Below are 144,179 nucleotides of genomic sequence, written 5' to 3'. Positions count from 1 at the left end.
CGTGGCATTAGGGGCAACCTATAATTAGCGACGGACTAATTAGAGGCAACCAAAAAATTGTTTCTAAACACCATTAGAGGCTACAAATATATATTTAGATGCAATTTTGGATTGCCTCTATATGTAGTTTTTTTTGTAGTGATATATGTCCAGGTCAATTCCATCTAGGACGGGTCACATTTGAGTCATCGTACGGTCGGGTTTTGGTTGGGTAAGGGTCGAACCATTTTTAGGTCGTCTATTTCTGATTATGGTGCCCCATGCACGGATTTTAAGCGAGTTTGTACGAGTCAATTTGGTTTCGTCTTTGCTTGGATTGGCCGTGTTGGTTCAGGTTGAGTTTGGTTCGGATATGCGTTCTTGAATTAAAAAAATTAAATTCATTGTCTTTGATCTTGTTATTATTGTGTAACTGATGTTCTCTTGTTTCTTCTCGTGAAAAGGCATAAGAGCAAAGTTGAAATAGAAAATCTTACATTGATGTAAGTTTGCTGAAAAGGTGGAAGTATATATTGCCATGCAATGCCATGAAAAGATGATTTTTGTTGAACCCTAGTTTTGATAATGACAAAGAAACAAAGGAACAAACTAAGTAGTGAACTAATGAATTGTTTAAGTGTATGGTGTTTAAGGTATCAATGCAAGGAACTGGAGAATACGAAGTCAATGAAGAAGTCAAGAGAGGATTTCAAAGGCTAAGTAAAGAAGTTTCTATGTTGATACTGGAGCAAGCATTGGATCAAGAATAATAGAAGCTAGGCGTTTTATTTTCTAGTTCCAATGTAAAGGAACAAAGAAAGAATGGTAAGGAACTGTGGCAGTATTTGAGAATGAGGTTTGTTCCTTTGTAAGGAACAAACTAAGTGGCACTTAGCGAAATATGTTAAAGGAACTGAGTTAATAAAAGGAACTAGACTTAGGCGTGTAATTATTGTAACGGTTAAAAGATAATTGAGTAAGTCATGCCTAATTATAGGAAATTAGTTATTCTAATTTCAAATGATAAAATCAGTTTTAAAAAGAAATCTGTTTTGAAAAGATTTTATTTTTGGAAAATAAGAAAATAAATATCCGGTTGTTAGAAAGATTTTATTTCAAAGATATTATTTTCTTAAAGATTAAAATTCATTTAAAGATAAAAAGAGTTTATAAAAACTGATTTTCGGATAAAGCTCAAGGAACTCCTATTATTAGGAGTAATGGCTGCATTTATCCACGTTTTTTATAGTTCATGGGATCATGGGACATGATGTAAAACGTGTTCCTTAGGGGAAGGAACATCATGGGTTAATGGATTAAACATGTACTCTAACATTAATCCCACGTTCTTCATGATTAACACTATAAATATAGAAGTCTAGATAAGTTCCAAATTGTGTCTGACTAAGTAATTAAGTGAGTTTAACTTATTAAGTGTCAGTGCCTTCATTCTCTCATAATAGCCATTTGTTCTTTGCCTTCTTACTCTAATTCCACTAAGCTTATTTCGATCAATTGTATTTTGGTTTTTGGGGTAAGGGAACTTTGAGTGAAGTTCTGTAAGAGAAAGGCTTTGAGTGAAGCTTGTATGTGTGAGAAAACTTCGAGTGAAGTTGAGAGGAACTGCTGTTAAGGGAACAGTGGCTCAGGAACTTGAGTTTAGGAACTCAAGGTGTGGCTCGAGTTAGAATTAGGTTGTAACAGAGTTGTTTGGCCTAATTAGTGAAAGTGTTGAGTTTAAAATCCCTAGTGGTCGAGGTTGTTTCTTCTTGTTGGGCCCAAGAAGTTTTTCCTCGTAAAAATCCCTTGTGTTCCTTTAGCTTGTTTATTCGTTTAAGTTTTAATTTCCGCAAAAAGTTACGTTTATTTCTACACCTACAACTCACCCCCTCTTGTAGTGTTCCTAGGGAAATAACAATTGGTATCAGAGCTAGAACTCACGTAAGATAGGAAACCCTATTGAGAAAAAGATCCAAGGAACAATGAATACCACCGAGAAACTTGAAGAAGGTTATTCCACTCAAAGGCCTCCTATGTTCAATGGGAAGTACTACAACTATTGGAAGAACCGCATGGAGATATTCATCAAGGCTGAAAACTATCAGGTATGGAGAGTCATTGAAGTTGGTGATTTCGAAGTCACAACTACAAATGACAAAAATGAGGTAACTCTTAAACCCCTCTCTGATTATGACAAATCTGATTTTGAAAAAATGGAAGTAAATGCCATGGCTATTAAATATTGCATTGTGGACTTGGACCCCATGAACATAATAGGATCATGGGATGCAAATCCGCAAAGCAAATATGGGATTTACTAGAAGTAACCCACGAAGGAACTAATGAAGTTAAAAGATCGAAAATTGATTTACTTATGAATCAATATGAACTGTTCTGCATGAAATCCAAAGAAAGCATCCGAGACATGTTTACTCGTTTTACTAACATTATAAATGAGTTGGCTTCTCTTGGAAAGTTTATTTCATCTGAGGAACAGGTTCGAAAGGTTCTTAGGAGTCTTCCTAAGGACAGATGGATGGCTAAAGTCATGCTCTTCAAGAAACAAAAGACTTCACTAAGTTCAACTTAGAACAGCTGGCAGGGTCACTTATGACTCATGAGCTTCACCTTGATACTGAATATGGTGAAAGCTCCAAATCAAAATCAATTGCTCTCAAAGCAGATGATGAAGATGATTCGGACTCTGAAGAAGAAGAAGCAGCCCTCATGGTTCGAAAATTTCGAAAGATGTACAGGAACATGAAGAATGGAAACTTCAAAGGTAAAACTAAGAAATTTTCTAACAAAGCTCTTGTCATAAATGTGGAAGTACAGATCACTTCATCAAGGAATGTCCTCTTTGGGAAAATGACAAAACCAAAGAAAGGAACAAGGAACGCTTTGCTGAAAGGAACAAAGAATCAAAAGCACCTTTCTCTAAGGCAAATGTGCGCAAAGCTATGATAGCTGCTTGGGGAGATTCAGAGACGGAAGAAGAAGAGGAACAACCAACTGAAGAAACAGCAAACCTTTGCCTCATGGCAAACACTGACGAAAAAGAAGATGAAGAAAAAATTGAGGTAAGTCAACATGGACTTGAGTCAGAACTAGATGGTAAAACTAGGACTGAAATATATGATCTTCTTTATGATGCAATTCTTGAATGTAGAGATGAACGTGAAAAACGTGAACAAACGGAACAAGCCTTAAAGTTTGCAAGGAACACATAGAATGGCTTAAGAAAATGAGAACAGATGTTGAAACAAGATTTTTGATTTATTTGATAAAAACTTAAAAATCAAAGAATTTATGAAAGTTTGAAAAATGAAAATTATCTAATTAATTTAGAGATTTCACACTTGAAGGTTTGTCCCTGTTCTGAGTTCCTTTGATATAAGATCAACCCTTTGAAAGGATACAGATCTGAGATTAAAAAATGAATAAAGAGAAAATATTTTAAAGGAACAGATCTGTAATCTTAAAAAGGAACTGGTTGTCGCAAGGAACAGAGGCAAAATCATGAAAGTTCCTAAGTGGATTGAGAAACCACAGACCAAAAGGAAGGAAGGTCTTGGTTTTGAAAACTACAAGAAAAGGAACAAGACAAAGAAATATGTTGATCTACCTAGTGATAAGTTTGTATGTATTGTGGCAAGGTAGGTCATTACATAAATCAATGTCAATTAAAATCTGAATGATTGGGAAAAATGTGACAATAAGTAAGAAAAAATGGGTTGTCAAAACAAATCCTAGTCAAGAACAGGAACCCACGAAAGATGGGGTTCCTACAACTAACAACTAGTTGATTTTTGCAGGTTGGAGTGAGGGGGAACAACACTGGTATCTCGATAGTGGTTGTTCCAAGCACATGACAGGAGACAAAACGAAGTTTCTCTCACTCACAACCTATGAAGGTGGCAGTGTAACATTTGGTGATAATAAGAAAGGTAACATAGTTGCTATGGGTAAGGTCGGTAAGTCACCATTACACTCCATTGAAAATGTATTTTTAGTTGAAGGTCTAAAACATAATCATTAAGCATTTCTCAATTCTGTGACAAAGGAAATACTGTAAAATTTGATAAGAAAAATGCTTAATCATCAACATTAAAACTAAGAAGGTTATCTTGGAAGGAACAAGGAAAGGGAACACATACATTGTGGATCTAGACCTTGTTCCTCAAATCAATTTAACTTGTCTTAGTGTTATTGAAGATGATTCACTTCTATGGCACAAGCGTCTAGGACATGCTAGCTTTTCATTACTTGAGAAACTTAGATCAAAAGACCTTGTTTTAGGATTACCATCCATAAAATTTCATATTGATCAAGTTTGTGATGCATGTGCACGAGGTAAACAAGTAAGATCCTCTTTCAAATCTAAAACGATTGTAAGTACCACTAAACCATTAGAGTTAATTCATATGGACTTATGTGGACCCATGAGAATTCAAAGCAGAAGTGGAAAGAGGTATGTACTTGTGATTGTAGATGACTACTCTAGGTACACTTGGGTTATTTTTCTCTCTAGTAAAGATGAAACTTATGATGAGTTCCTTGTCTTTGCTAAAAGAGTTCAAAACCTAAGTGGACATAAAATAATGCACATTAGATCAGATCATGGCAAGGAATTCGAAAATTATAAATTTGATGACCTAAGCAGAGATAATGGCCTAGATCATAATTTTTCTGCCCCTAGAACACCACAACAAAATGGTGTTGTAGAAAGGAAAAATAGAACTTTGGAGGAAATGTCTAGAACCATGTTAATTGCTAGTGAACTTCCAAGGAACTTTTGGGCTGAAGCTGTTAATACTGCTTGTCATAATTAATCGTGCCATGATGAGACATATCATTAATAAAACTCCTTATGAACTTTACTTTGGAAAGAAACCAAACATCACCTATTTTAGAACATTTGGTGCAAATGTTATGTGCATAATAATGGAAAAGATAATCTTGGAAAATTTGATGCAAGGAGTGATGAAGCAACATTTTTAGGATACTCCTCACATAGTAAAGCTTATAGAGTATATAACAAGAGAACTATGTGTGTTGAAGAAAGCATTCATGTAATCTTTGATGAATCTGACAAACATAATCCAAGCATACAGGTTGATGACTATGAGATAGGGTTAGCACAACCTAGTCCAAGGAACACAGATTCACAAGAAGAAGAAGAAGTGAAAGAGGAAAGGAACGAGGAATTCAAAATAATGAATCAATGATGTTCCTGTTCCTCAAGGAAAAGATGCTCCTGTTCCTCTAAATGAAGGAACTGAGTCCACCGAGGCTAACAGAGGAACAACTGAGCAGAGTTCCTCATCTACTCAAGGAACTCATGAGGAACAACATGTTCCTATAAGAGAGTTTCAACCAAAACCTTGGAGATTACAAAAAGTCACATCCTGTGGAACTCATAATCAGCGACATATCCAAAGGTACGCAAACTAGATCTCAGTTAAGGAACTTTTGTGCATTTCATGCGTTCCTATCAATGATGGAACCAAGAAATCATGAAGAAGCCTTAACTGACTCTGATTGGATTACTGCAATGCAAGCTGAATTAAATGAGTTTGAAAGAAACAAGGTATGGCATCTAGTTCCTTCATCTAAACAACAAAAAGTAATTGGCTTAAAATGGGTGTTTAGAAACAAACTAGATGAATATGGAACCATTGTAAGAAACAAAGCTAGACTTGTAGTAAAAGGTTATAACAACAAGAAGGAATTGATTATGAAGAAACCTTTGCTCCTGTAGCTAGATTAGAAGCCATTAGAATCTTAATTGCATTTGCTGCTTACATGGGATTCAAATTATATCAAATGGATGTTAAGTGTGCATTTTTAAATGGCTATCTAAACGAAGATGTATATGTTGAACAACCCCCTGGTTTGAAAATAATAATCTCCCAAATCATGTCTACAAGCTTGATAAAGCTCTTTATGGGTTAAAACAAGCACCTAGATCATGGTATGAGAGATTATCAAAGTTCCTTTTAGAAAACAACTTTAAAAGAGGAAAGGTTGATAAAACCTTGTTCCTAAAATCTAAAGGAACTGATATTTTGCTTGTTCAAATATATGTTGATGACATCATATCTAAAGGAATTTGAAATGAGTATGATGGGTGAGTTAAATTTCTTTCTTGGACTGCAAATCAAACAAACTGAAAAAGGTATAATTGTTCACCAACAAAAATACATAAAGGAACTATTAAAGAAATATGGCCTCGAAAATTCAAAGATAAATCACACTCCTATGGGAACTTCAACTAGATTAGATGAAGACTCCATAGGAACAAGTGTTGATCAAACAAAATATAGAGGAATGATTGGTTCACTTTTGTATCTAACTGCTAGTCGTCCAGACATATATAGCTTTCAGTGTTGGTTTGTGTGCTAGATTTCAAGCAAATCCAAAGGAGTCTCACCTCACTGCTGTGAAGAGAATTCTTAGATATCTTAAAGGAACAGATGATCTTGGACTCTACTATCCAAGAAGTGATACATTCGAACTAAAAGGATATGCAGATGCAGATTATGCTGGAGATCTTGTAAATAGAAAAGCACCTCAGGTATGGCACAATTCCTTGGTCATAGTTTAGTTTCTTGGAGTACCAAGAAACAAAACACAGTTGCTTTATCCACTGCTGAAGCAGAATATGTAGCTGCTGCTGCATGTTGCTCCCAAATGCTTTGGATAAAACAACAACTTAGTGACTATGGAATAAACTTTGAATGTGTTCCTATTTATTGTGACAATACAAGTGCTATTAGTATATCTAAAGATCTAGTGCATCACTCTAGAGTAAAGCATATACATATTAGACATCACTTTTTAAGAGAAAATGTTGAAAAAGGTTTGATTAAACTTGAGTTTTGTCAAACTGATTATCAGATTGCTGATATTCTAACTAAGCCTTTGCAAAGAGAAAGATATGAAAAATTAAGGCTTGAGTTAGGCTTAGTAAAAATTATGTGATTGTTCCTATGTCATTCCCCCCCATGTTTAATCAATTTGAGTGACTTTGCGTGCTAAAAATAATTGTGTTTAATTGCCTAAGACCATTGCAAATTGGAATGTTGCAAAACATAAACATGAATTCAAAGAAATTAAACAACTCACAAATGTCACATAATACTCCCCTTACTGTTCCTAAGGTCAAGAAACATGCATAATGTGAAGGACATTGATATATAGCATTAGTTGTTCCTATAGCACAAGGTCCTCAGCATTTATTTTCTTTCAAAAAATTAAAATTCATAAAAATCCGAAAAATCCGAAAAAAAAAATCGAAAAAATAAGGTGAACCAGTTTTAATTAAATCTTGGTTCTTATTATCTTTTCGTTTTCTTCCTTTTTATTTTTATTTTTATTTTTTTTGCTTTATTCCTTTCCCGCGTGTCATAATTACTATTACATGCAAAACTTCCCTCTTTAATTCATCCTAAGAAACCGTGTTCCTCTAAATCTCTTCATCTTCACCATAACCGAAAACTTCATCACACCCTTTGATACTCCATAAAAACATCTAAACCTTCACAAATCATGGCAAAACATCAAAAACAACCGACACTTCAAAAATGGAAATTTCTTCATCTCCAACTAAAACCCTTGAAACCAACAGCAATTAGAATCTCCTAGAAGGAGCATGCGTAGAAGAAAATTGATTGGGGAAGACGATGAAGAAGAAACCCCGGAACAATCTCAGGGGAAGAAGAAGAAACTGCACCCGTTCCTTCCAAAGGAACTGTTTCTTCGTCTTCCAAGAAAAGGATCGAACAAAGTGAATCTAGGTATGTTTTGGGTTTTTGCGTCGATTTAGAATGGGCTAATAAAATAGAATTTCTAGAATTAACCTCCATCCTAAAGGAACAAGGCATGGAATTCTTGTTTGAATTCGCCTTTAATAATGCTCTTGTTCCTCTAGCTATGGATGAGTTCTGTGCAAACTTTGTTAATACTAATGGAACTTGCACAACTGAGGTTAGAGGAAAGAAAATAAGGTTTAATCAAGCCACTTTAAGTAAAGTATGGGAAGTTCCTTGCAAAGGAACTGATTTGTATTTTAAACGGAAAGGAACTGTCTCCTTTTCGAATTATCCTCAAGACAAAATCTTAGAATATTTTGGAGGAACAGCTGGCCAAAACAAACTTAACCATAACCTACTCTCTCCCCTTCACAAAGTGCTGTTTAACTTAGTTTGGAGAGCACTCATTCCTCGAACTGAAAAAAGGAATGAAGTGGGTCTCTTGGATATGTGTTACATGTTTTGCTTGGACCACCACATACAAATCAATTTCCCTTCCCTCTTCATTCAACACTTAACCCACTGTATTGAGAATAATTGTGTTATTGGCTACGGTGCCTTGATAACTTCCTTACTTCATCATTTTGAAGTAAGACTGTTAGAACCCAAGGTGACACTCAAGAAGGGGGGGTTGAATTGAGTGACGAAATTTGATCGATTTTCGCAAAACTTTTGTTATCGCACAGTGCCAGACACTGTGTGAAACACTCGAAAATTTATGTTTTTGAGTTTTTGCGAGAAAATTAAAACTAAAACTATATTAATCAATACTCAAACTCAAGATATAACGTGGTTCAATCTCACCTCTGAGATCTACGTCCACAAGAAACAAAAATCTTTTATTTCTTTAAATCCTAAAATATCAACCTCTTGATACAATAAGATTTCCCTCACTACTAACTCTAGTAGCGACCCCCAACACTTAACTCTAAGTGTTGACACTCTCTATAATGGTGAAATTACAGAAAGAAAACGACCCTCAATTGTGTGCTTCTTAGTCAAGCAATTTAGAGGACAATTACACTCGTATATTCGTTACTTGAATCTGACTCAAACAGTGCTATACTCTGTGCGAAGGAAATAGTTTTCAGCTCTTAATATCTCCGATTTTTCTCTCTGAAAACGTGAGATCTAAAAGTGAATTATAAATCCCTTTTATAAGACTTGGTTTGGACCAAAATCCTTCAAAAATATCTTTATCTTTTAATCCTTATTTTAAGGGATAAAACTATCTTTTTAGAAAAACAAACTTTATCTTTTTCTATCTTTATCTTTAATCTCAAAAAGATAAGTTTTTTTCTTATTAGATTTTCTTTCCAACTAAAATTTTGTTTTTATCAAAAAATATTTTCCAAATCCTTTTTGAAAACCAAATTACATTGTTTACTAAAATTCTTTTCTAAAACTTGTTTTCATAAAATTATTTTCATAAAACACGTTTGTAAAAATATTTTTCTAAAACCACGTTTTTATAAAATTCTTTTTCTAAAACATTTTTTATGAAAATCTTTTATCTTATTTTATAAACTAATTTCCTTTTTATATAGACATATAATATTAACACAATTATTTATTTTCTTAACTCTAAGAAAATAATAATTATACTAATTTTATATTTTATATTTAGCACATAGTATATCACCTAATTCAAGCCTATTACATTTTTACACAAAGTAATATTCTAAGGAACATATAATTGACTTCAATCTTGATTCTTCTTTTTCAAAGTCTTCATTTATTAATTCCTTTCTTCATGCATCTGTTTCAACTGTTACATACTTTCATACTATAACATATTATATTAATTTTCATCATCAAAACATAACATATTACATGCACAACAAATTCCCCTTTTTGATGATGACAAACCATAAATATAATATTGTTAGATAATCACTTGTTCCCCCCAAAGTATGCATCATTAATCACAACATAATATCATTCACATACGTTTTCACAAGTAATTGGTAACCAATAATTTCATTCAATAGTCTAAGTATTTACCCATCTTCCCCCTTTTGACATTATCAAAAAGGAGACATCAACATGTTTAGCAAGTCAAAGTGAGATATAGTCTGTAAAATAATTCAAGTAGCTCAAGCAATAAATACTAAGGATGCTGGTGCTATGTCATAATCCAACTCACAATCCGAAGTCATTAAGCAAAAATATAATCCAACTCACAATCCGAATTTATGAAGCAAGAAATAATCATGAAGGATCATGGTTAGTAGCTAAGAATGTAAGATGGAGATAGGTAATGCAAGCTTAAAGATTTGAAATGGCAATTGGATCAACAAGTGCTTAAACCCTTTTTCATATTTTCAACTTTCCAAATAAACATCCTAAGACTTTTTCACTGTGGCACTGTGTGTGCCACTGTGCCACTGTGTGAACCACTGAACAATCTATTTCCTTTCAAATATAACTAATCTTCGGATATACGGGAATCCAAAATAATGATTTTCAAACCTTTGATAATATTTTTTCCATCTAGAAATTGAACTCTAAGATTTATCTAACACAAGTGTCTTACTCTTCTTTTCTTTTCTCTCTCTCTCTTTTTTTTTTTTTTTTTTTTAAAGAGAGTCAGACCATACAATATTACTAGAGTCAATCAATAAGATATCAAAGGTGAAATAAGTTAATTCGAACCTCATTTTCTTCTAGATACATCTCATGGCACTGTGCCCGCACAGTATGAAACAGTACTTTCATTCTTTCAAGCATTAGTGTTTCTTCCAACCTTTTCATGTTCCCCCTTAACTAATGCGTCTTCTTCTTTCACCATCTTATCAATATGTCTATGCTCCATATACCATGAATCAAGATTAAAAGCACTTGTTGAACTTTGGATAATGTGTAAGAAAAGAAGGATAATAATAGGGAAATGAAGATAAGGTGAATATGAAAGAAAAAATGATGAGGCACAAATGTCAAATTCATGAATAGAAAATCAGAATATTGGGCTAAAAATCAAGCTCGCTATAGGAGAAAGAATTTGCATTTCATAGCTCAAAAATTCGGCAACTTAGGATCATATAGCTTATTAGTTCGGCAACTTAGGATCATGACATTAGGACAGCATCATTAGACCATTACGAGTCCTTTTATATCAAGTGGACCTTTACTCACAAAGCTTCACCAAGACATGCATCAATAACACTCTAATTAACATATTTAAAGGAGGACAATAGGCATAATACTCAACTAATTTCCAGAAATTAATCCCAAAGCCACGAGTTATCTTGTAAAAGGTTCATGCATGACATTCAAATAATTACCTTGATCACATAATTACTTTTCAAACCACTTACCACCATCACATTCTCTATGGAGTGTGTTAAAGATTTGCCGACATTTCAAATACCAATTTATCCCTTTTTATTAGTGCCAAATATAACACACCCTCCATGGTAGGCTACTAGTGAGAGGAATTGAGATTTATCACTAGTCATATGTCTTGACAGCCTTTGTCAAGATACTATAGGCTGCTTCCTCTCACATTTGCCTGCAAAAGAATCACTTGTTAGTTTTAGGAACCCAGATTTGTTTGGGTCCCTTTTTCTTACGCTGAGCATCAAGTATGTCTTTCCTAACCCAGATTTGAGTAACACGTTTGATATTCTTTGCAATTTGATTTTTCTTTTTGTTGCAGTCGTCAATTAGATGACCATTATTTCCACAAAAATTGCAAATTAGATATTCAGGAAGGCCCACGTATTTTCTCTTTCGGAAGTCTCTCTCGTAGGTCCTAGCACTGTGCGGCTGATTAGTGTATCCTAATCCAGTTTTGTTCATGTTGTTTGTGGTGCTAGTTAAGTAGTTTAGAGCATTCATTCCGTTTGTCCATTTGTCATGCATCTTACGAGCAATGGAAAGTTGTGATTCTAAGAATTCGACTGAGGTATTTAGATCACTATTCTTTTTCTGGAAATCTCTAAGTCTTTTTAACTTTTCAAGATCTTCTTTTAACTTAGCATCACTAGGCAGCATTGAAGGAACAATACTAGATTCCTGTCTTGAATTTTTAAGTTCAGTCAATTCGTTATTTAGTGTTTCAATCTGTTTTTCAAGACACGTTTTTTCAGTTTCACAAACAGTGGATGGCACTGTTCGATTTTTTATGTCATCAGCCAGGATTGTTTTTTCGTGTTTTAGTGTTTGTATCTCAATGTCTTGCTCATCAATCCTTTTCAACAATGTTTTATTTTCTTTCAATAAATCCTTATACTCTAACTCTAATCCAATCTTTAGCTTGGTCAAATTTTTATTTCCTTTTTCATGATATCAAAATTATCATTCATGTTTTGACAATCATCAATTACGTTCCAAGTAAGTGACAAGTTGACTTTTTGAAAGAAGATGAATTGAAGGTTTTAAGGAAATTAGGCTTACCTCACTATCTTCTACCTCTTCGAGGGTTCGAACTTTTAGCCATAAGCATAGATGTGCGTCGTCCTTGCACAGTGCCGTCTTCAGTGTTGTCTGTACAGCATTCAGACCAGTTTGGCCTCGTGGCACTGTGCCACGCTCTGATCTTCCTCAGAATCCGAATCTCCCCAAACGGCAGCTATCATAGCTTTTTAAATTCTTTCTTGGATTGCTCCCTTCTTTCTTTAGGTTTTCATCATGCCATAAGGGACACTCTTTTATCCTGTGATCGTACTCACCACACTTGAAACAACCAGAATTAGTAGCACTTTTCTTAAAGTTAGAGGTAGTGCTCTTACCTTTGAAATTTTCATCTTTTCTAGGATTGTTGTTTTTGTTCTTTTTGAGAAATTTTTGAATCTCCTTGTAAGAAAATCAATATCATCATCACTATCACTATTTTCAATTTCCAATTCAGTTCTCAAGGCTATACCTTTACTTTTTGGTTCATTAGTTTTAGAATCTAAGACAAGTTCATGAGTCATTAATGATCCAATAAGTTGTTCTAGTGAAAGTTTAGTCAAATCTTTAGCTTCTTGAATAGCGGTTATTTTTGGGAGCCATCGATTTGTTAAACTTCTTAACACCTTTCTCACTAAATCTTCAGAAGTATATGTTTTGCCTAGAGAACGTAATTCATTAGTGATTAGTGTAAATCTAGTGAACATCTTTAATAGATTCGTCCTTATTCATAGCAAACAATTCATATTGTTGGACAAGCAAATCTATTCTAGATTGTTTTACCTCATTCGTACCTTCGTGGGCCAATTCCAGCGTGTCCCATATTTCTTTTGCTGTAGTACAAGCCGAGATCCTTGAGTATTCATTAGGTCCAATTCCATATTGGAGAATACTCATAGCTTTGAAGTTTTTTTCGGCTTTTGCATAGTCAACTGAGTTGTAATCATTCGTCCTTGTCAATCAAGTTTCCTTCAGCATTCTTGACTTGGATTAGTATAGGTCCTGTTCTTATGATTCTCCAACACTCATAGTCTGAGCCTTGAATGTAGATCCTCATTCTTGCTTTCCACCATCCGTAATCTTCTCCATTGAAAATTGGACACTTGGAGTGTCTATCTCGAGAGTCATCTTGCATATTCATGATTTCTATTCTCTAGATGTTAGTCTTACGAGAATAGCCTGCTCTGATACCACTTGTTAGAACCCAAGGTGACACTCAAGAAGGGGGGGTTGAATTGAGTGACGAAATTTGATCGATTTTCGCAAAACTTTTGTTATCGCACAGTGCCAGACACTGTGTGAAACACTCGAAAATTTAGTTTGAGTTTTTGCGAAAATTAAAACTAAAACTATATTAATCAATACTCAAACTCAAGATATAACGTGGTTCAATCTCACCTCTGAGATCTACGTCCACAAGAAACAAAAACTCTTTTATTTCTTTAAATCCTAAAATATCAACCTCTTGATACAATAAGATTTCCCTCACTACTAACTCTAGTACGACCCCAACACTTAACTCTAAGTGTTGACACTCTCTATAATGGTGAAATTACAGAAAGAAAACGACCCTCAATTGTGTGCTTCTTAGTCAAGCAATTTAGAGGACAATTACACTCGTATATTCGTTACTTGAATCTGACTCAAACAGTGCTATACTCTGTGCGAAGGAAATAGTTTTCAGCTCTTAATATCTCCGATTTTTCTCTCTGAAAACGTGAGATCTAAAAGTGAATTATAAATCCCTTTTATAAGACTTGGTTTGGACGAAAATCCTTCAAAAATATCTTTATCTTTTAATCCTTAATTTAAGGGATAAAACTCTCTTTTTAGAAAAACAAACTTTATCTTTTTCTATCTTTATCTTTAATCTAAAAAGATAAGTTTTTTCTTATTAGATTTTCTTTTCAACTAAAATTTGTTTTTATCAAAAAATATTTTCCAAATCCTTTTTGAAAACCAAATTACGTTGTTTACTAAAATTCTTTTCTAAAACTGTTTTCATAAAATTATTTTCATAAAACACGTTTGTAAAAATATTTTTCTAAAACCACGTTTTTTATAAAATTCTTTTTCTAAAACATTTTTTATGAAAATCTTTTATCTTATTTTATAAACTAATTTCCTTTTTATATAGACATATAATATTAATACAATTATTTATTTTCTTAACTCTAAGAAAATAATAATTATACTAATTTTATATTTCTATATTTAGCACATAGTATATCACCTAATTCAAGCCTATTACATTTTTACACAAAGTAACTATTCTAAGGAACATATAAACTTGACTTCAATCTTGATTCTTCTTTTCTTCAAAGTCTTCATTTATTAATTCCTTTCTTCATGCATCTGTTTCAACTGTTACATACTTTCATACTATAACATATTATATTAATTTTCATCATCAAAACATAACATATTACATGCACAACAAAGACTTACGGGTTGGACCACAATAGGAGTCAAACAAGGGAACATCTTGAATGAGAAGACCCTAAATGGACTTGGCTTGTCTGTCCAAGAAGGTGTTCTCATTCAAGGAAGAATGGCTTCAAGTTCCTCAGGAAAAAGAAAACTGCCCAAACTGGACTTAGAAGAAGATAATGATGTAATCTTGGATAACCCTGTTCCTAAGCCGGAGGAACCGAAACCTAAGAGGCGCAAACACATTGCCACTAAGCCTAAAACCTCTGTTCCTCTGAGAGTGAGAAAGAGCACTCGTAGAAAAATTGCTCCAGTTCCTGTTCCTTCCAACGAGGACTCTCCATTAGTCCTTTCGGATAATGAGGAACAGGTACCCTCCACACTCAAGGAACCTACTCCACCACCATCTCCCAAACTCTCTGTTCCTTTCACAAAATTACCCTCCATTTCACCCTCATCCTTCGCTGTTCCTTCCAGTTTTGAGCTGTTGAAGGATGAAATAAAAGGCCCAAATCCTTTTGCTTCCACCTCCACAACTCTTCCACCCACACCACCATTTCTTCCTCCCATTTATCACCCTTCACCTTCTGTTTCCATTCCTGGAACAGATGAGCTTTACACTCAAACCCCTCCAGTTCCTTCACAAAATCCCCCATCTGCCTCAAGTTCTAAGGGTAAGGAACAGGAGACTCCGGATGATACTAACTGGGTTAATGAAGTCTGCCTTCCTGCACAACATATGATAAAATTTTACAATCATCTTCATTGGACTTTGGATGCCAAAACTGATACTATGATCAGTCTTATGAAGAGCTTGAGTGATACCGTGGTTGCGCAGCAAAAGAAGATGGACTCTATGGCTCGTGCCTTGGATGAGCTGAAGGAACAGGTTGGACTCAATCATGGGGTGGTGATGAAAAAATTGGAGGATGTGGTTGAAGAAGAAGTTGTAGAGGAACACCATTCACCTTCCCTTTCTTAGTTTTTTTTTTGTTGTTTTGTTGTTCCTGTTTCTTTCATCAAGGAACACAACTTTTGTTTAATCCTTTTTCTTTTCTTTCTTTGTTTTGTTATGGAACAAGTGCTATATCATCAATGACTTTTGCTATATTGTCTATGTTTCTAAATAATTTGCATACTTTCTTCCTTGGAATGCCTAGTATTATGTGATTGATGTTTGAGCAAGTTTACTCTTTGATTTTCTAACTTAACCACCAATGGTGCTTGTCTATTGGTCTTACGGTGTTAAATCAATTCATCAATACATGCAGAGTTTATTCTTTTTGAGGATGACAAAGGGGCCGGGGAAAATGATTTAAAGAACAAACTGTACATAAACTTGAAAAAAAAAATGAAAGTTGAAAAAAATTAAAAAATGGATAAGGTAAATGAAAAATCAAAAATAGGTTAAGGTAAATGAAAAATCAAAATTCAGTTACTTACATAATTGTGTTTTATTTTTCATTTTCTTCTTTATGTTTTTATTTTCATTCACTTATATTATTTGTTATTCTCCTTAGTTTGTACCTTTGTTGTCATCATCAAAAAGGGGGAAATTGTTGAACCCTAGTTTTGATAATGACAAAGAAACAAAGGAACAAACTAAGTAGTGAACTAATGAATTATTTAAGTGTATGGTGTTTAAGGTATCAATGCAAGGAACTGGGAGAATACGAAGTCAATGAAGAAGTCAAGAGAGGATTTCAAAGGCTAAGTAAAGAAGTTTCTATGTTGATACTAGAGCAAGCATTGGATCAAGAATAATAGAAGCTAGGCGTTTTATTTTCTAGTTCCAATGTAAAAGAACAAAGAAAGAATGGTAAGGAACTGTGGCAGTCTATCTGAGAATGAGTGTTTGTTCATTTGTAAGGAACAAACTAAGTGGCACTTAGCGAATATGTTAAAGGAACTGAGTTAATAAAAGGAACTAGACTTAGGCGTGTAATTATTGTAACGGTTAAAAAGATAATTGAGTAAGTCATGCCTAAAATATAGGAAATTAGTTATATCTAATTTCAAATGATAAAATCAGTTTTAAAAAGAAAATCTGTTTTAGAAAAAGATTTTATTTTTCGGCAAATAAGAAAATAAATATCCGGTTGTTAGAAAGATTTTATTTCAAAGATATTATTTTCTTAAAGATTAAAAATTTAGTTTTAAAGATAAAAAGAGTTTATAAAAACTGATTTTCGGATAAAGCTCAAGGAACTCCTATTACTTAGGAGTAATGGCTACAATTTATCCACGTTTGTTTATAGTTCATGGGATCATGGGACATAATGTAAAACGTGTTCCTTAGGGGAAGGAACATCATGAGTTAATGGATTAAACATGTACTCTAACATTAATCCCACGTTCTTCATGATTAACACTATAAATATAGAAGTCTAGATAAGTTCCAAATTGTGTCTGACTAAGTAATTAAGTGAGTTTAACTTATTAAGTGTCAGTGCCTTCATTCTCTCATAATAGCCATTTGTTCTTTGCCTTCTTACTCTAATTCCACTAAGCTTATTTCGATCAATTGTATTTTGGTTTTTGGGGTAAGGGAACTTTGAGTGAAGTTCTGTAAGAGAAAGGCTTTGAGTGAAGCTTGTATGTGTGAGAAAACTTCGAGTGAAGTTGAGAGGAACTGCTGTTAAGGGAACAGTGGCTCAGGAACTTGAGTTTAGGAACTCAAGGTGTGGCTCGAGTTAGAATTAGGTTGTAACAGAGTTGTTTGGCCTAATTAGTGAAAGTGTTGAGTTTAAAATCCCTAGTGGTCGAGGTTGTTTCTTCTTTTGGGCCCAAGAAGTTTTTCCTCGTAAAAATCCCTTGTGTTCCTTTAGCTTGTTTATTCGTTTAAGTTTTAATTTCCGCAAAAAGTTACGTTTATTTCTACACCTACAATTCACCCCCCCTCTTGTAGTGTTCCTAGGGAAATAACAATTTTTTTTGAATCTTCCCTTTTTCTATATGAAGTCCTCTTACTTTTAATCTTACACAACTCTCATCAGAAGAAGATAAAAGTTAGGATTGTTTCTTCCCATTAAGTGAAATATGGGCTAGCCTTCATATGTTCAGCTAAGTGATTTGAATATAATATCTTTGATAGGAATATATCTTTAGAGACAACTTTCCTTGTAGATATTATTTACTTGTATAGAGGTTTCCTATTGTGTACACAAATATATATTGTAATATGATCAATGAGAAGGCAAGCTTTTTACCATAATATTATTCTTAACATGGTATTGGAGCCCTAAATATTTTTTTTTCTCTCTCTTTAGCCGTCTCCTCTAGCGCCGCCTCTCTAGTGCCGCCCTATCATGGCCAGTGATAAAGAATCCGGCGAGTCTTCTTCTCCCAAATTGGATATTACTAGCCCGTTTTTTCTCAGCCATGGTGATCGTCCAGGCGACTATATTACGCCCACCCGACTTCGGCACGACAACTACGAAGATTGGGCTGGGGACCTTCAACTCGCGCTTCAAGCCAGGCGCAAGATGGCGTTTCTTGACGGCACTGTAACCGGTCCCGTCGCCCCCTATACCGAGTCAGGTTGGCTCACGGTCAACGCAATGTTAGTCTCTTGGATGATGAACACCATTGATCCAGATGTAAAAGGTACGCTTACTAAGTTTCGTGAGGCTCGAAAATTATGGCTTCATCTTAAAACTCGATTTGCCACTGTTAATGGACCCCGAATTCATCAAATAAAATCTAGTATTGAAAAGTGTGAACAAACAAAATCTATGAGTGTTTCTACGTATTATGGCAAATTGAATGTGTTGTGGGAAGAATTGTCGAAACATGAAACTTTAATCACGTGTAATTGTTGTGCGGTTTGTCATGTGGGGCCCGATCATGAGGCTCGTCGGGAAACACAGAAATTACATGACTTTCTTACGGGCTTTACTACTTCAATGGAGGTGACAGTGTGCATTCAGAGGCTGTGAACGGTGCTTCTGCGGAGTTTGATTTGTGGCATCGTCGTATGGGTCATCCTTCGGAGAAAGTGGTGAAGTTACTTCCTCCCCTTTGTGGTCATGTGGGTAGTTTGTCAAATAAAGCATATGAAGTTGGTTTCCGTGCTAAGCACACTAGAGACAAGTTTCCTTTGAGTGATAATAAAGCTAGTCGAATATTTGAAAAGATTCATTGTGATTTGTGGGGCCCTTACAGGCATGTGTCATCTTGTGGTGCTCGTTATTTTTTGACTCTTGTTGATGACTTTTCTAGAGCTGTTTGGGTTTATTAAATGGAGGATAAAACTGAGGTGTTTGGTATATTTATGAGTTCTGTAGCTATGGTTGAACGCCAATTTTCTCAATCTATCAAAGTTGTTCAAAGTGATAATGGAACCGAATTCAATTGTTTACTTGGCTATTTTTCTGCTTCTGGCATTATTTTTCAAACATCCTGTGTTGCTACTCCTCAACAAAATGGGAGAGTAGAACGCAAACATCAACATATATTAAATGTCGGACGTGCCTTACCACTAGGGGGAAAAAACAGAAGGGCTGCGCAAGAAGGGCTGCGCTTTTGATAAAAGCGCAGCCCTATGGTTGAAGGGCTGCGCCTTTTTGGAAAAGCGTAGCCCTACAAATAAGAAGGGCTGCGCCTTTTACAAAAGTGCAGCCCTTCTAGCTTAAGGGCTGCGCTTTTCTAGCGCAGCCCTACTTAAAAAGTGAAGGGCTGCTACTGAAATGACTGCTGTCAAAAAGCGCAGCCCTACAGGCCTTTATTAGCGCAGCCCTTCTTCATTTTTCCACTAGTGTTCGTTTTCAAGCTAATCTTCCTATTTATTTTTGGGGAGAAAGTGTTCTTGCTGCAGCTCATTTAATTAATCGTACTCCTTCTCCTCTCTTACAAAACAAATCCCCATTTGATATTCTTTTCGGTTTTCCACCTGCCTATGCTGCTATCCGTACTTTTGGGTGTCTCTGTTTCGCTCACAATCACAAAACTCAAGGTGATAAGTTTGCTAGTCGTAGTCGAAAATGTGTATTTGTTTTTTTTTTTTTTGCTAATTAAGGTAATATTATTGATTTTCAAACCATAACAACCAATTTCCCCAAGGGCAAACAAACCAACTAGGTTGGACCCTTTACCCAAGGGGAAAGCCAGATTACAACACCAAATACAAACTAATTCAGATTCCTAAACCAAATCTGATCTGCTCTAGACACTTTACTAGGTATAACACTAGTAATACGCATTTTCATTTCAGCTCTTACAAGTTTCATGGTGCTATTAATTGTAGGGATACAATGATTCCAGTAGATGGAGTTTCTACTCTTCCACATCTGATATAATATAGCTGCAATTCCAATCATTAAAAACTTGTTTCTTAAACATAGACAACCTGCTTCTTCTGGTCCATCTGCATAATTGCATTAGATCCTGTGTAGCACATTTAATCCTCATCCATTGCTTGAGCTGAATCAAACATGATTTACTATATACACAATGAAAGAAGAGATGATGATGAGTTTCATCCTGAGTACCACATAATAGGCATAATGCTGATCCACTGATGCCTATTTGAGCCAGTTTTGTTGTAGTATTTAACTTCTGTTGAATTGCCAACCAGTATATGAATCTATGCTTAGGAATGCTAAGTCTATTCCAGACACACTTAGCCCAAACTTGCTTTTGTTGTTCACCTTTCATTTTACCATACACTTCTTTTACTGAGTATTGAGTCATAGCTTGTAATTTAGCATGAGAGTAGAAACTTTTCAATTTTTCCTTGATTCCACAAATAGTTCTCCAATACCAGCTAGCTTCAGTTCAGCATGAGAGTAGAAATGTGTATTTGTTGGTTATCCTTTTGGGAAGAAGGGATGGAGGTTGTTTGATCTTGACACCAAAGAATTTTTTGTTTCTCGGGATGTTAAATTTTTTGAAGATGTATATCCTTTTGTATCTCCTGATGATGTTAATATTGATGTTCAAACTTTGGTGCCTTATAATGATGACTTCGTTCATCTTGACTTTGCTGAGTTTGATCCACCACATGAGCTCACAAACACTCCCACAAATGCGTCTCTCCCTGAGCCCACAAATGAAACCCCATTTGAGCCCACAAATGACCCTCCCTCTCCCGTGTCACTCTCGCCCAGCACTGAACCCACAAATGACTCTCTCTAGCCCAACCTCTCCCGTACCTGCCCAGCCAACTATTTCTGCGCCCATCCCACCCGCATCTCCTCTCTCTTCGTTGGGCTCGTCTGGGCCGCCCGCTACTGTTTCGCCTAGTTCTACCGAACCAACTGGGCCGCTCGCATCTCCTCAATACCAAGATAATACTTGAGCGGACCCAAGTCCTTCATTTTAAAGCAAGCAGACAAATAGGCTTTGAAGGACGAAAGAGCAGTGAAATCGTTACCAGAAATAATGATGTCATCGACATAAACAAGCACATCGAGCTGAACAGACTGGCGAGTGTAAATGAAGAGAGAATAATCAGAGTAAGACTGTAGAAAGCCATAATCCCTCAAAGCAGTAACCAGTTTAGCGAACCAACAACGAGGGGCTTGTTTCAAGCCATAGAGAGACTTGCGGAGTCTGCAGACCAGATTGGGATTGGAACAAGCAAAGCCAGGAGGAAGTTTCATATAAACCTCTTCCTCCAAGTCACCATGAAGAAATGCATTGTGAACGTCCATTTGGTGAAGTTCCCAATTCTTAGAGGCTGCAATAGTTAAGAAAGCCCGAACAGTAGTCATTTTAGCAACAGGAGCAAAGGTCTCTATGTAATCAATACCAGCCTCCTGATGATTGCCCAATACAACCAAGCGAGATTTGAGACGCTCAACCTCATCTGTAGAAAGAAACTTGGAGTGGTACACCCACTGGCTACCCAAAGCACGTTTGCCAGGAGGAAGTTCCTCCAATGTCCAAGTACCATTAGCTTCTAAAGCCTGTATTTCATCCTGCATGGATGCTTTCCAACCATCACTGCGCATAGCCTCCTTGAAAGACCTTGGTTCAGAAGTAGAAACAACAGCTGCAACAAACTTCAAATAATTTGCAGAATAATTTGTACAATTTATATAGTGAGCTATAGGATAAGGAGTACCTGAAGGAGAAGACGGAGAGGAAGCAGAGACAGACGGGCCATCGGAGATGACAGTGTGCGTAACATAATCTTTGAGCAAAACCGAAGGGACCTTAGTCCGTAACCCGCGGCCCAGATCAGTAGAGGGAGCAGTAGTTGCTGCCGGCCCAGTTGGTTCGGTAGAACCGGGCGAAACAGTAGCGGGCGGCCCAGACGAGCCCAGCGAAGAGAGAGGAGATGCGGGTGGGCTAGGCGCAGAAATAGTGGGCTGGGCAGGTACGGGAGAGGTTGGGCTAGAGAGAGTCATTTGTGGGTTTAGTGCTGGGCGAGAGTGACACGGGAGAGGGAGGGTCATTTGTGGGCTCAGATAGGGTTTCATTTGTGGGCTCAGGGAGAGGCGCATTTGTGGGAGTGTTTGTGAGCTCATGTGGTGGATCAAACTCAGCAAAGTCAAGATGAATGAAGTCATCATTATAAGGCACCAAAGTTTTGAACATCAATATTAACATCATCAGGAGATACAAAAGGATATACATCTTCAAAAAATTTAACGTCCCGAGAAACAAAAAATTCTTTGGTGTCAAGATCAAACAACCTCCATCCCTTCTTCCCAAAAGGATAACCAACAAATACACATTTTCGACTACGACTAGCAAACTTATCACCTTGAGTTTTGTGATTGTGAGCGAAACAGAGACACCCAAAAGTATGGATAGCAGCATAGGCAGGTGGAAAACCGAAAAGAATATCAAATGGGGATTTGTTTTGTAAGAGAGAAGAAGGAGTACGATTAATTAAATGAGCTGCAACAAGAACACTTTCTCCCCAAAAATAAATAGGAAGATTAGCTTGAAAACGTAAGGCACGTCCGACATTCAATATATGTTGATGTTTGTGTTCTACTCTCCCATTTTGTTGAGGAGTAGCAACACAGGATGTTTGAAAAATAATGCCAGAAGCAGAAAAATAGTCAAGTAAACAATTGAATTCGGTTCCATTATCACTTTGAACAACTTTGATAGATTGAGAAAATTGGCGTTCAAATGCTACAAACTCAAATCATAACATACCAAACACCTCAGTTTTATCCTCCATTAAATAAACCCAAACAGCTCTAGAAAAGTCCTCAACAAGAGTCAAAAAATAACGAGCACCACAAGATGACACATGTCTGTAAGGGCCCCATAAATCACAATGAATCTTTTCAAATATTCGACTAGCTTTATTATCACTCAAAGGAAACTTGTCTCTAGTGTGCTTAGCACGAAAACAAACTTCACATGCTTTATTTGACAAACTACCCACATGACCACAAAGGGGAGGAAGTAACTTCACCACTTTCTCCGAAGGATAACCCATACGACGATGCCACAAATCAAACTCTGCAGAAGCACCGTTCACAGCCACTGAATGCACACTGTCACCTCCATTGAAGTAGTAAAGCCCGTCCACCCTGTTCCAATCAGCTCCTTCATACGGTCCTGTATAGCACACATGGAAGAGTGAAAGTGAACAAAACACTGCAAATCATTAGTCAGCTGTGCAACCGAAAGTAAACTACAGCTAAACTGAGGAACAGGAAGGACATTAAGAAGAGTAATAGAATCGGACAAGCGCACCGACCCCTTTTTAGTAGCCACAACAGTGATACCATTGGGGAGACAAACAGGACAAGGAGAAATAGAAAACAAATCAAACATGCCAGAGATATCACCAGTAACATGATGAGTAGCACCACTATCAATAATCCAAGAAGTGGAAAGAAACGTACCGCTAAGACGATCATCAGAAACCTTAGCAGAACCAAATATACCAGCTAAAGCTTTCCACTGCTCGGGAGTGAAAAGAGAAGAAGAAGCATCCGCTGAAGAGTTCGACGAGATAGGTGTAGACACGGCATTGGCCGTGGCCTTCACAACCCCACGCCCACGACCGAGAGAAGGCTTAGAACGAGCCTTAGGATCTGTGCCTTCAGGATAATCCACCAATTCATAACAAGTACTAACATCATACCCATGCTTCTTACAGTGAGAGCATGCCAACAAAGTCCAACAACGAGATACATCATGACCCATTTTGTGACAGTGAGAACACAGAGCTCGGTCTGTGGATCCCCTGTCATGGCCAGCAGCGGCTCAGACAGAAAAACTGAGAGCAGGGGGAGCCTCGTCCACCGGTGCCTTGGCCGCACGTACGCGCTCCTCTTGCACCACTAAATGGTACGCACGGTCAAGGGAAGGCAGGGGTTTAGTGGATAAAATTTGAGTACGCAACCGGGCATAAAAATCAGAATATAATAAACCCATAAGAAAGTCATGTAATTTATGTGTTTCCCGACGAGCCTCATGATCGGCCCCGCATGACAAACCGCATAACAATTACACGTGATTAAAGGTTCATGTTTCGACAATTCTTCCCACAACACATTCAATTTGCCATAATACGTAGAAACACTCATAGATTTTATTTGTTCACACTTTGCAATACTAGATTTTATTTGATGAATTTGAGGTCCATTAATAGTGGCAAATCGAGTTTTAAGATGAAGCCATAATTTTCGAGCCTCACGAAACTTAGTAAGCGTACCTTTAACATCTGGATCAATGGTGTTCATCATCCAAGAGACTAACATTGCGTTGACCGTGAGCCAATCTGACTCGGTATAGGGGGCGACGGGACCGGTTATAGTGTCGTCAAGAAACGCCACCTTGCGCCTGGCTTGAAGAGCGAGTTGAAGGTCCCCAGCCCAATCTTCGTAGTTGTCGTGCCGAAGTCGGGTGGGCGTAATATAGTTGCCTGGACGATCACCATGGCTGAGAAAAAACAGGCTAGTAATATCCAATTTGTGAGAAGAAGACTCGCCGGATTCTTTATCACCGGCCATGATAGGGCGGCGCTAGAGAGGCGGCGCTAGAGGAGACGGCTAAAGAGAGAGAAAAAAAAATATTTAGGGCTCCAATACCATGTTAAGAATAATATTATGGTAAAAAGCTTGCCTTCTCATTGATCATATTACAATATATATGTGTACACAATAGGAAACCTCTATACAAGTAAATAATATCTACAAGGAAAGTTGTCTCTAAAGATATATTCCTATCAAAGATATTATATTCAAATCACTTAGCTGACCATATGAAGGCTAGCCCATATTTCACTTAATGGGAAGAAACAATCCTAACTTTTATCTTCTTCTGATGAGAGCTGTGTAAGATTAAAAGTAAGAGGACTTCATATAGAAAAAAGGGAAGATTAAAAAAAAATCATCTTTTCATGGCATTGCATGGCAATATATACTTCCACCTTTTCAGCAAACTTACATCAATGTAAGATTTTGATTTCAACTTTGCTCTTATGCCTTTTCACGAGAAGAAACAAGAGAACATCAGCTACACAATAATAACAAGATCAAAGACAATGAATTTAATTTTTTTTAATTCAAGAACGCATATCCGAACCAAACTCAACCTGAACCAACACGGCCAATCCAAGCAAAGACGAAACCAAATTGACTCGTACAAACTCGCTTAAAACCCGTGCATGGGGCACCATAATCAGAAATAGACGACCTAAAAATGGTTCGACCCTTACCCAACCAAAACCCGACCGTACGATGACTCAAATGTGACCCGTCCTAGATGGAATCGACCTGGACATATATCCAACTTGTGGCAATGTTTGTTTAGAAAATGACCCACCCGAACACACCCGACTGGACCTGACGTGGGCTAATAAAAAACCACACAGATAACCCGTATTGATACCTACTGTCCACTTATCGTTGACGTTGTGAGATCGCACATTATTCTCATTAAGTAGCTGGATCATGCGTTTATATAATAAGATAGGAGGATCCGCACATCGATCCGCGGATCCCGTTAGAAAGATAAAATAAGATAGAGATAGGCAAACAAGAAATCATTCAGCGAAGAACGTAATATAGAGTCTTGATATTACCCATAACAATTAACAGGTATGGATCATATACTTCCTCATTCAATATATTATATATCCATGTGGCCGGCAACATGTGCTTATGCCATAATTGATAAGATAGCCAGATAAGCAGAGATTATTAAACACAACTAAACAAGAAATAAGCAATCAAACAACGAGCTTCCCTCTGCTATAAAAACCATCTTTGTAGAAGTGTAGTGGAACACTCAGAAATCAATACTGAGAAACAATAAAACTATTTAAGTATCATTAGTAATAACAGTCGTGAGATGGAGATGAAGAAAAACATGAATGTGAAGGGAATTGTTAGTTTGATGTTGATCCTAGCCTTTGTGATGCTAGCAACCACACCCCAATTTACCATTGCTGTTCGTCCCCTCTCAAACATTCCCCTCTCAAACATTATGTTTGAAGGAATAGGTGTCGAAACCCGACCTCTTGCTTGCGTTTGGTATAATGAGCCATGCGGTCCTGCTTACTGGTGTTGTGGAAAATGTTATTGTGACTATGTTTATGCTGCTGGAGGATTTAGGTGCACAAATACCGCTTTTGATTATTCTGGTACATGCTAAGTATAACCAATGTTGAAAAACTATAAGAATGATGAAGTTCTTATTGTGGTTTGAATTATTAAATAATTGAATGCAAGTGCTATTTCATTTCCTAGTTGTACCTATTAAATAAAGTTGTCATCCCTTGTTGTTATGATCATTATGTGGTTTGATTTAATAAAGTGATGTGCGTGTTTTATTTGAGAGAAACCAAGGGAAGTTGTCATAATTGTTACTAATTTAGTTTATTATGTATTCAATACTCGATTCTAAGTATCTTACTCTTCTTTTCATTTTCCTTTTAAATTCCCCAATTCTCTTTTCAAAAGTCAAACTTCATATATTTGTATCATAAATTCTCACTAATGTGTATAAGAAGAATTATTCTGATCATGTGATATTTCAATGTCTACAATCTACATCCAAAGATATCAACCCTTTAAATTTTACATTTTTTTTATGGGAATAATTTTACTTTTGAGCTATCTATTCAAAACAGTCCAACCTTTCATACATATGAAAATAATCCCAACTTTAGAGTGTGTGTAATAAAAAAATTGGATAAATAATTACTTGTTAGTAACCTGCAGATGTAGCTTTTCTCTTTTCTCTCTTTTCTACTTCTTTTCTTCCATAACCATCACCACCTAACCACCACTACCACCAACCCCTGCCAGCCCCACCACCCCACCCTTGCAGCCCTACCCCTACCCTACCCCCACGCCTACCCCACCTGGTCCCACCCCCACAGCAAATCGCGGTCCCCCTGTTAGGGATGGCAATCTAGTTCGAATCTGACCCTAATCCGCTCCGATCTGAAGGAAAAAAAATCTGAGCCAACTCCGGCAAAAAAACATTCCAAATCCGGCTCCATCTAAAATGTCCGACTCCGAGACGGAGGAGGGTTAGAGTCGGATCTCATAAAATAATCCGACATCTGAATCCAACTCCAACTTTAAGTCAATTAGTCTTTTTTATCTTATTTATGATTATATATTATTTATGTATAACCCGACTTCGACTTTCAACGAATTGTATTACTTCCTCCGTTTCATATTACTCGCTACACTTTTCAATTCATAGACTCCTAGGCAATTTTTGGACAAGAAAGAGGAAGAGAGTAAAAAGAAAAGGGACCCATGTGAGAGGAGAGAGATAGAGAGAGTTTATTTCCCAAAAAGGAAGTGTAGCAAGTAATGTGAAACTTCTTACAATGAAAAGTGTAGCGAGTATTATGAAACGGAGGAAGTATATAAGATTTTCTCATTGAAGAAATGATTGTTAATAATAATAGTAACATTTAGATTATTTGTACTATATAAGATTTTCATATATGTGATAATAAGAAAATAAATTATAATGATTAGATTATTGTATTATAGAAGACTTTTCTATGATAGAAAATGAGCGGAAAAATAAATCGGATCGGGTTCACAGTCGGATGTTCGGATTTTAAGTCTTATCAAAGTCGGATGTTCGGATTTTAAGTTGAAACGGAGTCGGATTTTCGGAGTCGGATTTCAAATCCGACTTCTTGTTGGCTCGAAGTTGGATTATGCATAATCCGGCCTAAGTCCGACCCGTTGCCATCCCTACCCCCTGTAGTACTCCGTATTTTTGGAAGTTAGTTTTATAAATAAGAAAATATAAAGAATAAAGTCAAAAGTATTTTTAATATTATTTACCCCCTGTAGTACTCCGTATGTGGTTTGATTTAATAAAATGATGTGTTTTATTTGAGAGTAACCAAAGTAAAATTGTCATCGTTGTTACTAATTTAGTTTATTATGTATTGAATATTTGATAGTCAAGAATGTCTTGGCCTAGTGGTTAAGATTGAGATGTTGTGCAATTTCGAATCCTCCATCCCCTTTTTTGTACTTTGTACTGCCGTCAATTCATGACGCATATGGATTTAAAAATGTATTGAGTATTCGATTCTAAGTATGTTACCCTCCCTCTCTTCCCCTCTTTTAAAATCTCTGATTCTCTTTTCAAAAGTCAAATTTCATATATTTGCATCATAAATTCTCACCAATGTGCATAAGATGAATTTTTCTAATGTGATATTTCAATGTCTAGAGTCTACTTCCAAAGATATCAACCCTTCTTAATTTCTTCTCATTATATAATTATAAATATTGATCGTCAAGATGTATATTGAAAACTCTCGAAAAGAAATGAGAAAACTCAAATTGAGAAGTAAGATTCTATAAATGATATATAGAATTAAGATGCTATAGGATATGTTCATGCAACAACAATAATAGCAATATCTAATAACTTTAAGAATCTTTGAAACAAAGATTTTAAGTTAATAGATCATTAAACATACCGTATAATAAAACTCAAAGTTTATTTAGAAATAATATATCGACTTAGATTACATTATTTTTGGTGTTTTATAATTTTCTAAAATAAAATCATATTACTACCTAATTATTTGGCATCATCAAAACATGGAATACAACAATGTGCAAGTTGGTTTTACACTTATACCAATTCGTGTAAAGTGTCAAACAATCGTTTTAGGTTTAATTTATTTGTCTACCTTTTCTTTCCTTTTCGCAAGATATATATTACATCAAACCTTGACATAAAAGGACTCTCTTAAATAAGGAAATAGATCAATGCATATTATCTTGTTGCCTAATATATCTCAATACCCCCTCCCTCCTCAAGTTGGAGCATGAGGATCATAAATGCCCAACTTGGAAAGAAAAGTGTCGAACTGTAATTTCTCGAGAGCCTGAGTGAAGATGTCAGCTAGCTGAGCCGTGGTATGGACATAGGACGGAGCAATGAGATCGTCTGTGATAGCATCACGCACGAAATGATAATCAACATCGATATGTTTCGTATGTTCGTGGAATACAGGATTCTTGGCAATATGTAGTGCAAATTGACTATCACAAAACAAGCGAATAGCAGTTGGACGATTGACACCCAAAATCAATAATAAACCTTTAAACCATTTTAATTCACAGGCGATGGCCGCCATAAAGCGGTATTCGTCTTCAGCCGATGAACGAGACACGGTTGCTTGCTTTTTGGTCTTCCAGGAAATAGGACAAGCACCAAGAAAGACAAGCCAACCAGTACGAAAGCGACAAGTAAGAGGACATGCCGCCCATTCAGAATCACACCATCCCGATGGTTACATAAGGCCCATAGAAGATCCGAGAAATTGCACAAGTGATTCGGGCAAGATTGCAAGGAAAAGAACGAGAAATCACTCTCGCCCACTCGACCGAACGAGCCACGAAAGTCAACAGGCACCAAGTCTTATTCGCCTGACCAACCGGACGAGAAAAGAGCCAAAACTGCTTACGCGCCCGACCGGGCGGCGTTGCCGAGTTGATCGGGCGGAATTTCTCTTTTGTCGTAGTTTGAGAACACCGTCGCTCGACCGGGCGATTTTTGGGAAAGTTAATTTTCGCCTTTTGTAGCCGGTTTTGTAAAAACTATAAATAGATTTTTAGTATTTTCGATAAGACCATAAATTATTCTGCGTTTTTAGTTTTAAACACTTAGTTTTCTCTCTCTACTTTGGTATTAATTAACTCTTTGCTTTGAAGATTATCAAGATCGTTGATTTCATTTTCATTGTTCTTTAATCATTCGGTATTCCTCTTTACTTTGTTTAATTTTATGAATTCTTCTACTTGCATTATGTTTATTGATTTTATTATTATCATGAGTGAGTTGTCTTTTTCTAGGGCTTAGAGAGGGAAGCCATGTTTATACCTTTTAGATTGTGGTTTAAAGTTTTTCGATATTTGGATTGTATTAGAGTAATTCCTATTAATTTGATGCTTGTTTAATTCATGTAATTGCGCAATATCATGAGTTACGTTTAGCTAATAGAGGCATTTTATGTAATAGCTTAATGACTTAGTAATTTCTGGCTTGGAGTATAAGTTAGCTCGGATAGAAAACTTAAGGAGGAAATAAGAAAATGGAAGGCATCGAAAATATTGTAAAGAGTTTTTTTTGCGATTTTTTCACCAAATACCCCCGATAAATCACCAAAAATTCACCATATACACTCAATGTTTCAGATATTCATCATCATATATCGCCGAGTTTTCGAAAACGTTCACCAAATAACCTTTTTTTTCTAACGGACATTAAATTGTTCTTTGCGTTATTTACAATTTTGCCATTATTAACCCCTAACCATAACCCCAAAACCCTAAAACCCTAACTTTAATACTAACCCCTAACCCTAACTCACCACCCTCCCCCTTCCCTCAATCCTCACAAACCCCCCACCACCTCCACACAGCCCCCACCCCTCCTTGCAACCCTTCTCTCCTTCTCCCCCACAGCCCCCCTCTCCACTCCCCCGAAGCCCCCTTCCTCTACCGTTGTTCTCAATTATACCCACAATTTTCCTCTATTTTCGTGATTTTAAAATTTTTGGGGTTTGTGGGGAAGGGAGGGCTATGGGGAGGGGTAGTGAGGGGTACATACTAGGGGTGCAGGGGTTGAGGGAAAGGGCAGGAGGAGGGGTGGTGATTTTCGAATTTTGGGGGGTTGTGGGGCTGCAAGAGGGAGGGGGAAGGGCGGGGGGCTAGGCTAAGGGGAGGAGTGGGGGCTGAATTGGGGGCTAGTAAGGGGAGAAGTAGTGGGTTAGGGTTAGTGTAAGGGTTAGGGGTTAGAATTAGGATTAGGGTTTTAAGGTTTAGGGGTTAATAATGACAAAATTGTAAATAGCGCTAACGACAAGTTAACGTACGTTTGAAAAAGGGCATCTGATGAACGTTTTAAAAAACTCAGGGGTATATGATAAATATCTAAAACATTGAGGGTATATGGTGAATTTCATGATTTGTCGGGGGGTATTTGGTGAAAAAATCGTTTTTGTGACATCGAAAAAATTTGCATTAATTAAAACATGAATTACAACTTAAGGACAAAATACCTAAACAATAAAGTAAAAACAAAGAAACACTAAACAAAGCTATCCTAGCTCTTATAAACCAGATAAAGCATAACCAACAAGTAAAACTTGAAAGGATATTTTGGTAGTGTTGAATTTTATGTCTGACGAAGAAAGTACTACTGAAGTGTAATGGAGGTTGTCGAAATTCTAAACAAACACGATCTACAAGGACGGATTGCCACACCCAGCCTCTTGAAAGCTTTATAGTGAAACTTCAAAGTAAATAATTGATTACAATAATTGTGTTTTTTAAGGTAAGATGAAATCCCTTGCACAAAGTGGGGGGAAATTTGGTGATCTACTTTGTAAAGGGTAATCCCTTGAAAAATGAAACAAAAGCCCTTTGCAAACGTAGCTTTTCTCGTTACTCCCTTTTCTATTTCTTTTCTTCCATAACCATCACCACCTAGCCACCACTACCACCAATCTTGCCAGCCCACACCCCCACCCTTCCAGCCCTACCCCTAGACTGCCCCCACCCCTACCCCACCCGGTCCCACCCCCACAGCAAACCTCAATCCCCATGTTAGGGATGACAATCCAGAACGAATCCGACCCCAGTCCGCTCCGATTCGAAGGAAAAAATCTGAGCCGACTCCGGCGAAAAAATATTCCAAATCCGACTCCGTTTAAAAAGTCCGACTTCGAGTTAGAGGAGGGATGGAGTCGGATCTCATAAAATAATCTGTCTCTGAATTTAAGTCAATTAATCTTTTTTTCTTAAATATTTATGATAATGTATTATATATGTATAACCTGACTTCGACTTTCAGCCAATTGTATTATAAAAGATTTTGCCATTGAAGAAATGATTGTTAAAAATAATAGTAATATTTAGATAATTTGTACTACATAAGATTTCCATATGATAATAAGAAAAAAAAATGGTAATAATTAGATTATTGTATTATAGAAGACTTTGCTATTATAGAAGATGGACGGAAAAATAAGTCGAATCAAGTTAGCCAGATGTTCATATTTTAAGACGGGTCGGAGCCGGATGTTCGGATTTCAAGTCGAATCGGAGTCGGATTTCAAACCCAACTTCTTGCAGGCTCGAAGTCGGATTATGAATAATCCCGTCTAAGTTCGGCCCGTTGCCATCCCTACCCCCTATAATACTCTGTATTTTTGGGAGTTAGTTTTATAAATATTAAATAATAAAGTATTTTTAATATTATTTACATAAACGTATAGGAATTTTTTCAACCTACTTTTTGTACCTAAATATATTATAATTTGATTTTGTTTTATTTTTCAAATAAATAAAATAAGAAATAGGAATTTGATTTGGAAACAAATCCTAGTAAACATAGGTTTCTCATGCTATAAATAAGAGAAGATAAAAAAAGGAAAAACGTACGTGACGAGTCGCGTGTCCTAGCACCTGAAACCGTCGAGTTAAACGAAACCTTGTCCAATATATGAAGAGAAACTCATCAAGATCCTAGACCACAAGGTGTGTAGTACGAATAGTGATGGGCACTGGTGCGGGTTGGACGGGCCGGACCGTAGGCCGTAGCGGGCTGGGCTGAGATTTCAGGGCCCAAGACCGGACCGTGAAATTCATGGGTTGGGCGGGCTGGTTCGCGGGCTGAAAAATCTTGGCCCACACCGATCTATTACTGGTTATCACGGTTCGGGAAGCAGTTCGTGGGTCTAGTGGGCTGGACCGGGCTGGCGGGCCGACATGAGAATTTTTTTTCAAAATTATTTAATTATTGAAATTATCCATTATTGTTACATAAAATCTTTAAAATGAATTAAAATATAAAAAATTATTAATATTAATGAATAATTTTATTATTTTAAAATTTGATTGAATTATCATATATGCAATTTGATTAAAATATATGCAATTTGATTAAAATATACACAATTTGGTTCAATATTTACTTGGACTGGGCTGGTCCGGTTCATGGACCGGGCTGGATCGGTTTCGTGATCCGGGCGGGGCAGTTTTGGTAGCGGGCTTTAGTGGGCTGGGCTCAAGAAATCTGGCCCACGATCCACCCACTAATTTCACGGTTCGAGCTGGGCTGGACCGGACTTTTTGCGGGCCCGTCCCACACGACCCACGAGGTGGGCTGGGCTGGGCTGGATTGGCCCGCACTGTTGGCCATATCTAAGTACAACAAATAAGGACTTCAAAATTGTAAAGGTATTGTGGAGAAATAAGAAAACTAAAGAAGCCACATGGGAAGCAGGAGATGCGATGCATCTGAAGTACCCTGAGCTCTTTCAAGAGGTGGGTTGAGTTACGGGGACGTAAATTTTCTTTTAAGGGGGGAGAATTTTGCGCTTACACCCTAAAGTTTACTAAAGTATGTTAACTTTGTTATTTATGTGTATTTATCGCTTATGTGACTTGCGAAAATTAGAAAGCACTTGTGAAATATTGGGACTTTAAAGTGCAAAAGATCATCGTTAAGACTGGCTACCTCAAAGTTTCGGGACGAAACTTCCTTTAAGGGAAGAAGTCTGTAATACTCCGTATTTTCGGGAGTTTGTTTTATAAATAAGAAAATATAAATGAGAAAGCTGAAAGTATTTTTAAATATTATTTACACAAACCTATAGTTTGATTAAACCTATAGTTATAACTTAACTATACAAACTACTTTTTGTACCTAATTATAATTCGGTTTTATTTTATTTTCCAAATAAATAAAATAAGAAACATGAATTTGATTTGGAAACAAATCCTAGTAAAAATAGGTTTCTCGATCATGCTATAAAAAAGAGAAGAAAAAAAAGGAAAAAAAAAACCCTAACTTCCTCATAATCAGCCGTTTTCTTTTACCCCAAAAACTTTTCCCTCCTCTCTTCTTCACCCTCGTCATTCCTCTTTCCCCTCTTCCGCACTACTTTTCCTCCCTTCCCCTAAGTCTTATTCGTCGGACTTAGGGTGTGTCGAGTCGAGTGTGGTGCGAGGCTTCTTGTTGTGTGTGTGGTGTGTGGTCACTACTGTCGAGGGGAGTCGAGAGTGCGACGCGAGGCTTCGAGGGTGGTCGCTAGTATTGAGGGTGTGTGGTGTGTGGTGTGTGCGAGTCGAGGTTGCGACACGAGTGTGCATGCAAGTCGTTGCTGATGTTGTCGAGTCGAGTGTTTTGCAAGCGACGAGTCGAGGGCTTGCGTGTTGTGCGTCTAGCGTCGAGCGACGAGTTGAGTGGTGCGGGTCGTGCGAGCGTTTGTGGCTCGAGTGTTGTGTTGCGACGAGTCAAGAGTGTGGTGATGTGTATGTTGTGTGTTACAACGAGTTAAGGCACGTGTGGGCTGGTAGTGCTGCCGGAATCCTTCGTCGCAACCACCAGCGAGTTGGTTTGGTATAAATAAAATAAAATTCTTCTTTTCTACTTTAAATTACATTGTAAAATATGATTTTTGTAATTCTTATGTATCTTGGGTTAAGTTATATTATAAAGTATATAAATCTGGTACATCAGGTTTGCCCTCACCTGCGTGCATCAACACATCTATTGATCTAGTGAGGAGATAAAATATTTACCTTCCAACTTCCAAGTAATTAGGTGTATAAAGTATCCCCAAAAATGGAGGGCAAGCATGTGCAGATCAATATAGTAACTGTAGAAATTTACTGATTCATTCAGAAAGAATTGGAGAAATGTAGAGAGAGACAGAGATTGTATTTCTCTGATTGAATGAAATGAGCTGCTAGAACGTACTCTATTACACCTTATATAGTGTCATCTTATTACAAGAGGGTTTTCTAACTAAATTGTAACTAACTTTGTAACTAACATATGCTTAATTGAATTCTGTTACAAAGAAGTTTAAGCTAGAAACCTTGAGCTGAGCTGGACTTGTTTAAGCAGAAGCATCTGTAGTAGATGTAATAAGGTGATCATGACCATCATGCATGATCACCAACACCCCCCCCCCCAAGCTATGAAGGGAATCAACAGAAGACATTCCTAGCTTGGACAACAACTTGGAATGTTGAGCAAATGGGAAGGCTTTAGTCATGATGTCTGCAATCTTCTCAGAAGTAGGTAGATGATGTAGTTCTATGAGACCATCAAGAATTTTTTCCCTAGTGCTTAGTGCGTTCATGGAAAACGGGATTTTTTCCAATATGAATGGCACTAAGATTGTCACAGTTGAGAATAACAGGTTGAAGCTTGGAAACACCAAGTTCTTGGAGAAGTCTGACCAACCAAGTAGTTTCTGAGGCTGTAGCTTCCATGGCACGATATTCAGCTTCACTTGAACTTCTAGAAATGGTTGATTGTTTCTTGGATTTCCAAGAAATAGGAGAATTGCCAAGAAGTAACACCTATCCAGTGACAGATCTTCTAGTACTAGGACAAGATGCCCAGTCTGAATCTGAGTAAGCTTGGAGAGTTAATTGATCACTAGCTTTGAGTAGGATGTCTAGGCCTTGAGTGAGAGATACATAACTTAACACATGATGGGAGCCTTGACATGTGGTAGCAAGGGATGATGCATAAACTGACTGAGTGCTTGAACTGCATAAGCAAGATCAGGCCTGGTGTTGGATAAAAAATTCAACTTCCCTACAAAACACCAAGATAATTCTGGGTCAGAATAGGCATCACCAACATCAGCATGAAGCTTCAATGTGCTAGGGAGAGGAGTTTTAGCACTAAAAGAGAGAGACAAAGGACAATCTTGGAGTAACTCTCTGGTAAACTTCTTCTGAGTCATCAGAACCCCATGAGGAAGGTGACTGACTTCTATGCCCAAAAAAAAATTCAGTAAGCCAAGATCCTTGATGCTGAAGGTTTGATGTAGATGATGTTTAAAAGAAGCAATAGTTACTTCATCTGAACCTGTGACAATAATGTCATCTACATAAACTGCAACAATGATGATGTGAGTATCAGACCTTTGAATGAAAAGAGAATAATCATTCTTGGACTGTGTGTAACCCAACTTGTGCAATTCTTCATTAAGTCGTGGGAGTAGGTGATTTGATGACTGGAAAAGTCAGGAATCGTATTGATTATGTTGAAGAAATCAAAACCCCCCATGAATCTATGAAGGAATTCATTGTGGATTCTGCGGTTAAAGGAACATTTAGTGATTGGCTCACTGTCATTTCGAAGAAAAGAGATGATCGCACTGAATGGGATGGGAATGCGGCGCAAAGTTCTCGAAGTAACACCCATTCTCCAATCCCTATTTTACAATGGAATGATGAACTAAATGAAAATCTGAATAATGTTGTGAATCCTAGTGTAGAGGAGTTGAATTTGGAAAAAATTGGAAGTGAAGTAGATCAATTGAAAGTAGATAATCCGATTAAAATTGAATTGGAGGATATTCAATCAGAGATTGATTTTTGGAACTCATCTATTGTGGGGTATGTAGCTGGGGCAAATCCACCTATCACTGTTATGGATGGATTTTGCCGACGAATTTGGAGGAATGAAGGCGTAGACAAAGTTGCTATGGTAAAATTTGGAGTATATTTGATAAGGTTCAAATCGATGGAGAAACGTGATTTGATCCTAAACAGAGATATGCCATTCTTTGACAAGAAGCCGATGTTTCTTAAGCCATGGTCACCGGATATGGAGATGCATAAGGATGACTTCAAGGTTGTCCCTACGTGGGTGAGGGTGAATTTGGAGTTTAAATATTGGGGTGAAAGAAGTCTATTCAAGATTGTGGGTGGTTTAGGTAAGCCTGTTAAAGTGGATATGGCTACCAAGAATAGAGATAGATTGAATTTTGCTAGAATTCTGATTGAGATGAGTATAGATCATGAATCCCTTGACCAATTAGCTTTCATAAATGAGAATGGCATTGAGGTGTGTGTGGAGATTGAATATGAATGGAAGCCAATTAAATGTGCTAGCTGTCAACTAATGGGACATCATGAGAAGGAATGTAGGAAGAAAGTGGAGAAAGATAGGGTCCAGAAAAAGTATGGATACCTAAGGAAACTAATAGAGAACCTGCAGAAGGAAGAGAGGAGGTGAAAAGAGATGAATATAAGAGCCCTAGTAAGGCTGTGAAAACTATTACACCAAATGTTGCTGAAGTGGAAGTGCAGAATGCTTTCTCTATCTTAGATGTTGATGAGCTTTCAGATAAAGTGGAGGTAACACACAAGGAGGATGTAAAAGAAGATATAGGAGCTGGTATTCAGGGGGAAATAGAAAGGAATGAGGGTGGTGGAAACCTCGCTATCCCAAATGGATAGTGTAGTGATGTGGAATGTGAGAGGTGTCAACAACCTTCAGAAGCAACAAAGTGTTAGGAAATTTCTTAACACTCAAGCTGTGGGTGTTGTATGCCTCTTGGAGACAAAGGTGAAACCTATCAACATGGGTTCACTTTACAAAAATGTTTTTCAGGGTTGGTGCTTCACCTCCAACTCAAGTTGTCATAGTGGAGGGAGAATAGTAGTTGCTTGGAACCCTATGTTTGTTTCAGTTGATTTTGGTAATATGACAAGCCAACTAGTTCAATGTGTGATAACCTCTATTCAGCATAAAGACATTAGTTTCATATGTAGCTTTGTGTATGGACATAATAAGGCAGTCAAGAGGGAGAAACTTTGGATGGACTTGAGAGAGATAGCAAGTATGAACAATAATCCCTGGATGGTAGTGGGGGATTTTAATTATGTCTTAAATACAGATGAAAGGGTAGACTCATTGGTGACAAGTAGAGAAACTGCTGATTTTAGGAGATGTGTTTTTTACTGTGGTCTTAGTGATCTCAAAGGAGTGGGCCAGTTCTACACTTGGAGTAATAAACAGCAAGGTGTTGATAGGGTCTTTTGCAAGCTGGACAGAGCCCTTATTGGTGGTACCTAGTCTGAGAAATTCCTTGATTCTGAAGTGAGATTTGTCCCTGAAGGAAGTTTTGATCATACTCCATTGGTTATCAGGTTGATACAGGATACACAAAAACTGAGAAGGCCTTTTAGGTATTTCGGAATCTGGAGAGAATTAGAAGGCTATGATCAGGTTATCAATGAAATCTGGAGTGATAAGGTGAATGGTTCAAAAATGTATGTTGTTGTCACCAAGTTGAAAGCTACAAAGAAAGCAATTAAAGCACTCAATAGAGAGTCTATGAACATCCAAGTTCAAGACACCGAAGCTTTGAAGGGTTTAATGGAATGTCAGCAATAGTTGCAAACTAATATCCATAATACTGAATTGAGATTGCAAGAACAGAGAGCTTCTGATAAGTACAAGAGAATTCACAAGCAGTATGTAGACTACTTGGGTCAGAAAGCCAGGGCAGCTTGGATTAAGGATGGTGATGACAACACCAGGTTATTTCATCAAGCCATCAAGCAAAGGAGGATTCAGAACAATGTTTATAGCATTTGTGACAAGGAGGGTAATTGGGTTGATAAGCCTGATATGATTCACAAAGCCTTCTTGGAGTACTACTTGCAATTATTGGGTACAACAATGGAGAATAGAAAGTCAGTAGTTCAGGAGATAATGGATCTTGGGCCCTGTGTTGAAAATGAAGAGCATGAAGGCCTTATTGCTCTTGTCATACCAGAAGAAGTCAAGCAAGCTATGTTTTCTATTCCAGGTGACAAATCTCCTGGGAGTGATGGATTTGGGTCATACTTCTTCAGAGATAACTGGGATCAGATTGGAGATCAGGTAACTCAAGCTGTTATTTCTTTCTTCCATAGTGGTAAAATTTTGAAAGAAATAAATGCTACAGTCTTAGCCCTTATCCCTAAATGTAAGGTGCCAAATTCTGTAGTTGATTTTCGTCCCATTGCTTGCTGCAATGTGATATACAAGGTTATTTCAAAAATACTTTGTATGAGGTAGAATTCTGTCCTTCCAAAGATTGTGGCTGACAACCAAGGAGCCTTTATTCAAGGAAGGAACATAGTGAATAACATAATGATTTGTCAGGATCTCTTGAAAGACTATGGTAGGAAAGGGTGTAGACCTAGCTGTATGATAAAAATGGACATGAGGAAGGCCTATGATACCATTGAATGGAATTTTGTGAGAGAAATGATGGTTAGTCTTAATTTTCCCTAGAAGTTCATTGATTTGGTGATGGCTTGTATCACTAGTACTAGCTGTTCTTTGATGATAAATGGAAATCTGTTTGGTTTTTTCAACCTAAGAGAGGACTCAGACAGGGTGACCCCATATCACCTATGTTATTTGTCATTTGTATGGAGTATATGAGTAGGATAATGAAGTTTATAGGGATGAAAAATGGGTTCAGCTTTCATCACAGGTGTAAGTCTCTCAAACTTAACCATCTGGTATTTTCTGATGATGTGTTATTGTTCTGTAAAGGAGAGTTTATTTCTACTTATATGCTTCTGCAAGGGTTCAAACTATTCTCAGACACCTCTGGTCTTTGTGTAAATAAGACTAAAACAGCAGTGTATACAGCAGGCATGGAAGATGAGGAGGTAAAAAGAATTCTTGATGTATCTGGTTTTGTATTGGATCAGCTCCCCTTTACCTATTTAGGAATGCATATTTATGATAAAATGATAAGCATAATTAAAATTTGGAGCTCCAGGCATCTCTCTTATGTAGCTAGAGTCCAATTAGTTAATTCTGTATTGATGAGTCTACATACCTATTGGGGGCAGATCATTGTTATTCCTAAGGGTGTGATTAAAAAGATAATGGAGGTTTGTAGGGCCTTTTTATGGAGCGGAGAGTATTATAGTACAAAGCCAGGAAATGTGGATTGGAACACTACTTGTTTACCTAAAAGAGCTGGAGGTCTTGGATTTCGAAGAATAGATACTTGGAACCAAGCTGCTCTTGGAAAGTTGGTTTGGGCTATTGCAAAAAACGAAGACACTCTTTGGATCAGGTGGGTTAATGCTGTGTATGTGAAGAATGCTGATTGGTGGGACTACAAAGCCCCAAGTAATGCTAGCTGGTACTGGAAAAGCATTTGTGATGTCAAAGAGAAAATCAAGGCCAAAATAGCTATTCCAGTTATTATGCAAACACAAAAATATCAGATCAGCAAGATATACAAGCTCCTGGTGGGTGATCATCCAAGATGCTGTTGGGATAAGCTAGTGTGGTGTAGATTTGCAATCCCTAAGCATAATTTCATATTTTCATCTGTTTGCTTGCTGTTAGGAATCGAATCTACACAAAAGATAGATTGAAACAGTGGGGGATTCTTGCTGATGATGAGTGTTCTATCTGTCAGAGACAGGAAGAAACTCATAACCATTTACTCTTTCAATGTGAGTTCAGCACAAGACTGATGCAGTTAGTTCTGGGTTGGATTCAAATCAGATGGATGGATAGATCCTTGATTATGTGGTACAAGTTGATAGGAAGGAGTAAATGCTCTGGGTTCCAGAAGAAAGTCTATACTGCATCACTAAATGATACTGTGTATGCAATCTGGCATACTCGAAATGATGCTGTTTGGAATGCTAAAGTTAACAATCCAAGAAGTGTTTCTGAAAAAATTAGAAGAGATGTTATTTGTAGAATTAAAACTCATAGTCCTGAGAGGATGAACAGTAGAGATAGTGTTTGGTGGGAAAGCCTATGTAGTAGTGTGTAATTGGTTGTAACTAGCTGTGATTAACCTCCTTGTGATGAAGAGTCCAACCTAGCTGGTTTGTTCTGACCTTGGAGGTTTTAGGGTGTTTTTGCCTTGTTTGAACTTATATATTTCTCTTCTTACTGGTTCAAAAAAAAAAATCTTCATTAAGTCTAGCAAACCATTGTCTTGAAGCTTGTTTCAAGCCATACAATGATTTGACTAACTTATAAACCAAATTATCAGGATTAGGTAATCCCTTTGGAGCTCTCATATAAACCTCTTCATCAAGTTTTCCATGAAGGAAGGCATTGTTGATGTCCAACTGATGAAGGGACCATTTATGATGGGTAGCAATAGAGAGAAGGCATCTAATAGTGGCCATTTTGACAACAGGAGAAAAGTTTCCAAGTAATCCACACCATATTTTTTTGTAAACCCCTTTGCAACAAGCCTTGCCTTGAGTCTTTCTATGGAACCATCTGCCTTCAATTTCACTTTATATACCCATTTGCAACCTATTGCCTTTTCGCCCTTTGGAAGCGAAACCATTTCCCAGGTCTGATTAAGAATCAAAGCATCAAGCTCTTTTTGCATTGCTTCAAACCAACCCTGATGTTGGGAAGCTTCAAAATAGCTCACAGGTTCAGTGATGTGTGAAGTTTGTATAAGAAGAGCTTTTAGGGAAGTAGGCAAGTCAGAAAAACTGACCAAGTTACACCAATGATGAGTAAGAGCATCAGCCATACAAACATAATTATCAAGGTAGGTTGGTTTGGAAGAAGTTCTTGTAGAGTGTATGGTAGGAACAAGAGGTTGTGGTTCTGGGGAAAGAGTAACTGAAAAAGAAGAAGAGGTTGTGGTTTTGTGAGAAGGAGAAAGTAAAGGAGGTGAGGTAAAGTTTGAAGCAGAAGAAGAATCAGTATCAAACATAAGGGGTTCAGGAACATGGAAAATAGTGTCCATGTCAAAAGGAGTGTCAATAGGTAAGAAGATAGGATGATTTGTTTTTGTGGAGGTAGTGTCATAATGAAATGGAAAGTGTCTTTCATAGAACTGGATGTCTCTGGAAATAATAATTTTATTGTTTTCAAGATCAAGAACTTTGTATGCTTTTTTATGAGAAGGATAACCTAGTAAGATACAAGGGGAAGCTCTTGAATCAAACTTAGATCTACGATTTTTAAGAGTAGAGATGTAACAAAGAGAGCCAAAAACTCTCAAGTGATCCAGATTTGGTTTAGTACCATTCAATCTTTCATAAGGTGTGGCATATCCTGCACTCTTCAAAGGCATTTTGTTAATCAAGTGTGTTGCACATAGCAAACATTCACCCCAAAGCCTAGTAGGAACCCTGGAATGAAAAAATAAACCTCTGGCAATCTCCAAAAGGTGTCTATGTTTCCTCTCCACCACACCATTTTGTTGTGGTGTGTCAGGACATGATTTCTGATGTATGACACCTTTGTTATGAAAAAATTTCAGCATATCTCTTTCACAAAGCTCCTTTGCATTATCTGTTCTCACACTTGAAACTGTGCTTTTGTATTGAGTTTCAACCATAATGAAAAAATTAATCAAAATGTCAATAGCATCATGCTTATTTTTCATCATAAAAGTCCATGTATTTCTGGAACAATCATCCACAATTGTGAGAAAATAACTAAACCTATCATGAGTTTTGAGTTTATATGGACCCCATGTATCTACATGTAACAGATCAAAACAATTGAGGGCTCTAGAATGATTGATAGGAAAAAAGAATTTCTACGTTGTTTAGCTTTGTGACAAATTTGACAAATAGTGTCACAGCCTACAAAACTGCTAAAACAGACATGAAGAAGGTGCAATTTTTTGAAAGGTAGATTACCTAATCTCATATGCCACAATTTAGCATCTTCAGGATGAGCTTGAGTAATATTTGCAACCAGTGGTTGTTGATCTGTTACTAAAGCATCACCAACAACATATAAACCAGAACACAAATTACCAAGAACCAGAGAATGAGGAGAGGTTGTTCCCTGAATCAAACACTTGTCATGAGTGAAAATAATCTGACAATTTAAATCCTTGCATAACTTGTGAGTGGATATTAAATTGAATTTGAAACCAGGCACATATAGAACATTTTCTAAGATGATGCCATGATCTAGTTTCATAGTTCCAATATGATGTACTATAACTTGTTTACCATATGCTATTGTTATAGTATTAGGAAGTTGTGTAAACTCTTTTAGAGTATCAAACAAATCAGGATTAGAGCCAATATGGTCTGTTGCTCCACTATCAATTATCCAGCTAAAATTTGAGTAAGATAAGAGACATGTACCTGCTACATTAGCACTGGAAACAGTTGTAGCTGATAAGGAAGGTTCTGCACCACCAGTATCATTGGTTTGAGAATTAAGAACCTTCATAATGTGAGTATATTGTGCTTCAGATATATGTGTGACTTGGTTGTCAGGATCTGAATCTTCTGAATTTTGTGCTACAGCAGCCATCTTCTTGCTTTTACCTTTTATGAACAAAGTTAGCAGGATATCCATGAATCCTGAAGCACTTATCAATAGTATGTCCAGTGTACTTGCAATGCTCACAGAATAAACCACTTGATTTCTTTCCAGTTACCACAAGTCTATGTGCTCCTGAATTTGCCTAAAGAGTCACATTTCTGTTACTTCCACCATATCCCCCAGGTTTCTTGTAATCCACTGCAAATGCGATCAGTTTATTCTTGTTTTCTTCATCTATGAGACTAGATTGTCTTTGCTTTTCTTCCTTCAATAAGAGTTTATAAGCAAGAGACATGGCTGGCAGAGGTTGCATCATCAGGATATTTCTTCTAACATTTGCAAACTGGTTATTCAATTTCATGAGAAGAAAAACAAGTCTCTCTTCTTGTTGTTATTTGTATAAAAGTTTAGAATAAGTACAACTAGTAATCTAATCCCATATGGCTTTTATTTGTGTGAAAAAATCAACAACTGCAGTATTATCATCTTGTTTCAAATCTGCAAGGGATTGTTGTAAGGTGTACAACTGGGGACCAGAAGTTTGAAAGTATCTTTCCTCTAAGTCAAGCCAAATTTCTCTAGATGTAGTCAAGAACAAGACACTTCTGGCTATGGAAGAATCAAGAGACCTTAATATGTAAGAAATGATTATAGCATCACATCTTTTCCAAGCAGCAAAATTAGGATCAGTAGAGGCTGGTTTATTGAGGGTTCCATTGACAAATCCTAACTTGTTCTTATTTTCTAGAGCAATAGTCATGCTACGTTGCCATTCACCAAATGCTTCACCATTGAATTTCTCAGATACAATAGGTAAAGAAGCATTTTCAAAAGAATTTATGAAGTAAGGACTTGAAGGATCTTGAGTAACAGAAATGTTATTTTCTGACATTTTCTTTTCTCAATTGATGAAAGAAGATAAATCAATTGATAAGAATTGCAATTTCAAATCTGATGAATTACAGATTTGTTTCAAGAAATTTTGTGAATAAGATTCACAGATTTTGGTCTAACTCCAAGAATTACAAAGTTATGAATAAGAAAATTTTATGAATCTTGATCAAATTCTTCAGAATTTTTCGATGATTCAAGAGCAAGAAGAGTTTCTTCGGAAAATTATAGAAGAAATCACTTATAATTTTGTACGAAATCAACTTCCAGATGTTGATTTAAGAAATGCGGAAGCATGTTCTGATGATTTTAATCATCAATATCTTCAAATTTCATTGAAGATTTCATATTAACTTGAGAAGGATTGAACCATGCTCTGATACCATGTAGAAATTTACTGATTCATTCAGAGAGAATTGGAAAAATGTAGAGAGAGAGAGAGATATTTTATTTTTGTGATTGAATGAAATGAGCTGCTAGAATCTATTACATCTTATATAGTGTCATCTTATTACAAGAGGGTTTTCTAACTAAATTGTAACTAACTTTGTAACTAACATATGCTAAACTGAATTCTGTTACAAAGAAGTTTAAGCTAGAAACCTTGAGCTGAGCTGAACTTGTTTAAGCAGAAACATCTATAATAGATGTAATAAGGTGATCATGATCATCATGATCACCAACAGTAACATTCCTAGCTTTCCTTGCATTAGGTAATCATATTGATTTTCCTTTCTCAATATATTTCTATAGAACTAATTATATTGATAATAGAGTAAAGATATGTTTAATTAGCTCTTTTTATTATATTTGTTGTTATTATATTTTTCTTTCCCCCGCCATCTAGGTTATATTTAATTAGTCTCTATCGGCCTCTTCTATAGTCTATGTCCCATCAACTGGACTTTCCTAATCGGAGCGTCTTTTTGGTCTTCGTCACATTTGCCCAAACCCCGAATTAAGCCGATTGTCCATTATTTTATTCGGAATTACCACTCTCAACTTTCTTCATGTAATTTCTTTTGTTTTCGAATCTTTTTCCTAAATTAATACTGACATTTATATTCATTTCAACATATGTATCTCGACTACTCTCATTTTCTACTATGATGCTCGATCATAAATATCCACCATTTTGACCCATATAGAAAAGCTGGTTTTGAAGGATTTCTTAAAACGTTGCCTTTAGTTATTGAGGTATCACCTACATAGGCTACATTAATATCATAGACGAACAAGGTGCACCATGCAATATCATAAAATTATACATGCATGCATGATTCATATAAGTTGCTTTTACGCAGCATTAGTATTGGCACAATAAAGGAAAGAAAGAAACTAGGGCGGGTGGAGAAGGCCCTATGTAGACCAGGTTATTGGACGGGTCGGGTCATGGTCAGTGCGGGTCGGAAGCGGGTCGGGTCATAAGAGGGTCGCCTCATAAAGGGTCAGTAGCGGGACGGGCCAAATGGATAGAGGGCTTATAGCGGGCCGATAATGGGCGGGTCGGTAAACGAGCAAGAAAAACAAGGAACGAAAAGAGCCAAAAGTAAGTATAAATGAATGCGAATCCGAATATGTAATTGTTTTTACAAAATTTATTTTATTTTTTAAAATTATTGGGTTTCTTTGTTGACCCTATAATGGCCGTATCGAATAATGACCATGTCCAATAAAACCCTGTCCAATAAAAGCCCTGTAAAATTGACCCTAACCCTTTAACCATTGGGCTACCCTATCCAATAACCACCTCTAGCCCTATGTAGTCTTTTTTCACGGGCGTTGCCACGGTGGTGGGCAGGTTTAAGGGGAATATAGGATTATTGCATCAATGTGCTGTTTTCCAAAATCTTGATGGCTACTTATTAGATAAAGTAGTTTCAAAGTGATCAAAATTGCAGTGCCATTAGTTGATATATAGTTTTATTTAAATTTGAGGATGAACTCATTAATGGGAAACTTATTGATTAGCAAAACCTTGGCAGTGCAATTAAAGCTTACAGGGAAAGCGTTAGGATGTGGAACCACAGGAGAGGGTTGTGGATTTTTTAACACTTGTTGTTCAGGCTATATATGAATGCTCCGATTCACTCAAAGGTGACTCATGTAAAAAAGGTAAATAATGCCATTTTCACTTGCTCTTTTCAAGTTCTCAATGTCACTTCACCCTTCTCAATGATTTAATTTGTTGTGTTTAACTTTTTTGCAGTTCAAGGTCGTAAATCTTGCACCTATGATGGAGACTGTGGGTTCTTCCAAGCTTAGGTGTTGCGGGAAGCTTAAGTGTTCAGAAAAATTGAGTGGTGGAAGATGTGAATAAAATTCTCATCTACTCCCTCTGTCCCAAAATATAGTTCTCATTTCCATTCTAGGTGTCCCAAGATATTAGTTTCCATTTCCATATTTAGTTTCACATTTTTCCGTAATTTGTCTAGAAAAACCGTGTCCCATCATTTATTTGTTTCTTGAATTTTGTTTTTTCCTTTGTTTATTCAACCAAAATATTACATTTAATGCTCTTTCACCGATTATTGTTCATTCGCTCTCATAAAATTATCTTTTCCCATACATACAATATTTATTTAAATAAACAAAAAATCTTTACTTTATATTCTACTTATATAAATTACCGTGAAAAAGGGAAAATGGGAATTTGGGACGGAAGGAGTAGTATTTTTAAGCACTCTCCTATCATGTATTCATGATCATTCCTTTTTGTTTTACTAACTTTTTTTTTTTGGATATGTGTTTGGAATTTTGAGTACTCCCAATTCTCAAGTCCAATGTCCCATGTCCCATGTCCCATGTCCCATGTCCCATGTCCAATATCCCATGGTTGGTCCTAGCTGCTGCTTACTGTAGCTAATTTACTTGCAACATTTGTTTTTCTTTCATAATTCATTACTATGCATTAACGAATTCATTTTCTTTGGCAAACTTTATTTTTTTCACTTTACTAGTTTATTCCCTCCAATCTTTATCAACTATTGCCTTTAATAATCTCATATTATTCCGCAAATAGACCTAGAATCACTCTTTTGTTCTGCTTTCAGCGCATTCTGCCAAAACGAAGCAAATAGCATTTCCTATTGATTTGTCCCCTGTAGTGGCGGATCTTGATCAACAATTTAACAGGGGCCGAGTTGATGAATTAAAAGTTTAGTGTAAAATTATAAATGATGAATAAAGACACTAATACATACCAAAATATAAATATACTATTATTAATGGCTACAAAGAGCTTATAGCTAATGTAATAAATCAAAATCTCAAAGGTGTAATTTTTAAGAAATTGTTTCCATTTATTTATTTGACCATTATGAAATCTTCAAGAAATTGAGTAATTTTGTAAGAAATTGAAGGTATAGTTCATTATTAACTAAATAAACTAAAGACTAAATAAATTACCAAATTGCTTTCTAAAGTAAAAAAAAAAAGAGAGCAATTTATATTTTATGATTGTTAGAAATAAGTTTGAGGAAATAAAATGTACTATTTTTGTTAAATAAAAAAGGAAGTTTTTTAGAGAAGAAGAATAGAAGATAGTATAATCAATCGAAAAGATTTTTCTAAATTAGGCAAATTGATATAAGCCAAAGATAAAGGAGAAGAAGAAAGAAGTAAAAAAGGAAGAAGGAAAAGAAAAAAAGAAAAAAAAATAAAAAAGAAAAGCATTTAAAATAAAGAAAAACAAAAAGTCCAAATGTGTTGATGCAAGGTTCAAACTTGCAACCTTAAGAGTTCAAACTTTCTTTTACACCTTGTTTCAAGGCCACTATGCCACAATTTGTCTTGTGACATGGACTCCAGTTTGCTTTATTTATCTTACTAGTCTTACATGCACGCAATACGTGCGATAGCGTGTGAAATAGAAAATAAAATTAATTGCGTCGAAAAATCGTCTTTACATTTTGTTTTTTCAAAAAACTGATGTTTATTTTGAATGTCTACTTTCCCTCTCTTTTCATTCAAATGAAAAACAGGTAGTTATCTCCCTATTTTTTCTTTTTCTTTTATTCCTTTTTTTATTTTTTGGTGTCCCCCATGTGTTGCCTTATATAATAGAGATACAGTTATGAGGGGCCAAGCACTCACCTGTCCCTATTATAATCCGCCAATGGACTCCCCTGGACTGGACTTATTCTGATTCCGAATTATCCTTCGTTACCGTTACGTTGTTCCCAAGGACTAGCAAAATCGAAATAGCGAAATTCTTGGGTCATCTCAAGACTTTTCAAATTTTAAAAACGTAATGCTAAAAATGTATCCACACTAGCGCAAAGAAATTACAATATAGCCAAAATATATGAATGAAAACAAGCTATTAGGCGTGTTTTTGACAATGCACGGTAGAAGGAAAGAAAGCACATCAACAAATTATGAGAAGCAAACACATGCAAAGTAGAAAGACTAAATATGCAATATTAGATGCTCCTTAGATTACAAACATTAACCGGAAATAACAATCAAATACAAGTACTAAAATTTAGTATATTATATAGCTAAATTAATACCAAAATAACTACGTCCAAATCTTCAACGTCGGAAGAACAAAAAGATTGTCTGAGAATTGAAGTCATACAAAAGGTATCAAGCTCAAGCCAAAGAAGAAGAAAAACACCAAAAAAGCCTAAAATTTAAGCTATAAAAAAGAGATCAAAATTAAGCCAAAGAAGAGGAACTTCTACGTCAAACAACCAAGTTCTTTTTTAGATTTTTCGTTAGATAGTTTAAAAACGTTATATAGATGATATCCATAATAAAGTTCTAGATTATCCGTTGCATATGGGGTGAGCAAAAGCAAATAATTAGAAGTAAATTTAGAAGTAAGTATCCGCAAAATTATAAAATCATAACAAATAAAAAAACTGAAATAAAAAATTGTACCTTATATGGGTGAAATAACTTAAATATATGATTAAATCATAGGCGTAAACCAAACTAGAATAAATTACTCATCCAAAAAAATGATAATCGAAGTTTAGTCGAGTATTATCATCTTCATGTTTAGGTTACTTGAATTTAAACAAGTCCGAACTCGAGCTTTCTCCCGAGCTTAAAAATATGTTTAAGCTATGTTCATTCAAAAAAAAAAAAAAAAACCTGTTCAAGGTCGTTATGCTTATTTATCGACCCGAGCTTATAAGAAAACTTTTGTTCATAAACGAGCTTTTGTAAACGGGCAAATTATTCATAAACATCTAAATAAGCTTGTGCTGATAAATGTTTAAACGAGCTTTTTTTCCTAAACGTCTAAATGGGTTTTTGTTCATAAATGTCTAAACTAAACGTTCACCTACACGGATTTTAAACAAAAGTACACGTGCTTTTTATTGATCATAAAACGAGAATGTTCGTAAACATAAGTATATGAGCTTTTTTAGTGAACGTATACGAGCTTGTTGATGAATATATAGAAAACGAGTTATTGATGAGCATCAAATAACAAACTTATTATGTTCATGTTCAAGATCGTTTATGAACCAATCTCCAAATTTTGTGTGTAAAAATATGCCTTGAATCATTGTGCATCGAAGTTGTTCGACAAAATGCGTCAAAGAACGTCTTCGGGGTTCCGCCCGATCGGGTCGGGCAAGGCCGCCCGATCGGGCCCGCAACGAGAGAAGAAACTGAAGTGAAAGAAGCTTTCGCCCGATGGCATCGGGCCTCTTCGCCCGATCGGGCGAAGTACCGAATTACGACTCGGGAGACTTCGCCCGACCGGGCGCGCAACGAAACTGGGGAGGAAGTAAAATACCGCCCGATCGGGCGGGTTCACCAAATTGGTGAACCACGTAAATCTGTTGTCTGTTTTTATCGCTTTTTGCATTCATAATTTGTTTCTCTCTCACGTCCGTTATAACAAATTGGTATCAAGAGTTTTGGTGATCGATCTGTGTGAGAAAGATGTCTGGGATGAATGTCAAAATTGATAAATTCACTGGGAGGAATAGTTTTAGCCTGTGGCAAATCAAGATGCGGGCTTTACTGAAGCAACAGGGGTTGTGGGCACCGTTGGCCAAGAAGGCAACGGATTCGGTTACCGCTGAGATGGAAATTCTGGAGGAGAAAGCACATTCAACAATTATGTTGTGTCTGTCTGACGACATAATTACTGAAGTTGCGGAGCAGGACACTGCTGCTGGTCTGTGGTTGCAGTTAGAGAGCTTGTACATGACGAAATCTCTAACCAACAAGTTGCTTTTGAAGCAACGTCTGTTCAGCCTGCGTATGCAGGAAGGTACGTCTTTAAGAGATCATTTAGATAAATTAAATACCATCTTACTAGATCTGCGAAATATTGATGTTAAAGTAGATGATGAGGATGCTGCTTTAATTCTGTTGGTATCTTTGCCTATGTCATATGAGAATTTTGTGGATTCATTTATTGTTGGTAAAGATAGTCTGTCGTTAGAAGAAGTAAGATCTGCTCTGCATACTAGAGAAGTCCGTCACCAGGCTTCTGGGTCTAGTACAGAAAATCAGGCATCTGGATTAGTAGTTACTGGAGGGAAGGGACAAAAGAAATCTGGTAAAAAGAAAACGAACTTTAAAAATTCGAATTCTAAGGGTCCTAAAACTACTGATATCTGTAATTACTGTAAGGAGAAGGGGCATTGGAAGAATGAGTGTCCTAAGAAAAAGAAACAGCAGGATAAAAGTGAAGGTTCTGCTGCTTTGCAGAAACTGGAGGTGATTCTGAGGAAGATCTGGCCCTAGTAGTTAATAGCCAGTCACATTGTAGGGATGTGTGGGTTCTTGATTCTGGGGCATCGTATCATATTAGTCCATGCGGGAGTGGTTTTCAACTTACAAGCAGATAGATGGAGGCAATGTTTCTATGGCTAACAGTGCTGCCTGCAAAGTAGTTGGGATAGGCTCTATAAGGGTAGGACTCATGATGGTACACTCTGTACCTTGAACGAAGTTAGGCATGTTCCATTAATGACAAAGAATCTGATATCTCTGAGTCTTCTAGATAGTAAGGGGTTCAGTTTTCAAGGTGAAGGTGGAGCTATGAGTGTCTACAAGGGTTCAAAGGTGGTTCTGAAAGGTATTAAAGTTGGTACCTTATATATTCTTCAGGGGTCTACTATGACAGATTCTGCTGCTGTTGCATCATCTGAGATTCACAAGGAGGAGTTGACCAAGTTGTGGCATATGAGACTTGGGCACATGGGTGAAAGAGGGATGCAAATTCTGTCAAAAAGGGATCTTCTATGTGGGCACAAGGTGCAGAGCCTAGAGTTTTGTGAACACTGTGTGTTTGGGAAGCTTCATCGCAGCAAGTTTCCAAAGGCGGTTCATACAACTAAAGGTACACTTGATTATATTCACTCTGATTGTTGGGGACCTTCCCGAGTTGCATCTATTGGAGGTCACAGGTATTTTGTGTCTATGATTGATGATTATTCAAGAATGACTTGGGTGATTATGATGAAGCAAAAAGTGATGCTTTCAAGAATTTCAAACAGTGGAAGGTTTTAGTGGAAAATCAAGTTGAAAGGAAGATCAAAAGGCTGCGAACTGATAATGGTCTGGAGTTCTGTTGGTCTGAGTTCGATGAGTTCTGCAAAAATGAAGGGATTGCTCGCCATCATACTGTTAGAAACACGCCACAACAGAATGGAGTTGCAGAACGCATGAATCAGACACTTCTGGAGAGGCAAGGTGCATGCTCTCAAATGCTGGGATGGCTAGGAGGTTTTGGGCAGAAGCTGTAAGCACAGCTTGCTATCTGATCAATCGGGGACCCCACACAGGTATTGACTGCAAGACACCTTATGAGGTGTGGTCTGGTAAGCCTGCAGATTACTCTTTGTTGAGAATTTTTGGTTCTACTGTCTATTATCATGTAAATGAGGGAAAATTAGAACCTAGAGCTAAGAAGGGTAGATTTGTGGTTTTGGGATTGGGGTTAAGGGCTATAGAGTATGGTCACCTTCTGAAAATCGTGTCATACTTAGTAGGAATGTAATATTTGATGAAAATTCCATGCTTAACCCTTCTGTAAAGTCTACTGTGGTGTCCGTTAGTGGAGATGTTGATAAACAGGTGGAGCTGCAAGTCACTCAGGCTGAGAGTGAATCACAGCACCAAGGTGGAGAAGATCAACATGAAGAAGAGCCATCTGAAATTCATCAACCAAGCATAGCACTTGATAGAGCTAGAAGAGTTGGTGTGGGGCCTCCAAAGAGGTATGGTTTTGAAGATATGGTGGCCTATGCACTTCAGGTTGCTGAGGAGGTGGAGGTTGAAAATCATGAGCCATCCACCTATAAGGAAGCTGTTTCTGGAAGTGAGTCTACTTTATGGCTTGCTGCAATGGGAGATGAGATGGAGTCTCTCGATAAAAATCAGACTTGGGAGTTAGTTAAACGTCCTAAGGAAGGAAGATTGTGACATGCAAATGGGTCTTCAAGAAGAAAGATGGGTCTTCACCTACTGAGGGGGTTAAATATAAAGCTCGGGTTGTTGCAAGAGGGTTCACACAAAGGGAAGGGGTAGATTATAATGAGATTTTCTCACCAGTAGTCAGACATACTTCCATCAGGGTGCTACTAGCAATGGTTGCACATCAGGATCTTGAACTTGAGCAACTAGATGTGAAAACAGCTTTCCTACATGGGGAGTTGGAAGAAGAGATTTATATGACACAACCAGATGGGTTCCAAGTTCCGGAAAAGAAGACTATGTTTGCAGATTGAAGAAGTCCTTGTATGGGCTAAAGCAGTCTCCTAGGCAGTGGTATAAGCGGTTTGACAGCTACATGATTGAGTTGGGCTACAACAGGAGTGAGTATGATTGCTGTGTGTACCATAACAAGTTGAGTGATGGTTCTTTCATATATCTGGTTCTGTATGTAGATGATATGCTTATAGCTGCTAAGGCTAAGTCTGATATTCAGAGGTTAAGGGTCTTCTCAGTGCTGAGTTTGAGATGAAAGATTTGGGTGCTGCAAAGAAGATTTTGGGGATGGAGATCTATAGGGAAAGAAGTCAGAAGAAACTTTTCTTATCTCAGAAAGGTTATATTCAGAAGATTCTATCAAGGTTTGGCATGACAACTGCAAAGCCTATAGACACTCCAAGTGCTTCAAATAATCATTTGTCTGTGGCTTTTGCACCCAAAACTGCTGAGGAGAAGGAGTACATGAGTCGGGTTCCTTATGCTAGTGCAGTAGGGAGTTTGATGTACGCTATGGTTTGCACTAGGCCGGATCTTGCACATGCAGTCAGTGTAGTTAGTAGGTTCATGGGTGATCCTGGTAAGGAGCATTGGCAGGCAGTCAAGAGGATTTTTAGGTACCTAAGAGGTACTTCTGATGTTGGTCTCATTTATGGGAATGATACCCAGTGTTTAGTCACTGGTTATTCGGTTCTGATTATGCTGGAGATGTTGACAGTAGGAGGTCAATGACTGGTTATGTATTTACTCTTGGTGGTTCTGTCGTTAGTTGGAAGGCAACTTTGCAGGCTACAGTTACTTTGTCTACTACTGAAGCAGAGTACATGGCGTTGACAGCAGCTGCTAAAGAGGGAATATGGCTAAAGGGACTAGTTAGTGATCTTGGGTTGCATCATGATCAGGCTACTGTGTACTGTGACAGTCTGAGTGCAATATGTTTAGCTAAGGATCAAGTCCATCATGAGAGGACTAAACATATTGATGTGAGATACCATTTCCTAAGGAGTGAGACTAGGATTAAGGTAAAAAGGTAGGAACTGCTGATAATCCTGCTGACATGTTCACAAGCCGGTTCCGCAGAGTAAGTTTCAACATTGTTTGGACTTACTCAATGTTCGTGATTGTTAATTGCCCTCCTTGGGCAATTCTGGGGTCCTTAGGGACTAATCTGGTCTGGTTGTCTTTTGGGACAAATCTGGTGTTTGGGAGATTCTGGCGTTGTGATCAATGCATCTGTTTTTGGGTTATTATGAGAGGATTCAAGTCAAGGTGGAGATTTGTAAAATATCCTTGAATCATTGTGCATCGAAGTTGTTCGACAAAATGCGCAAAGAACGTCTTCGGGGTTCCGCCCGATCGGGTCGGGCGAGGCCGCCCGATCGGGCCCGCAACGAGAGAAGAAACTGAAGTGAAAGAAGCTTTCGCCCGATGGCATCGGGCCTCTTCGCCCGATCGGGCGAAGTACCGAATTACGACTCGGGAGACTTCGCCCGATCGGGCGCGCAACGAAACTGGGGAGGAAGTAAAATACCGCCCGATCGGGCGGGTTCACCCGACCCGATCGGGCGGCTGCCCGGTTAACGCGTTTTCGCGTTTTTCTGACGGGATATAAATACTCTGTTTATATTCTAGGGTTTCTTACTACGAAATACATTCTTTTCTCTCTGTAATCTGTTCTTCTCATATAATAAAATATTCTCCCTCTCTCTGTCGTGGATGTAGCCAAATTGGTGAACCACGTAAATCTGTTGTCTGTTTTTATCGCTTTTTGCATTCATAATTTGTTTCTCTCTCACGTCCGTTATAACATTGTGTATGTTTGGTTAATTTATTAAATAAATGAACACAACGAGCCTGATATGAGCTCGAGCCTGAGTTGTTCATTGAGATTTGAGAGTCCCTTATCTTTTACACCTCTAATCACATGTAATCTAGACTTGAGCCTTTCAAATCTTGGTTCAAATTATGATAAGAAAGAGCCGAGGGGCCTTCGTTTCCTGCAGTATATTAATTCGCCTTTTTACACCGAAAGAGAAAAAGTGCGGTTGAACCTTTTCCACCGTGTGTTTCCGGTAAAAAAGTCGGTTTGGCACGCAATGTATGTTCAGCTCTCGGAGAAAGATGTGGACTGATGGATTGACACTCAAGTAGAGATGGCAGTGGGCAATGGACCCTATCCCGGATTCGTGGATCCAGATTCATTTTTTATGAATCCTCAAGTTTTGGACCCTATAGATTCGGGTAGGATCTGGATCCTCCTTGGAAAAAATGGATCTGCCGGGACCTAAATTATTACCCGGATCCAGATTCGTTTACCTGTTTTTATAATAATATTATAATTTAATATTATAATATTAGTTATTACATGTAATAACGGATTTTTGCTTGAATTTCGAATTATTGTTCAAATTAATGTGCAAATTTACTGGATTATTGAGTTTGAAAAATCGGTTGATAATTTTTAATCTTTTAGAAATAGTTGATTAATCTACAGTTTGGTAATTAAATAGTTGTAAATGGTTGCAATGGTTTTAAATGTAATCTTTGGTTGATATTAGATGACTTTATTATTTAAAATTTTTAATCATTGTGAAAATTAGGGTAGTTTGAAGAAAATCGACAATGATCCGTTTAGGACCCCGATCCGTAGAATCCGTACGGATATGGATCTGGATCCTCATTCTTATTATCCAATGAATCCGGGTAGGATCCATTGCCTATAAAAGACGAATCTGGATCCTAGAGGACCCTGTCCAGATCCCATCCATTGTCATCTCTACACTCAAGTGATTTGATGGTCATCCCAAAACCAACAAACAAACTATCAGATTAGTGGAGATCAATAGCAAGCTACAAAATGGTTACTAGAATGCATAAAAGGCTACATTAGAGTAAAAAAAAAAGGTTACTTTTGTCAAATGACCAACTCAACCAAAAGTTTAAGTTGATGGTTGAGGCCCCAGGAATAGATTTATACTCTATCACGCCCTCTCACGCAAAAGCCCTCTGGGCTTAAAGTGTGGATGCAGCACATGTCTCCCTTATATCCGACGCTAAATATTCCACTGAGAAAGCAGGGGTGGATGAGATTCGAACCCGTGACGTTTTTGTCAAGGTGGCTCTTGATACCATGTCAACCTATGTAGGCTTCGAAACTACATCTTTTGTACAATTGCACATTGGTCTACCAATTCAACTAATAGGTTTTGAACAAGAAAGGGGGAGATAAATGAGCAATAGTAAATGGTACATTATAGGAAAATCCCCTACTATTACTCTAAAAGGGATAAATGGAGAACTAATAAGCTGAAAGTCTGAACAAGTATGAAGACTTAACCTACTATTGCTCCAGCTTTCTTAATATATTCATACACAGATTAAAGATTTCCAGGGGGCCAATTCTATGATCCTCCAACTCCGTGTAACATAAATAAAAACCACTTATCAGAACATGACCGATAAAAGTGCCAGAAAACAAAATGCCATGCACATGCGTATAATACGATACAGACCTGAATGGCTTCACACATGAATCCAAATTCCAACAGGCAACAACATGACAAGATGTACCAAAGTGGATGATATCCTAAACATCTTTTGCATACATTACCAACAAAAGGGAAAGGCATAATTTACAGCTACACTATAACTATGCAAAAGATATGATGACAACAACAACAAGAAGAAATTCCAGAATGAGTTTTGAGATACTAATCAGTTAGACACCTTTGAATTACCCCAGGAGAATGACAAGCTTGAACAACCCCAACAACAGTTTTAAGCAACTGAAGACAATAACATAAAACCAAGCAAGAAACAACCCCACCTATAATCACATTACACTTTTCAAAAAATTGAAGAAAATCACAAGACATACCGAAATAAATAAGGTTCAACAAATATCGATTGCAATGCCGTAACTTCGATGTTCGATCTTCGAGGGGGAGGAATAAGATTTCGATTCATAGCTTGGATTTGCAGAATTGCAGCAGAGAAGGAGAAGAGGGAGAAGAAGAAGAGAGGATATGACTTATGAGAGATCGTGTAAGGTTTTTGGGAAAATCGCCCATTCATTATGTAAGCGTAGATCTCGTCCGTCCAATATAATCCTACGGCTCATATTAGCTGTATTCCGTTTTCAGAATAGGAATAGTGGTGAGAACTGAGAAGTGAGAAGAATTTAGAGGTACAGAGCTTCTTACTTAGAGTTATAGCACATCTCACTTGGAGTTATAGTAAAAAAAAAAAAAAAAATTCACAAGAGAGAACTCAACTATTATCTTTTTTTTTAAGATAAATTGTTTTAATTAAGTCAACCTTTGTGTGGTCTTATAATTTCAAGTCTAACTTTTGATTATTCCTAATCAAGTCAACTTTGTAGCACCATTAACTTTAACTAGGATAAATGACCGGTAACCTGATAAATTGGTAAATAAAAAAGTTTACCAATTAACCCACCCATTAACCCACCCAAAAACTGATAACCCACCTATTAACCCACCCAAAACTAAAAATCCACCTATTAACCCACACAAAACTGAAAACCCACCCATTAACCCACCCAAAAACTGAAAACCACCCATTAACCCACAACAACACCATCCCCACCCCACCCACAACAGCAACAGCCCAACCACCCCATCCCCTTCCCCTTTCGAATCCTGCCCCTCCCCCTCCCCCGTCCCCCTTCGAATACCGCGCCTCCCTCTCTCCCTCCCCCGTCGGAAAATCGCTCCCCCTCCCCGTCCCTCTTCGAATCCCGCGCCTCCCTCTCTCCCTCCCCCGCCGAAAAATCGCTTCCCTCGCCGTCCACCTTCGAATCTCGCGCCTCCCCCTCCCCTACCGGAATATCGCTTCCCCTCCTCCACCCCTCCGACCGCGCCTCCCCCTCCTCACCCCTTCGAATCGAATCTAGTGCCTCCACCCTCGTTTCTGCCCAGAAAGAAACGGAGGAGGCAGCTGATTTGAAGGACTACGACTGCGGGATGCCGGCGAGAGTGAGGGAGGGGAGGCGGGGGGGCTGCGTAGGGAGGAGGAAGGGTGCTGGTGGGCGCGGTGGGGGGAGGGGAGGGGAGGAGTGGGGTGGGGGACGCTGCTGGTGGGGGTGTAGGGGCAGAGGAGGGGTGTGGGGTGGTCTAAGGAAGAAGGAAGAGAAAGATGACATGTGGAGGGGATTAGAGAGAAAATAAATAATAAAAAAATAGCAAACCAATCATTTGACGACACGTGGCACATGTAACCTACTAAATAGGTCACAATTGACAAATAGGTTAGAAGGAATTTTTTTTATTTACAATTATCTCATGACTCTTTGTGTTCTCCCCATTTCAACAATTGGGGGTAAACTGTTATGGCTAAAATTGCCAGGTTGACGTTGACACAGTAGTGCAAAGACGTTGACATACTTGGGCCAGACGCTGACATGATGACTGGGTCGATGACTCAACTACTACCCGGAGAATAAGGAGGCAAAGCTGCTATTTTGTTACTATGATACCGTTCAAGGCCGAGGTCAAAACGGCTAGCCCAAGTACAAGGAGTTCATTGAGATTGTGCGGAGATCATGCAGAGCTACCTCCGAGATCTTAGGACACACGTTGTAGCTAGATCCACTAGTGGAAAAAAGCCCATCTGATACGGTCAAAATCGGGCTTACTGATGCGGTTTTGGTCCGCATCAAATGGGCTCGCAGTAGTATTAAGAAATATACGAATCCGGTCCAAAACCGCATCAGATTCCAAGAATATGATGCGGTTTTGAACATGACCGCATTAGAAAAGTGGGGAGGGATCTTAAAAAAAAGCGATGTACATAGTGACAACTCAGCATATTATCAATCTTAACATTTCAGTGTATAGTTTCAGACTTGAAGTCTCGAATACACAACCAAAAATACAATCTAGATAAAATTATACAAAATGAAACATACACAGAATTTTACAAAATTATACAAAAAATACAAAATGGAACTTATATACAGAATTGTAAAACGAAAAATAAAAAGAAAGTTGAAAACTAAAATATGAAATTGAAACCCTAAGATCTAAAAGGTACAAAATTACAATCTAGATAAAAAAACTAAAAATTCAGAAATGATATTATAAACTTAAAACTAACATAATTAGGAACGAAAGTGGGACGAAAATGAAAATTAAAAACAAAAAAAAATGAACTAAACGCTAGATCTAGCGGCGGTGGGTGTTGACAGTGACGTTGCGACGGAGGAGAAGGCCACTGATAGCGACGAGCGACGGAGGAGCGTTGAGATCGAAGACGGTTCGCGGCGGTCGTGGATGATGAAATCGACGGTGAAAACGGCAGCGTAAAAAACGAAGATGGTAAAACTACGAAATTACAGAAATTTGAACCTCCAAAAACAATCAGTGAACAAGCATCCAGACAAAGATCTCTATTATATAAGGCAACACATGGGGGACACCAAAAAATAGAAAAAGGAATAAAAGAAAAAAAATAGGGAGATAACTAACTGCTTCACTTGAATGAAGAAAGGGGGGGCAAGTAGAACATTTAAACTAAACATCAGTTTTTTAAGAAAATAAAATATAAAGACAGTTAATCTACCCAATTAATTTCATTTTCTACTCCATATGCTATCACACGCTATTGCACGCATTGCATGCATGTAAGGCTAGTGTTATTAAATGGAACACAAAGATATCGCGGCGGTCGTGGATGAAGAATTTTTGATGAGAGGGAGTTCATGAGAGGGGAAAAAGGTGAGGGAGGAGGCGAGCAGTTGATGAGAGGGAAGAGGCGAGGGAGGAGGCGAGAAGTTAAGAGAGAGTAGGCAGATTTTAGGGTTTGTGAAAGGAGAGGAGAAGAGAGGAGAGAGGAGAGAGGAGAGAGAATGGGTTATGAGGGGGATGGGTTATGAGGGGGAAGAGGAATATGAAGGTTTGTTAAATGAATATGGGTAATGCATGAACATGGGTCGCGCTAAAAATTACGAAAATCTAATGTGGTCCATCGAACCGCATCAGATTTTAAAAAACCGCATCAATTTTTGTAATCTGATGCGGTTTTTAGTAGACCGCATCAGATTTTTTTTGCCAAATTTTCCTCCCATTTTTTTGTTGATTTTCGACTGCGATTTTACAAAAACCGCATCTGATACTAAGTGACATATAAGGTTTTTTCCACTAGTGATCAAGGCTATTTAAAGGCATCTGAGTTACAAGGCAAAGGGTTACAGGCTACATACGCAAAACTAATCACCCAATCGCTATCACTTTGAAGTTACTTTAATTTCATGCACTTTACACTTCCATTATTGTTTTCCTTAATTATCTTATTTCAATAAGCAACTCTTGTAATTAGTTCAAACATATTAGGATGTATTGATCATCGTTCACTGTGAGCGACGAATGCATATAGTGGATTGGTGGACTCATATCCACCCACGATTTTTTATCCACCTTTATTCGGGTTTTTCCGCATCAACACTCCTTCGTGTCATTCCCCTGAGAATCCCTCTTCATATTTGCATAGCATACATTACATAAATCTGGTTGTCGTTGTCCCCGTATCAGATCTTGTCGTAAAGGCGAAAATCAGCATAAACAGTTATGTTGTTAATGTATACGAATTGTGTTAAGGTCTGCATACTTCCAATTATAGGCAACTTACACTACAAAGAAATTTATCACATACCCATAAAGAATCGGAGTGGTAAAAGCTTGATGTGTATCTGCTAAAAGAAATATATTAGATTCAAATCACTTAGCTGAACATATGAAGGCTAGTCCATGTTTCACAAAATAAGAAAAAAACAATCCTAATTTCTAGCTTCTTATGATAAGACTTAAGAGCTATACTGGAAGATTAAAAGTAAGAGGACTCCATAGAGAACAAAGAAAAGATTCAAAAAATCATCTTTCATGACGTTGTAAGGCAACATATACTTCCACCCTCTCAAACTTACATCAATATTGAGACTTTAATTTCAACTTTGCTATTATGCCTTTTCACAAGGATAAACAAGAGAAAGTCGGCTACGCAATAATAACAAGATCAAAGACAATGAATTTAATTTGGGTATTTTTTTTAATACAAGAACCCATATCCTGAATTAAACTCAACTTAATTCAAACACTACCAATCCAAGCATCCACGAAACCAAATTGACTCGTACAAACCCGCTTCAAACCCGTGCATGGGGCACCCTAATTAAAAATAGACCGACCTGAAAATAGTACAACCCTTACCCAACCGAAACATGACCGTATGATGACTCAGATGTGACATCCCCAATGGACTCGACCGGATCTATATCTGACCCGCGGCAATGTTTGTTCCGAACATGATCCAACCCCAATACACCCAACCCGACCGTGGGCTAATAAGAAGCCACACCGATAACCCGTATTGACACCTACTTTCCACTTATTTGTTGACATATTGTGAGAGCGCACATTATTTTAAGAAATTACCTGGATCATGATTCATGGGTTTATATAGTAAGATATGAGGGCACGCAAATCCAGTGAACATACCATGTCAGAAAGATTAGATAAGATAGGCAGACAAGAAATAATTCAGCGAGTAACTTAATACAGTGTCGTGATATTGCCCATAACAATTCACAGAAATGGATTGACATATATTATATATCCATTTGCGACATGTGTTTATGTCATAATTGACAGTGATTATTAAACACGGCTACACAAGAAATAAGCAATCATACAACGATCATACAACGAGCTTCCCTCTGCTATAAAAACCATCTTTGTAGAAGTGTAGTGGAGCACTCAGAAATCAATAGTGAGAAACAATAAAACTATTTAAGTATCATTAGTAATAACAGTCGTGAGATGGAAATGAAGAAAAACATGAATGTGAATGGAGTTGTTAGTTTGGTGTTGATGCTAGCCTTTGTTATGCTAGCAACCACACCCCAATTCACCATTGCTGTTCGTCCCCTCTCAAACATTATGTTTGAAGGAATAGGTATCGAAACCCGACCTCTTGCTTGCGTTTGGTATAATGAACCATGCGGTCCTGCTTACTGGTGTTGTGGAAATTGTTATTGTGACTATGTTTATGCTGCTGGAGGATTTAGGTGCACAAATACCGCCTTTGATCATTCTGGTACTTGCTAAGTATAACCAATGTTGAGAAACTAAGCATGATGAAGTTCTTATTGTGGTTTTATCAAATATTTGAGTATCCTATTTCATTTCCTGGTTGTAACTATTAAATAAAGTTGTCATCACTTGTTGTTATGGTCATTACGCGGTTTGATTTAATAAAGTGATGTGTTTTATTTGAGAGTAACCAAGTCAAGTTGTCATTGTTGTTACTAGTTTAGTTTATTATGTATTGAATATTCGGTTCTAAGTATCTTACTTTCCCTCTCATTCCCCTTTTAAATTCCCCAATTTTCTTTTCAAAAGTCAAATTTCATATATTTGCATCATAAATTCTCACTAATGTGTCTAGGATGAATTTTTCTGATGTTGTAACACCCCGATAATTCTCTCTTTTACAAAATACATTTTCAATTATAAAACATAGAGAATTGCCATAGCATTATCGCAGGTGTGATAACGTATCGGCTTATTCAGAATTTTGCAGCGGAAAACATATATAACTAAACTTTATACTTTAAATATAATAAATAAACAAAGTACTTAAACCAACACACTATAAATATTAACTTCAAAACCAAACTTAATATAATACTTTCCTACTAAAACAATAATAAAGTCAATCTGATGTTACACAAGCTTTCCATTTCCAGATCCCCATGATGCAATATTTGCAAACCTGTAGATGTTAGTGCTCTAAAGAATCAGCTCACCAAATCAATAAGGCAAAGCCATGATCAACATACACAAATAAAGCACATAATCAGCAAAGCTGAGTACCACATAATAATACATAACAGTCCTAACATGATACTAATAAATAATAATATAACAATCTAACATTCTGCAGATAACTTTTACTGAACTAAACGTTAACCATCTTTTTATTATTTTAATGGAATAATTATTGGACCGAGTTGTACAACTCAAAACATGCCTTCACGTAATAAGACGAAATACGGGCGCGTCTCCGTATTCCAGAATGACATGCGATATCGAGGAACCTTTGAAAAATAGGAATGGTGATCAATCCATTTCCCAGAAAAAGTCATGGCACGCTCACCATGAACCCAACTCCTGATTGTCCAACTTCAGACGTGCACCAGTCTAAAGTTTATTACTATACAAGTTCATTTTACGTCATTTACAAATTATTACTTGTTATGACACACAAGCAATACAGATACATATAATCAAACATTCACAATTGAACTCCTTTTTATCTTAGGATTAAATAAGTGATCACACAACTTACAATCCAAGATTAATTCCTTTTTATTCCAATATTTCTTATTTGTTGAATCAAGCCAACAACCAATACCTTGCAAAGGCATAAATCATCAACTTACCAAATAAGGCCCACAGTATGTAACACCCCGATAATTCTCTCTTTCTAGAAAATACTTTTATACAAATCTAGAGAATTACCCAGGCATTATCGCCCGTGTGAAAACGTTTCGGCTTACTCAGAATTTTGCAGCGGAAAACTTACTAAAACAAAACCAACTTTATTAAACTTATGAAATAAGAGTCAAACAATGTTTGAACTGAAACACACCAACTCAAAGCTAAAGTCTGAAAATATAAACTCCTAGAAACAACTTAAATACTACTTTCACAAAAGCCTCTCCATTCCAGATTCCCCAATGGTATGCATCTTCGAACCTGTAATGTCAATGCTTTCTTGACTCTGCTCCCCCGAAGGATCACCACAGGATCAATAGGCAAAGCCATGATCACAAACACAGACAAGCACGTAATCAGCAAAGCTGAGTACTACATATCAGATAATAATACTCCTAAACATGATACTACGACACAACTTATAGAATAAAATAATAATACATAACAACTACAGAAGACTCTTACTGAACTAGACTCTAACTTTTATTTCTTCTTTAAATGGAATAGTTATTGGGACGAGTTGACTTTTCTGAAATAGGAATACGGTCATGACTCCGCAAACCAGAATGACCTACGATATCGAGGAACCTTTGAACTAAAGAGGAATGGTGATCAATCCAACCTCGAGAATACATATCACGGCGGACTATGTACTCCAACCCTTAGTGTCCAACTCTAGACGTGCACCAGTCTAAAGTCTATAACCTATTCCCGTTTCACTTTACGTTGAATTCATTTTATACTTGTGTTGACACCAACCAAGCACATAATACTCACAACTACTAATCACATAACATCACAAAACTCCTTTTTAATCTTAGAATTAATAAGTGTTCACGACTTAGCATCCAAGACTCTTTTAACTTCTTTTATTCTTTACTAACTTGCCTGTTGAACCTAGCCAACAGTAAACTGTACCTTTATATAGGTATAACTCAAAATTACCAAATAAGATCCTCGGTTCTTATAAGATAAATAGATAAACTCAAAGAATCCATGATTCCAACTTACTCAAATTAATCCACCTACGAATTAATACCAAAACTGAAATTATTGTTTGCATCAAACTTCCATACAAACAAGTCATACTTAAACATATTCTTAGTTTACATGTAGCATACAAGCAATTAACATGTAAAGCCATCTCAGTAAATCATATATATGAACTACAAGGTCCTATACATGATACTACAAATTAAAACATCCCTAGAGCATGTTTCTAACCATTTAGCACGTAGACTATGTACGTACCTTTATATACTAGCCTGTAGGCCACTTTTAAAACGTTAAAAGTCTCCTACGAAAGATTCTCCGCCTAAAAATTAATATAAACTAAAATCAATACTCTTAATTAAAAATACAGCAACTTTAAAATATTTAAAATCCCCTTTAAATATATTCAAAAGCTTATTTTAAAATCAAAACTTCAATAACTTTTAATTCTTAGCATAGTACTACCATACTAGTAATTAAAAATCTTAAAACTCCATTAATAAAACTCTTTCCAAAATTCCAGCAACTTTTAAAATCATAAAACCTTCTTTAAACGTATATAAACATGTTTAAAATCATAATCTAAATCAATCTCATAGTATCTAATATGCTACTAGGGTTTTATAGTAATTAAAACTCTAAAAATTCATGCTTTAATGATTAAAACTTCAATCTAAAAATAATAACAAATCGAAAATATTAATATTCAATATATAATATATATGAAGTCAATATATAAGAATACGAGGAAAAGAATCAAAAAGGAAAAGGGAGAAAAATAGTGAAATACCGAAATCGCGAGTGAAATATGGCAGCAGAATTGCGAAACTTGCAGAGGCCATAACTGATAGAGTAAGAATCGGAATTGAGTGATTCTTGAGCCTAAATTCAATAACTCTTCGAGATCTACAACTTCCAAGAAGGAAGTTTTGGCTAAAAATAAACGGAACTATGAGAAATCTGGCCAATCAGATTCGGGTGAGAGAAAAAACGAGTGAAGGGAAGAAAAGAAAATCATGAGGAGAGAGAGAATAGAGAGTGACGTGTGAATGAGAGAAAATAATGTGTAGGGTGAAATAATTTGGGTTTTTAGGATATTTAATAAAGAGCTTCCTTTTGGGCTTAGGAAAAGAGATTAGGCTAATTAAAATTGATGATGAATAATAAAAAATTAGGACTTTATCATCAATATGACTCCTTTTCCTTATCCATTTAGGATTTGATTCTCAAGTCCATTAGACTTCTTTTCAATATAATTAGTATTTAAAACTTTATAAAGCATGCTTATTAAAATTTTAACTTTCTTAAATCATTAAAATAATTTCATTTGACTTTTAAAATAGCAACCCTTTTTAAAAGTCAAATCATTTTCAAACTATTATGTTATATATAATATAATACTAAAATATATTTATAAAATCCTTTAAAATATGGGGGATTACAGTCTACCCCCTTAAAAGAAGTTTCGTCCCGAAACTTAACACAAAACTCCTACTTTCAAAAGTTTGAACTCATCTTTCAAAATTTTAAAAGAATGTGCACTCTGTGCACACTTTTCTATTAAAACACTTGTGTTACTTATGAACACTTTTCTTATGCGGAGACTCTATTCTTTTGCACTTAACATGTGCAAATTGCCCAACATAGGCATACATATGCATGAAAATCTCATAAAAATACACAAAAGCGCGAAATTTATCGCATTCTACCCCCTTAAAGAAAACGAGTTACGCCCTCGTAACTCACCTCAAGGAATAGGTCTGGATACTTTTTCTTCATATCCTCTTCGGCTTCCCACGTTGCCTCTTCTGACTCGTGGTTAGACCAAAGAACTTTGACAATATAACATCTTTGTTACGCGTACTACGCACTTTCCTGTCGAGAATCTTGACAGGTCTTTCCTCATAAGTGAGGCTACTATCTATCTGTACTCGTTCAGGCTCTAACACATGGCGCTCATCAGGGATATAGCGCTTAAGTTGGGATATATGAAACACATCATGCATCTTTTCAAACTCCATTGGCAATGCCAATCTATAAGCTACTTTCCCAATGCGCTCCAAAATCTCATATGGGCCTACATATTTAGCACTCAGCTTGCCCTTTTTCCCAAATCTCATAACGCCTTTGGTGGGTGATACTTTCAGGAATACTTTATCACCTACAGCGAACTCATCTTCGCGCCGTTTTAAGTCGCATAACTCTTCTGCCTATCTTGCGCAGCTTGAATTCTAGCCTGAATCAATCTAACGTTCTTGACGGTCTCCTCAATGAATTCTGTCCCCAAAACTACATTCTCACTATAGTCATTCCAGCAAATGGGACTTCTACACTTCCGTCCATATAACGCCTCAAAAGGTGCCATCTTAATACTCGCATGGTAACTATTGTTGTAAGAGAACTCAATCAAATCTAATTGGTCCTCCCAACTTCCTTGAAAATCTATAGCACAAGCTCGCAACATATCCTCCATATTTGGTTAGTCCTCTCAGTCTGACCATCGGTCGCAGGGTGAAAGGCGGTACTCATCTTTAATGTTGTCCCAAGGTTTGATTGGACCTTTTCCAAAACTTAGATAGAAATCTAGAGTCACGGTCTGAAATAATGTCCTTTGGACTCCGTGCAATCTCACTACATGCTTGATATAGGTTGTAGCGAGTTGCTTCTTCTTCCATGTCTCCTTAATAGGTATGAAAACAGCGGACTTGGTCAGTCTATCCACTATAACCCAAATGGTATCATTTCCACTCCTCGACTTGGGTAAGGCAGTCACAAAGTCCATAGAAATCGAATCCCACTTCCATCCAGGAACCTCTAGTGGTTGGACTTTCCCCATGGGCCTCTTATGGTCTATCTTCACTTTCTGACAGGTTAGACACTTAGACACATACTCGCTACCTCTCGTTCATGTTCGGCCACCAATATATCACCTTAAGATCCTTATACAACTTGTCACCCCCAGGGTGCACAGAATACGGAGTATTATGCCCCTCATCCATAAGACGTCTCTTAGGTCGTTCACTTCTGTGGTACACACCACCTCCCTTTAAACCTTAGACTCCCATCTCATGAATCTTGAAGTCTACTTCCTTACCTTGCTTCATTTTCTCTTTATCTTATCTAGATGCTCACCCCAACTTGACCCTCAATGATCTCATCGAAAACTGACACTCCCAAAGAAAGATTACTGAGTCTAGCCTCACTTTCCCCAGGATTTAAAATTTCTAGGTTCAACCTTTGCATATCTCTACACAACTCCTCAGGGACTATCAAAGACTCAAGCTATGACTCGATTTCCTACTCAAGGCGTCAGCCACCACATTGGCTTTCCCTCATGATACTGGATGTCTAGATCGTAATCCTTAATCAACTCTAGCCATCTCCTTTGTCTCATATTCAAGTCTTTTTGGGTAAATATGTATTTCAAGCTCTTATGGTCTGTGAATATCTTGCAAGTTGCCCATAAAGATAATGTCTCCAAATCTTCAATGCAAAACTATGGCAGCTAACTCTAGATCATGGGTAGGGTAATTAGCCTCATAAGGTTTCATTGACGCGATGCATAAGCTATTACCTTCCATTCTGTTGCAAACACAAACCCAAACCATTCTTCGAAGCATCACTATAGACCTCAAATCCCTCATTCCATCAGGTAGGGTTAAGACAGGTGCAGTGGTTAAACGATCTTCAAGATCTGAAAGCTTCCTCACACTTCTCATTCCACTCAAACTTGGACTCCTTTTTCATAAATTGTCATAGGTCTGCTATCTTCGAGAAATCCTCACAAATCTCCTATAATAGCCAGCTAAACCCAAGAAACTTCTAATGTCAGTCACACTCTTTGGAGTTGGCCACTCACTCACAGCTTGAATCTTAGCAGGATCTACGAGACTCCTTCCTTAGACACAAAATGACCCAAGAATGCTACTTTCTCCAAACAAACTCACACTTAGAGAACTTGGCATATAATTGGTTCTTCCTCAAGGTTTCTAAGATAATCCTCAAATGTTCATCATGTTCGGTTTCATTCCTCGAATAATCAAAATGTCATCAATGAAAATCACTACGAACTTATCTAAAAACTCATGAAAGATTCTATTCATCAATCCATAAATATAGCAGGAGCATTGGTTAACCCAAATGGCATTACAGTGAACTCGTAGTGACCATAACGCGTTCTAAAGGCAGTCTTAGGTACATCCTTATCAGCTACCCTCAATTGGTGATATCCTGAACGTAAGTCAATCTTCGAGAACACACTAGCTCCTTAGTTGATCGAATAGGTCATCTATTCTAGGCAAAGGGTACTTGTTCTTGATGGTAACATTATTCAACTCCCTATAGTCTATACATAATCTCATACTCCCATCCTTTTTCTTCACGAACAAAACAGGAGCTCCCCAAGGCGATGCACTAGGTCTGATATAACCCTTATCCAAAAGTTCTTGCAATTGCGTCTTTAACTCACTCATCTCAGGAGGTGCCATTCTATAAGGTGCCTTAGATATAGGTGCAGTTCCAGGAACTAAGTCTATGGTAAACTCAACGCTCTTGCAGGCGGCATACCTGAAATTTCACTCGGAAATACGTCCATAAACTCATTCACTATTGGAACATCCTCAAGTTTTAACTCAGCTTCTTACTCACATCTTGCACACTACAGAAAAACAGCTCACACCCCTTTCTCATCAACTTCTGCACTTGTAGCAGAGATCACTCCAAAGTTTTAGGTTTCCCAAATCGTCTATATGAGGTAATTTTCCCGAAGGGTTTCTCAACACTACTTTTGAACTTCACAATCGATCCTGGCCTTGTAATGACTAACCAGTTCATCCCAAGAATCACATCTAGGTCTCCCAAATTGAATTCTATTAAGTCAGATGGAAATACAAAGCCTCCTATCTTCAAAGGCAGATTTCTAAACAACTTGGTATACCTTATGATTTCTCCAATAGGTATGCTAATAGGCAAATCAAACACTTCAAAATCTACTAAACCCAATGGAATTTCCTCAATCAAAGCTTGCTCAAATCATTGAGCCTTTAACTCCTCAGTGGCTATTACCTCAAATATCAGACAATGCTATGAACTTGCTATAATACTTAGAGATAGTCATCTCTCATCCTAAGGTTGTATAAATCTGGGCTTTTAGTTTCCTCATAAAAGAGGGTAAAACTTTTCTCTTAAAGCAGCAATAAAGGATTCCCAAATAAACTCTTTCATAATACTGAGTCTAGTCTCATTCTCTTTCTACTATAAGTCAGTCTCATCTTTCAGATACAGTATAACTTGACCTACTTTCACACTCTCAGGACAGTTCACAGCCCCAAAAATCTTTTCAAACGCCCTAATCCGACTCTCTAAGAGGATAGGGTCAGCTTACCCCTTAAGGTATGGCGGTTTAATCTTAGCTAGTCTCTCAAACATGTCCCGCAAATCGGGACTCTCAGTCTTTTCGAGTCAAATTCTTTGCCAACAGGCGAATAGCAGAAGCTAAGGCATCATTATTGTTTGACGCTCTACGCGACTGAAATCTAACGTAACTCTACTTTGGGTTCCAGCATAACTTACAGTCCATCTAATAAGGCAACTTTGATTTGATCATTAAAGATCGCATCAAAACAATTTCCACTAAGTTCCAACATGAAATGTTCTCTAATAATCACATAATCGTTCATGTAAAATATATTCACATCAACGTGCAAGTAGAAACAAGCAAGCAAGAATATAATCACATGATGAAGAGTAATAAAATAAAAAAAATATTCCCATCACGTGCCCAGAATAAATTCTCACTCACTCAATAAAGAAATAATAACTTCTATTCCTCAATCGATAATAAGAATATTTTCCCAATCCAAAATAACCAACTTATTCCTCAATAATATAAAGAATACTCAATAAGGAAATTTAAACCATTGTAGCTTGACTACTTTCCAACAACTAATCTTAAACATAAATAAATACTCTATGGAGTTACATATCATTCTCATCCTTATTTCCTTTATATGGAGTAAACATTTCATCTCCAAAGTCCCCAAAGTCTTCACTATAATAATAATAATAATAATAATAATAATAATAATAATTCGAATCCTAGATCTAGTATATCTTCAAATCCTTTTGGATTGATGTCCATTTCATCCATCTCTAAAACACTCACATCGCTCAGTAAAGTCTCCAAATAACATTGTAGATGTCCTTTCAAGTTTGCACTCTAGTACAATCAAACTCTTGAATTACTTCATATATCGCTAACAGGGGTACCTACTTTTAACACATAATGCATAATGCTCTCTAAGCTAGTGTAACTATAACTTCCAGGCTCATGACATCGAACATTCTCATCATCACTCAATATAATTGGGTTATGATAGCTTCCTACTCTATTAACTTTGCCTGACAATTCTATTAACTTGTCTGGCAGACATGGTTAGGGATCTACAACAAATAAACCTATAATGGTTTAGCACTCTCTCTAACGTGTTCCCACAAATAACAAGGTAAACAAAAACAAAGGCATGTAAAATATAACACCTTAGCAGGCAAGAAGGATATAACAGTTAGCAGGGAAGAAAACATTCATGCATCATTAGCAGGGAAGAAAAATAATAATGCACTTATTTGCAGGGAAGAAAATAATAATGATGCAGAACTAACCTTTTCAATGCAGGCATATAATATTTCTATCCTATATGCCCTTCTTATACTACCCATTCTCACAATGCATCTATAAACCTTAAAGGCATGAAAATAATGCAGACACTTTTTATAAATAACATTACTTTGTGCCTAAATAATTTTCAAAAAAAATTTGGACTCCAAGTTACTCGAAAAAAAAATTTACTCGAAAATTTTTTTTTTTTTTTTGACTAAGCACGTTTCAATTTTTTTTTTTTTTTTTTCGGACTTCGCACGTTTTTCGAAAAAAATTTCGAACTCGTAAAATTTCCGGAAAGAATTTCGAAGCTCGCATTTCCGAAAATTTCGGTTCCTAAAAAATTTAATCCTCAAAATATTTTGTCTAACTTTTCGAAATGAAACGTAGGAGCACTACTAAGGTTTCCTTCAAATAACCCATAAGCTAGGTAACTTAAAACTAAAGTCAGTTAGTTAGTTAGTTAGGCGCCTATAAGTCTTAAACTAACCTAAAGCTCCCAGATACCACTTTGTAACACCCCGATAATTCTCTCTTTCTAGAAAATACTTTTATACAAATCTAGAGAATTACCCAGGCATTATCGCCCGTGTGAAAACGTTTCGGCTTACTCAGAATTTTGCAGCGGAAAACTTACTAAACAAAACCAACTTTATTAAACTTATGAAATAAGAGTCAAACAATGTTTGAACTGAAACACACCAACTCAAAGCTAAAGTTTGAAAATATAAACTCCTAGAAACAACTTAAATACTACTTTCACAAAAGCCTCTCCATTCCAGATTCCCCAATGGTATGCATCTTCGAACCTGTAATGTCAATGCTTTCTTGACTCTGCTCCCCCGAAGGATCACCACAGGATCAATAGGCAAAGCCATGATCACAAACACAGACAAGCACGTAATCAGCAAAGCTGAGTACTACATATCAGATAATAATACTCCTAAACATGATACTACGACACAACTTATAGAATAAAATAATAATACATAACAACTACAGAAGACTCTTACTGAACTAGACTCTAACTTTTATTTCTTCTTTAAATGGAATAGTTATTGGGACGAGTTGACTTTTCTGAAATAGGAAAGGTCATGACTCCGCAAACCAGAATGACCTACGATATCGAGGAACCTTTGAACTAAAGAGGAATGGTGATCAATCCAACCTCGAGAATACATATCACGGCGGACTATGTACTCCAACCCTTAGTGTCCAACTCTAGACGTGCACCAGTCTAAAGTCTATAACCTATTCCCGTTTCACTTTACGTTGAATTCATTTTATACTTGTGTTGACACAACCAAGCACATAATACTCACAACTACTAATCACATAACATCACAAAACTCCTTTTTAATCTTAGAATTAATAAGTGTTCACGACTTAGCATCCAAGACTCTTTTAACTTCTTTTATTCTTTACTAACTTGCCTGTTGAACCTAGCCAACAGTAAACTGTACCTTTATATAGGTATAACTCAAAATTACCAAATAAGATCCTCGGTTCTTATAAGATAAATAGATAAACTCAAAGAATCCATGATTCCAACTTACTCAAATTAATCCACCTACGAATTAATACCAAAACTGAAATTATTGTTTGCATCAAACTTCCATACAAACAAGTCATACTTAAAATATTCTTAGTTTACATGTAGCATACAAGCAATTAACATGTAAAGCCATCTCAGTAAATCATATATATGAACTACAAGGTCCTATACATGATACTACAAATTAAAAACATCCCTAGAGCATGTTTCTAACCATTTAGCACGTAGACTATGTACGTACCTTTATATACTAGCCTGTAGGCCACTTTTAAAACGTTAAAAGTCTCCTACGAAAGATTCTCCGCCTAAAAATTAATATAAACTAAAATCAATACTCTTAATTAAAAATACAGCAACTTTAAAATATTTAAAATCCCCTTTAAATATATTCAAAAGCTTATTTTAAAATCAAAACTTCAATAACTTTTAATTCTTAGCATAGTACTACCATACTAGTAATTAAAAATCTTAAAATCCATTAATAAAACTCTTTCCAAAATTCCAGCAACTTTTAAAATCATAAAACCTTCTTTAAACGTATATAAACATGTTTAAAATCATAATCTAAATCAATCTCATGTATCTAATATGCTACTAGGGTTTTATAGTAATTAAAACTCTAAAAATTCATGCTTTAATGATTAAAACTTCAATCTAAAAATATAACAAATCGAAAATATTAATATTCAATATATAATATATATGAAGTCAATATATAAGAATACGAGGAAAAGAATCAAAAAGGAAAAGGGAGAAAAATAGTGAAATACCGAAATCGCGAGTGAAATATGGCAGCAGAATTGCGAAACTTGCAGAGGCCATAACTGATAGAGTAAGAATCGGAATTGAGTGATTCTTGAGCCTAAATTCAATAACTCTTCGAGATCTACAACTTCCAAGAAGGAAGTTTTGGCTAAAAATAAACGGAACTATGAGAAACTGGCCAATCAGATTCGGGTGAGAGAAAAAAGAGTGAAGGAAGAAAAGAAAATCATGAGGAGAGAGAGAATAGAGAGTGACGTGTGAATGAGAGAAAATAATGTGTAGGGTGAAATAATTTTGGGTTTTTAGGATATTTATATAAAGAGCTTCCCTTTTGGGCTTAGGAAAAGGAGATTAGGCTCAATTAAAATTGATGATGAATAGAATAAACAAATTAGGACTTTTATCATCAATATGACTCCTTTTCCTTATCCATTTAGGATTTTGAATTCCTCAAGTCCATTAGACTTCTTTTCCAATATAAATTAGTATTTAAAACCTTTATCAAAGCATGCTTTATTAAAATATTTTTAACTTTCTTAAATCATTAAAATAATTTCATTTGACTTTTAAAATAGCCAACCTTTTAAAATAGTCAAATCATTTTAAAGCTAGATTATGTTTATATATAAATATATAAGTACTAAAATATATTTATAAAATCCTTTAAAATTATGGGGGATTACACAGTACTCATAAAGTAGTGAACATAATAATATAAGGGAACACATTATTCAACATGATCCAACTCAATAAATATATTAATTCCCCTATGTGAATTAATAAACAAAGTTCGCAACCAACATGCTTGCATCAATATTCCATACAAACATGATATTCAACTCATAATCAAATCTCATAATCAATATGTTTGTACACAGACATAAAACATGTAAAATTCAATCATAATAGAAATCACATATGAACTTACAAAGTTCCTATACATGATACTACAACTTTTCCTTCATAAATTTATGATACTACATCACATAACACATAGGTGTGTACGTATCGGTAAACAAATTGGTAGGCCACCTTTAATCACCTTAAAAATTACCTACTGAATAATATTCACCTCAACAATTATAATTCAAAATCAATACTCCAAATAAATTCCAGCAACTTTAAAATACTCTAAGTCCCCTTTAAAAATATTTAAAAGTTGCCTTTACCATTAAAATTTTAATTACATATATTACCTAGCATAGTTTACTATACTAGTCATTAAAATCCATAAAACTCCATTAGTAACAATTTTTCTAAAATTCCAGCAACTTATAAATTATTATAACCCTCTTTAAACATACTTAAACATGCTTAAATTCATAGGTTAAATCAAATAACATGCTACTATGATTTCCCAATCTAAAAATTCATGCTTTGATAATTAAAAACTCAATCTAAATATAGTAATCAAATATGAAATTTTATTCTTTTAATACATAATTTATAAAATCATAGCTTCATCATTAAAACAGTAAATTAAAGTCACTAATCATAATTAATACTAAAATAAAACATAAAAACATAATCTTTAATCAAAACTTGAGGAGGAAGAAAAGAATTAAACCAACAAACAAAAGAGAACAAAGGAAGAATACGCGTCGGCCTAGGGAAACACAGCAACGGCAACAACATGCGGCGGTGGTGGTGAATTTGTGGTGTTGTGACGTTTCTTGGTGAAGAAGAAACTATTTCTTGAAGAAGAAGAAAGAAAATTGGTAGAGAACAAAAATCACGTGGAGGAGAGAGAGAAACCGGCGGTGATGAGTGTGAGGAGAGTGAAAATTTGTGTGGGTAAAATAATTGGGTTCAAGGTATTTATATGTATGTTTTTCTTTTGGGCTTAGAAAAAGGCAATTGGGTTTAAATAAATTTTAATGATGAATAAGATTGATGATTTTAAAACTCCTAACATCAATATAGATCCTTTTCCTAATCCACTTAGAATTTGGGTTCCTCAAGCCCATTTAAACTTCTTTTCCAAATCCAATCAGTATTTCAAATATTTTTCAAAGCATGCCTAAATAAAAATATTTTAACTTCCTTAAATTCATAAAATAATTTCTTTGACTCTCAAAATAGTCAACTTTCTTTAAATAAATAAATTATTTCAAACTAAATTATGTTTAAATATAAATATATAAATACTAAAATATATTTATAAAATTCCTAAAATTACGGGGGATTACAAATGTGATATTTCAATGTCTACAATCTCCATCCAAAGATATCAACCCTTTTGAATTTCAAAGATTTTCTTTATGGAAATAATTTCACTTTTGAGCGATCTTTTCAAAACCGTCCCACCTTTCATAAATTTGGAAATAATCCAAAACTTTAGAGTGTGTTTACTAAAAAATTGGATAATTACCTGTTGGTAACCCCCACATGGTCCTACCACCATAGCAAACCCCAGTACCCCCTTTAGGGATGGCAATTCAGTCTGAATCGGATCCTAATCCGCTCCGATCCGAAGGAAAAAAAATCTGGGCCGACTCCAACAAAAAAATATTCCAAATCCGACTCCGTTTAAAAAGTCCGACTCCGAGTCGAATGAGGGTCGGAGTCGGATCTCATAAAATAATCCAATTCCGACTTCAAATTAATCTTTTTTCTCATTTATGATAATGTATTATTTATGTGTAACCTAACTTCGACTTTCAGCCAATTGTATTATATAATATTTTTCCATTGAAGAAATGATTGTTAAAAATAATAGTAATATTTAGATTAGTTGTACAATATAAGATTTCTATATGATAATAAGAAAAAATTTGTAATGATTAGATTATTGTATTATAAAAGACTTTTCTATTATAGAAAATAGGTGGAAAAATAAGTCGGATCGGGTTCGGAGTCAGATGTTCGTATTTTAAGTTGAATCAAAGTCAGATTTTCGGACTCGGATTTAAAATCCAACTTCTTGTAGGGTCGGAGTCGGATTATACATAATCCGGTTCAAGTCCGACTCGTAACCATCCCTACCCCTTGTAAAACTCCATATTTTTGGGAGTTAGTTTTATAAATAAGAATATATAAAGAATAAAGTTGAAATTATTTTAATAATATTTACAGAAACATATAGTTTGAGTAAACCTATAGTTATAACTTAACTATACAACCTACTTTTTGTACCTAATTACATTAGTAAACATAGGTTTCTCATGCTATAAATAAGAGAAGAGAAAAAAAAAGGAAAAACGTACATGACGAGTCGCACTTCCTAGCACCCGAAACCATCAAGTTAAACGAAACCTTGTCCTTTGAAGAGAAACCCATCAAGATCCTAGACCACAAGATGCGTACCACGAGAAATAAGGACGTCAAAATTGTAGAGGTATTGTGGAGAAATAAGAAAACTGAAGAAGCCACATGGGAAACAGAGCATTCGATGCGTCTGAAGTACCCGAGCTCTTTCAAGATGTAGGTGAGTTATGGGGACGTAACTTTTCTTTTAAGGGGGGAATAATGCGATAGAATTTCGCACTTCCACCCTAAAGTTTGCTAAAGTCTGTTAACTCTGTTATTTATGTGTATTTATCGCTTATGTGACTTGCGAAAATTAGAAAACACTTGTGAAATATTAAGACTTTAGAAGTGCAAAAGATCATCGTTAAGACTGGCAACCTCAGAGTTTCGGGACGGAACTTCCTTTAAGGGGGAAAGTCTGTAATACTCCATATTTTCGGGAGTTAGTTTTATAAATAAGAAAGTTGAAAGTATTTTTAATATTATTTACATAAACATATAGTTAGAGTAAACCTATGGTTATAACTTAAATATACAACCTACTTTTTGTACGTAATTATATTATAATTCGGTTTGTTTTATTTTCCAAATAAATAAAATAAGAAATAGGAATTTGATTTGGAAACAAATCCTAGTAAACATAGGTTTCTTGATCATGCTATAAATAAGAGAAGATAAAAAGAAAAAGAAAAAAAACCCTAACTTCCTCATAATCAAGCGTTTTCTTTTACCCCCAAAACTTGTCTCCTCTCTCTTTTTCTCCCTCATCACTCCTCTTTCCCCTCTTCCACACTACTTCTCCTTCCCTCCCCTAAGTCTTCTTCGTCGACCTTAGGGTGCGTCGAGTCGAATGTGGTGCAAGGCTTGCTGATGTGTGTATGGTGTGTGGTTGTTGCTGTCGAGGCGAGTCGATAGTGCGAAACGAGGCATCGAGGGTGGTCGCTGCTATCGAGGGTGTGTAGTGTGTGTTGTACGCGAGTCGAGGATGCGACGCGAGTGTGTGTGCGAGTCGTTGCTGCTATCGTCGAGTGTTGTGCAAGCGACGAGTCGAGGGCTTATGTGTTGTGCGTCTAGCGTCGAGCGACGAGTCGAGTGGTGCGGGTCGTGCGAGCGTTTGTGGCTCGAGTGTTGTGTTGCGATGAGTCGAGAGTGTGGTGTAATGCATGTTGTGTGTTGCAACGAGTTGAGGCATGTGTGGGCTGGTAGTGATACCGGAATCCTTCGTCGCAACCACCAGCGAGTTGGTTTTGTATAAAAAAGATAAAATTCTTCTTTTGTACTTTAAATTACATTGTAAAATCTGATTTTTGTAGTTCTTATATATCTTGGGTTAAATTGTATTATAAAGTATAGAAATCAGTTTTATAATTATATTTGTAGTTCTTATGATAATTTTATTTCTCATATCTGATTTTTATAATACTTGTTTATGTAATTGTTTAAGTTTTGTTGTTGTAAACAAAGCATAAAATAAGTTAAAAGAAATCAGATTTACAAGCATATAAATTAGTTCCCAAATATGTTAGTTTCAATAAAGTTTATGAAAAGAAGGTTTAAACAACAAGATTGGTTATTTTTATATTTCAAAACACCATATTTTTACATAGTTAGATAAGCTGATTTTTTAAAAATAATAGGAAAAATTGTTTTAAATAAGTCAACCTTTGCGTGATCTTCCAATTTTAAGTCTACCTTTTAATTATTTCTGACCAAGTTCACTTTGTAGATTCATTAACTTTAACTAGGTTAGATTAAAATGTTACCTAGAACTCTAGGTAAATGATGGTTTTTTGGGTGACGTGTCAAGTTTCCTTTATTTTTTTTTTTCTCTTTTCCTTATTTCACTTAATTCCCCCCCCCTCTTCTCATTCTTTCTTCTTTATTCCACTGTTCCTCTCCTCTCTCGCTCCTCCCTCTTTAGTCTACACTGCTCTTTTCCTCTCTTCTCTACTCATCATCATCGAACAACCATGGTGGGTTCCTTAGCCTGCACCCCATGAGCTAAAAAGCTTCCTTCCTCCCTCCCTTATAATTAAATCTTCTTCACGCATCAACTCAACTCACCCCATTCTCATTACTCCTCCCCTTTTTTCTCTCTCTATCTCTTTCTCTCTCTAAAACTTTAACGCACAACATTCAAGTGACAGAAACAATACTACTTCTTCTTCAATGGCCGATACTATGGACTTTGATAACGCTGCGTTTTGGCTCCCTGCTCATTTCCTCACCGACGACGACTTCCTCACTGACTGAACTTCCCACAAAAACAACTTGTTCTGGTGGATGACAATGGTTGACTGGTGGGTGGTTGGTATTAGTGCGGCTGCGTGGTGGGTGGCAGAGTCGATGAGGACAGGGGAGGAAAGAGAGGTTGGGGTTGGAGTGGATTGTAGTGAGATTAATGTTGCAATTTGTGGACTCAATTTAGTAGGAATAACGAAGAAGGGAGGGAGAATTATGAGATTATGTTTATTTGGTGTTTTGGGGAAATTTTGTTTTTGATTGGTTTTGCTAGTTCTGAATTTTAATTTAGATTGGTTTTTTTTTAGGGGAAGTAGATGTTGGTGAGTTTGAGTCAGGGTAGGAGAGGGGTGAAGGAGGTGGCAATGGCGGTGGGGTGAGAGAGAATGGAGAAGATGAAGTTATGAAATAAAAGGAGAGAGAGAGAGAACTGTTGTTTGGTGGGGGGTTTTGGGTGGGTTATGTAATGTGGGTGGTTTTTTGGGTGGGTATTTAGTTTTGGGTGTGTATTTAGTTTTGGGTGGATTTTGTAATTTGGGTGGGTTTTTAGGTGGGTATTTAGTTTTAGTTGGGTTTTTGGCTGGTCAATGAGTTTAGTGGAAGTCAAACTTGCAATTATTTTTTTTAATGACCAGCTAAATCGGTAAACAGTCATATAGCTTAATCAAAGTTAATTAAGCTACAAAGTCAACTTGTTCAGGAATAATCAAAAGATAGACTTAAAATGGGAAGACCACGCAAAGGTTGACTTATTTAAAACAATTTTTCCAAAATAATATTAAGGACGTTTTATAGTATTATTTATCGTGTCCCTTCACGGCCTTCCCGTCTTTGCAAATTGGCACCAATTAGTATGGAGGGAAGAGGGGGAGTGTTGCAGCCTGCGAAGGAGGGAAGAGGAGGAGGGGCTGTAGAGGACGGGGTGGGGGACTATGGTGGTTGGGTGGTTAGGGTTAGGGTTCAGGGTGAGGGTAAGCGGTTAGGGGGTTAAGGATTAGGGGTTAAGGTTAGGTTTTTAAAGTTAGGATTAAAGGGCTTAATTAGGATTAGATGGCTTAATTATAGTTGATGACTAACAAAATCATGACGTCATTAGTCATTAAGGCTATTTCATGCATTTTGTTGAAACAATATGGGTACCTGGTACATTTTTTAAAAAAAAAAACAAAGGTACTAATGAATTTTGAAAAAACACAGGTGAAAAAACCGTAAAAATTAAAGTTGGTCTAGTTAGTTGGAGGTTCACTTTCCAGGCTTCCACCCTTGTGACAATAGTTCGATTCTTACTACTTACAAAGTAAGATCCCCAAATTTTCCCCCACTTGTACAAAAAATTTCATCATATCTTAAAAAAAATATTGTAATTAGTTAGTTTGTTTGAAGTTACTTACAGCTGGGACCATAAAGCTTTCAAGAGGCTAGGTATTTCATCAGAGATAAAGTTCAATCCTACCAAAATATCCTTTCAAGTTTTACTTGTTGGTTATGCTTTATTTGGTTTATAAGAGCTAGCATAGCTTTGTTTAGTGTGTGTTTGTTTTCACTTTATTGTTTAGGTGTTTTGTCCTTAAGTTGTAATTTAGGTTTTCATTAATGCAAATTTTTTCGATATAAAAAAATAAACTCTTCACGTTCCTACAAAAAAAAATGACAATATAACTTGATTGACACAATCAGAAGAAAAAAATAGAAACTTGAATAACATGTTTAAAATTAAAATTAATTATAAAAGTATGTTCGAATCAAATATTTTGTAAGGGCCTGTTCTCCCTAGTTTATTTTCAGTTCAGTTCAATTCATTTTAATTGAGCTCCATTCTTTTATAACCATTTCGTTAAATATTATTATTATGTTGGTATAATTTATTTTAATAATTACTCTTATTATTATTATTATTATTATTATTATTATTAGTATTATTATTATATAAATATATATCATTACTATTAAGTATTATTATTATTATTGTTGTTTCTATATATTATTGTTGTTTATTATAGCTTTACTCATTATTATTACTATTATTATTAGGAGGAACATGGTTTAGGTCAAAGCACAAATAAACCCACTTTTTTTAGCCCATAAACCAATCAAATCGCGTCAAGACGGTTTATGAAGTAATTTTCGCGGTCCAACCCAATCATTATCTTTATTACTAAATATTTTTATATTATTAAATCTAATTATTAAAATAGTAATATTAATTTACTTCTTAGATATTATTGTTATTATATATCATCATCAAGTATTAATATATTAATACAAATAATATAAAATAAGTATTATTAATTATCATTATTATCATTAATTATTATTATTAATAATTTATGATGATTAATATTATTTATTTATAACTATCATTTAAAAATATCCAAAATACTATTATTATTATTATTATTATTCATTATTATTACTTATCATTATATTTATTATTTAATTTTCATATTATTATTGTTTAAAATATTATTTATATTTTTATTACATTCAATTACATTCAATTTAATTTAATTTAATTTAATTTAATTCAATTCAATTCAATTCAATTCAATTCAATTCATTTCATTTCAGTTCAGCTCCAATAAGTTCAGTTCAATTCAGCTGTTTTATGCCGAAGAGAACAGGCCCTAACTCTAATGAATAACTAATTGCAAAAAGAAAAAAAGTTACTATAAAAACATGGATAGCGTCCAAAAAATGCTAGTGTTTCCATAAAATAGAATAACGCTACTTCAAAGGTCCAAAATATTACAATAAAATTCAGTACAGTTTTTTACAAATTTGAATCAATTCTTAACTTAATTGGAGTGGAGCTATATCTTCTAATTTTCGAGCTCAAGATGAGTTTTTCAAGCTTGAATTCAACCAGAATTCCTGTTTTTCTAGCTTAAGTCAAGCTCTAGAATTTTGTGTTCAACGAGTTTTAAGTCGAGTTGAGCAGAAGTGACGAATTTCCAAGTCGACCAACTTCTGGGTAGAGGACAATGGCATGGTCTACAGAACAAGCAATACTCCAACTTGGATACTTGATAAAGGAGGGGAACGGTGACGAGAGAAAGAATCGGCAAAGGCCACAACTAAAAGAGTTTTGAGTATGTTGTCTCACCATATGCGTTGAGTCCGAATAAACGTATACTTTTCGTACATATTTGATGAACTTTTAGTATAAAGTATATTCAAATTACTAGTACGTGTAATGTACCTTTATGACCCTTGACGATATTGTAGTTGCATAATGATATCTCCTTAGTCCTTAACTCATGTGTCTCTCAGTTGAAACTTCCAAAAGTAAATGTCATGGAACGGTCAAAGCTCAAAATAATACCAAGTAAGTGTTGACCCAGTGGTGATGGGGACTGGCTTTGGTAGGACGGACTCGTGTTCGAATCCCCGCAACACCCTTGGGAGAGGAATGGAACCTAACCACCCCGAACTTGGCCTCGATCCGGATGTAGCCCGAAGGGTGAACCGGGTGCAAACACCAAAAAAAAAAAAAAAAAAGCTCAAAATAATAGCTCAGTGAAGAATCATAAACAGCTGTATTAATTTGGAGCAAGGATGATAGCGATCCTGTAATACAAGCCCATGCTCATCATCGTATCTTGAACACGAAGCGTTCCTTCTTATTCATCTCATCTACCACGACGACTGGAAAATTCATATTCCAGTGCAGATTCTTCTTCTGGATATACAAACAAGTATAACTATGTAATTCTCTCTTTCACAACTGTCCTCTGGAGGCTGGTACTGTTCCACACAAGTACTAGGGTCTCCTTGTGCACTGGCCTCTTCTGAACCTCCACATTCTGAAAGTCTAATATGCACTTCCGGAGCTTGCACCTTGAGATTTTCACATTGCTCAATGAGTATTTGTCAGCAAACTGCAGCAAACAGAAAGAATCAGCACATGGAGTCCCAACTCGAGTAAGTTAATCTAGAGGAAGGGGAAAAGCTGATTTCACAATAGAGTCCTGTTGAACATCAAAACCAAAAGCTGTAATTTTTATTGGATAGCATATAAAAGCATGGGCTACTTTTGCTGGTTTACGTAAATTGGTATAAGCAATGGATCCTTGATACAAAACCACTGTAAGAAATCTGAATCCTTATATAAAGATTGCGAATACGCAACCAAAAACTAGACCCTATCAGATTTGAGTGAGAACTGAACACAAAGGTTCGAAAAGGTTTGGTTGTTGTGGGCGTATTACAGCAAGAGTTGTAGCCACAACCAAAGTTGCATAATATCGTAACAGAATGATATTCAGAATATAAAAAAATTTGGCTCTAGTCCATAAAAAACTTTGAAAAATGTTGGTGGATAGTAACATGTGTTTAAATTCATGAAGTGTGAAGTTTCATTACCACTCAATTCTACCTCTAAAGTAGTAATGAATGGTAAAGTAAATTTATGAAGAGAAGAAAAATAAAGAATGGACAAGAATTACCGACTTAGTTGATTGTAATGTGAAACTTTCCTTACAAAATTACATATAATCTCATTTCTTTTACTGTCCATTTCAGTTTAAACCAAGACATTCCTTGATAATTTAGAATAACTAGTCTAAACAATTCGATCATCCCCTGCAGGGACGGACAAGCATTACCATGTACATTAAGGGACTTTCCATACAAAATTATATTACTATTAGTAGCCACTGATGCTCTCCACAAAATATTACTTGATAATAGGCGTATAATGAACTGACATGGCTGGAACAATCTGATGAAAATGACCAAAGGACTGAAGATGGAATTTGAATTGAAAAGTGGAAAATTATAAGAAATAAATTTGAGAGGCTTGAATCTCTCCTAAGAAACTACTAAAACTCTTAAATATTTTCCATGCCTTCCCTTCTCTCAATTCCTCTATAAAGTTTATATCGTAGCTAATAATATTTTAACTCATGAAGCTATACCTAAAATATCCCTCTCCTCTGTATCAGTTTACTGCAGCATAACTAGTATCAACTAATTTAATTATTCCCCTGCAGATAACACCTTGAAATGTGCCAACCGGTTCATAGTCTGTGTACAGTGGTACATTAGTGAACTAGTTTAACAAAATAGGTAGGCAATCGTATTCATGTACACTATACATGCACCAAAACTTATTACGTTTCACATTAGTTTCTTTTTTTTGGAAAGCACAACATTTTTAAAACATAAAGCAATTAAGTTTGCCACTCACATTTGGAAGGTCAAAGTCGTCTTCACTTGCATCACACCAATCTAATGATATGCTTCGAAGCATTGGCAGCTGTTACAATTAAGATTAATCATTACTTAAAACTCCTAGTGTAACATGTAATTCGCTGAAAGACGTATTTTTCATTTTTCACAAGGGAAAAGTTTGAAAGAAAAAGGGGGTGGGGGGGCTCTAAGGTGACACAGATAAATTAAAGAAATTACTCTCGAAGCGGCATCAAGTATAAAGTTTTTCTGGATTCCAGGGCCCTGCAATCAGCAATTCATAGTTAAAATGATTTCAGCAGATCAAAGAAACAGATCATGGCAGAAAAGAGAAAGTGAATGACCTGGGGGGGGGGGGGGAGGGTTACCAACATTTCCTCAGACCATAACCATTGTGTAATAGTAGGCCAGGATTGCACAGACTACCAAGAGCATAAAACAGCAGAGGCATATCATAAAAATGCAGTCTACAGTTATGTAATAATTCTGAAAGCCCGACCTATGGGGAAAACACGTGTAAAACCAACTTCCACACTGGAAAAAAAAAGCATAAAATTTTAATACAACCACCAAGATAGCAAAGAAATGTGTAGTTTAAGAATTAGGATTACCATGATATGTATGCGTTCCTGATTATAATGAACAATTTTACAACATAGCTTATTAAACTACACCTGAAGTAGCAGACAATCATGACATTTTGGATCATGATTCACGGGTTCAACAAAAAGTTCTCTTTTTTGTTATTGCAGGCTAATGCCGCTTACACAACACAACATTCTTACTCCACCCTAGCAGAAACCTCTTTAAAGGCATTAGCATACTGTTGTTTTTAGTGATAGATGAATGAATGATGGAATGTTACATTATGGCGGAGCAGGAGGTGTTCCATGGCCTTGCAGTCAAAAAGAAAGCCAGTCCCATTTGCTGTCAGTGTTCCACAGTCCTGAATTGAATAGCAACTAAATGTCAGATTGTGACATTATGAAGTGACTAGTGAGCTGAGCCCTACAACACCAATTTAAAACTAAATACAACTGCATACTATCAATATAAGGCATTCTACAACACCAATGTAAAACTAAATACAACTGCATACTATCAATACAAAATTATAGGTTATGTTGTATTATCAATACAATATTCAGTGTCAATTCTTATTACCTATGTAAATCTAACTAAAACTAACTAAATTCTTAATATGTGTAAAAGTGTTACATGCCGTATAATTTAAAAAGGAGGGAGTACATTATTTTGCTCCAAAAGATCCAATAAAAAGCCTTTACTAAACAAATGCCCTCATTTTTGTTGAGTGAGTTACGTTAAATAGCATTAATTGAGGAGAAATTGATTATTATTGCTTTCAACAACTTCGTCATTGACGTGGAATTTCTGAAATCAATGGGGTATTGATGAGAAGACCAAACAGCACAAATACTGACAGTAGGGGAATTTTGTTTTAATGTGTTGACTTAGGGATAATTGGAATGAAATCCCCCTTAGAGTGCTATTCTGTAAATTTTCCGCAATAGTATTCATAACTCTTATAATAAAGAAATATTTAACAATGTTTCTGTTCTTTGTCCACATACTGCATATGCCTTTCCTATGGTCAAGCGAGTACCAAGCTGAATCCATGAGCCATCACAAAAAGAAAAAAAAAATACTCAAACTAACACCACCAGGTTATCTCAGGCATGCAGTGGAAATGTCCACGTGAGGGATAGCGGATACAAGGCTCAAACCCCTAATTACAGGGGTGTAGGGGCATTCTCTATCCAACTAAGTTACTCTCTCCATTTCCACCACTTATTCATAGGCATAGAGACCTTGGACATGAATTTAGGAGCTTTGCCTGCCAGAACTGTAGTGCAGGCAAACCTAGATCTCCAATTCTTCCCATACATATCATATAGACATTTACTGCCTCCATTTCGCAATACAAGCAACATATTCCTTTTTATGATGCTTCATAATACTATCAACATTTCTTTGTTTGCAACAGACCCTTTTTTGTGCCCTCACTTACCCCACCATCTACCCTTGTGCACTACTATATTCTTAATCACATGGGCAACAAAAACAATATGCACTTTCTTTGTCTCCTCCTCCTTGGTTCACGTGCCACATTCCTATATTGCATATATTGCAGAAAGGAGGTATACCGTTATGTAGTGGAATCTGAGAAAAAGAATGAAGAAAGAAGAAGATGGTATAATTGATCAGAGATATCTGATTCAATTATCAAGCTTTTCAGAGGCTTGAACTCCCCCAAACTAAGCTAAAAAGAACAACATAATTCACCGATTCTTGCTTCTCTCCCCATTCCTCTATTTATATACATTAAGATTCCTTTGATTTCTCCCTCCTTAACTAACTACAACAGTCTTCTCCATCAATCAACTCCCATTACATTTCTATACCTACAAGGCAACAATACCTTTCTAGTTGGGCCGATGCTTTACAAATTCCAGTAATGCATCTCAGCTAACAAGTCTCTTCAATACTGACTATGATGGTACATGGAGAAGAAGAGAAGTCACCTTTGCAACCTCAGAGGTGCTTCCCTCATGACCTTTGATTAAATGGCGGTTATCAGATTCAGATAGATATGAAGTGAATTCAAAGAAAAAGATAGAAAGATAAAACTTCCATATCTATACCTCTAGATGAAGCGAAATCAAGCCTGGCCAACCAGATGAGATGATCTGTTGTGAATCTACAAGAGAAAGCATTCAGTTCAAGCTCATAAAAGAATGTCTTCCGTAGCTATGTGAAAAAGGATTAATGCCATGCCACAAGTAAATGGGAGAAAACAGAGAAGAGCAAGTTAGTTGGCTCCTTCAAAGAGGTATAATGTATCATATGCAGAAAACAGCAAAAGGAATAAGTTGGTTGGCTCCTTCAAAGATATAATGTATATATGCAGAAAACAGCAAAGCACCCCCTCCCCCCCCCCCCCCACCCCTCCCCTCCCCAAAAAAAAAGCATGTAATGATATAAAAGAAAGTGCTCTCTATGTTTTTTCTCTAAGATGCATACTGACCTACACCAAGATGCATGCAGCCTACCAATGAAAATTCGGTTACATTTGCACAATTCTGTGTCAACAAAGCCAAGTCATCATTGGTCATCCAAGGTGTCACCCTTTCCAGTTTCAATTTTCTTATATTTGGAACACTGTACTTTAAACTCATTGGAGATATATCTCCAATACAATAGCAGACAGACAAAGCCCGCAAGTTTCTCAACGTTCCCAACAGATTCGTGATGACAGCATCAGATATTACCTGTAAGAAAACAGACTCACAATGACTTTGATTAAAAGTAGTTACAGGAATATTGAATCTTTACAACCTTCACCTTTTTCCAATTCATAATGTAATACTTACATCAAAACACTTTCTCAAGCCCCAACAAAAAAAATTCCACACCTTTTGGAACATTGGATTTTGTATTAGGCAAATTTTAAGCTTTCTCGTTAAATAGATAGAACAATAATCCACTGAACCATTATCAGGTTCTTATTCATTGTCAAATTTAAGGTTAATATAACACTTTCTTACCTATCTAAAGGAACAAAATCTACAATTAGCGGCTAAGGTTGAAGGATAATCACCAAACCTCCTACCTCCCAAAATGAAGAAAGTAAGAAGCTTCTCTAGGCGTTGTGACCATTGAGTCGTCTAAATGATGACTCTAACTGAAATAATCTAGAACATTCATCCAGTTCTCTTTTCTGAGAAATCTGGGTTTACAAAAAGTAACTTACTTTCATGCCTTCAGTGGAGTAACCACCATCCAGAAAGAAAAAAGAACACGGCAAAAATCTTGTATGAGGGGGGCTTATAATAACCAACTGTGAGAGCAAATTAAGTATATTGCCCTTGATTTCGTTCAATATAGACCAAGATAAGGTGTTCCAGAGTATACTGCACATTTATTCTAAACAAACTTAAAATAACAATGAGTTACGGTGATGAAGTGCACTTTTTCACAACTTTCGATCCCCAGTTGGTGGTACTGCAGATGCCCCTCCCAAAACTCCACAATCATTACCATGATGGCAAACGCAAAAAAATAAAATTTTCCTCATGGGATAAGACATATTGGAAATTTAAGAAACACATCAAATAAAATCTTCCTCAAGCTCCTAGCTTACAACAAGTGAACTTCTCAAGCAAGGCACATACACATCCCATTGAAATGTCCAACCACGCCTCGTCATCTAAAGCATATTATTGGTAATAAGTTTACCTTGTGACTTAGTTGCAAACTAATATTGTCGCTTTAACAAGCACTTTGGACTCCCCAAAGCATAGAAGGAGGATGCTCATGAAAGAGGATAGGAAAGGATACAAGAATTAGCCCACCTCCACCTCAAATAAGGCAAACTGTCTCTCATTGTAGAGGTGACATGAACCCAGCTTACAAGGCTCCATCTTGGGCTCAGGCTGTCATCCGCTACACTTCGGGAATTGAGCCAAGCTCAAGCTTGGCTTATTTAGTAAAAGCTAAAATCTGAAATCATCCTAGCTTAGGCTTCATTTTTTTTTTTTATTAGTTTCAATTCTTTATAGAACTTAAAGATCTTTTTTGAAGTAATAAAATTATATTACGGTTTTTTTCTATTCAATTTAATTTGACTTATTCTAAAAAAAGTAAGTTTGGATTGTTCTAAAATATTCTAACAAGTGTCAATACGTTTAGACTAGTTCCCAATATATTCTAACACCTTATAAATAAGTTTCAATAAGTTCTAATGAGTAAAGATAACACACGTTCAGATAAGTTTAGAAAAAATAAAATAAGTTATAAAATCAATTTTGGAAAATGAACAAGTACCAAACTGAGCCTATGTGAGCAAAGATATACTGAGCATAGGCTTGTTTCAGTTCAAGTCAAGGCTTGGATTGCCTTAAGTCAAGCTTTAAGCCAAAAGACCTGGCAAGCCTTCTCAACTCAATTGCAGCCTTAATTCTTTATATTACTATCCACTAAAACAGGCAAAGAGAGTTCACTTCAAATTCTTTTCCATCAACACAAAAAAAATGCTCACTATACAAAAACCTAAATCAACATTTTCATAAGCCTATCTGAAATCAATACCACCACGCGCGGGTTCAATCCCCGTCGTTCGCCCATCAATAAATGGACCATTTGTTACGAAGACACAAAGCAAACCTAGAAAGATTTTTTTTCAGCGTAAGTTCACCTTAAAAGAATAATATTTAGTATAAATTATTTCAATTCAGTAAAAACAAGTTCAGTTCAGGAAAAACTAACAAACTAGACAAGAGAAAACAATAGAGAATCAGTAAAACTAAGTTCAGTTTATCAAAGATCAGGTAAAGTGAACATGCTGTGAACATGTTGCTGAGTACTTTTCTACCTTCCCACCATTTCATTAACTAGATCGGCAGAAACAAAAATCTATTGCGTTTTGGGTTTATACAAAACACTACAGTAAGAAAAGCACTTCCAACAATCTCTCAGAAGGGACCTTGGAGACAAGATTGATGCAGTCTTCAGCCATAAGATACTAGTCCATATTGGAGAAGAGTGATGAAGACTGAGATCACGTTCTTACAACCCCCTTAGCTATTTATACTCCATTGTCATAATGACCAGAGAGATATCCTCCACGTAACCTACTAACAATCCTAAAAGAAATCAAGGAGAGGAAAGAACATAACCAGCTAATGTATAAACCATAGAATTCTCAAAAGTTGAATCGCAGTAGAATCTAACTGTTCGCTTGGCATAGTGAATTAAAAGCAATACGCATCTGATAAATCAGCTGTAGATGATACCACATACCTGAAACAGAATGGTGATAGATTCCAACAATGGACATAGAGTGCACAGCAGAGTCAGCCCTTCTGGACCTAATGATCCACCTAGGCCGACATTTATTGTTTTTAAAGACGTCATGACAGGTCCTATAGAATGGAGAGAGAAAAAAGAAAATCCCCATCCAATTGCAAGCTCTTCTAACTTGCATTCTAGTCCCGACACATGAAACAGCTTATCACAAGGATTCATATACAACGAATCCTCTTCATGCTTGATATTGTTTGTACATAACTGTTTGCATCCCTTTGCTTCCAGATATCTCAGGTCCGGATTTTTTATAAGCATATGCGACAAAGCATCTCTTGAAACCTACAAGAGCACAATCAAAATATATTACAACTAGCCATAGCATCAAAGATAACATATTTGTTGTTGTAAGGGAATGAAAACAAAAAAAGTCAGTTACTGCACCCTTGTGTAGTATTTAGGAGGAGCACTATGTTCCAGGTAGAAGTAACTTTATGATTATTGCATGACGTCACATATGATCCAAAAATAAACGAAAGTTATTGATGACAATATGCTCATCTCTCTATATCTTCCATTTTATTAGAATCAAGTATGAAGTTTGCTACCTGTCTTACAATGAGAAGCAAGAATTATAGGACTTTTTTAATAATAGGATTCAGATTACAAGTTTACGTTATTCTTCTAAGAGATTTCGTTGACATTTCTTCAAAAAAAAACAAAAGAGTGATTATAACCAGGAAATGATAAATAAGAGTATTGATACTAGTTTCCACCTAGTTATAGGTCGTGCTGAATTACTAATCTTAGGTTGACATTAGTTCCAGCACGGAAAAAGCTAAAGCATATAAAGCAATAGGATTTTGAATGGAAGATAAATAAGAACTCCTATCACGGAAATCGATATCTGCTTCAAAAATTGCAGACTAACCATTGTGTTAGAAACATCAAGAATCTCCAACGAGGATCCAGGAAATCTGTACAGTGCATGGTCAACAAGGAATGTATTCCTCAAGCAAAGATTCTTGAGCATTCGTCCCCGAGACAAAATTTCGGTAAGGCTTGTTTCACTAACACCTACAATGAATCATTGCGAAATTTTGGAACGTAAGATAATTACTACCAGAAGCTCTATGATTACCTAGTTTGCTACCAAAAACAAACATTATCACATAGCACCCAACCAAAAGCATATATTATTGCAAAACGACGGCTTTAAAGATTCAAGTTAAGAATTTATGAAAGTACAAACTAATCAGAATTTTTTCGAAACATGCACTGAAGGATGTAAAAGCTTTGTGAAAGGACTGTGTCATCAACCCTTATAACCGCCCGTAAAAGATGACAAGCCATCAGTGTAGCCCGAAATTGAATTATGTAAAAAGCATCTGATGTGTAACGATTGACTAGAGCAACATCAGTTATTATGGCTATTGTACATCTTAATTCTTAATGGCCCTTACTGTGCCCTGTAAATCAGATGTCCATCGATCTATTTCGCTAACCACAATCTAGAGCTGGTTAATATCCAAACAAAGGAATGAAATCTCGGTCATATCACCTCAACATGGCTGCTTTGCGAAGCTTTTCGAGCTCACTGCCACGAAATCAGGCTGTGAAAGTGTTCGACAACCGATAATACTATCGCGACTAATCCAAGATTTACAACCCTAATTGGTACTAAAGCACCTTGATACGAACCTTCCAAACAACAGAGGATCTCACTCAACAAAATTTATCATTACCTTCCCTCTGTTTAGTGTTTATACAGAAGAATTTTCAGTTGAACTAATCCAGTGACCACGAATATAACGATCACCCCAGAATACATGTCATCTAAGGAAAGGGAGGGGGGTGGTCAGGTGGAGAACAAAGCAGAAAGAAACTAGTTGCAGAACCTCCCCTGGCCCCACAAACCCAAAAGCCTTGCAAGTTGCAACTGCCAAGTGAATTAAAGCAACAACCTTGCCGCTGTATGTAAAGGAGCATAGATCACAAAAGATACATGAGAAAATTATCACATGTGAGCATTTTCAAGATTGCACCAAGGAGACAACAAAGGAAGCCAAAGAGAGCCAAAGTAACTTCAAAGTAGAAATAAATTACAATTATTAGCCTCCGACATCAGTTCCTACTTTTTTTATGTTTCTTAAATTCTTACACAACCACCACAAAGTCAAAACGTTTTATTGCTCATAGCCAAATATGTGCTTATTAAGCCTTCCACGAAAAATTATTACCATGTTCAAGTGCAAAATGATTGAGGAAGCAGTTAGTTTTTGACAGCATATCTATTTCATACTTTGAGAGGGGAGCATTAAGACTCCAACATATCTTACTATTAGGAGTGGTGGGTGGCCACAAACAAAATACTGTGTAAACAAATTCAGACTCAGACTAAAAGTTCGGCTCAAATTGTTCTATTTTGTAATGAATTGAGTTCGAGTAATATTTGAGTTCTAAAGAAGCCGAACACAATATCAGTTTAATTTGACTCATCGGCTCATGAACTCCAAGAACAAACTATACATATCTTTCAAATTTTAACGAGATTGTTTTATATCCTTCACCCAAAAGATTAACCATCTCATACAATTACAGAGACAAGCTAAGTCCTAGAGCGGCTTACCATGGTCCAAGAATACCATATTATTAAAATTCCACTCTTTCTTTCCTGGTAATAAATTTTCCCTTCTTTTTATTTTAAGCTTTATCCTTCCTAAGTTTACTTTCTACCTTTTACTAGGCTACTAGGTATGCTTTTAGGTACTTCATGTGCATTGACATTTGAGATTTGACCCTTGGTCGTAACCTGGTGCTAGTTTAGATGCATTATTATATGTGCATTGTTTCAGTGTTCATTAGGAAGTAGTGAGCCGTTATCTTTCATGAGTTTCATCTAAGCCTTTTGTAGGGTAATGATTAATGAAATCGAAATTTTACACCAGTAAAGCTATGTAATACTCGTGTTAAAACTTCTAAACCACCAAATTCTTGTTTTCATCATCTCGGCCCTACGTATGAGTTATGACCGCCAAGCTCTTGCTCAATGCACCCAAGGCCGAAGCGACTCCAGACGCGCACACATGTTGCCAATAGACAAAAGTGCTCCTTTGGAGTAATAAAACCCTTCGCTTGCTACGTGCACACAAGCCCCGTTTTGCACTAGGCTTGCGCCCTTATCGTTAAAAGAATAAGAGTGCGCTGCACATCAGAGTGTCAAAACACTCTAATCGTGACACAATCCAAAAAGCAACAATAAAATTACTATCTCACACTTAACATTATTTATCGTGCCAAACCCTTGAGCTTGAACTCGTAATTGATCAAACCAAGCTTGAGCTAGGTTCGAGCTTGAGCTCGAGTTTGATAGCACTAAGTTACATACAGCTAAGCTTGTGCACAAGCCTACTTAATGTAAGGGAAGTTAAACCTTCAATGTTAGTGTCATATTCTTCTGGGCTTATTTTTTTAACACACGATAAAACCTTAACGTAATCCTTTTTCCACAGGGGTCATAGTTGTGGCTGAGTTCACTATAAGGAGGAAGAGAAAGAATGTGAGAGTACGGTGAGGTGGGGTCAGGTAGGCAAGAAGCAAGGTGGTGTGGGTGGCACATAAGTCTCTTTATGTCATCTCTCATCCCTCCTGTAATCTTATGCCATATGGAGTTGCAACTATTACCAAACGGAGGAAGTAAATTCTTTAAGAGACAATGTACAAATTAAGAAATTGTTTAAAATGATCCAAACTAGACATAAACCTCAAGTAAAAGTGAAGTGCTTCAGAATGGAATGGGGGTCAATTGCGGGCCAAGATCTAGAGGGATCCCTGGTTCAAAAATGCTACAGAAGTTCCATCATGATGTTAGTCCATGTAAATGCATTTGAGAAAGAGTTCTACTCACCTTTACAACCACCTATATGCAGGACTTGTAGATTAATATCTGATAGCTCAATATGTTCCTTATCTAAGCCCATTTGAGGTTGTCCACTATCCAGAACTTTGGAGCAAAGAGACGAAGCTGAATTTCTTCCAAATGAGGTATCAGTAGCTATAATTGAATGTAACTTGCTGCATCTCAGTATAAGATTTGCAATGCCGTTATCTGTCACTGATAAGCAACCTCTAATGTTCAAATAACACAAGTAGACGCAAAATTCTGCAATATCATTGAGCTCCAGATCTGGTGCGAATATGTAGAAAAATAAGGCACTATTTTAAACTATAATAATCTCATAAAGAATGTTTACAAGAATTAAAAGCCATCAATTTAACAAATGGATGACAAAATCTCTACAGAAAATGAAGCTCAGCAATATTTGTGAGTCAAGACAATAAGCTTGCATATGTTCGGTTGAGTGATGCTAATAATAAAAGGAAAACTAACAAAAAGAGACTGAACTCTGGACTGTCAAATAAATATAGACCGAAGTAAAAATTGTACCAAATTATAATAAAAATAGATTTAGTGACGCCACAATTGGAACTTCAAGGATCTAAATCACTAATATGAATGAAAAAGAACTTCCTAATGATGTTGGATGAGTAGATTCACTTAGGAAAGTTATCATTCTTTCCCTGAAACTCCAACATATACATCAGTCAGTCTATTTTTGTTTGCATGGTTCATAGACATCATAGTTCAGTATTTACTTGTACATTTCCTCGATTCAATCTATTCTTGTTTGATAGCTCATAGTTCAGTCTATTTTGCCATTTATTCCACGCTAATATGACGAGTATTTGTTAAATACCGGACTTTGATCGCGCATCAAATTCTGAAACTGATACTATGACTAGTTTATAATAGAAACAAATATGCAAACAAGATATCCTAAATTAACAGTTGTCTAGTGCATATGCTGACTCCATATGCCCCTCTCTATCTCTTTTCTGCATCACTGTTCGCAATCTGCTCCTGGTCGCACCTCCCTTCCTATCCCCCCTAGTTTCCCAACCCTCTTTTTCTAACTTCAAGGATTACAAAAGGATTTTTTTTTGCTAAATGCAACCCTAAAGTGACCACTTTGTTAATTGTCAGTCGTTTCATTTCAATTTTGTCAATTGCAGCCTTAAATAAACAGAAAAATTTTAAGTTGAAGCCCAAAGCCATTTGAAAATGACTGTCACATCTCACATGTGGAAAAAAATAAGGATATCTTTGAGATTTTGAAAATTACTTTGGACGGCAACTTAAAATGGCCAAGTTAGTCAAACATGTTAATTTGGCCTTAAAATTCTAATTTAGTCAAACATGTGACGTCATTTTCAGGCCAAATGGCTTTGGGCTGCAACTTAAAACTTTTAGATTTATTTCAGGCTGCAATTGACAAAGTTGAAATGAAATGACTGCAATTAACAAAGGGGCAACTTTCAAGTGCTGCATTTGGCAAAATACAAATTGCATGGTACCAAATATGTTGCCCTCACCTGAGAAATCACTTCGCCCTTCCAATGTAAGTTTTGTAATATTTGATACAGTTGGTCCTCTTCCACAGCATGATGACATATCGAAATATTTTTTTAGTCCAGGCCTACTTAGACATCCAGAATACAAAACAGATATATTTGAAGGTATAAGTGGACTAACATCAACAGTCAAGTCAACTTCATAGACTGAAGAGTTGTTCTCTATTAGCTGGTGCAACCTTTTTGTTTCAAAATCCAAAAAGTAAGCCATTTTTACCGTCCTCAAAAATGGAAATGACTTCCGAAAGCATTCCATTGCAGCACCAAGATGCAGCAGAGGACACTTGGATATATCAACTTCCACCATTCTTTTGAAAGAAAGAGTAGGCAAAACCGAAAGCCACTTTGGACATTCAAGATCAATGGATCTCCGTCCAATACCCTCCAACAATAAGGGACCCACAGAAGATGTTTCATGAAGCAAGGAAAGTAGTAAAACTGAGGAGGTCATTTGAGAGCATCCAGAAAGGTCAAGCTTCTACATAAAGAAAGAATCGAAGTCAAATAATAATAAGCTGCCATTAAAAGGATACAAAATTTTGGTCCTTCATGCTTTAAGTATAATAAGATTCACACTATTCACATGCAACAGCTAATAAATTGAACAAGAAACAGTTTTGTACAAATTTCTAACATAATTGAAAGCCTAGTTCAAAAATTCAACTTTATTTGCTATCTACGATCAATACTCATACTCTTGCCATATTACTAAATCCATAGTGAAGATTCCAGAGTCAAACTTCTGAAAGTTAATTTCTAATAGCTACTCTATCCACAGTGAAGAAATAAAATACACATAGATTTAGATTACACAGAGGGAGGCTTGTCAGAAGCCAAAAAACAACTCCCAATAATTTGGCAACTTAGAATTATTTTATATATGGTTACAACCAGTGATCTGAACCACAATTGTAAAGATCTAAACCACTAAGGAGAAAACAGATATCTATATCAAAATCTAAACGACAGTTCTGAAAATCTGAATACCTATCGAGAAAATATAAAAATATAGGAGAGAGGGAAAAGACAAAGGAAAATGAAGAAGATGCTGATGATTAAGAATGCAAAGCAAGTGGAAGGGAAGAAATAGGTGGCGAAATTCCACAATCATAAGCATCTTGCAAAACCCAGAATAAAAAGACCAGTTACAGCAATTTACCTTTGAATAATCTGTCAATCTAATTCTCATATAACTCCAGTCAGTGGCCTCAACAACATAATTTGAATGCTTGGACAGTCTCTTCAACCAGTAATTTATTCCAGCAACGCCTGACTGTGCCATTACTGAAAAATAGCGACACCTAGATTTCCCTGAAGGTTGGAGAGCATTGGTTATGTTGTTAACGTATATGAACTGTGACAAGCAAAAAGAGTCTGGATACTTCCAACTATAGGCAGCTTAAACTACCAAGAATACATCACATACCCATAATGAACCAGAGTGGTAAAAGGTTGATGTGTATCTGCTACACGAAAGAAATGAGATTCAAATCAGTTGGCTGAAGCATATGAAGGCTATTCGATATTTCACATAATGAGAAGAACCAGTCCTAGCTCCTATCTTCTTCTGATAACAGCTGTGGAAGATTACAAATAAGAAGGCTCTAGAGAGAACAAAGAAAAGGTTCTAAAAAAACCATCTTTTATGGCATTGTAAATTTGTCTAAATGAGTGTGTGACGCAGCAAAGAAGATGTGTAACTGTATATACTGTATACATAGGAAAATCATCTTTAAAAATAAAAGCAGTATATATTATGGACCTCTTTTCCATTTCTCCTCCATAAATCGATTGATTCAAAAATTCTGGGAAATTATTGATTTGTCTGGTAATTGAATATGTATTTCATTTACTTCACTAGAACTATATCGAAAATTAATATTAAGAATACATATGTATCCAGAATTAACAATGCATTTATGATGCATTTGTCTCATGGATTCCCTATTTATTTGGTAGATATTAGACGTCCACATGTCTTGTCGTACATTCAATTCCGATACACTGCTTTTTGTAATGATCCCTCCATATAAAAGTGATAGGCTACATTTGACTATTTTAGAAATTTTCAACTATATCGATTATTACCAAGCATTAGTATAGAATTTAAAGATTACCTTAAGGGGGCGTTTGGTTGGGGGTATTGTGGAAAGGGTAAGGGAATCAAGAGACTTGATTCTCTTACTTGTTGTTTGTTTGCTTAAATCAATGAAACCCTTTACCCTCTCCTTACCCCCAAAGTCCTCTACTTTCATTCCCCTACCCCCCAAGGGTTTCACTTACCCTTTCTTTGACTTATTATTGACCTTCTCTTTGACCACCCAACCACCCATTGACCCAACCATCCAACCACACCTGACCTCCCAACCACCACCACCTGCGCACCCCTACCACCGCAACCCGTCCCCCACCTACTCACCACCAACCACCTGACCACCCAACCGCCAGCCGCCAGAAACACCCCAACCATCAAAACCTAAACGACACAGGGAGGGGAGGAGAGAACGCGGTGCTGTAGGGGAGGGAGGGGAGACCGCGACGGCGCAGGGGGAGGGAGGGAGAGACCGCGATGACGTAGGGGGAGGGAGGGAGAGACCGCGACGACGCAGGGGAAGGGAGGGAGAGACCGCGACGGCGTAGGGGAGGGAGAGAGACCGCGACGCGCAGGGGAGGGGGAGAACTCGACGGTGCAGGGAGGGGAGGGGGACAACGTGACGCGCCGGGAGGGAGAACCGTCGCGGGAAGGGGAAGAGCAGCCGACGAGGTGGTGTTACTGGGTAGGGAGAGGTGTGCTTGGGGAATAGTAACAGAGGAGGAGGAGTGGTGGTGCTAGGGTGGAAGAGATAAGAGGAGGTAGCAAGAGAATTGACATTGTCTTAACCAAACACCACTCTAAATCTAAGGGTTTTCTTTTCCTTTCCTCTTCTCTCCCTTCCTTGATTCCATTCCCTTTACCTCATTGCAACCCAGCGCCCCCTAAATAATTATCGCGTCAAAGTTAAGAAGATGATCTTACATTATAGAGCAATGCATTATTTTCACAAGTCCTTGAAAACTGATGGTCAAACATATTCCACAAAAAAAAAGGGATCAGAGAACTAATATATAACTGGACGAAGTATCACATGTTAGTTCAGAACGTGTGATAATTATTGTTCTTTTAAATAGAAAACTGGATTCAATCACACATCAAGAGATAGACAACAGGCCACACCGAGGCTACCGAGAACCACTTGGGCATCTACTATGATCCTCAGGCAACATTAGCACGAGTCCTTACAGAAACTTCTCCCTGAAGTACTTGACACTGAGACCGTGAAAGAGATCCTAAAGCATGAATATGTACATTCTATAAGATGAACATATACTTCATGCTTATCAGTGTCAACCCTGTATCTCGACTTAGACAGTAACCATGCCTATCTGCACATAATATATAAGAAGCCATGCATCCCCCCTCCTACTTCAATTATAACTTCCTACATTCAACCAAACAACCACTAAAGCTCACAAACTTTCATCAATTAAAGCATATAGCATGACGCGTGAAAAAAATACTATCCTCTGCTTCAAAAAAAGAAAAAAAAAAACTAGTTAAAGAGCATGCTGTACTTTCAATGATCATCGTTAACTACTAATTTCTTGCAATATACAGTTTTCCATCATTTACAAGCAATGCCTGTTCAGGATGCACGAATCTAGAGCACTATCTTCCAATGGTAAGCCTTGGCCAGAGTTTCCAATTTTTTGAAGCACTTCTAAAGCCAAAGAGTCCAGAAACACGCACCCGAAAAAAAGACGGAAACAAAAGAAAAGAACAAAAGAAAAACAAGATCAAAGAAAAGGCAAAAAAGAATACTAGTAATTAGCCTACACAATTACCTCCTCAAAAATGCTAGTCCAAGCATGTGTGGCAATGTGCTTGGATTTGTCACTCCCACCATCTTCAGCACTTCCTGTTTGTTCCAGTGGTTCCATGTTTGCGCAAAACCAAGCTAGTAATGCTTCACAGAGATGCCTTTCACTGCCAATGATACAAAGAAAAAAACAACTTTAAGAATATATATCTAGATACAAACAAAAAAAATGGGTTCAATGACATGTATAACTAACCTTTCTACTGTCAGATCAGGGTGCTTTACACAAGAAACAAGGAGCTGATATGGAAGGTCAACAAATGTGACACTAGACAAAGCCCACATCTAAAATAAAGAACGCACCATATGAGTTACCTTCACTAAAGTAATGTAGATGAGAATATGACAATTAATATAAAACAATTGACACAAGACAAAAAGAAGGGTGCTATATAAACATTAAAAATACATAACACTCCATGATAATTATGGAGACCATATCAAGCATAATACTCTGAAACATTTTTAAGCAGAAACTACTGACTACTGTAACAAATTTAACTTAATTACCATAAAATATAATGACACTGAATTTCTTTTTGTTCAGCTTTTTCTGATCTCCTCAAATGAAATCATTCTCTTACTTTCCCTGTTATTGATCTCTGGAAACTGAAGCTCCTCTTAACGCTTCTTACTCTGTTTGGATGGCTATTCTTAAAAATTAAGAAAAAGAAAAAAAAAACTCCATCATAATTGTATCTTAAGGGGGAAGAGTTTGTTAGTCCTCTATGACACTACTATCCTCGGGCTCTTTCCCTATGGCCCTTATCATTAGCCTTGTTTGGAATGAGTTGGGTGCAACCTTGTTCTATCAAAGATACTTTTTGTAGATTGGAAAGAAAGGATGAAAAAAGGTTGGCTTTCTAAAGTGTGGAAGATGGTTCCGTTGGCAATACAAGGTGCACTTGGAACAAAGAAACCAATGGAATATTGAGGGCAATTCAGTCATTTGCTTCCCTTTTATACATACAGGTGATACCCTGCTTAGTATTGTTCTAATATATCTCTCTATTGGTCCACACGTCTCTATTATACTGGTCCATTTTGATACGTAGAAAAGAATATATCAAGTAGGTTCTTGTTAGACTCGTCATAACGTATACTTTTAAAATGTAAACTTTTGATAATTTTTACATGTGTAATAAAAGATATTTTTGGTCAAACATGTTTCTTGGAGTCCGCAAAAGGGTGAACGCAACAATCAATTAGAGACGGACAGAGTACTTATCAATAAAAAAACAAGCTTAGAAGTGAAGCACTAGTGGCTGAGAAAAGGGTAGGTTGACAATCTGACAACACATCCTGATAAGTAAGAAGGGATAGTAAGTGAGAAATACTAAACAGAGAAAGGTTAAGGTCATGCATACAAAGTTCCTGGCAACATAGCTTATACATAGTCCTGAGATCCAATCAATTGCTGCAACATAAAAAGATTCTCTTAAGAACAAACTCAATGCCAAAAGATGAACATCAAAGAAAAGCTTTTCAACTATGAAATTTCAAGTGGGACCGTGGAAGTCCTACCGTGCTCCAAGCCAAATTCCCAAAAATGAATCATTTCATCCAGCTCTAGTTGAGAAGAAAGCCTTTCCATCATTATAATATCAGAGAACCAAGTTCTACACTTAAAGACAAGCCCTTCCAATCCAAAGTACAGTGCAGCCTGCAAATCGCGAGGAAGGCAGCAAATATTCATTGGAGATGTGAGATTGGCAACTTCTACTGAGTATAATATTTGAAGCTATTACTTGTAATCGTTATTGCTTGGCAGCTCTATAATGTCCATCAACTAGTGCCATTGGCCCATTACTTGACACCACTTCTGTTATCAAATTCTAAAGAAAGATGAATACTAAATAGCTGATAAGTTATGCACAAGCAAAGAGCCTAGTTTCTACTCTTAAATCCACATCTATTTCCACATTTATATTTACAACTAACAACTAAACACTAATATCATCTGGAATATAAAATACAAAATAAACTTATATGTTTCTTATTTTAATCAAACATGTTGCCCAGATATGAACTGGGTTATTGCTAGAAGTTACAGACCCTGCTATCTGCGTGTAAGCTGGGTAAAGAGGTCTTCTATAGTTCTATGTTAACAAGTTGAGTTGAAGCTTTGCTATATTTGGCAAACTATATCTAGTGGATGAGAAATTAGATTCTATACCAAGGCACAGGATGACAGGAGTACTAGCAGATGAGTCTTCTCAAAATAGTATTAATCATGTAAAAGGTATACTAATTAGTTAATTAATATGTACTATATTTGCCAGCAAAAGGCAGAGAACACTTACATGTGAGAAATTGAATGTTATGCAACAGTTTGACTTGTAAATTGTAGTATCCGTTAGGTATGCCTAGGTATATGTGTACATAGTATTTATTAGCAATGAATAACCCCTTTTAGAGGAGGGAGAGGGGGAAGACCTTACATGACAGAGAGGAAGAAAACTACATATTGTAACTTCCACGTGGCATCCATGTATGAACCTCAATATATGTAGAAATGTCTCAAGCCTCCAGTGGATGGAAACACACAACGATGATGATTCACTATAAAAAACAAAATCACCACATGAACAAAATGAAAAGAGATGAAACAATAATAGATTGGAAGCAGAATAAGAGATTCATGAAAGATTAGACACAGAAATATAATCTACACATTTTCAAGCCATACCAAGATTTAAATGTCTATATTTGATTGTTTACAATATATTTCCCAATTCCCATTATTGCATTGTGAACTAATTCTCTATAAATTCTAAAACAGACGTAAGTTCTTGTTTCATAGTTAATTTAGGAGATAAAACTCTGAAAAAATATAATAAAGGAGATAGATACTTTGGCTATAGGCATGCAAAACATTAGCCAACATTGCTTGACATCTATTCCAGCTAACAAAGGAGATTTTGGGGGCTGTTTTGTAATTAGCTTTTGAGTGGCTTATGGCTTTTCAAGTGATTAAACAGCTAAAATAGGTGTTTGGGAAAATGGCTTTTTTAAGCAGCTAAGAGCCATCTTTTAAGCTGTAGATTTTAAAATAAAAAAAACTACTGCCTCCATTTTTATTTTTTTTACTTGCATTGTTTCCCACTCTTGGCAATTCCGTGTTACTTGCCTCATTTCTATTTTTGGCAATGAATTCTCTCTTTTTCTCTCCTAGCACATGGGTTTCTTTATCTCTCTCTATCTCTCTCGTCCTTGTGCAAACACAAACGATACAAGTAAAAAAAAAATGGAGGAAATAAAATTTACTAGCTTCCTTTGTTGGATTTTATATTCATTTTGCATTAAACAACCAATGCCAATCGCTGACATTACCAAACACCTTCATAAACCCCCAATAATCAAACAGTCAACATAAACGGCCAATATATACAACTGGTCACACCATCCAAGTAAAACAGCCAACAGTCAATTGTTAATCAACCCCATCAAAAATTACTTAAAACTCCTCGAAAAGCAAGATTTCATAAGATAAAATCCTCACTTAAACTCAAGAAAAAACAAAATTAACAAACATAATCATTCCCCCCATCTTCTTGTTCATAACCCTACCTCCTAAACTACAAGCATGTTGTAAGGCGACGAAAAACACTACCAAATCATCTACATATGAGTAAATTAGTCCAAAATAAGAATCCAAAATAAGATTAAAACATTAATCAATTACCTAAAACTTCCACCAAGTAGGCTCTGGAAATAAGAAGACTGCTCAATCAACCTGTAAAATCAACGAAATTCAACCAAAATCAAAGCGTAACCCAAGTTGAATTTTCTAAACAAGTGATAAGTTAGAGAAAGAATGATTGACTTGCCTAGTACGATTGATCTTGATTTTAACAATTTGATAGGTGAGGATAGAAGGCAAGTCCCAGGACGAAATCTCAGCCGTTGAAATAAAGATTTCAGGTGGAGCTACGGTATCTGGTGGCTGTTCGATGAGATTAGGGTCTCTGCATTCAATGACTATGCAATCATCTTCTTCGTCGTCGACAGTAACATTGGCTGCCATTTTCTGCTGCTTTGCGTTTTTTACTATTCAAAAAAGTGTGAAAAATTAAACCCGAAATATAAGAACTCTAGTAATGTCCACTTCTTTGGCTTCGAGTTGAACTAAATTGAACTAAAAAAAATTGAAAATTAAGTCCGGTAAGGTTGTAGGATTATGAAGAGGTTAAGGGTATTCAAAAAATCTCGTAACGTATTAAGGAAGATTTTTAGAGTATTGTAGGGTGGGAATTAACAATTTTAGAAAATTAGGGATCATCTTGTATACCATGTTTAGCTGTTTGGAATGCCAACTATTTCAATCCCAATTAATCACTGACATACAATCAAATGAATATATAATGTGGCAATCAAATAAAGCATAAAGTCATACACATGCTTGAACAATTTAATCTAGACCTCAATTGCTGGATCCCTAAATACTATATTTGATTTCAATTTCAATTAGTAACTAACTAATAATTAATAACAACAATTTACATATAAACATTCAAAAAGTGTAAGAGTCTAACTAACATATATAAAAGCATGAAGAACAAAATTGAAAAAAGAAAATAAAACAGAAACTTACTGGGACTGGACTACTGGCAGTAGAGGCAGAGGAGCATGATCGGCGGTGTACGGTGGGCGGATGTGGGCAGAGGCGGAGCCGAGGAGGGTGAGTGTCAGTGTCAGTGAGAAAAACAGTTCACGCTTTGATTTCGGGTACCGCTGTACCCCATGTCCCTACTTCAGTCCGCAAATGAGCGCCACGAGTAGGCTGGCAATGAGTTGAGACAACACGTTAGCTGCTCGAACTCGATTCGGTCAAAATTCGGTCAAAGCTCGACTCGAGTGAGCTCGACTCGAACTTGAACTCAACTCGACAGGTTAACGAGTCGAGTATAGCAACTCAATACTTGACTCGAGAAGCTCGTGAGATACTCGAAAAAATTATATATATGTTTTTTATTTTTTTAAGAAATTTTAACTTCTCTTTTTTTATAAAAATACTTGTACTTTTCTTTTAAAAGAAATATGGAAAAAAATATATAAAATGACCAAAAGGCAAAGTGAAGAATTTCTCCTATAAAACATAGGACTATATCAAAGGATGAGATTTAGTATTTCTTGTTTATACAAAATCTTCAAAGAATGCATATAAGTAACTAGAAGTTGGAACTGAATTCGAGCTAGAACAAAGTTCGAATTCGGTCTTTAACCAAGTTTGAGTTCGAGCTTGAAACGAGTTCGAGCTCGAGCTCGAGTTTAGGTTCCGAGTTCAAGTTCGAGCTTGAAAATTTGAAACTCGTAAGTTTTCGAGTCGAGTCGAGTTTGGGTATGAGTTTTCGAGTTCGAGTCGAGTTTAGTCAAACTCAAACTCGAGCTTGACCTGCATCATTGTCACCCCTAGCCACGAGGACGAATGGTGTAGACGGGATTTGATTTCGTATACAAGTTCAAAAGACTTCTAAAGTTAGTTAGTTGACTTTTGAATGTATAAAAATATTAGTAAAAAATAATGTGGGTTTGATATTTAAATAAGCCCTCATGTTATTTGATGTCCGTATCTATTGTATATCATCTGTATTTATACAATACATTTTCTTTTCTTTTTTCTCCCCCCTCAACTTGTTCTTCCAATATAACCACCACCTATCTCCCACTACGCACCCCCGCCAGCTAACTGATAAGAGGTTTTTAGAGTGTTGTTAAGAAACCAAAAATCACTTTCCAAACAATATTTATAAATCCTAACAAGCAATTACTAAGAAAATAGTAAGGGCAAGTCAAGGGTCGATCCATAGGGAAAATAGGATTAATTAAAGTCTATCAAGTCTAAATTACCTAATTGAAGGATATTTAGGGGTTTGAAAAGATTTGGTAACAACTATGACTAGCTAAAAACTAGAACTAGCAAATAAAACGAGTTAATTTATCAAATAGGAAGACACTAGAGTTAAGGTTACTAGTATGAATAAGAATGGACAATAAGTGTTAATGCGATTGTGATGTACGGAGATGATTATGCAAGGTTTGGTTTCCCTCTAAAATACTCGAGTCCTCTCTCGAATGGTCCTCAAGAATAATCACTTAATTAATCAACTAAATCCTCTCTCGAATGGTATTTTGTCAATTGATTAAGAGATTCATAAAATTCGGAAAACCCCTAATAAAGGATCCCCTTAATTTTCATCCAATATCTTGGTCTAAAAATTAAGTTGATTCTTGGGATGATAAAAGAGTTCAAAATTCGATTTAAGAATATTTGAATTCAAAATACCAAAGTATAAATGTGATCAATATCTATCCTAAGGTTTCAAAACACCAAGATCAATGCATAAACTTCTTTAAAACATCACAATCTCATCAACAAAAACATTTAACCCTAATTCATACTTTCATCCTAACCCTAGATATGAAACTACTCACTAATCATGGATTCTAAGCAATTAAACATAAATTCTATGACTAATCTAAGGCTAAACATGATTAAGAGATAATTAAACTAATAGAAATCACAATTATGAGACTATGAGAATGAAGATCTAAGAATAACTAAGAACAAGAACAAACACGAAAAGAATGAAATAAAAATAAACTTCAAATTAAATGAATGAAAATACCTTAATGTTATGGAATCACAAACTATGATTAACAATTCTCAATCTCAATAAAACTCAAGTGTTTCTCTCTAGTATGAACCCTAAAATCTTCTAAAAACTAGAATAAAGCATAAGTTCAAACTAAAAAACAAAAGTATCGTTTTCAAAGAAGGCTCGATTTTTTTCTTTTCGGAAATGAAGGGTACGGGCGCACCAAGCAGAGGTGCGGGCGCACCTCAACCTTCTGCCTCAAACTTGGACAGTTCAACTTAAAACGAGCATAACTTCTTCGTTTTATATCCAAATCAAGCTTATGACCAGTCGTTGGAAAGATATCGAAACGAGCTTTCACCTCCAACTGGAATTACCTTCATCTGATTCGTGGTTTAAAATTTATGTCCATTTGAAGTTCTCTATTCAAGATTCTATTGTGCAATGTGCTCCTTTGTGCGAGCGGACATGGGGAATGGTGCAAGGCACCATTTCTCAATGTGTGCTTTGTTTTCATTGCTACCTTTTCCAACTTTACAAATCGTAGCCGTCTTAGTAGTTTCACCATATCAAGAACATGGCAAAACAAGGTGAAAGCAAATGTACTAGAAATTCGGTCAAAAATGACTAAAAATCTAGCAAAATGTCACTATGATCAAGTATGATCAAGTGAATGAAATAGAAGAGGAAAGGAGAAGAAAGAGGGAAGAAAGGGGAGAAAGATTATCAAAATGAGCTAAAAGGAGTCCATAAAATACGTTTGAAACGCACTTATCACTAACCCACCCCCCACCAGCCCCAGCCGACCTCCACCCACAACCCCCCTCCTCGGAGTCGCCCAACCCCCACAACCCTCCTCCCCGTGCCCTTCCCTGGTAGCCCCCCTCTCGCGCAGCTCCCACCTCTTCTTTTTCTTCTCATTTTTCTCGAAATTTTTCCTTTTTTTCGTTGTTAATGCTGGAAACGAAATGAAAATCCGGTTCCACCATGGTGAAGTTGGAACTGAAACATTTTTCCGGTTCCACCATGGTGAACCAAAATGGAATTCCGTTCCACCATGGTGGAATCGAAAATCGATTCGGTTCATGCTGAAAAAATTATTTAAATTTTAATAATTTTGAGATAAAAGTTTTTTTTAAAAAAAACACAAATTTCGTATAAAAATACGGACGACATTTAGTAAAAGGTTGGTATGTATCCCTATAAGAGCATGATCCAGCGGTTGAACTCTGAGAAGATCCTGATGAAAGAGAATGTAAAAAAATTATTAAACAATAAAGGGGAGGAGATATAGGGTGTTAAAACGTTTTTTCACAATGAACCATTTATCATCCTCTTTATCCTTGTAACTGATAAGGTAGGAGCTCCCCTCATGCGGAGGGTCTTCTAACCTTCCTTTTCTTACCTTTCAAAAAAAAATTTACCATCCTCTTTTCTCTTAAACTTTGAGTTGGTTGTGACAAGTGACAAAAGTTTATCGGTATATGGGAGATGTGATGTATCCATCCAACGGTTGCAAATAGCAAATCTGAATAGCTGGTTTTTGAGTAATTATTCATGCTTCTTTTATTTACCGTTATTTGTAAATAACGGTCATAATTAATAAATATAAATTAAAATTTAAAAAAACTTTACCAACAGTTTTATATAGTCCAATATTGAGTCATTTCCACACATTTTCATACATATTTTTTCCGTTAAACACTTACTTTTGTCTTCATATATTTTGAAGAAGTTTTAAAATAACTTCGATTAACATAAATAATTAGTTATAATACGAATTAAAAAGAAATTATAACAATTCATCATTAGTGTATTTTAATTACATGAAAATAACAAATATGGTGAAAATTGGGATGAATCAAATTAATAAGGAGAGAGAAAATATAGTGAGGTATGGTAAATAGTAGAAGAGAGAATTGGATTACCTCAAAATTGGCTGATATGAAAGTTTAATCTGATATGGCGAATTACAAGAACTGCAAACCCCGTTGATAAAGTTTGTAATGATTCCTATCTTATTGTAAAAAATGGAGCAAATCTTTGGCTTACAAGTTAGATGCTTTTGGATTTGAGCATGATTTAAAATAATGACACATACTTTCTTTAAACAAACAAAATTTACATGTCACTAAAAATTATGGGACCATACTAAAATTTAGATACAAACATTCTATTGTTATCTTTAGATTTAACCTCAAAATTGTAGGACCATACTGAAAAATTTCGGGTAGAGGTCCCTCAAAGCCCTCTATTCCTAAGAGGTTTACCATGTCAAATGCGTATCATGTTGAATTCGTATAGTTGTATAGAGCAACATGTGATAGCCTAGTGGTAGCATGTCAAATATTGAATTCATATGACTTTGACCATTTTAATAAGTACTTCCTCCGTTCCATAATAAGTGAAACTTAGGGATTTGGCACAAGATTTAATAAACATCACTTTCAAAAGCCAAAAAGTCATAATATACCCTTTTCATTATTAAAAGGAGGAGAGAGAATAGCAAACCACACAAGTTTGTGATGGGTATTCTTGTCAATTTCTAACTTTTTTTTTCCATTTAAGGTATGTTTCACTTATTTTGAAACGTTCTAAAATAGTAAGTGTTTCACTTATTATGGAACGGAGGAAGTATATAATATTTCTAAATAACTATCTTATAAGCACTTCGTTTAAATAAAGGCAAAATTGGCCTCAACACCCTGAGCTATAGCTCGGGTGCACCAACACCACCAACTATGACTAATAGCCTAAACACCACCAACTACAGTGTGGGATGCAGTCTGTACACCAACTACGGGGTGGGGTGCATTTTGTACCATAAAAACAACCGTCTTCGACAACATTTTAGGCTTCCGTCCTTATTTATGGTACAGAATGCACCCCACCTCATACTTGTGTTTAGGCTACAAGTCGTAATTGGTGGTGTTGGGTGCACCCGATCTATCGTTCAGGGTGTTGAAACCAATTTTATCTTACATAAATATCTTATGTACTTCATAAGATGGGTAAAGTAAAGAAAAAAAATCTTAAAATGAACTACAACATTATATAATTATATAGTTGCACGTGGTTATCTATAAAATTCAATGATAGTCACATAAAGAGAAATGGTGAAGAAACGTGAATTCAAGGTTCCGCATGCAAAAGTAGAAAACATAAGGGAGAAACCTCCCACCCCCCCTCTCCTCCCATACTCGTCCTCACGACACAAAGAGAGAAGCCATAAGGCCAGCACTCCGACTAGAAGCACCAGACGACGACATATACCACTTCGGAAGAAAAACCTCTAAACCCCCACCCCACCTCTTTCCTTGAAGCACTAAACAACCCCTTTACCAATTCGGGTCTTGCTCTAAAAGAAACTGTTGAACCACTATCAAGGCTGCCTTTCTCTATAACCCCACCAATTGATTTATTGAAAAAGGAGTTGTTTTTCCCACTCTCAGAGGCGGAGTATGAGCAGCTGCGCAAGCCCTAGGAATCGGCAATAATATGTAAAGCAATGTGTAAGTCCTTGTCTCATGAGTTCCTTAGAAAAGAACTGACATCAATTTGGAATTGGCAAGACTAGATGGACCTGATGCTCTTGGCAAGGGTTTCTATGCTATAATATGCCCAAATTTAGAAAGAAATTCCCAAATACTTGTTGATGGCCCATGGTTCAGTTTGGGAACGCAAATTTGGACCCAGCCATGGGAGGCAGGTTTCAGACCATCAAAAACACGTATAACTCAAGTATGGGCACATCTCTTAAAACTGCCTATTGAATTTTCTTGAGGAGACATTTCTTACAGAAGATAGGGGACAAGTTGGGGAGAGTTATAAACATAGGTACATACTCCATTGAAGGAGATCGATAAACGTCGCTATGCGTCACTTTGCCTATAGGTTGATGCAATGGAGAGCACAAGTTGGGGAGAGTTATAAACATAGGTACATACTCCATTGAAGGAGATCGATAAACGTCGCTATGTGTCAATTTGCCTATAGGTTGATGCGATAGAGAACAGACCGGAGGGAATTTGGCTGGGGAAACTCGCCAAGGAATTGTCTTTTGTGATGGCGCGAGGTACTGCAACATCTGTACGGACTTCGGTCATCACCATAACCAATACTCTCGAAGAAGAAAAGAAGAGGGGGGGGACCAACCACCAAGGAAATCCAAAAGTAGGGGCCACTAGAGAAAAATATTAAACGAAAAATGAATGTCAACACTGACATGAGGACCCAAAGCCAGTGGGTCATTAAAGGCAAACACTTAGAACTTTCCAAAGAACCGAAAAAAGCAAATGGAGTGGCGTCCGATAAAGCTGGAGCCATCATTTACTCTTTCCCCATTTTACAAGACGGCACAGAGCCTTCATTCACCACTATGCCCACTAAGAAGATGCAACTTGGCGAGAAAGGAAAGGAAACTTGCACTTCTCAATCTACCCAGTCTAGCACTAAACTGATCCCAAACTAAATCTTTCTCTCGAAAGCCCAAGAAACACTACAAAACTCCACTCCACTTTAACCCCATCTATTTACATAAAAATTAACATCCTCAAACCTCCATGAAAAAATATCCCGAAGATTTACAGCCCAACAAGTGATCACCCCCAGCTCACCGCCACCACTCTCCCCAGACTCCCTGTCATCCTCGCCCCCCCCCCCCGAATCTAGGTCAGGGATTACGAGGGACCCATCCTATTCAATCACCCAGTTCTCCCCCTCAAAGCAGAACAAAATTGGGGGTTTGTGGATTACATGCTATTGAGAGACAATGGAGATAATGGAGGACCTCCCCCCTCCAACAAGTGAAAAGCATAATCTTGGACCCCTCGAGTGCAAAGGAGATAGCTAGCAATATTCTGATGTACTATCACGATGCGATGGCGATTATTACTCCCCACTTTCCTCAGTTCCAAACCATGAGCCACATGCCAAAAATCATGACAAACTTTGACGAATTGTTCCTCAAGAAAGAGGTAGGAGTGGAGCTACAGGAGATAGAGTTGATGATGAACCTCGGACCATGGTTTGATCCCACTCCACTCCTCCCGCACAGACGACTTCTCACGATAGTGCGTGGGACATCTCAAAGAGTGACTTTTATGATCAACACTAAGGCACTATGGGCAGCCCAAATGAGAACTTCATTAAAACACCTACAACTATCAGTGAGTTAGGGAGAGGTAAAAGAGGTGGTTCATTTACTGCAGAAGGCATTCTAGATGTGTCCCTTTACCGGGAAAGAGGTGGAAGCTCTAGGGCAGCAAAAGGGGGCACTGTATCAGAGCATCAAAACCCGATCCCCATCCCACGTAATATGTTTGGTTATACTGAAACGTGAAGAGGATTGGGCAACAGACGTTTAAAACTTACCTTTGGTATCCACTTGCAACCCACAGTCTTGATATTGTTGTTATCTCCGAGACGTGGGTGACTCGTGAACATACCGAGGACATCGTTAAGAAGTTTCCTTTCTTTAAGTGGTTTCTCGTCGACCCGAATGGTTTTTTTGGGGGAATATTGATCTTTTGGAACCCGTACCGTGTTCGGATTCATATTACGAGAACAAGTACACCCAAGGAGTGCATAGCTTTGTTGAGGTATGAAATACTAACACATGCTTCTTGATCTTATTACACTAGTAGAAAAACGACGATTTGCGTCTCCCCAAGTGCGTCAAATGTAAAGCAAAACGACGCAAAAGGGTAATTTGCGTCGCACGCAAAGAAGAGTGTGACACACATAACGGGTTATATGTGTTGCACGTATAATAGGTGCGTTGCAAAAGACCAATGTGCGTCGGACATCCTGGCACATACAACGCAAATTGTCTACTCCTTGAAAAAAGAAAATTGCACTATCTGCGTCGCATGATACTTTAGTGCGTTGCAAAAGAATTAGACTGCGTCGGACCTCAAGGCCCACCCGACGCAGATCTTCGGCCCTTAACATTTAACCTAAAAAACTCCAGCCTCCTCATAACCACGCCCCTTAACATTCTAAACCTAAAAACTTTCTTCTCACTCTCACTCTCAGATTCTCTCACCGCCCCGCTACTCTCACTCTCAAATTCTATCACCGCACCGCTTTTCACTCCATTTCGTTCGTTCTTTCGTCCCTCTCATCTCAGTTTCATGGGCAACTCAAAAATTCATCCTCACCGCCATGGCGAAGCAACGAGAAACTCGCTCACATCTTCATTCATCTCTCGATCTACTCCATCTTCGTTCATCTCTCGATCTGCTCCATCTTCGTTCAACGAAAAACGAGAATAAGGTAACTTGTTTAGTTTTTCTTTTTCTTTTTCTTTTCCGCCTATCTTAATTTTTCGTTATTTGTCATTTTTCCAGATCTGTTTGAAGACCTCGTTTTTTCATTTTCGTCTGTGTCGACATTTCTTCGCTTTCTTCATCAACTTGACATTTCCAGAAAATTTGACAAAGAAAAACTGAAGATAAGCGAGAAGATAATTGAAGAAGAACGAGGAGTTCGAACAAAACGACGAAAATTTGGTGATTTAGATCTGATTTTGTTTTTTTAGGTTCAATTTTTTTATCTTCGTTTTGTATTTTTTAGATCTAACAAAGAACTAGCAAGAAGAAAAATAATACTTTATTTTCGTTCAACTTTGTTGTTCAATTTAGTTTTATTTTTGTTCAATTTTTAGGTTAATTTCGTTTTATTTTCGTTCAATTTTTTTGGTTCAATGTGGTTTTATTTTCGTTCAATTTTTAGATCTGACAAAGACCAATGTGTTTCATTTTGTTTTGACATTTTGTGTTTCATTCATGTTGTATAATATGAATTTTAATTATGTGAAGAAGCCAGTGAGTTAATGGTGAATGGTCTTTTTGTTTTTTCTTAAAAAAATGAACCATTTTCGTTGTATGTGGCCCTCAATCAGGCGCAAATCCTACTTTAAGAAAAAATGAAACATATGCGTCGCACATAGCGCAGATGAGTGATTTGCGTTGCACCTTCGGCTATGTGCGACGCAAATTCCCCTTCTTTGTTGGGCTGGGGAGAGTCATCTGCGTCGCACCGTATACAACGTGCGATGCAAATAGCAAAACGATATGCGTTGTTTTCACATACGATGTAGATCAATTATAGGTCATCTGCGTCGAGACCGGTGCCGTCGGACCCAAGTCCGACGCAAATAGCGGTCCCAGGTCCGACGCAAATCGACCTTTTTCTACTAGTGTTATGCAAATGCAAAATATAGAGGCTGATTTGATTAATATCACCCCTACAATTGACATCCCATGGGTTGCTATCGGAGACTTAATGAAGTTGAATGCCAAAATGCATGAGAAATTTGGGGGCGCCAATGTTGAGGAAAAGAGTTAGAGAGATATATGTATACCATGGATGAGTGTGGTCTAGTTGATTTAGGTTTTCAGGGCCCGAAGTTCATGTGGTCTAACTAACAGTAGAAAAAGTAATCCTATTTGGGAAAGGCTTGATCGAGCGTGGGTAAATGAAAAGTGGTTTGTGAATTTTCCGGAATCTGGTTTAACTCACTTGCCTAGGATCACCTCTGACCATAGCCCTATCATTCTTACTCTTTCTAGACAAGTTGTCTTACTAGGAGTCAAACCATTTAGGTCCGAGCCCATCTGGCTTCAGGATAGTACATTTCGGGACTTTAATTTGTCCACCAAGAATGGGTTAAGTTAAGCACGGAGATCCATTTAAGTGGGAGATTGGGTAAGTTGGGTATTGATATGGTGCATTGGAACAAATATAATTTTGGGAACATTTATTTCTGAAAAAAGCAAGCGCTAGCGAGAATAAAGAGAACCCAACAGACTTTTGCTTCGAACTCTCGCACTCAGTTTATACTTAATCTTAACGTAGAGCTCCAAAATGAAAGAATTAATATTTTCAATCAAGAAGAAGCCTTTGGAGGGCTAAGAGTAGTCTATATAGAGTAAGAGAGGGGGGAAAGGAACACCCAATATTTTTATCGAAGTGTGCTTATGGCGCATCACTCTAATAAAATCTTGAGCTTCAAGGATAGTGTAGAAAATGGTATCGACGAGCCACATGATCTTAAAGCATGCCCACTCATGGTATTTTGGGCATCAATTTGAGTCACAAACCTTGCTAAAAAAACACGGGGTTGCATCCATGGTTTTTTTATGTTTGTATTTGGGTCATGCTATGACTCAATTCATGGTTGGTCATCTTATGATCCAAACCATGGTTGGTCGTCCTATGACCCAAACCATGGTTGGTCATCTTTTGACCTAAGCCAATCGTTTGTGGACATGTGGTAGTGCGTCATAAAGGTTATTTTTTATAATTCAAGTTTTGTACTATGAATAACTTAAAAGATACAAATAAAAAAATTCACTAATTGTCCTATCTTTTTGAGATTTATAAATAGATATCCATTTTGCTATATTTTGACACACTTTTGAAATTAATTATTTTCTCTTTACATTGTACAGACATTAATAATTATTTTATGAAGTTTTTATTATTGAAAAATTAAAGTTTTTTAATCAAAATTAGTTACTACCAAATAAATTTATTTAGGATCGTTAATATACAAAATAATTTATTTATATCTTGTATGATATTATAAATATCAAAAGGTATAAATATGTATTGATTTAGGAGAGAGAAAGTGGGACGGAGTATAGTAAGAAGTGGATAGAGAAGGATGATGTTCTTTTTTTTGGGTCATGAGTGTGGGATACATTTATCAAAATGGGTCATAATCCATGGCAAACTTTTGTAAGATGAGAGAGTAAGTTGATGAGAGAGAGTGATGACATGTTTTTTGGGGGCATGAGTGACCATGCTTTTAGGGACCACATCACTTCTTTCTTTAGTCATTTGTACACTTCAGAAAGATCGCAAAATCTTGGTACCAACAACCCCCCTTTTCTTGTTACCCATCCCCTTCACAAATTCCCTACAAATCATGAAATTAGAAAAGCTTTGTTCTCGATGCACCCTAATAAAGCCCTTGGGTCCGCCGGTCTCCATCCAATTTTTTTTCCAAAAGTTGCGAGGGTTCATGGAGGAGGATATTTTTTTGACTATTAGGGAGTGTTCAGGAAAAGTGATGTCCTTGGGGACCTTTGTGAAGCATTAATTTGCTTAATTCTAAAATAATATTCCCCTGAAACAGTGGAACACTAAGACCAATTAGCTTGTGCAATACCCTCTATAAGATGGTTACAAAAATCATTGTAAATCATTTGAAACCTCTTATGCCCGATTTCATATCTCAAAACCAAAATAGTTTCACTTCGGCACAAATTTGGTCGTTGCTACTGAAATTCTTCACTCAATGTCTAAAAAGAAGGGGGGTATGGGGTGGTTTGCTCTTAAGATCGACCTTGATAAAGACTATGATAGAATGAATTAGAATTTTGTTGAAGATTGCCTCGGGAAAATAGGTTTAGATAGATTTACAATTCGAATCATCGTGAAGTGTGTTAAGAAGGCTTTCTCTTCTATTCTTCTAAATGATAGGAAAGGCGAGAAGTTTGTTCACTCTACAGGATCAAACTTAGACAAGTGAACCCCATGTCCCCTTATTTGTTTAACATTTGCCTTGAATCCCTAACAAATATGATTGATTTAACCTTTAATATGAAGGAATAGAGTCCTTTTCGGGTGGGAAGGAAAATGGTACCAATCTCCCATCTACTATTTGTCAATGACCTCCTATTATTCGGGAAAGTATATGAAAAGACGACTTTTGCTGTGAGAGATACCCTAAAGAACTTCTCAGCTATCTCGAGTCAAAAGACTAATGAAGACAAAAAATCGTCTCATCTTCTCTCAAAACACCTTCCATGAGATGCGGGATTTGTTCCTGTAGACCATTAATGTGAATGAATCTAAGGACTTAGATTTGTATTTAGGCCTTCCTTTATTGTACAAATGCCCTTCCAGATCCCAAGTTCAATTCATAACCAACAAAATGATGAAAAAACTTACAAAATGGAAAATGAGCTTCTTTTCCAAAGCTGGTCGTCTCTGCTTAATCTAATCCACCCTCAACACCATTCCCCAGTGTTACATGTAAGCAACATTCTTACCTAAAGCTACCCTTGAGAATCTAGACAAAAATTGCAACAATTATCTATGTGGGGAGTCGGATGGAAAGAAAAAACTTCACTTAGTAGCAGAGGAATTCACCTTTATACCTAAGGAAAATGAAGGGTTAGGTATTCGTAGGCAAGAGCATCAAAACATTGCCTCGATGGCCAAGCTAGGGTGTAAATTGTCTCATGGGGAAGACACACTATCTAAGGCTTGTATTTCTCGAAATATGTTCATAAGAATCACATTACAAGTTTCAAGTATGGGTCTCACGTTTGGAAAAGTGTTGGCAAAAGGTGGGATTTGCTTTCTAAGAATAGAGCCTGGATTGTATGAAATGGGACTTCGATAAATTTTGGGTATGATAAGTGGCTAGGTCTAGCGAGTGGAAGAGAGATGTTTTATGGCCCTTTGTATTGTGGTGAAGAAAGTTTAACCCTATCACAGGTTTTCTTACAGTAGATATGCGATCTCTCCTTCCTCTCGCATCACTTCCTACCTCATCTCGAGGATAATATTAATGCTCTCACTCCTCCCCCTTCTAGGAGAATATTCCTGATATGCTGTCTTCCACCTTTGTGTCCATCAAGGGTTTTTCCCTTAGTCTTGCGTACAGAGCCAGCCTTCATAACTTAGAGACTCATTCTCATGTCAATATAAGTTGGTTATGGAGATCTCAAACCCTCCCTAAGGTTAAGTACTTCTTGTGGCTTGTTTGGCTCGGCAGGTTTCCCCACAATCTACTTCTCTCTATTAGAATAATTGTTCCTTCTCCTAAGTATATGTGTTGTGACTTCCCATGCGAAAATGATGATCATGTGTTGAGAAATGGTAATGTTGCGGCTCAGATTCGGAGTACTCTTACTCCAAACCTGAACCATGATGCTCCCCTTGAGGAACGACTATCTAAAAACCTCTCAAACACATCGATGGTAGATGGAATTTAGTGGAATATCTTCTTTTTTAAAAAAAAATTAACACTACTTTATTGATTCAAAGTCATAAGACATCTACAATATAAGTTAAAACTAAACAAATACATATCAAAATGAAATAAATACAATTCCAATACGACAAAACCACGATCGTTGAGTAGATCTAACACTTCTGAAAACCCTCGTTTTTCACATCGCTGTCTGATGCAACCTTCTGCAAGGGGACCTGTCGATCTTTTGTTGTTTTGAAGTAGAACTAAATTCAATTCAAGTGACTATAAACGAAGTCTTGATATCTGTTGCAACTTAGCACAAATTTTGATCAACAAATCAACCTCTTGAATTACACAAAAACCCAAAAACAAAGTCTCCAAACTCTCACATGGAGAGAGATAAAACTCAATATATGGGTAGATATAAGCCAATATATGGGTAGAAAAACTTGATCTCCATTTGAGAGAGACTAAAATTTACTAGAAATGTAAACATAAAAACTAGTAACAAAAGGAGAAAAGGGGATTACCACCACCCAAAAGGGTGGCGGTAGCCCCTAGATTGAAAATTAGGGTTTTGTGGGAGAGGAGAGAGAAGAGAGAAAAAAAAAAGGAGAAGGGAGGGCCAACTCACTTAGTTGCTTAGTCGGCATATTTAGTGGAATATCTTATTTCCGTTTATCTGTTTCGAAATTTGGAAGAGTAGAAATAAGTTTATCTTTGAGCGTGAACCTAGAATGACCGCAAAAATTATTTGCCTAGCAAAGAGTCAAGCCTGGTAATTGAAAAAAGGAATATACGTAGACCCATCCGCCCAAGTGTATGTATGTCCTCATCAAAGATCTAACACTGGTACTACCTCTACCTTTCTTAATGACGATGCTTCTTATGTTGATGATAGCTCACCCATGGGTATGGGGGGTGATTCAGGATACTATGGGTACTTGGATCCATGGTTTTGTTAAAGGTCTGTATGTTCGCAGCTCACTAATAGCAGAAATTATGGGCATTCGAGAAGGCACCCCTTCTATGCATCCGAATGAACATTACAAATTGTACAATTGTTACAGATAGTCAAATGGCTTGCCAAGTATCTGCTCCCCCCTCCCCAATATTTGGTGCTCTACCACTCCTTTGATTATGGAATGGAATCAGGGCGTTGTGTGGTGATCATCCCAACCTCAAGATCAAGTATGCAAGGAGGGAAAGCAACAAGCTTGCGGATTGTTTATCCAAACATGCTAGAAGCACAGATGAGTGTATGAATACTATTAGGGAGTCTCCCAACCCTCCTATTTTTGTATGAATACCTACATCTCGGATTGTATTAACTTTATTATCAAATCTATCTAAGTGTTTTTTAAAAATTACTCCCTCTGTTTTTTTTTATCTTTCTCACTTATAATCTTGACACTATTCATGCATAGAGAGAATCTTCTCAAATGTTCTCAATTTATAAGAAAAAACATAGTCATGTGGGGTCTTGTTTGATTCGTCTCAATTAGTACTTTATTAAAATTCAATCGTTATAATTTTTACTAATATATAATGAAAGATATTTAAGTTTTAAAACGTGCATTGGCAAACGTGCAAAGTCAAAGTAGGAATGATAAAAAAAACAGAGGGAGTATAATAAAAGGTTTCGCATGCAATACAATTTGTTGATTCCAATTGTAGCAGATATGAAGGGCATTCATTAAGCCACAAATTGGGCCTAACAAAAGTACAAAACAGTTTGGTCCAACGGTGCTATTTATTCAAAACTTGCGAGTAACTGTACTCGCTGCAGCCTGCAGCACTGATCAAAGACCCCAACACTACATCTGTATGGACTGCAGAAAGTCCCTATACAGGAACATCACATCAAACTATGCACTATGTGGCAACTAATTTCTTAAACTGATGAGAGATATCTTCAAAAAAAGAGTTAAGATATAGGGAGAATTTGAATATAAGAACGTTGATGCAATAAGAGAAAACAAAACATTTTTCTCAAACAATAAAAAAAAAATAAGGGAGTAAATATAACAAGAGGAAGTAGACTGCGCACTACTAGAGTACTTGTAAAGTAAATGGCCTCAAAAACAAGGCGTTGAGTACTCGCCTGCTTAACAAAATTTTATTATAACCTTTAAGCAATTATATCAGATTTGTAACAACATCAGATCCACCTCTTCCCAATGTCTCACTGTAAAAATGAACTGTACCATATAACAAAAATTTACATTATAAGGGCTCTACTTAAATACAAATATTATGTGGAAAGGATTCGCTAAAAGACCTCAAACTCTAAATGTTCTACAGAACCGGAACCGGAACCAGAGCTATAGTCCACATATTTGTTGTTCTTTTCAAGAGATGACGCTTTTGGCATCCCATAGGTCCGATAATCAGGAAGCTCAGGGGGAACAGCGCATCGAATCAATGCCCAGTTCAGCCCGTCAAAGAATGGGTGCTGCTTTATCTCAGCAGCGCCTCTTTCAGTCCCTAAACGAGTCTCTGGTTCTTTAACCAAAAGGGCAGATATTAGATCCCTAGCTTGAAGGCTAACTAGAGGGCTATCCGGGAATTTCAAGCTCTGAAGGACTACATTAGCCAGAGTTTCTTCATTCCCAGCTCCCTTAAACGGTGTTCTACCATAAAGTAGTTCATATAGGAAAATACCGAACGTCCACCAATCAACAGCGCTTCCGTGCCCCTCTCCTTTAATGATTTCTGGGGCCAAATATTCGTGGGTACCTACAAATGAGTTGGAGCGTGCTGTGGTGGGCTCTGCTACTAGCTGCAGCAGTGGTCTCATCTCGGCAGCAACATCAGATTTCACCTTTTTCAATTTGGAGGGTTTGGTGGAAGAGGCTAAAAGCCTAGGAGTAAAGCATGTTACTTGAAAGGAAGGTTCAATGCAGAAAGGCTGCACACAACGTGTATCTACACATGGACGGGAGACCTTTCTTGAGGTGGCTGACATCGACGATGAGACAAGAAGAGTTGGACTCACAGCGCATCGGAGTGAGAGGTCGAAGTCGGAGAGCATGATATGCCCATCTTCTCGGACTAGAATGTTTTCGGGCTTCAAATCTCGATAGACAACTCCAAGCATGTGAAGGTACTCTAAGGCAAGGAGGACTTCGGCAAGATAGAATCTGCACAGAAATGAAAAGTTCTCATAAATCTAACAATTTACTAAAAAGCCTATTCAGACATCAGAGAATTGTGTGTGCATTTAAATTGAGATCCTTAATGAAACATACGTTCCTTTATTACACCAGAAACAGATCTTACAGCAAAGATACAGTGAGATGAATGGGAACTGACATAAACAACATTTCTAGTCTCACTAAGTTGTACACGCTCATGAATGACAGTCACCATTTTATAAATGTGAAACCCATTCCTGTCATTGCAAGTTTTTAACCTCCTCCCCCGCCCCCACAGAAAAATAAATATAAATATAAAAAGAGGAAAGGAAAGAAGGCACATAATGGAACGGGAATTATACTCAAACTCACAGAATTTGTTATAGTAACAAGCAGAAATAGGCAGAATGATAGGGGGTATTTTTTTATCATCCTTTTGCAGTGAACCTTTGTGGAAAATGTCATTACCAAAATTAGTATATAGATAATTCTCATTGCAAGGATACAGAAGAACATTTAGCATCAACTTACGGATACCTATAAAATTGCATGAGACAAGATATGTTCAGTGGTTGAATTATAATCAAAATTTCACATAGCATCATATAGTTGAATTGCTTAACAAGGGTTCGGGTGAAAATTCTTGTCACAGATATGTTCAGTGGTTACAATTACTTTGCACTTTAAGCAAGCAAAAAGCTAGAAAAGAAAAAACTCAAATGATATATTACCTCGCTGCTTGTTCTGTAAAGCACCTGCCAGGTTGTCTCTGCCGGAGAACATGTAGATCACCCCCCGGACAATATTCCATAACTAAACACGACAAATTATCTGATGTAAATTGGCTGTATAAAGTAGGGAGGAAAGGATGATCGAGCATTCTTAGTATCTCCTTCTCTGTTTGTGCCCTTGCTATCTTTTTCCTTCTAGCCAAGAATTCATTGTCCATGACCTTTATAGCAAAGAGACAGTTTGTACCAATGAGTTCAGCAAGGTAAACGGTTCCAATATCTCCGCAGCCAAGCTTCTTCAGAAGATTGAATTGTCTCAATCCTAGATTTCCATGCTGAAACTTTACATGACGAATCGCTTCCCACCTTACATCCTTAGACATGTGTGGCCGATCACAAAAGCTGGGCCTGCTTAGATTGCTTTCTTCACTAACACTTGTGCTACTGCTACATTCACCAGGGCTACCTTTTGAACTCTGCGTGAATTCCCCCTTGTATTTTGACTTTGTGTTGCTACTAGATTCAGCAACAGCTGTCTTGGATTTGTTTGAGCTCTCATAACTTAGTCCGAGTGTGCTATTATCTGAAATGACATTGCTTGAGCTGACTTCAGCACTAAGGCTAGCAAATGGAGATATTGGCGAATCTTGAAAGGGCACAGGAGACTTGTGATGGGATACAAGAGATTCTTGATGGGATTGTGGAGATACTTGTTGTGATACCAGAGACTCCTGACGAGAAACTGAAGACTCTTGACTGGCTTCTTTCCAGGCATCCGTAACAACACACTGGCATCTCGGACACACTATTGGATTTGGCCCTGAATACAAGTCATTAATAAATTCACTTCGGACATTTTTCGAGCTATTATCTGAGCACTTCTTCTTGGATTTCCTCTTAACAAAATTCTTAGTCTTGATAAGAGGTTTGACCAAATGCTGCGCATTTCTGGTTGACTTGCTTGCTTTTTTCCCTTTCGGGGAGCCAGTTGACGATACAGTTTTTGAACTGATCTTCTTACCAGCTCTCAAGCCTAAGTCTTTTGTTTCTAATTTTGCTGATTTTCCAGCAGATTCTTTGCTGACCAACTTATTAGAGGCCAAACTACTGTTGCTGTCACCAAAAGCTTTATCACCAAGATCAGGAAGACTTGAAGAACATGTAGGTACACGCTCATCCTCATGCATCACATGTACCTTCACATTCCGAGCTCCAGTTGACACAGGAGTTTGTTCCTTTTCGTCTGCCATTTTCCTACTAAATTCCGAGGAGGCATTTTCAGCACTAGGATATGAAGAAGATTGAAGAGGTGTATTCTTCTCATTCTGCAAGGACTCCGTCAACCGGGTTTGACTCACAAGCTTAGCTGAGGCAGAGAATTTCCCACTTTCTGTCGTGCAGCTCTTGCTATGCTCCTGGGCTTTGTCAATGAGATCAAAACGATGTGAAATATGTGCATTCTCTTCCTTGTGCCCCATATCAAAATTTGACATTTGATTCCCTGCACTAGTTGATGCTGCAAATATCTCCTTATGTGCTGGAATTTTCCAGACAAGTTCCAGAGAATTCTTTTCATATCTAGGACTAGATTGAGAATTTGGAGATGCATGCTTATCTTTCGGCAATGATGTTGAAGGCATTTGACCTGCAAAATGACCAGTACTGCAATATTCTCCATTCTCTGCCATCTTCCCTTTAGCAACATCTCGCATGCTACGATTAGAAGTTGGAGAGGACGAAGCTGGTAAAACCATGTGCTTCTGCTGCAACTTGGCAATACCTGATGCTTGATTGTTCATTTCAGTTGGAGTGATAATTCCTTTCCGAGTCAGCTTACTATGACCCATGTCAGGAATGCTGTCATCAACAGGTGGAGAAGATGCAGTTAATACAGATGCAGGTTTCTCAGGGTCTAATACTCGATTGCCAGAGTATCTTGACTCAAATCTTTCATTCGACGTTGAGGTATATCCAGCCCCTTTGTCAGCAAGAGAACTTCGGTTTGAGGGCCAGAAATCCGGTTCTGGCAATTTTCCAGGAATGTTTCTGAAAGTGTCAAAACTTGTTTCCTCAGGAACAAGCGATATCTCGAGCATGCCCCCTCGATCATCATCTTGGGAATGATTGGACGCCCTGTCTTCAACTACAACATTCTGGTACATAGTCGATATCCTCCCAGCTTCTGATGAACCGGATTTAGATAAGCGTTTCATGGCCGCCATTTCTGATGCCTGAGAAAGGCACAATCCCCTAAGTGCCTGCTTTAGATTAACACGTTCAGAGATTCCATATCCAGGTGAAGAAGACCCAACTGCTTTGACAGGCTTTTTTGAAGCATTTTTACGTGATGTACCGGCTTGGCTTGTACGAGAAGACCCATGAGGTGGAGTTCTGCTATTAAACATCTCAAAGAGCTGATTGAGATCTTCCTCTAAAGAGCTTGTGTTCCCAGCATTTGAGGCTAGAGATCTTCGTTCCTTCTCCTCTCGTTTCAATTCAGGTTTCACATACTTTTTACCTCTATAATGCTCTCCTGGGTTTAACTCCTCCTCTAATTCAACAATTTCACAATTACCGGGATACAAACTCATGTGTGCCATTCTGTATAAAATTATGGCAAAAGGGGGCGTCTCATAACAATCTAACCCACAGGAAGAATTTTGAAACAGCAGAATTATGTACAAAATCTGCAGCAGTATGCCAGTATCAAGAAGACATAACGGTGGAATGACGCTAAATCCTCCCAGGCACTTCTTATTGCAACATAGTAATCCTGTTGAAGATGCATAAAGTCATAAATCATTGAATAACAAAATAACGCCTCTAGAGCAGACTGTTGAATTACAGCGTCGATTTCAACTAACTTATATCAAACTGCTGAAGCATATTTAAGCATTTGAAGGTTTGGGAGTGTGCAACATGTTTTAAATAGAAAACTTACCATGTAATCCTTGAAAACAGTAAAAGGGCTCCACAATCCATTAAAATGTTAAACAACCAAATCCAAATCTAATTCTTGAATATGCAGGCAAAAGAGGATACAAAGCACTTAAACTAATGTTCAAGCACCAATGAAGCTAAAATTTGTTAAATTTACTTATTCATCCAGTGCGTTCTAATTTGCGGGAGTAGTTTCATGAGAATGTTTCAGCATTCTTTACGTATGATTTGGAACACTTTCATTTATACAAATAAGATAGCATACAAATTGTACACCCCCCCCCCCTAAAGGCTTAAACCTTCTTAACCCAACTTTCGCGGGAGCCTCATTGGAGACAGTAACAACTAACAAGGTATTGGATCACTGGATCTTATGGATTTCCCTCCTATATCAAAGGGAAAGTTATACAATAAAGAGAACACTTTGGGTTAGTCTACAGGAAAGTATCAATTAACAGAAGAACAATTTCAACCCAGTTCTGTCAATATTTGGGCAACCAGAAAAAGTCATATCTATGCTAATTTTTGAGAAATTTGAAGCTTAGGTAAGAAAATTAATGAGCCAACAGTAATCCATTTGGTCTTATTATATCCCTGCCATTCTAAAACTCCTCAACCACCAAACATGTCTAAATCCTTACACACCTTGCAAACCCAAAACATAAAAAAAGAAAATGATTCATAAACCAGTCAATCACAGCTACAGTTAACAAACATATAGAAACAAGAGCAGACAGCTCCTATCCTTCAGAGTTCAGATAATCTAATGAACAATAATGAATACACACAAATATAAGAAACCAATAATGGGAATGTGTCTATAGTACCATTACCCCCTAATAATAAGCTCAATTATTTTACTTTCTTAGAAAAAAAGACACAAACTTTAGAGCAAAAATTGCCATTTAAATCAATCCTAATCAAATAAACATAGGTTAGAAAACTCAACAGCTTAATACACATAACCCCCCAAAAAATGCACACACATAGAGAACTCATCTGCAGATCTTTATTAACCATTAATTTTTCCATAAATTCAAACCAAATCAACTGAAAGCAAACCCCAAAAAGGGGAAAAGGAGTACAACCAACAATGTCATTCAAAGATGAGAAATTTACCATAAATTTTATCACAACAAGAATCAAATGAAAAAAACCCAATTGTAAAAAAAACACTAATTATAAACCCAACAACAAAAAAGCATAAAACTTTCAACATGTTAAACCCAAAAAAATATATAAATAACAAAAGATAAAAAAAAAAAAAAGCAGAAATCAAATAAAAATACCTGCAATAAATGGAATGAAGATTAAAACAAAAAAAATTCCAGCTTCAGGACAAATGGGTATGTGGGTAGTAATGAATATACAAGTACACTAAACAGAAAGAATGAAGATTAAAACCCTAAATTAAGATCAATAATTTAGAGATTTTAGAGAGAGAAAGAAGGAGAGAGAAAGAAGGAGAGAGATTTGAGGGTTTGAAGAAGGGAAAAACGGTGAGGTGAAGAAGGGGGAGATTAATGGGGTTGCACTAAAATTTCAGTGAGTTTTTTCCTCTTTCCATACTGGCTCAGATTATTTTGTAGATGTGGGTCCAACATCATTTTGATGTTGGTGGGACTCACGTATATTTTAGACTGAAAACAACAATTAATAATTAATAATTTTGAGTTATTCAAGTCAAGTTACTGTTTACTTTTTGCTTTCAAAATGTCATTTTTATTTGGGTCTATTTTAGAAGTGTTGTACTGTTTTTCTTTTTTCCCCTATCATATTGAATGCTCAAATTTTTTTGTGAAAAAGACATAAACACTTTCATGGCCTATTATTAGAGGTAGTAGAGTTGCATGAGCTCCAAGATAGGAGTTTTATTGGGTGTAATAACCCTACAAATCCATTGCACAACTTTTGCAGTCAATAAAGTGTTTAAGTTCATGATCATGGAAGATATTAACATTGCCATTATATATGTAGGTAGTTTGTCAAGAATTATAGAAAGGTTATATTCTTATGTTATAATAAAATGGGTTTTAATTTGAAGATATATTACTTCTTTTAGACTAGAAAATTAGTTATTAGGTCCGGACTATGTCCCGGATAAGAAAAAATATCATTTATTAATATAATACTTTATGATAATAACACTAAATATTAGTCTAATATATGCACTTGAGGTCTTGGGATCAAATCCTATATTATGCAATTTCTTAATTTTTTTATTGTACATGGATTACATGAAATCCTTAGGGAGAGCGCCACGTGGCACAATTTCTTGCTTTTGTACGCCTTTTAATATATTAGTATAGATGCTCGTTTACATATTTCGCTAGGTGCAGGCATGTGATTTAAAACAAATTTTCTTATTATTTATTTTAAATAGCTAGTCAAAGAAAGAGTATCTTCCTCATAATATACTCCATTCGAAATCATTAGTTAAAATATGTGATTTTTTTAGTATCTAAACATGATCCTATGAATGACATGTGTCGTCTAGATATGCAAATTCTCTAATTTTCCTTACAAAAAAATTTCTCATGGCTCATTCTTTTCCATGTACTCTTCCTTTCACTTTCCCATTCTCATATTTTTTTCATTGACTTTTAGAGCTATTTTTACTTCCCATTTCATACTCTTATCAATATATACACAGCCTTTGATATATGCACGTTTATTCCCCTACCTTTTTTCCCCGATATCAAGTGACCTTGTACATTACATTTGGCTGTGTTAATCAACACGAGATTTCTATTCGGTACATACATATTATGCTAACCTAGCTACAAAGCTTTTATTGATCACATCGATCAATTTGTAGATTATCAATCACATGCAATTATAAAATGAATAATCCACATTCCTAAATACAACATTTTTTCAAGAAAAATTTAAAATCAAATCTCATGACCACCACCAATAGTGGTTGTGGAACTAGAGACAAATCATCTCTCTTATTACAATTTGCATTTAGTTAACATTCATTGTTTTCGCTTCACCATCGGATAGTTGTTTGTACAATCTTAAAATGAATCTTGATTCAATTTTATGTTATGTGTTTTTTAGTATTTGCATTGTGCTTCTTCATTAATTGATTTAGTTAAATGCTATATATATATATATATATATATTAACAATATTTTTAACTTCATGCTCATATTATAATCCCCTTCTAGGAAGATTGTGTACATCTGTTAATTGATTGTTATTCAATAACTAAGACAAGATTTTCTCATTAAACATGTCTGAAAACTGATCTTCATTGTCTCCTTTGATTTCTTCAATTTTTCGGATACATTTGCTTTTAGTTAAACCTTAATAGGAATTAATATGGCTCGGTCAAACTCGGCTCGATACTTAAACGAGTCAAGCCGAGCTCTGCTCGTAAAGCTCGTGAACATACATCTCGATTATTATTTTATACTAAAAAAATATTTTATATTAAAAAATTATTTATATATATTAAAGAATTATTTATATATATTAAAAATTATATTAAGTATTTCTTTTAAGATATTAACTAAGATATTAAACGAGCCGAGCCTAAACGAGCTCACAAGCCGAGCTCGAGCCGCAAATTCTAATCAAGAGCCCAAGCCGAGCTCAACTCCCCCAATCTCGACGAGCTCACGAGCCGAGTCCATGAAAAGTTAAACGAGCTCGAGGCCGAGCCCAATGCTATTCGGGCTTGACCCGCTCGGTAAGCACACCTAAGTCCATGCACCATAGTTCATTTAACGAAGAGAAGAAATTTCCCTATTAATTATGTAATTACTGATAATGATTGTCAAAGATTAGAACCCTTCAAAAAAAAAACTTAGTGGCTAACTAGTAACTAATCATATAAGTGCAGCCGTGCAGGAGGAAACATACATGCTATGACTATCTCTATATTGGCAACATGATGGACTTATAATACAATACTCCTATATAATTATTGGCCGGGCCCGTACATGATGCAACTGCAAGTAATATTGTTGCCACGAAATGCCAAAAATTGAAAGAAATGCCCCATCTTTGGAAGATGATCTGTTCAATCTTCAGCCCTTGTCATAATTGTGTATGATCTATTGATATAATTATCAAACGAAAAAAGAGGTATCCTAAGTGTATTATTACTCTAAAAAATAGAAGAAAATAAATAAAAAGAAATAGAGACTAGAATCCTAAGTATTACAAATCTAATTGTAAATATAGTATAGTTATATACTTATATTATTATAATGTATGGTGCAGAGAAATGCCAGATGCTCTCAGAGATACACTATGCTATTTGCTAAGGTACAAACATGCAAAGTTCTTGAAGATGAAGACATTATTGAATAAAGAATACGTTGATGGATAGACACATATTATTCCCTCGATGCTTAAAAATGAATCTTATCATGGAATATTAATATGTTCATTTTTTTTTTATACATACAACCTGATAGTAGTAATTGCCTAATTGGTAACTCTCTTTTTAGTGGGAATTAGAAAATAAAAGGGTAATAAGCCTTTCCATATTCTACCAACATGTCATTCACTTGATATTTTCGATAAGGTTTGTGTAGGTTGTAATTTAGGTGCCTTGTATGAAAAGGTAAGCAGTGCTCAAAGTTTGATATATGATGATGAAGTAAGTGGCTATGTCATTTTTTGTGGATTATGTTTATTTAAAAAAAAAAAAAATTGTTTTAAATAAGTCAACTTTTGCGCAGTCTTTTCATTTTAAGTCTACCTTTTGATTATCCCTGATTGAGTTAGGCTTGTAAGTTTGTTTTCTTCGATTGAGTTTTAACCTGTTTATGACTTGTCTAGTAAGTTACTTATGATATGTGTTACAATGTCCCTTCTTCTAAAACAGGCAAGGGTGGAGGTGGGACGTTATAACACGTATTGTAATAAGTAACCTATTAAACAAGTCACAAACAAGTTAAAACTCAATAGAAGAAAATAGACATACAAGCCTAACTCAATCAGAGATAAATCAAAAGATAAACTTAAAATGGGAGGAAGATCACGCAAAGTTTGACTTATTTAAAACAATTTTTCCTAAAAAAAATGCTCTCAACATTTAGTTATATGATTTATCCAATTGTTTTATATTGTTATGGAAATTATTCGTGTGAACAATGTGGTTAAAAAATTTCTAAACCGTTAGTGCCATTGTAAGAGTTCACATGGTTAAAGTGTGCGCTATGACAAGAAAAGTAGGGACAAATAATGATCCTTGGTGGTTATTGTGATGTTGAGGGGGATAGGCGTTGAGCCCGTGTGTTAAGGTAATAAGCATTATTTACCTATCCGTATCACATATATATATTTTGTGGAATGATTGTAAGGACGAGTCATTGAACTCTTAATGGATCTAAACCCATGAGGTAAGTATTGTTTGAGATCGACACACTTGAGGGATCCACCACCTATTTGACGGTAAATTTTTAACTCTTAATGAATCCAACTTATAAAATGGACGTGTTTCACTTGTTGGATTCACCAAATAAAATAAAATACTTTGAATGTTAAACGTCTTTATGTTCTTAGTGATTCATGGTCATGTGGGGGTGACTAGCTACTAAGTAACATTTGATGAATTCAGTTTTGAGGATTTCTTTTGAACCCTATTGACTAAGTGCTATGGTCGGAAAGCACTTGAGTATTCACCTATTTGGTTGTGAAGACTAGCCATCTTTAATGGAAAACTTGGGCGGTTTTCCTAGAGCTTCCACTAAACCTAAGGTATGTGCAGGATACTTCATAGAGTTCATATGAGCAATGATATGTGTTGTGGGGGTCTGGGTCTAAATCTTGGAGTTTCAAGGTTCGTCCACTCCTTGATCAAGAGCTTAAAGGGTTTCAAGATTCGTTCATCCTTAAAGCTTGTAGATCGTTATCTTACCTCACTAAGCATTTTGTTTCAAATTATTTATGTAATACCAATTGTTATGTATTTATCTCCTCTTGTGCCCAAGTTAAAGTTTCCTTCCTTTATTATCCTTTTTATTTTCTTAATCTTTAGTGAGGTTGGTATTGTTTGAATACAGATTAGAAAGCTAGAAATATGTCTCACCCGATGGTTCGGGTAAGCCCGCCCGATCAGGACACATAACAACTTTGGAATTATGCGAAAAATGACAGGATTATTCAGTTGCGCCAGACGGGGCGGGCATCTCCGCCCGATCGGACAACGTCGCAAATCTGAAAAAGTTTTCTTTTTTCTTCTTGTAACTATCCTATTAAGTTTTGGTTTTGTCATATTTATGAAGGAGGCTTCATATGCTTTATTGCTTGGATGACGACTCTAGATTTGCCTCCTCTAAATAAGTTATATATTTTATTCTTTTGATGGGATGCTTGAGAATTTGAATCTTCCTATCTTATTTTCCTTCTCTTCCTCTTCTTTTTGGACAAGTTCATGTGACTGCAACTCGTCACCCAAAAGTGCTTTTGTGTGAGTGTTAACTTTAGGGAACAGAACGACGAATACAATTGAGTATCATGGTTGCGCCGATTATCATTTTCAAGTCTGTGGCGTATTCAACGACACACCAATCTTCTTATCATTATGTTTAATTCTTCATCTTTTCTTAGCTTGAAAACCTGTATATTTCCAACAAAATGTTCTATTGTAATTTACTCGTGAGTTTTTTTGCAGGAAGACATGCAAATCTTCGACTTCAACTTGTCATTCTTTTAATTTTTTGTTTTTTTATTCTGTGACGACTATCATTTCTAGGGCAAAAAAATTAAATGTTCTTCTTTCTCCCTCATTGTAAATTAATGAAATACGACATCTCTTACTAATAAGTACGAAGTATTAATCAAATCACATATATATCTCTTGTTCAACATCTTTACTTTTACCTTATCAAACTTATAATTTATATTTTGTTCAATATAAATCAAACACGTTACTCGATCCTAAATCTGACATAAATGGAAAGAGAGGATATATATATTTGAACTCTCAGCTAGAGGAGATTGCTATTTAGATATAGATACCAAATAATCTTACTACAAACGTATGTGAATGCAAAAGTTGATGGAGAGGGCAAAAAACGTTACTACAAAATGGTCATCATGTGTGGGAAATTATGAATAAAGACGAAGATAACGTCGTACTGCCTAATTCCTAGCAAAGTTTGGCTGGTGCCTTTGTTTTGTGCCAACCTCTCTAACCCAATTGCAAGTTGTGCACATTGCATTGCCAGTCGGTGGGGTTTAGAATTTTCCCAAGCACATAAAAATTTACTGCAAAGCAGTAAATCTAGGAGGTGAAACATACATGTATGGTCCTTACAAAAAATCTTCTAAAAGAAGATCTGTCATTACTCTCCTTGCATTAAGTTGACAAGAAAAAACAAAATGTCAGGAGTCTTTATTATCCTTTATCAAACCAAAAGAAGATTGAACCATTATTTTGGATTATGGATGGCTCATTTGTTGTCTAGGAATCTATGGGTCAATTTAGGGGGAGAGCTACTTAATTGTAAGGCTGTAACACCCGATCTATATAGAGTCTAGTTTATCATCATCGATGCGCATTTAAAGTCACAACAATTGTCCTCAATAACTAATACAAGTTCTTCCAGCTAATTTTGTCGTCCTCACTCATGTTGTCATGTACACCATGAGAAACTTTTTAGTAGGTCCCCCATCACATTACTACTTCCAGCCAAACACGCTTAAATGTGGAGTAACTAAGGAAATGAGCTCCCTAAAAGAAATATGCATCTTGTTGGAATGAGTAGCATGCTAAATTCCTTTAAAACAATCATGAGTGGTATTACAAAGACAGTGTAATTGAACCAACTATTTTTTTAGACATCGAGAGAAAATACATAATTAAACACTAACAAACGTAATATTGTATTTAGCACCAAGTTGTCATATCATATGCTTTCCGGACTTGGTCTTGAGAAACCTTTGTGTTCTAAAATCATTGTAAAAAGGTTGTGTTTTATCGGACAGTTGTGATTGTCCACGCACTTTGTGGTGATATCTTGTCTGCGCTTAGAACTCAGATGTTTAACCAGGAGTTCAGAGTCTGTCTTGATGCTCACATAACTGTAGCCGTGTTCTCGAGCCTAAAATAGTGCTTGGTAGCAAGCCATTGTTTCTGTTTGCAACATACATGTGTGTTTGTATTATGCACTATTATGCTATCTTTGTATATATTTTTGTTATGAATGAACCCAATTGGGATTTGGGCTTTACTAATTTTCGCCATATTTTCTTACTATTGTCTTATTATTTTACGAGCCCTAGATACATAGTTTTCTAAATTTTTTTTGTTTAAATTGTCATTAGTATTTTTGGTTTTTGTCTAATAATTTATGTATAACACATTTAAAGTTAGGATGTTTCATATTTCTTTAACTTTTAAAATCCATATTTGGAAAAAAATAAATATTTTTTTTTTGGACGTATTGAAAGTAGACTTTGTCTATTATTTTCGGAACCCACTTATACTTCCTCCGTTCTGTTTTAAATGAAACATTGGATGAAATGACACTATTCATTGATCAATTTTGACTCCAATTTATCGCTATTATTATAGGAAAAATTGATTTTATCAGTCCCAACTTTGGCCGTCCTGATAAAAACAGTCCCAACTTCCATTTTTTATTGTTCAGTCCCAACTATTGGGGATACTTTACACACGTGGACCCAGCAGGTTACCAACCTGCTAATGCAGGTGAACAATAGTCACGTGGCTCCACGTGACCTTGTTAGTTAAAGGCACCCACACTTTCCCCCCCAAAAACATAATCTCACACTCTCTTCCTCCTTCCTACCTTCTGCGAAAAACCCAAACTTTCCTCCTTCGAAATTTGCAAATCTCCCATGGCAGCACAACACTCATCAGGATCCAGCAATTCAAGGGGGAGTGGAAGAGAGGTTCAACTGAAATGCTACCATAACATCCCAGCAAGACAAAGAACCTGCAAACATGGAGCGAACATGGGGAAAAAATTTTTGGGTTGTTCTAAGTGGCCTGTAAGTGCTAAATTTTTGTCCTTTATTTATTGAATCACTTAAATTATGATTTTTTTTGCTTTTGTTTAAGGTTAAAATTAAGTAAAATTAGTGCTTTTAATTTCTTCTCCTCAAATTGAAATTAGGGCACATCTGATTGTGGGTTCTTCAAATGGGAGGAGGACAATGAAGGACAATGCCATGGATGTGAGTTTTTGCAGATGAAGTTATTGGAGCAATACATAATAATTGGTGAATTTGAATTGCAGTTCAAAACTGTGGAGGAAAAGTTACAGAAGTTGAAATTGAAGAAAGAGAAGATGGAGGAAGCAATGCACAGTATGAGTGATGAAATGTTGAAGATGCGTTTTGAGAGTTTGAAGACTGCCAAAGGGGAAAATTATGCTGTAATTGCTTTAGGCTTGTCATGGGTTCTCTTTGTAATCCTTGCAATTTGGTTGTACTAAATTAAGCTTGCAATTTGGTTGTACTAAATTAACCTTGCTAGTAATGAATTAAGGTTAGAAGTAGGTTTTGGTTGGTTGTATCTGTGGTGGTGAAATGTTTGTAATCTGAATGAATGGTATTGAAATGAAAAGCTTATTTTGCACATTTGTTGTTCTTCAAATATAGCACAAAATTGAGTGATATTGTAGAGCTTTTTGGTAACCTGTTATTGCATTATAACAAAAACAGATAATACATTACTGTCCTAAACAACTGATACAAAACCCTTGAGCAAGTTAATAAGCTAATACAAAAGAGGGTTTTGTGTTCAAAGCTGATACAAAACAAGTTCCATGAAAACAAAAAGCCCTAAACATAGTTATGTTCTGAAGAAAAACACCCTAAACAGATCCATGAACTGAAGGATGATTGGTGGTGCTTGTTGATGCTTGGCTACCTAGACCCAAGGCTGATTGGGAGCCTTGTGCTTGCATCCTCCCCTATACATCCAAAACAGAACAGTTAGTTAATGTCTATAATTTAACAAAATAACTAGACATATCCACATTACAAAGTGTTTAACTTACATTGAAGTAAGTTGACCCATCATTGCCAATAAATACACCAACCCCAGCAGGTACCTGAAACATTTAAACAAAATTGTTACACACAATTTAACAACAAAGCACAAAGAAGAACAAAAAAAAAAGGTGTCCACTCACATTTCCTCTGCCTCCATTACTTCTCCATCTCCCCTTGCTCCTCTACCCCTTCCTGCACCTCTGGACCCTCTTCCATCTCCTCCTCCCCTAGAGCCCCTCCCAGTTACAGTAGAGGATCTACCTGCACCTCTGATCCCTCTCAACTCCTGTTCCTCTTGAGCCCCTACCACCAGCAATTGTTCTCCCATTTCTTCCAGTTCTTGATGGTTGTGCACTTATATTTGAAGCATGTCCAGATGCAATTTCTGAGTGAGTGCTTGCTGATGTTGATGCTTGTTCTACTCTTTGTCTCTTATTAGCAGCAGCTGCAGCACTGTCCTTATTAGGACATCTTCTCTTGTTGTGACCCTTCCCCTTACACACACTACAGTGCATCTCAACACCATGCCTTGTGAGCTTCCCAGGCTTCTTTGGGTCCTCATGTGGGTCCTTGATTCTGTTTTTCCTAGGCCTCCCTGGCCCTATCTTTATAGGGGGTGGTTGCAATGGATAGTCCACCTTAGTCCAGTGTCTTTCACCTACACATGGAGGTATGGAGTTGCCATATGCCTTAAGGTATGTATCTTTCCTGTACCACTCAGAGACATACTCCTCAGCATTGAAGTTACATAGGAAGATACATGCCACTGCATGGCAGCATGGAATACCAGTTAGATTCCATCTCCTGCATGTGCAACTCCTAGCCTCTAAATCAACTGTCAGTGTATCCATGTAATAAGATACTTGGAAAACAGTTGGTGAAGAAGGAATGGGATTGCAAAGAGCAGCAGCTTCCTTAGCTTTCTCCAATTTGGCTTGGATTCTAGGGCAGATTGCTGAGGTTCTCTTTTCCATGTCTTGTTTTTTTAGTACCAACCTCTGCATGAGGGCAGTTCTTATGTCTTCAAGCATGTAAATGAGATGCTTTGTCCTTGCTTGGATAATATATCCATTAAATGTCTCAGCAAGGTTGTTAACTATAACATCCACACTTGTGTCAGTCTTCATAAAAGCTCTGCAAAATAACTTTGGATCATACCTTCTGAAACCCACAACTGCATCTGGGTTCAGCTTTCCCTTTCTTCCAAAGCTTCATTATAATCTGTGAGGTTGTATGCCTTTGCAGCCCTCCAAAAAATCATCTTCATCTCATCTCCTTTGAAATCTTTATGCCAGTGAGCAAATATGTGCCTAGCACAATGTCTGTGCTCAGCACTAGGCAGTATATTTGTTACCGCACCTAGAATTGACTTCTCACACATAACATTAAACAAACAAACAAACATGGAATAAATCAATATGCAATACATACAAGGAAGTATTAATGACAGTGCAAAGTTCAATACTAAAGTATACCTGATGCTCATCTGATATAATAGCTAAGTGGCTTCCATCACCAAGTTCCAAAGACCTTTGAAGCTCTGTAATGAACCAGTGCCAACTGTCATTGTTCTCCCCTTCAACTACAGCCCAAGCAACTGGGTACATTTGATCATTTGCATCCCTTCCAATAGCTGCCAGTAGTTGCCCTCCAAGGAAGGTCTTGAGAAAACAAGCAACACACAACACCTTCCTACATCCTTCTATCCACCCTTTTTTTATTCCATCAAAACACACAAAAATCCTCTGGAAAACAGGCTCTGGTCCTCTTTGTATTGGATTATTAACCAAATTTATGACACTGTGTGGACTAGCATCTTTCAATGTCCTTATATAACTTCCAAGTTTGTTGTAGTGCTCTTTCATTGAGCCATGAAGCATCTGGTGGGCATGATATTTCACCTTATAAGCAAGGTCTTTCTTTATCAACACCCTGTATGCTCTTCTAACTGTTTCTTGAATTTCCTTTGCTGGCCAATGTGGTCTGTTTTTGAAAATTTCTAGGAATTGGGATGCCATCCACCTAGACTTCAACTGTCTATTCTTCAGCATGTTCCTAGTACATGTGTGGGTTCCACTCACAGTCTTCAATACAAAATAAGCTCTTCTACTATCCCATGACCCATATAGCCTAAATGGACAACTTGTCAAACATTTCACTTCCAACCTCTGCCCTCTATTCTTGTTACTAGAAGTGAATGTCAGGTTTTTACCTTGAATTACAGCATACTTTGCAACTGCCTTCCTAAACTCCTCTCTATTTGGGAACCTATAACCCACACTCCATTCAAAATTTGTAAAGTCAGTTAGCTCACTGATAATAACCCTCCTCTGCCTTCTTTTCCTCCCAGTGAAATCATCATCCTCACTTTCTCCTGGAGTCAACTCTGCTTCATCACTATCTTCATACTCACTTTCATAACCTTCCTCATTACCCTAAACATTGGTACATTAGGTGTAGAAATTGAAGCTCCTAGCTTACCTTGAGCTGCTTCTTTTTGAAGCTCTTGTGCAAGCTCATATAACTTACTACAACATCCTTTCACTCTCTCCCTTGCCTCCCTCAATTCATCATCTGAACTATCACCTTCATCAGGCTGATTCACAGGTTCCATACATCTTCACCTCTCTCAGTTCTTCATCTGCACTAAAAACTTCTTCTTCTAAATCTAATTCTCTTAAATCATCATCTGAACCCTCTGTCTCAGGCTCATACAACCCATCAGACTCACTTGAATAACACTCATCATCATCTGAACCCTCTGTCTCAGGTGGTAGGTTAGTTCCAGCTACTTTGGGTGGGTTAGTTTCAGCTTCTTTAGGTGGGTTAGTTTCAGTTTCTGCAGGGTTGGAGGTTTGACTGAGTGAATCTGATGCAGAAGATGGGGGTGCAGGGGGGAAATTTAGGGTTTGGGATTTATCTGAAGTTATTATTGTATGTTTCATAAATTCAGAAGGTGTAATGATGATTGCAGGCTCATCTAGTGAAGGTTCATTAGCTGATGTGGAAGTTGTTTTGCTCAACTTCCTAGGACTGCACCTAAGTGGAATATTTGGGGTCTTTTTTATAGGTTTACTGACTTTTCTGTGTGGGGTCAGCTTTTTAGGGGGCCCTTTTGATGATGTGGATTTATGGTGGGGACCAACTGGTACATCATCAATCTGTTTTGTACTCTCACCAATTAAGGGTTGCTCAACAATTACAGTTGACTGACTAAGGAGGGGATCAGGGTTGGGATGCATTGGCTCATTCAGGTTGGGCTGCATTGGCTCATTCAGGTTGGGCTGATTCAAAGGGCCTGCAACAATGGGCTGATTAGAGTTGTTGCCCTCATTTAGGTTGGGCTCATTATGTGGAACTCCCTCAAGGCCGCCCTCCAAAAAATGAACTAATTCAGGTTGACCAATCTCATGTTTCACATATAAGTCAATGCACTTCTCTTTCATCACTATAGCACCCATTTCCAGCACTTCTTTGTCATTATACACCCTCCTTAGACCAACATCCAAATTCTGTCCTGGTATACAGTAAAAGATGTGTTCAATACCTTCATACTTCCCACATTTTTTCACTAATTCAACAAGAAACCACCAGCACAACTCATCTGGGTCAACCTTAAAAGTTCTGCCTTCTCCACCTACATACTCCAAATACCCCAGTTTATGTTTCCTAAATACACCTCCATGCCAGAATCTCAAGCACACATATTCATCCATACCAACAAAAAGCCTATTCAAACAGTAAACAAAAACAATTCAACCACAACAATTTCACACACAACAACCAACAAGCAATTTATCCGGGCGAAAAAAAACTAGAACAACAAGTTTGTGCAACAAATTGATGATCAACAACAATTGAAATAAAGTAAATACAAATTATACAAGATGTAAGGAACTAACCTGCACTCCTTCGAATTTTGCAAACCAACGAGTTTTTGCCTTGGAATTTCCGCAACCCTAAAAACGCTCCTTTCTTCAAATTCTTCAAAATTCCAGAATCGAAGTGTTTATCCTCGCAATTAGAATCAAAGTGTTATGAGCTTCAATTTTTTTTTTAAAGAATTCAAGCTATGGAGTTGCAGAGAAATGGAGAGTTGTTCAACAAAACATGGAGGGGAGACCATTAATTCATATTTAGGAGGGAAGAAGAGGGGCATAGTGATTAAACTTGAGAAATTAACGTTAGTAAGGGGGACAGTTTTTTCTTTACAGGTGTAGCAGGTTACCAGTGAACTGGGTCCACGTGTGTAAAGTACCCCCAATAGTTGGGACTGAACAATAAAAAATGGAATTTGGGACTGTTTTTATCAGGACGGCCAAAGTTGGGACTGATAAAATCAATTTTTCCATTATATAAAGAAAAACATAGTCAAGTGGGATCTTGTTAGATTCGTCTCGATGTATACTATCAAATTATAACTTTTTTATATTTTTTACGCGTACACAACTATAGATATTAATGACTAAAGAAGTGCATTGGGTTGCGTGAAAAAGCAAACGTTTCATTTAAAACGGAACGGAGGAAGTATAAAATCTACTTCTTTTTCAAAACAAGAACAAGAACTTATTTGTAAAAAATAGAGAGAAAAAAAAGTTGAAAAAGTAATTTGGGGAATATTTTAAAGAAGTTGAAAAAAAAAAGTCAAAAGTATTATACGATGAAAATTTTGTATTGATAAAGCATGAAACGTACATATAACTAAAGAGAAAACATATAACATGCAACGTCAGGATGGCCGAGTGGTCTAAGGCGCCAGACTCAAGTTCTGGTCTTCGAAAGAGGGCGTGGGTTCAAATCCCACTTCTGACATTTTTTTTTCCCCTTCCTCTAATCTTTACGCTAGACGGCCAGAAGAGTCTTTTTTATAATAGTATAGATTTTAAAATATAATTTATGTCAACGATATACGACTAAACAGTAAACATTATGACATGCATCCCACCCAACAAAAATACGTAAAAGTTTTACATTTTCTTCTTCAATAATCCTGCACACCTGTACTAATTATACTTTAGTTTAACTGCATTTTGACAAGGTTTACAACATGTTTGTGGTATATTCTGCCATTGGTTGTTCATTAGATAAAAATATGTTGGACAATCTCAGTTTGTACTCCAAGTCTAGAACAAGATATTGATGATTGAGCAACATGTGCACCTTTGATAGTAGTATTTGTTGAGAAAAGTATAATACTTTTTTGAGTTACTTTTTAAAATTAGAAAATTTGTAATAAAATTTAGAGGTGATTATATTGGATTCCGGGTGATACTGATACATGCCCACTTTTTTCAAAAAAAAAAATGAATACTTTGGAGGGAAAATAAACAAAAATAAAAAAAATTACAGCCTACAAGGTGCATGTGTTAAAGTCAACTATTTAACCTATCGTCTTGGACTCTTAGACATATTCTCTTGGACACAACATTAGCTCTATTCAGCTAGTTTCCTTTCATGATTTTAGTTCAATTCAGTTTAGCTCACTTCAATTCAGTTTAGCTCACTTCATTTCAGCTCAAAACAAAATGGTCTTAGGGCCTGTTCTCCCCAGCTTATTTTCAGTTCAGTTCAGTTCAGCTCCAATCAGTTCAGTTCAGTTCAGCTGTTTTATACCGAAGAGAACAGACCCTTAGTTAGATTAAGAGAAAAGAAAAAGAAACGCAATTTCCTAGACTAAAATTAAAAAAGTATTGTCTTGTTAAAAGAATATCTAAAGAGTATCGCTTTGAGTCTGAGTAGAGAGAATTCTTATTAGTTCCATAACTTTGTATTCAAAGAATACTTTTGCTGAAATTTAGAGGCCGTTTGGTTCATAAAGTGGTATGGGTTTGGAATCAGAAATGAAACCAATATGGTATAGATTTGGAACTTAATACCCAATACTATGTGTTTGGTTTTATTTGGGAATGAAACCTAGGGTATTGGTATGAGCCAAACCCACCTCCCTCCCTGGGTTTTTAAACTCCATACATTATGGGTTTGAGATATGGGTTTTAAATTTATCAAATTATTAAACGAACACTAGGTATGAATTTTGTTCATTCTAAACTCATGCCTCATACCGGAATCATATGAACCAAATGCTCCCTTAGTGATTATATTAGACTAGTTAGTGGTCCAAATGTAGCACTGCATATATGATATTAGAAATAAATAAATTTCTAAGGATTAAAGTTGTTTATTTTTAATTGAAATCTTTATAGTCAAATTCAAAAAATTAGTAAAATAACTTATCAAATATAATTTGAGGAAATTATATAAGATTCTCATCAAACGAAAGATTTATTTTAAAAAAATATAGGATCTTTTTTCTTCCTGGAATATCTCATAAATGAATTAGACAAAAAACTTTCGAATGGAAAAGTGACATGTATCAATATTGGTTCCTGTTTAAGTATATAATGCAACAGATCAGAATATGCTATTAAATCTCATATTTGTACAACATATTGCATGCTTAACTAATGACATGATATACCTTAATAAAATCATATTGTTTAAGCGCGTTTCTCTCTAACCCTAAACCTAGTTTTTCTCTCTAGCCGCCTCCCTTTTTCCCCTTTCCCTTTATCAGTTAGGGGCTACCATGGATGATCTCATCCATGGTAAGCCCCTTTTCCTTTCTTGTTTTCACTTTCTAGTTTGTCCTTTTGTTTTGTTGAATAAGTTAGTCTCTCTTTATAAGAGTTTCTTGTGCCCTGATATGGGAAGACTAAAGGTATTGGAAGATCGGATGCGGTCAATATGGATAAATCAAGAATGTTCTTCTCCAAACTATGTCAAAATGATAGACGGTTCCATTAATAGTTGATTGGGACAACAAATACAAGGGACTTGCGCCACAATAGTCGATCTGGTTCATTGTAGTTTCATCGAAGACGAAATTGATCTGATCTTATTTAATTGTATCTTGTTTTTCTTTATTTCTTATTGTAGATGTCGTTTGGCCTTCAAATAATGAAATTTCTCTTTCAAAAAAAAAAAAAAACTAATGACATGATATTATTATTAACAATAGCCTCCGTAACTAAATAATACTTGGCTAAAGATGTCACATCATTTTTCTTAGCTGATTCTATCTTTAGCCAACTTCCCTTTAATGGTTTAGCTAAACTATTTTGTTGCTTAGGTAGGTCCCGCAATCACCTTTTTCTTTTTTTTATATATAAATTATCACTTATTGAAAAGCTATCTAATTTGTTGTGTGGGACACAACATTTTGGCTAAGCCAATTTGCTCTATAGAGCCAATTTGCTTAGCAAAGCAAAACTCCATTTTGTGCTCCAATGAGTAAGCAACTAGCTAAGTATTTTGCAAAATTGCTAGCAAGTCCTCCTTTTGCACCATTTAGGGGGCGTTTGGTTTGAGGGAAACTGGAAAGGGAAAGGGAATAGAACCTCTTAATTCCCTTTTATGTTGTTTGTTTTGGGGGTTTCTTTTCTCTCCCTTTCCCCTCCTTACCCCCAAATCCCTCTAACTTGATTACCCACACCCCTCCACTTTCAAATAGGGGTAAGGGAAACCCTTGACCACTTAAGTTTGGCCACCCAAGTTTAACCCACCCTATACAGAACCACCCACCAACCGCACCACCACAGCCACCGACATATCCACCATAGCCACCGCACCCCCCCGAAACCCACCTCCATGACCGGAAAACACACCCCATCAAAGGCTGCCACTACTCCCTAGCCACCGACACCACCCTCGCGCCACCCCAACCACCACCATATACGCCGAAACCACCCACCCACCGGCCGAAACCACCAACTTGAGAATGAAAATGCAATGGCTCCACCTTAGCCAATAAAACATCACATAAACCACCACTACCTAGTACTTACTCAAAAATCCACCAACACCACTTCAAATTTCAAAGTAAGAATGCATGAATACCTTTTTTTATGGCTTTAGACGGTCAAATTCGACCACAAAAACTCTAGATCTAGAGTTTTTATGGTCGAATTTGACCTTTTAAACCTCAAATTTCATATCTAATTGTGGTGGAGAAGGAAAAGAAAGGAGGGGGGTGGTGGTGCCGTGGTGGTCATGGACGGCCTTAAGGAGGCGGCGGCAGGCGATGAGAGGAAGGGTGGTGGCCGACGAAACTTTACAAAAAGGATGAAGAGGATATATGGTGGTGCAATGGTAAGAAGAGGAGATGAGGTTTTCTACCCAAACAACCATTTTAAACAAAGGGTTTTCTATTCTTTTCTCCTTGTTTCTCTTTCTTAAACCCTTTCCCTTTCCCTTTCCCCTTCATAAACCAAACAACCCCTTAAGTTGTTCTAAAGCTTGTAAGGGTATAACCCCATCAAATAGTACTATTTAGAGCTCACCGTTAACCCGCAAATTTATGCACTTTAGTAATAACCTCATTTATACCGTCAAAGAAATTATAAAGTCAATATTTGTATTATTTAGACACCATTATATTCAACTTATTTTAACTTATTTAAGATCTTATAAGCAGTGGCGGATCCAACGTGGGTTCCGTGGATTCAACTGAACCCACGCGGATCCGGGTGAAAATCTGGAGAACAGAGTATTACGGATGAAGGTTATATCTAAAACGCGCACTATATCCCGCATAAATGCTATTGTGGCTTGGCGGTTAACATGCTTTACTTTTTATCCTCTAACTAGAGATGACGCGGGTTTGAATCTATTATGTCTTCTTTTGCCTTTTTAACATTCAATCCTCCGTAGGCATAAATATTTTTCTAGGTAGTGGTCAATAAACAATCATGTAAGGAAGGTAGTTTTGTACAAAATTTTGTAAATAAAGGTAGTTTCTCGCAAAAAAAAGTATAAAGATAGTTATGGACAAAAAACCTAATTAAAAATTTGATATCTATCAGTTACATAAATTTTATTAATGAGCCACAAGGGTCGTATATATTACATATGAGGGATGGGGGACTCAAAACCGTGAGTCCGTGACCAATTGTACATATGTTTCCAGTCTTAATTACTAGATCAGACGTTACTAGTTCTCTCTGTTCTTTTTTATTATTCATGTTGCTCGATATTGAATTACTAAAAGTTATCCTTATTTTGAATTTTCTACTACTAACAAAAAAAGGTTCTGAAATGCTCTTAATTAAGAGTATTTTGTTGGTACAAGTATCTAAGTAGTTATTTTTAAAAAAATTGTTTAAAAACAAAATAGTGTGTAAAATATAACTTGAAACAACAATAAATTTCTGGATCCGCCACTGCTTATAAGATAAGATCTGATAAGATGTTCTTTTCAACTTATCTTCGCTCATTTCAGAAAAAAAAAAAGATAAAATAAGATCAAATAAAATCAAATCAGATAAGTTCAGATAAAATAAAATAAGTTACTTCCTCCGTTTTTTTTTTTTTTTACTTGCAACACTTTTTTTCATCAACTCCAATGTAAAATTTGGATAGGAGAGATAGAGAGGGTTCCATGTGATTGGAAAGAGATAAAGAGAAAGGAAAAGCAATAGTAGAAAGTGTTCCCTTTTAGGAAAGTGTTGCAAGTAAAAAAAAAAAAAGGAGGAAGTAAATCAAACAAACCATTACTCATTATAGTAATCCCACCCAATATTTTAGCGCTTTGCATATCTTATCAAATTATACATGTATAGTTTATAAAGCCAAATAAAGTCCCCAGGATAACAACATTTGGTGGTTATTTCAAATAGCAAATGTAAGTCATCATATTCTAAAAAACTCAGATATAGCACAAAAATATAAATGAAATATTTGATACTAGAAAACATATATACATAATTTTGTATGTAATCATAATAAATAAGAATTTCTAACAATATGAAAAATAGTTGAAATTACTAATCATAGCATCTAAAAAATTGTTCATAAGTATTTGTTTTTCAATCAAATACTATATCATTTAATTTCCTCTTACAGTTATTTTTATTTTTAAAATTCTAGAAATTCTTTCAGGCTTCAGCATCAAAATATGCTATTTTTACAACAAATTTTAGCCCATGTATGATAAGGGCCACAACCCTACTAAGAATTTGTCTGGTAGAAATTATTCCAGATAGAGGAGGAAAACTTTAGCCTCATATTATAGCAGTTATTCAAACACTATTCAGCTTCCACACATAACAAAAAAAAAAAACGGGGACCAAAATTATCGATCTAAGGAAAAGAGTAGTCCAGTTTCTCTCCACCACCATATCTCATAACTAGTGGGGAGAATATCAAACACATTTTAAACAATGGCAAGACTATAAATAGCTCCGACCACTAGTCTTAGTAGGTGTAGCCCTTGACAAACATACCCTTCTTTGATTCTTCGTTCTCCCCTTCGGCAGAGTAACGTCCGAGTTGAGCAAGGGAGTTTGCCTTTGCACGCACCAAAAGAGCTTTCTTGGCAGCTTCTACATTTTCTGGACGTCCCTGCCATGTCTTAAGAACGCTGTTCTGTAGTGCACGTGCATACGAGAAAGAGACATGCCATGGGTTGGGACTTTGGTTCATTGCGTTGAGGTTTAAGGTTGCTTCTACTTCTGATTGACCGCCAGACAAGAACTGCATAGCACAGGAAATATAAATAATTTTAATCTCAGAACTTCACAGGACAACAAACCATCAATCAGAAATATTCAGAATCAAGGAGACAGAAACCATGTAAGTAGCCACGCGGCTCACGCCCAGAACATTAATGCTTGAGTTCCGGAGTC

At 36.6% G+C, this 144,179-nt stretch overlaps 6 protein-coding genes, 1 long non-coding RNA gene and 1 other non-coding gene across 19 annotated transcripts in view; 3 read left to right on the top strand and 5 right to left on the bottom strand.

The window, feature by feature from the left end:
* Positions 1-37,319: 37,319 nt before the first annotated feature.
* LOC125491757 (uncharacterized) lies at positions 37,320-40,659 on the top strand. Its single transcript, XM_048633846.1, has 7 exons — positions 37,320-37,923; positions 37,975-38,204; positions 38,298-38,891; positions 39,009-39,119; positions 39,230-39,526; positions 39,713-40,011; positions 40,221-40,659. Exons 1-7 carry the CDS (start codon positions 37,320-37,322, stop codon positions 40,657-40,659), a joined length of 2,574 nt encoding a protein of 857 aa, XP_048489803.1.
* Positions 40,660-63,328: 22,669 nt separating this feature from the next.
* Positions 63,329-65,314, bottom strand: LOC130592167 (uncharacterized). The gene is made up of 3 exons (XR_008970378.1): positions 65,028-65,314; positions 64,496-64,559; positions 63,329-63,530 (listed from the first exon to the last, which is right to left on the bottom strand). It is a non-coding gene; the product is annotated as an uncharacterized LOC130592167 (long non-coding RNA).
* Positions 65,315-82,227: 16,913 nt separating this feature from the next.
* LOC104898402 (BTB/POZ domain-containing protein FBL11) lies at positions 82,228-103,863 on the bottom strand. Of its 12 annotated transcripts, none has more exons than XM_010685485.4 (20): positions 103,702-103,861; positions 102,938-103,157; positions 102,793-102,843; positions 101,549-101,669; positions 100,632-100,770; positions 100,475-100,524; positions 99,304-99,392; positions 99,073-99,214; positions 96,617-96,656; positions 96,350-96,501; positions 95,152-95,668; positions 93,626-93,904; positions 90,650-90,795; positions 89,716-90,060; positions 86,942-87,185; positions 86,559-86,614; positions 84,761-84,841; positions 84,115-84,159; positions 83,894-83,962; positions 82,228-82,583 (listed from the first exon to the last, which is right to left on the bottom strand). In XM_010685485.4, exons 2-20 carry the CDS (start codon positions 103,132-103,134, stop codon positions 82,407-82,409), a joined length of 2,940 nt encoding a protein of 979 aa, XP_010683787.2. In that variant the 5' UTR covers positions 103,135-103,157; positions 103,702-103,861; the 3' UTR covers positions 82,228-82,406. The 12 variants fall into 12 exon arrangements, 8 of the variants coding, with proteins under 8 accessions (XP_010683787.2, XP_048504396.1, XP_048504398.1 ...); XM_048648439.2 differs by having other exon boundaries at positions 96,617-96,653; XR_007276406.2 differs by lacking the exon at positions 82,228-82,583 and adding an exon at positions 86,439-86,470 and having other exon boundaries at positions 103,702-103,863.
* A 14,912-nt stretch (positions 103,864-118,775) lies between these two features.
* On the bottom strand, positions 118,776-125,069 carry LOC104898400 (serine/threonine-protein kinase KIPK2). The gene is made up of 3 exons (XM_010685483.3): positions 124,800-125,069; positions 120,571-123,343; positions 118,776-119,845 (listed from the first exon to the last, which is right to left on the bottom strand). The coding sequence occupies exons 2-3, from the start codon at positions 123,168-123,170 to the stop codon at positions 118,975-118,977; spliced, it is 3,471 nt and encodes a 1,156-aa protein (XP_010683785.2). The 5' UTR covers positions 123,171-123,343; positions 124,800-125,069; the 3' UTR covers positions 118,776-118,974.
* Positions 125,070-132,171: 7,102 nt separating this feature from the next.
* LOC130592046 (uncharacterized) lies at positions 132,172-133,017 on the top strand. Its single transcript, XM_057396126.1, has 2 exons — positions 132,172-132,489; positions 132,615-133,017. The coding sequence occupies exons 1-2, from the start codon at positions 132,337-132,339 to the stop codon at positions 132,933-132,935; spliced, it is 474 nt and encodes a 157-aa protein (XP_057252109.1). The 5' UTR covers positions 132,172-132,336; the 3' UTR covers positions 132,936-133,017.
* A 1,666-nt stretch (positions 133,018-134,683) lies between these two features.
* On the bottom strand, positions 134,684-136,017 carry LOC130589439 (uncharacterized). The gene is made up of 3 exons (XM_057390699.1): positions 135,979-136,017; positions 134,973-135,932; positions 134,684-134,866 (listed from the first exon to the last, which is right to left on the bottom strand). Exons 1-3 carry the CDS (start codon positions 136,015-136,017, stop codon positions 134,684-134,686), a joined length of 1,182 nt encoding a protein of 393 aa, XP_057246682.1.
* A 2,208-nt stretch (positions 136,018-138,225) lies between these two features.
* On the top strand, positions 138,226-138,309 carry TRNAL-CAA (transfer RNA leucine (anticodon CAA)). Its single transcript has one exon. It is a non-coding gene; the product is annotated as a tRNA-Leu (tRNA).
* A 5,225-nt stretch (positions 138,310-143,534) lies between these two features.
* Positions 143,535-144,179, bottom strand: part of LOC104898399 (fructose-bisphosphate aldolase 3, chloroplastic) — a 4,956-nt gene continuing 4,311 nt past the window's right edge. Inside the window, exon 6 of the mRNA XM_010685482.3 lies at positions 143,535-144,027. Within this exon, the coding sequence (XP_010683784.1) occupies positions 143,749-144,027 (279 nt within the window). The 3' untranslated portion in view covers positions 143,535-143,748. The remainder of the gene's footprint in view (positions 144,028-144,179) is intronic.

This window comes from Beta vulgaris, chromosome 7 (assembly GCF_026745355.1).
Source record: "Beta vulgaris subsp. vulgaris cultivar EL10 chromosome 7, EL10.2, whole genome shotgun sequence".
Taxonomy (NCBI): Eukaryota; Viridiplantae; Streptophyta; class Magnoliopsida; order Caryophyllales; family Amaranthaceae; genus Beta; species Beta vulgaris.
Note: the sequence above shows the minus strand (reverse complement) of the source record. Positions and strands in the feature narration are given on the sequence as shown.

Bases quoted from the DNA above. Each gene is read 5' to 3' on its own strand.
- LOC125491757 (XM_048633846.1), top strand. From the start codon at position 37,320: ATGTGGAATGTGAGAGGTGTCAACAACCTTCAGAAGCAACAAAGTGTT. The intron at 38,892-39,008 runs GTTATTTCAAAA...ATGATTTGTCAG, and splicing joins GCTGCAATGTGATATACAAG to GATCTCTTGAAAGACTATGG. The intron at 39,120-39,229 runs GTTAGTCTTAAT...TTTCAACCTAAG, and splicing joins ATTTTGTGAGAGAAATGATG to AGAGGACTCAGACAGGGTGA.
- LOC104898400 (XM_010685483.3), bottom strand. From the start codon at position 123,170: ATGGCACACATGAGTTTGTATCCCGGTAATTGTGAAATTGTTGAATTA. The intron at 119,846-120,570 runs GTAATATATCAT...ATTTCTGTGCAG, and splicing joins TTTACAGAACAAGCAGCGAG to ATTCTATCTTGCCGAAGTCC.
- LOC104898402 (XM_010685485.4), bottom strand. From the start codon at position 103,134: ATGGCAGCCAATGTTACTGTCGACGACGAAGAAGATGATTGCATAGTC. The intron at 93,905-95,151 runs GTGAGGGCAACA...TATTCGCACCAG, and splicing joins AGGGCGAAGTGATTTCTCAG to ATCTGGAGCTCAATGATATT. The intron at 90,796-93,625 runs GTGAGTAGAACT...GATTCATTGTAG, and splicing joins GCATATAGGTGGTTGTAAAG to GTGTTAGTGAAACAAGCCTT.
- LOC130592046 (XM_057396126.1), top strand. From the start codon at position 132,337: ATGGCAGCACAACACTCATCAGGATCCAGCAATTCAAGGGGGAGTGGA. The intron at 132,490-132,614 runs GTAAGTGCTAAA...AATTGAAATTAG, and splicing joins TGGGTTGTTCTAAGTGGCCT to GGCACATCTGATTGTGGGTT.
- LOC130589439 (XM_057390699.1), bottom strand. From the start codon at position 136,017: ATGAGCTTGCACAAGAGCTTCAAAAAGAAGCAGCTCAAG. The intron at 135,933-135,978 runs GTAAGCTAGGAG...ACCAATGTTTAG, and splicing joins TCAAAAAGAAGCAGCTCAAG to GGTAATGAGGAAGGTTATGA. The intron at 134,867-134,972 runs GTATACTTTAGT...ATGTGTGAGAAG, and splicing joins TTATATCAGATGAGCATCAG to TCAATTCTAGGTGCGGTAAC.